The sequence below is a fragment of the Ranitomeya variabilis genome, chromosome 1, assembly GCF_051348905.1.
Source record: "Ranitomeya variabilis isolate aRanVar5 chromosome 1, aRanVar5.hap1, whole genome shotgun sequence".
Classification (NCBI taxonomy): Eukaryota; Metazoa; Chordata; class Amphibia; order Anura; family Dendrobatidae; genus Ranitomeya; species Ranitomeya variabilis.
Window position 1 is genome coordinate 445,959,326 of NC_135232.1, and position 122,540 is coordinate 446,081,865.

General features: G+C 50.5%; 1 protein-coding gene and 1 long non-coding RNA gene across 3 annotated transcripts; one reads left to right on the forward strand and one right to left on the reverse strand.

The window, feature by feature from the left end:
• Positions 1–33,845: 33,845 nt before the first annotated feature.
• RPS6 (ribosomal protein S6) lies at positions 33,846–45,176 on the forward strand. The gene is made up of 6 exons (XM_077249713.1): positions 33,846–34,185; positions 36,708–36,839; positions 36,925–37,135; positions 39,029–39,175; positions 44,784–44,941; positions 45,041–45,176. The coding sequence occupies exons 1-6, from the start codon at positions 34,180–34,182 to the stop codon at positions 45,134–45,136; spliced, it is 750 nt and encodes a 249-aa protein (XP_077105828.1). The 5' UTR covers positions 33,846–34,179; the 3' UTR covers positions 45,137–45,176.
• On the reverse strand, positions 39,530–118,025 carry LOC143764289 (uncharacterized). 2 transcript variants are annotated; one of them, XR_013213143.1, is made up of 3 exons: positions 117,947–118,025; positions 46,906–47,028; positions 39,530–40,019 (listed from the first exon to the last, which is right to left on the reverse strand). It is a non-coding gene; the product is annotated as an uncharacterized LOC143764289 (long non-coding RNA). The 2 variants fall into 2 exon arrangements; XR_013213145.1 differs by lacking the exon at positions 39,530–40,019 and adding an exon at positions 43,334–43,441.
• Between the last annotated feature and the right edge of the window lie 4,515 nt (positions 118,026–122,540).

Here is a 122,540-nt window from a genome sequence, read left to right on the forward strand (position 1 = left end):
CAAATCTCTGGTACCAAAAATACCAGGATGGCCAGCCAACACAGAACAATGAACCTCAGAAATCACTCTACTAGTCCATCTATCGGGAACAAACAGTTTCCCCACTGGACAGCGGTCAGGTTTGTCAGCCTGAAATTCCTGCAGAACCTGTCGCAAATCAGGGGAAATGGCAGACAGGACCACCCCTTCCTTCAGAATGCCGACCGGCTCAAGTACCTCAGGAGAATCAGGCAAAAAACTCCTAGAGAGGGCATCAGCCTTAGGCTAAGTTCACACATTGCAGAATTGCCGCGGAAATTTCCGCGGCAATTCTGCGCCTCCTGCCGCGGGTATATCGCATGCAGAATTAGCATGCATATACCCGCAGAAAACTAGCGTTTTGCAAGCATAATTAGCTTGCAGAATGCTAGAGTTTCCCAAGCGATCTGTAGCATCGCTTGGAAAACTGACTGACAGATTGGTCACACTTGTCAAACATAGTGTTTGACAAGTGTGACCAACTTTTTACTATAGATGCAGCCTATGCAGCATCTATAGTAAAAGATCGAATGTTTAAAAATAATAAAAAAAATAAAAAACATGGTTATACTCACCTGCAGACCTCTGCGGCGTCCGTTCCTATAGCTGGAGTGCAGTGAAGGGCCTGCGATGACGTCACTGTCTTGTGATTGGTCGCTTGAGTCACATGAGCGGTCACGCGACCAATCACGAGACAGTGACGTCATCACAGGTCCTGAACCACATCATCTATAGGAACGGAAGAGAGATCATGCACCGGAGAGGCGGGAACACTTCGGGGGCCATCAGAGGGTGAGTATAGGACTATTTTTTACCAATTATATGGTGCCCAGTCCGTGGAGGAGAGTCTCCTCTCCTCCACCCTGGGTACCAACCGCACATGATCTGCTTGCTTCCCGCATGGTGTGCACAGCCCCGTGCGGGAAGTAAGCAGATCAATGCACTCCTATGGGTGCAGAATCACCGCGATTCCGCAATTTTAATGAACATGCTGCGTTTTTTTCTGGAATGCGATTCCGCTCAGGAAAAAAATGCAGCATGTGCACAAAAAATGCGGAATGCATTCTATTACATAGGATGCTTAATGTTAGCGTTTTTTTCGCGGTTTTATAGCGTTTTTATAGCGAAAAACATGCTACGTGTGCACACAGCCTTAATATTCTTAGAACCCGGAAGATACGAAACCACGAAATCAAAACGGGAGAAAAACAGGGACCATCGAGCCTGTCTAGGATTCAACCATTTGGCAGATTCGAGGTAAATCAGATTTTTATGATCGGTCAAGACCACAATACGGTGCTTGGCTCCCTCAAGCCAATGTCGCCATTCCTCAAACGCCCACTTCATAGCCAACAACTCCCGATTTCCGACATCATAATTGCGTTCAGCAGGCGAAAACTTACGGGAAAAGAAGGCACACGGTTTCATCAAGGAACCATCAGAATTCCTCTGAGACAAAACGGCCCCTGCCCCAATCTCAGAAGCGTCAACCTCAACCTGAAATGGAAGAGAAACATCTGGCTGACGCAACACCGGGGCAGAAGTAAATCGGCGTTTAAGCTCCTGAAAGGCAGAGACAGCCGCAGAGGACCAATTCGTTACATCAGCGCCTTTCTTCGTCAAATTGGTCAGGGGTTTAACCACACTTGAGAAGTTAGCAATGAAACGGCGATAAAAATTAGCAAAGCCCAAAAATTTCTGAAGGCTCTTCACGGATGTGGGCTGAATCCAATCATGAATGGCCTGAACCTTAACCGGATCCATCTCAATAGATGAAGGAAAAAAAATGAAGCCCAAAAAAGAAACCTTCTGCACTCCAAAGAGACACTTAGACCCCTTCACAAACAAAGCATTATCACGAAGGATCTGAAATACCATCCTGACCTGTTTCACATGAGACTCCCAATCATCGGAAAAAATTAAAATGTCATCCAAATATACAATCATGAATTTATCAAGATAATTCCGGAAGATATCATGCATGAAGGACTGAAAAACAGATGGAGCATTAGAGAGCCCGAATGGCATCACAAGGTATTAAAAATGGCCTTCGGGCATATTAAACGCAGTTTTCCATTCGTCACCCTGCTTAATAAGAACAAGATTATATGCCCCTCGAAGGTCAATTTTAGTAAACCAACTAGCCCCCTTAATCCTGGCAAACAAATCAGAAAGCAAAAGTAAAGGGTATTGAAACTTGACCGTGATCTTATTCAAGAGGCGATAATCAATACAGGGTCTCAAGGAGCCATCCTTCTTAGCAACAAAAAAAAATCCCGCTCCCAACGGTGAAGAAGATGGCCGAATATGCCCTTTCTCCAAAGACTCCTTAACATTACTCCGCATGGCGGTATGTTCCGGCACAGACAGATTGAAAAGTCGGCCCTTAGGAAACTTACAGCCTGGAATCAAGTCAATAGCACAATCACAGTCCCTATGCGGTGGAAGGGAACTGGACTTGGGCTCATCGAATACATCCTGAAAATCAGACAAAAACTCTGGAATTTCAGAAGAGGAAGAGGAGATGGACATCACAGGAACATCATTATGAACCCCCTGACAACCCTAACTAGTCACAGACATAGACTTCCAATCCAACCCAGGATTATGTATCTGCAACCATGGAAAACCCAGCACAATAGCATCATGCAAATTATGCAACACCAGAAAACGACAATCTTCCTGATGGACTGGCGCCATGCACATGGTCACCTGTGTCCAAAACTGGGGTTTATTTTTAGCCAAAGGTGTAGCATCAATGCCCCTTAAAGGAATAGGATTCTGCAAAGACTGCAAGGGGAAACCACAACGCCTGGCAAATTCAAAGTCCATTAAGTTCAAAGCGGCGCCTGAATCCACAAACGCCATGACAGAAAATGACGACAATAAGCAGATCAAGGTCACAGATAACAGAAATTTAGGTAGTACAGTTCCGATGGTAACCGAACTAGCGATTCTCTTTGTACGCTTTGGGCAGACTGAAATGACATGAGAAGCATCGCCACAATAAAAACACAACCTATTCTGACGTCTGAATCCATGTTGTTCCGTTCTAGACAGAATCCTATCACACTGCATAGGCTCAGGCATCTGCTCTGAGGACAACACCACAGCGCGCACAGTTCTGCGCTCCCGCAAGCGCCGATCGATCTGAATGGCCAGAGACATAGAATCACTCAGACCAACAGACGTGGGAAACCCCACCATAACATCTTTGACAGATTCAGAAAGACCCTTTCTGAAAATTGCCGCCAAAGCATCCTCATTCCATTTAGTCAGCACAGACCATTTTCTAAATTTCTGACAATACAATTCTGCCGCTTCTTGACCCTGAGACAGGGCCAACAAGGTCTTCTCCGCTTGATCCACAGAATTTGGTTCATCATATAATAATCCTAGAGCTTGAAAAAAGGCATCTACATTAAGCAAGGTCGGATTCCCAGATTCCAGGGAAAATGCCCAATCCTGAGGGTCGCCACGCAGCAGAGAGATGACAATTTTAACCTGCTGAATGGGATCACCAGAGGAACGAGGTTTCAGAGCAAAAAACAGTTTACAGTTGTTTTTAAAACTCAAGAATTTGGACCTGTCCCCAAAAAACAAATCAGGAGTAGGAATCCTAGGCTCTAAAAGCGGAGTCTGAGCAATATAATCAGAAATCCCCTGTACCCTAGCAGCAAGCTGGTCTACACGAGAAACTAATCCCTGAACAACCATGCTAGCACAAGACTCCTCAGTCACCCAGAGAAAAAGAGGGAAGAAAAGCCAAAGCAGACTACAGAAAAAAATGGCTCTTTCTTCCCTTCTTCTGAGATGCATTTAACTCATTGTTGGCCAGTTGTACTGTTATGATCTGGTGACCATGGAGCCGCATGAAAGACTCTCAGGAGTAAGTGGTACCTATACTGACCGCAAACCCTAAACTAACACCGCAACTAGAAGTAGCCGTGGGATGTACCTAACACGTCCTAGACACCGACACAGCCGGAGAACTAAATACCCCTATAGATAGAAATGGGAATTCTATCTTGCCTCAGAGCAGAACCCCAAAGGATAGGCAGCCCCCCACAAATATTGACTGAGTATAAGAGGAAAGACACACGCAGGCAGAAAAACAAGATTTAGCAAAAGAGGCACTTCTAGCTAAATAGAAAAGGATAGGACGGAATTCTAAGCGGTCAGTATTAAAATCCTAAAAATATCCACAGCAGATAATACAAATATTCCACATCTAACTAAAGACATAGAAAGTATATCTGCATCTCCTGAGAATCCAGCATGACTGAAAAATCTAAACAAAGTCTAAGCTGGACAAAAACACAATAAATTGCACTGAATTGCAAAGCACACTGCATGTGTGCACAGAGACAAAAAACCAGACACTTATCTTAGCTGAATTGGCAGCATGGCATGAGGAGCCAGAGAGAGATGCAATCCCTCCAAGTACAATGGACAACTGGCACTGACTAATGGATCCTGCACACCTAAATACCTAATAGAGCTGCAATCAGCAGAAACACCTGCCCGGATTACAACCCCAAGACAACTGCACTACCACCAACAACCACCGGAGAGAGCCCAAGAGCAGAATTCACAACAAGCACAGCTCCGAGTCCATGCAAGCTTCCATCAGTCTGGAGAATTAAGAGTTGTGAGAAATCGTTGTAAGCCAACACTGAAGCTTCAGTCAAAGCCACCTTCAGAGCTCGAAACGCTTTCTCCTGGCATTCTCCCCACGGAATAGTTGTGTTTTTTTTGCGCCAGATGACACCCCCTTCAAAAATTCTAACAGCGGGTAAAGTTCTTCAGAATCACCGATAATACCCGGTAAGCCCCAAGAAAGCCTGTACATCTTTCACCATCTTCGGGGTAGGCCAATCCTGTACTGCAGCAATTTTCTCACGAGACAATCTCACCCCTTCAGCAGAGATGACATGTCGCAAGTACTCAACTTGTGTGCAAAACAGATGACACTTTGTAAGCGGCTCAAAACCTGTTCCAGTCTTTGGAGATGTTCTTCAAACGAGGCAGCATACACGATGATATCGTCTAAATAGATGAGAGTGGCCTCAAAGTTCAGATCGCCTAAACATCTCTCCATCAATCGTTGGAAAGTACCAGGAGTGTTAGCCAAGTCGAACGGCATCCGGTTGAATTCGTATAGACCCATAGGGAGTATAAAGGCCATCTTTGCTCGGTCCTGCTCAGACATCAGTACTTGCCACTAGCCGCTAGCTGGTTCTAACAATGAGAAGCATTTTGCTCTTCCTAAGGCAGACAAAGATTCTTCAATCCTTGGTAGCGAGTAGGAATCTTGCACAGTGCTAGCACTGAGTTTACGATAGTTCACACAAAAACACAAAAACGCAAAGTACCATCTTTCTTTCGCAACAGCACGATGGGAGCAGCCCACGGGCTCTGACTCTCTCGGATAACACCACTCTGTAGCATCTGGGTCAGCATCCCCTTCACCACTTGGTACATTTGCGGTGGAACTTGTCGGTACTGGTCTCTAAGGTTATTTTCACACTAGCATCGGGCTCTGCACGTCGCAATGCGTCGTTGTGGAGAAAAAAAGCATCCTGCAAAGTTGCCCGCAGGATGTGTTTTTTCTCCATAGACTTATTAGCGACGCATTGCGACACAGTGCCACACGTCGCAACCGTCGTGCGACGGTTGCGTCGTGTTATGGCGGACCGTCGGCACAAAAAAACGTTACATGCAACTTTTTTTGCACGTCATATCTGCGCATGCACGGCCGAAACGCCCCCCCTCCTCCCCAGACCTTACAATGGGGCAGCGGAAGCTTCGAGTTGGGGTGTGGCCTCCAGTATGCTTCGAGCTGGGGTGTGGCCTCCAATACCCTCCGAATTGGGATGTGTCCTCCGGTATCCTTCCGCTGCCCACATCGGGCATTTTTTTCACAGTATGCATCGGTACCTCGGGCCGACGCAGCACGACGGCCCCGTACCGACGCTAGTGTGAAAGCAGCCTTATGGGTGCAGCATTTCCAGTCAGAATCTCGTGTGTGATTGCTGTAGTGCAGCCGAAATAGCCCTCATGTCATGCGAACACATCCTGATATCGCCCTAATAAAGCTTCTACCTGCTGGACCTGTTGCAGTGTAAGTTCTGTCAATTCAGCCCGCATTCGTTCTAGTATACGGTGCACCCCTCCCGCAGATGCTGAGGTTCTGGAACTGAAGAAGTATCTACAGCCACGGTACAAGGATCTCCTTGTTTCACCGTCAATTGTACGGCCTGTGGTGGTATCAGTTCTTCCGGTGTGCCCAGAATTTGCGCTACTTCACTTTTAGATGTGAGTGTAACATTACTTTCTCCTAAATTAACACTTCGTATTGGGACTGTCCCGTCATGTACAGTGGCTAATGTCTGCGCAATTAGGAGCCCTGGAGGTAGTAGTTCCATAATAGCTGGCTCTATCTGTATCTCGACTCCTTCCAGAGGGGTACAAGCCCGAATGGGCAGGGTGAGCATGGCTTGTCCTGGTGGCAAGACAAGATTGGTAGAGGCCGGAACGATCACTTTTCTCAACATCTACCCATCACTAGAGGTCTCTTGGGCTTGGACCATATGGATTAGCCTGCTGAAACACTCTCCTTTGGGGAGTGTGAGGGCTCCACTGTTTCAGGAACACATCTGGGGACTCGATGAGAAGACTAAAGAATTCTTTCAGCACGTTCATCCGTAGAGTGACAGCATGTCCGTTGCCCGCGTCCCCAGCAGTCAGCACCACTCCCTTCCGACCCAGGTCTTTACCGCAGATGGTTATTTGCATCCAGACCATCCCTGCGACCGGGATGGGCAAGTGATTGGCAGCCATCAACTTTATCACTGGGCCCCATTCAGGCCGCATCGCCTCGTGGAAGAACCATTGGAAGTATGTTTCAGGCATCGTGGTCACCTGCGAGCCAGTGTCTACCAGACAACGTACAGCCTGACTATCCATTTCGGCCCAGGAGAGAGGACACATAGAGACTAGAATTGTGGGACTTCTGATAGTCCTTCTTGACTGTTCAGGCTCTGGGCAGCGTCCACCAGGCTCGGAACCTCCTAGTTTAATGGATGGCGTTGAAGGGGCCTACTCCGTCGTGCGCACTCCCGAGCCAAATGTCCAGTTTCACCACAGTTGTAACATGTGGGGTGTTCCTCTCGGCAGGGCATTCTTGTTTCATGATGAGGTTCAGGACCATTTCTGCCCCCAGGCGGATTTGATGAAACTGCTGGTTTCTTTTTTGAATCAGCCAACTCTACTCGTATATCCTGAATTTCCTTCCGCAGCTTTTCCACCCATCTCGGTTCGGAGGCCATTGTCACAGATACCGCTCTGCTCCGGACCTTCCCCTTGGGACTCTCACCCCCTGTCCCTGCTGGCGTGTGCGCGCCTCGCTCCCCACCTCGGAAAAGGTCATGCGTGGATTTACCCGCAAGCGCTGTCTCAAAGCTTGTTTCAACAGCATGTCTTGCAAGCCTGTCACCAACTGATCCCGCAGCACTGTCAGTAGACCCTATGCCTATGTTGTCTTTTCTAGTAATGGCAGAATGGATCTCTTTTAGCGCGTTCATATATTGGGTCACCATCTCCCCCTCCCTTTGAACCCAGCAAAATAAGCACCTACATAACTCCCCTATGTCTGTGGGGTCTCCATGGGTTTCCTCCAATATTTGTAACACTTTCTTAAAGGTGTCTCATTCCTGGGGTATCGTAGCATGACAGAATCTCTCACCACTCCATCTAAAGCCATCATGGCAACCTCTGCTTCTAATGCAGGGGACATGGGGTGCATCCTCATCATCCCCCTGATAGGCTCAGTCCAGCTTCATAACATGGTATTATTGCCAGTAAACTTCGGGAGGTTGCTCAACATTGCCCCAAAGGATATGCTGGACCTAGTGTCCACCCCAACTGCTTGGTCTGCCTCCTCCGTGCTGTTGGACTGCATCCTGCCGACTACACCAATTGTGAGCAGGTAGCGGGATGCAGTAATGGACAGGAGGCAGATCAAGAGTTAACAGATTTATTAACAGGGGTATACTCCACGCAGGAAGGTAATGGGTTATACAGGGGGTATGGGAGGTGATTTTAGCACGGTATGAGTGCGGACTAAGGTAGCGGATAAAGCAAGTGTTCATGAAAGGGTTAACTTATCAGGCCGCCAGTTTCCTGACTGCAGAGCCTTGAGTTCCAACGGTGGCACCCACGCAACTGGTGCGTGATGACTCCGGTGTCATCCTGAAGAAGCTGGAGGTTCGGTTCCCAGCAATGGCGGTGAGTCCTCATTGTACTAAGTGGGGTCCTGGATCCAATGTTTATCATACAGGGTGCAGCACAGTCTGTAACACTGCCAGAGCATAACTCAGCTTGGCAGTAGTAAGCAGATGAGGAATGGTACAGTTCTAGATGAGTCACCCGATCTGTCTTAGGTGGCACGCGCAGAGTAACCACTGGCCTGGAACTTCTGTAGCTTTCAGTCACGGGAGATAACGGGCACATGGCAGATATCTGTCCAGTCAGTGTACTTGGACACAGCCAATCTACAGCGCGAGCCTGCGCTATCACGATGCTCAGAGGAGAGAGCACCAACCTTCCCCTGCTGCAAGCTCTGTCTTCCCGCCAAGTCTTTCCCGTGCACAGGACCTTTTATCATCATCATGCCCCCTGCTGTCAAGTGCAAAGGTCGGTCTGGGTTGGAAAGCTTTTCCTCGGGCAACAATGGTGACAGCCCCGACAGTTCCGGAACCGGCGCAAGAGAGGTACCCTCGGTCCGGTCCATCTTCTTACACACTTTCCAGGTCATCCTCCAGTTCCATCACTCTCATTACCTTCTTTTCAGGTTCACACCTTCACGTTTTTCCATCCCCGCTCCCTCAGAGTAGTCGTCATATAGCTTCCCCTAGGCTCACCCACCTAGTTCCTTGACCCTTTTTCTGCCTGGTTGCCGCACTTCATGTCCTCAGAATTACCAACCCTTAACCTGGGAGACTTCAACATCCCCATAAACAGTCCTACCTCCCTATCTACATCCCAGCTTCTATTACTAACTACCTCTCTTGCCTCTCACAGCTCTCAACCTCTGAGACACACAAAGAAGGTATCACCCTTGATCTGGCCTTTGTCCGACTCTGTTCAATCTCCTACCTAGATAACTCTCTTCTTCCCCTCTTTGACCACAACATTCTCTCCTTCACGCTAACAAACCCTCACCCACCCCAACACACTCCTACCTACCACACATTCAGAAATCTACAAGACATTAACTCTCATACACTTACAGACTCCCTGCACTCATCACTGTCCCCAATCTCCTCTTTTTCCTGTCCTAATCTGTACAATGACACTCTCAGAACCAAAACACAGAGTAAAACAGCTCTGGCTCACATTGCAAACTCGATTTCTCCATTGATGCTCTAGGAGTGTCGAACACTTGTGGAGGAAAACTCACACAACAGATAGCATGAATTTATAATGGATAAAGTTAAGAATCTATAATTTTGCCATTCTCCTCACCAAAAAGACCTACTTCACAACTCTGATCTCCTCAATATCAGACAACCCAAAAAACTCTATGATGCCTTTCACTACCTCCTCAGTCCAAAAGCACAGGCCCCTATCACAGACATCTGCTCTAATGATTTGGCCTCCCACTTAACTGAGAAAATAGTGCCATGACTCCAATCCCTTCCCACATCTCCTCTGGCTCACTCTCTGCACTTGACCCCATCACAGAAAAAGAAGCCTCCAGGCTCCTCTCTTCTTCTTGTCCTACTACATGCACTACTGACCCCATTCCCTTACACCTACTGCAGTCTCTCTCTCTCTCCAGTCGTCACTAGGGTTGAGCGACCTTTAGTTTTTTAGGGTCGAGTCGGGTTTTGTGAAACCCGACTGTCTTAAAAGTCGAGTCGAGTGAAATCGGCCGACCACAGTGGAAACTCGGGTTTCGGCCGAAGATTTTTTTTTTTTTTAAATCTCTCTCTCTCTCTCTCTCTCTCTCTCTCTCCCCTCCGTGCATATATTGTATTTGACTCCGGAAATCACTGCAGCCCAAACGGTAATATGGCTCTATGACGCCGCAGAAACCGGGCCGGAACCTATGTCATCACGCTGCCCACAATTAATTGGCTGAAAAAATGGCGGGGAAGGCGTCATTCAAAACGCGACTTTGGCGCCAAGATCGCGTACCGCATGGCCGACCCCACGCTGGGGTCGGGTCGGGTTTCATGAGACGCCGACTTTGCCAAAAGTCGGCGACTTATGAAAATGACCGATCCGTTTCGCTCAACCCTAGTCGTCACTACTCACCTAACTAAAATCTTCAATATCTCCCTCTCTGCTGGTATCTTCCCCTCTTCCTTCAAACACTCTAGCATTGCTACATTGTTGAAAAAAAATCTCTCGACCCATCCTACACAAATAACTACAGACCTGTTTCCAATCTCCCCTTCATCTCTAAACTCTTGGAGCGCCTGGTCTACTCCCGCCATATCCGTTATCTCTCCACTCACTCTCTCCTAGATCCATCACAGTCCGACTTTAGCCCCCCACATTCAACAGAAACTGCACTCAAAGTAATCAATGAGCTTTTGACAGCAAAACGTAACTCTCTGCTCATTCTTCTTGAACTCTCTGCAGCTTTTGACACTGATGACCACCATCTTCAACTCTACATGCTCCAATCAACAGGCACAGTAGCGTAGCTACCGGGAAGGCAGAGGGGGCAGGCGCCTCGGGCCCAGCACTCTAAGGGGGCCCACCCGGAGCTACGCTACTGCAACTGCATACAGTTACATTCTCCGGCAGAGCAGGGAGAATCAATCTCCCTGCTCTGCCACTATTGGGGCCCCTGAGCAGGTGGGGGGGGGGTCCGGTGCCAGCAGTGGGCTCCCCGCCCGTCATTGCACGGTGAGCTGTATCGGCATCTAGCCGATACAGCTCACTGGATTGATGAAGGAAGGAGCGCTGCGCTCCTTCCCCCATCACCCTCCTGTCAGCGTCTGATGTCGCAGACACTGACAGCGGGAGTGATGATGTCACTGCCCGGAGCCCACTGTCAGGACAAGAGGGGGAGCAGCACAGGAGCAAGGAGGAAAAGAGGTGAGTATTTATTTATTGTGTTTTTTTATGGGGGCTGTTTTAATACACTACAGGATCTGCCTATGGGGGTGCTGCCTTATATACTACAGGATCTGCCTATGGGGGGTGCTGCCATATATACACTATAGGATCTGCCTATGGGGGTGCTACCTTATATACTATAGGATCTGCCTATAGGGAGGTGCTGCCTTATATACTATAGGATCTGCCTTAGGGGGGTGCTGCCTTATATACTATAGGATCTGCCTATGGGGGGTGTTGCCTTATATACTATAGGATCTGCCTATGGGGGGGTGCTGCCATATATACTATAGGATCTGCCTATGATTCCCCATGATTGTGGAGCCTACTGAAACAGACTAAGGGACCTTTTTAAATGCTTTGGAAGCCTTTGCAGGTGTTTTTTTTTTTTTGTTAATTATTCTAATTTACTGAAATAATGACTTTTGGGTTTTCATTGGCTGTAAGCCATTATTATCAACATTAACAAACAAATAAACAGATCACTTTGTTTGTAATGACTCTTTATAATATATGAGTTTCACTTTTTTGGAAGAAGCTGGTGGTGAAACGCGCCGGGGTGAGGGGACGCCTGGGCATCTAACTTTTGGCGCTACTATTCAGGTAATGATCACTTTCACTGCCATTTACCTTCTCTTATGTTTGACTAAACAGGATTAGTTTAGCGGCCATTGCCCCATTTACCTATTAACATGACAGTACACGGTGGATAGGACCTTTGCTGTTATTATTTTTACCTGGTCTGCCTTTGGAGTGATAATTTGGGCACTGAGATTTATTTGTAAGGAAGGGAGTGACCATACCACTGTATATTCTTGGTCTCGGATCCTATTTTATCCATCCCAAACTCTCCTTATATATACATAACACATTGTTTACTGCCTCTTTTGTTGCTCAGCATCCCCTATGGTGTTACTGCTTTATATTATATTATGTGCTTTTTTACCTTGAGTGTTTTATCATTATTAAAATTTTGTTAAAGATCATTTTAATATTACCAGTGGATCCCTTACTTTTTTCATATTTATATCCATATGGGTATTTGTTGCTATTCCTTGTGAAGTGTGTCAATGACTGCCTACTGGACATCTGACAAGTCAGCAGTCTTCCCCATGATTGTGGAGCCTACTGAAACAGACTATGTGCACACAGTGCATTTTTGATGCATTTTTTCACTCGGAAATGGGCCAAAACCACAACGGAATCTTTATGCAAGGTAATTCAATGACAATCCTGAAGTGTTGTACAAATGATTAGTAAATTTCCATGCGTATTTGCAGTGCATTTTTTGTTCTGCAGCATGTCAATTATTTTTACGTTTCTGCACCCATTGACTTCAATTGAGTCAGTGAAATCCGCAGCAAAAACGCAGGTATAAAAATGTTTCCTGCGGATTTGCTGAGGTTTTTTTGGCGTTTTACCAGCTTCCTATGGTGTTTCCCACGCTGTCATCTGTGTGACAGAGTGGGAAATACTGGCGTGGGTTATTTGCGTTACCGCCGATAAGACTGTCAGAGCGCTGTGGGGTTGTGCTGTCAGATGTCAGTGTGACCCCGCAGCTGTGACTGTCACTCACAGTAACGCTACCACCGGTACTGTCGGTTACAGCGCTGCGAGATCATGCTGGCAGTTGTCAGAGTGATCCTGCAGATGTGACTGTCACCCACGGTAACACTACGACAGATTGCCAGTCACAGTGCGGCGGGATCATGCTGGCAAATGTGACTCGCAGCTGTGACTGACCTGCAGGCATGGGCCGATGAGACTACTGCTCCCATCGGACTATGTCTGCTGTCACAGATAACAGTTCAAAATAAAAAAAAAAGTTAAATTACATACACACGTGGTCAAAATTGTTGGTACAACTCGTTTAATGACAGAAAAACCCACAATGGTTACAGAAATAACTTGAATCTGAGAAAAGTAATAATAAATAAAAGATCTATGAAAATGAACAGATGAAACGGAGACATTGCTTTTCAACCATGCTTCCACAGAATTTTAAAAAAATAAAACTCATGAAATAGGCCTGGACAGAAATGATGGTTTCCTTAACGTAATATTTTGTTGCACGACCTTTTGAGGCAATCACTGATATCAAACAATTCATGTAATTGTCAATGAGACTTCTGCACCTCTCGACAGGTACTTTGGCCCACTCCTCAAGAGCAAACTACTCCAGTTGTCTCGTGTTTGAAGACAACTGATCTAATCGACCGCCGGTGATACACTGACAGGAGCTAATTGCTCCCGCAGAACTTTCCCACGCAGCAGTGGTGTCATAAGGGAGATCACAAGAGCTGATCAGCTGATGAACTCCAGTGAACTCTCTCACGGCAGCACAGTGATAAACTGCGGGAGCGATTACCTCCTGTGAATGTATCGCAGGCTATTCTTTGATGCCCACAGGGCGTGAAGATGTATAGTGGATTTACTAGACCACTGATGGTGCAGTGGCAGCTGTATACCCAATACTCAAGAGACAAGAGAGTGAGCTTCAAAAACTAAAGATATTTATTAAAGAAAGTTTAACAAAAGGGTAACGGTGCCTGAGAGGAGAACTCTCTGGATCATGACACTGTATCATGTAGTGGAGCACCGGGCAAGGTTTACCCCTATGCAGGGACTCCTCCCGTCGCGACACCAGGAGGCCAAAATGCTGCGAATCCCAAACCAGAGGTACGACCTGTACAGACCGTATAGAAGAGACTGTGGAATATAGGTTCTGACAGTGAAAAGAATCCTGGAAGCTCGGCGTAATTCTGGAAAGGCTTGTCCAGATGGTAGGGGTATCTGGATGGTTCCATGAGGAGAGGCTTGGTTAGCCTGGAAGGGAATCTGGAGTATCCATAGGGATCCAGGATAGGGAACTGCTAGCAGAGGATTCTGAGGAGACAGTGGTAATAGTACCAATGCAAAGCAACAGTCTTCAAATTGCAGAGCACAGCTGCATGTGGCCTGAACAGGCGGCACCGATCCTACAGAATGAACACATTGCCCAGGCAACTCCTTAAAGGGGAGTATGCCTTTTATGCACAGAGAATCACAGTACATACAGCCCTAATAGAGAACAGGTGCACTGTTGCTTTAAGTATGTGCAGGAATCGGGATGCGCCTCCTAAGAGCATTTCTAGGAGACCTGCCAATGGGATGCAGGTTAGTAGCAGAGAACAGAGCCGCCGATCGTCTGGAGCCACGAACAGGGTGAGCAGTACCAGTCTCCATGCACATGTCCTCCTTCCTCTCCTCCTGCTCCCTCTTTGACCGGTTACAATTTGGCTTCCGACCGCATCACTCAACTGAAACTACCCTAACAAAAGTTACCAACTATCTACTAATGGCCAAAAGCGACACTACTCTGTCCTCCTTCTCCTCGACCTGTCTTCTGCCTTCGATACTGTCAACCATTCTCTCCTGCTACAGATTCTCTCATCTCTTGGCACCACAGACTTGGCCCTATCCTGGATCTCAACATATCTAACAGACCAAACATTCAGTGTCTCCCTCTCCCACATCACCTCCTCACCTCACACCTTGTCTGTCGGTGTTCCTCAAGGCTCAGTTCAAGAGCCCCTACTCTTCTCCACCTACACCTTTGGCCTGGGACAGCTCATAGACTCCCATGGTTTTCAGTAGCATCTCTACGCCGATGACACGCAGATCTACCTATCTGGACCCGACCTCACGTCCTTACTGACCAAAATCCCACAATGTCTGTCTGCTATTTCAGCATTGTTTTCTGTTCGCTTTCTAAAACTGAACATGAACAAAACAGAATTCATCATCTTTCCCCCATCTCACTCTGCCCCTCCATGAGACCTATCCATAAATGTCAATGGCTGCTCACTTTCCCTAGTCCCGCATGCTCGGTGCCTCGGGGTGATCCTCGACTCTGCCCTCTCTTTCAAGCCTCATATCCAAGCCCTTGCCTCCTGCTGACTCAAACTCAAAAATATCTCCCGGATCCGTGCATTCCTTGACCATGAAACCACAAAAACGCTAGTGAGGCCCTTATCTCCCGCCTCGATTACTGCAACCTCCTACTCTCTGGCCTCCCCTCTAGGACTCTGGCACTACTCCAATCCATCCTACACTCTGCTTCCTGACTAATCCATGTGTCTCTCCATTATTCCCCAGCCTCTTCTCTCTGCCAAGCCCTTCACTGGCTTCCTATTGTCCAGAGGCTCCAGTTCTGAACCGTAACTATGACATACAAAGCAGGGCTGGTTTTAGGCAAAGTGGAGCCCTAGGCAAAGTTTAAAATGGGGCCCCAAATGCTAACTTATTGCACATCACACAGAACCATTTCGGTTGTATTTACATGCACTGATCTCAGGCCACTAAACGAGTGTGATCGACAATACTGAAGTCGTTCGACGCTTGTTTCCCGGCCTCTTTCCACCATCTGAGAAAGAATGAAGGGAACAGAACGATCACTAATAGATCACTAACAGATCTCCATACAGTATCATGTCATCAGCAGCACATCTGCAGTTTACACCGGGCGATGTGCTGCTGAGAACAATGATTTTTATTCCGGCATAAACAATCCAATCACCCAATGAATATGCAGCATTTTGCTTGTTTAGTATAATACACCCCATACTCCTCCATATATTATAATGAGCACCACAGTCCTCCATATTGTAAAATGCACACCCCATAGACCTCCATATAATATAATGTGCCCCATAGTCCTCCATATAGTATAATACGCTCCTCATAGTCCTCCATAAAGTATTATACACTTCCCATAGTTCTCCATATAGTATAATACACTCCTCATAGTCCTCCATATATTAAAATATACTCCTCAGTCCTCCATATAGCATAATACACTCCTCACAGTGCTCCATATAGTATAATGCACCGCCATAGTCATCCATGTAGTACAATTCACTTCCCATAGTATAATGCACCCCATAGTTCTTCATATAGTATAATGTATTCCCCATAGTCCTCGATACAGTATACTTCAGCCCACATATAGTATAATGCAGCCACCACCCCACAGAGTATAATGCAGCCACCCCACAGAGTATAATGCAGCCACCCCACAGAGTATAATGTAACCCCCCCACAGAGTATAATGTAACCCCCCCACAGAGTATAATGTAACCTCCCCATAGAATATAATGCAGCCCCCCATATAGTATAATGTTGCTCCCTCAGAGTATGATGCAATCACCCCTCATAGAATATAAATATAATACAGCCCCCCATAGAATATAAGGTAGCCTCATCAAAGAGTATGATGCAATCATCCCTCATAAAATCTAATAAAGCCCCCCCGACAGAATATAATGCAGCCCCCATAGTATATAACACAGCCTCCTCCGTAGAATATAATGTATAATGTACCCCTCCAAATATATAACACAGCCACATAGTATATAACACATCCTCCCCCATAGAATATAATATACCTCCATAGTATATGGTACACAGCACTGCCGACACAGTAGTTTACAGCACAGCCCACACAGTAGTATACAGCACAGCCCACACAGTAGTATACAGCACAGCCCACAGTAGTATACAGCACAGTCCACACAGTAGTATACAGCACAGTCCACACAGTAGTATACAGCACAGTCCACACAGTAGTATACAGCACAGCCCACATCCCCCTTCCCTCCCTTCCCGAGAATTGCCCCACAGTCCAGTAAAACAAAACAAAAACACAAGCTCCTCACCTCTCCCCGTGCCAGTGGTGCTCCCTGCTCCTGTGTCGGCGGCTGCCGCTGCACTGCCTGGGACATAGTGAGTGCGCGATGACGCGCACCCGCAGTGTCAGAGGCAGAGCGGGGAATGATGGGAGAGGGAGCTTCAGGTGACGCTCTCTTCTCCATCATTGCTTTGAACTGTACTGGCAGACGCCGGTATAGTTCAATGCGCCGGAGGGGGGATGGGGGGGAAGTCGGCGCTGGCGGCAGGCGGGCCCCCCTGCCTCACAGGGGCTCCATAGCGGCTGGTGACTTGCCGCTAGCTGGGGGCCCCTGATACAAAGCCATCCACAACCTGTCTCCTCCATACATCTGTGACATGGTCTCCCGGTACCTACACGCAACCTTCGATCCTCTCATGATCTCCTTCTCTACTCCTCTCTCATCTCTTCCTCCCACAACCCCATACAAGATTTCTCCCGGGCTTCCCCCATACTCTGGAACACTCTACCCCAACACATCAGACTCTTGTCTACCACGGAAACCTTCAAAAAGAACCTAAAGACCCACCTCTTCCGACAAGCCTACAACCTGCAGTGATCGTTAGTCTGCTGAACCACCGCATGACCAGCTCTACCCTCTCTTAGTGTATCCTCACCCATCCCCTGTAGACTGTGAGCCCTAGCGGGCAGGTTCCTCTCTCCTCCTGTACTCGTATGTGCCTTGTTTTACTCATGTTTATTGTACTTGTCTATATCTGCCCCTTTCACATGTAAAGCGCCATGGAATAAATGGCACTATAAAAATGTATAATAATAATAATGCACATCGGAGACCAGGCCTGAAGCAGGGACAAAGCGGGTGAGGTGCATAGCGCCACGTGAGGAGCGCTGGTCTCCTTGTCCATGAGAGACCGGGCCCACGGCTAATGGCATTACAACTGCTCTCAAAGTAATCAGGATCGTCGTGAGACATTATGGGTTATCTTCTCTGTGGACAGGTGAGGAATATACTGGATTACTGACCGGTAATGCTCTTTTATAGAGCCCACGACAGCACCCACTAGAGAGAGGGGATCCGCCCCTAGGAACAGGAAACCTACAGAGAGATAAAAGGGGCGCCCCCCCCCTCGCTCCTCAGTTGTATTACAGAGAATAGGAGGAACCGCCGCCAGGTTTTAGTTAATAGGCTCAGGTATATTTATACATATTTACAACCTTATAATATATTCATTTAATATTTACACCTCACCACAAAGGCACCATGTGCTACTATAAAGAGGGAGGGATGTGAATGGGTGCTGTCGTGGGCTCTATAAAAGAGTGAGTAATCCGGTATTTTCTATTCGCCACGACAGCACCCACTAGAGAGATTTACAGAGACTATAGATTGGGTGGGTTAACTGAGTCAAGAACCGAAATCCCAAAGGTTAGATCAGAAGCAGCAGATAGGTCTAAACTATAGTGCTTATAGAAGGTACTAGGCGAAGACCAGGTTGCAGCCTTACATATAAGGTCTATTGGCACGTTCGCCTTTTTCTGCCCAGGAAGTCGACAAGGCTCTTGTAGAGTGTGCTCCCACATGCATTGGAGGATCTCTTCCTCTAGCTTTATACGCCAAGATTATGGCATCTCTGATCCAGCGAGATAACGTGTTCTTTGTGACTCTGGATCCTTTGCTTTTACCCTGGAAAGACACAAAGAGAGCCCTACTCTTCCTCCAGTCCCTAGTTCTCTCTAAATAGGCCAGAACAGTCCTTTTAACATCTAGGGCAGGGGTCAGGAACCTTTTTGGCTAAGAGAGCCGTAAACGCCACATATTTTGAAATATAATTCCGCGAGAGCCGTACAATATGTTTAAAGGGCCATTGACAGATCAATCGCTCCAATGTTCACTTAGTACAGCAAGGAATGCTCCTCCCTGCTGTATAAAGCCACAACTGGACTGAAACAATGGTAATTAGCAGTAAAAAAATTAAATAAATAACTTACATTGTGAGCTTGCGATGCATGACATCAGTCCAGCAGTCTGGCTTCTTCTTTTTCCTGCGCATGACTGGAAGCTGGCATTCTTCCCACCTGATGTTGAGAGAATGCCAGCTTTGAGGCATTCGCAGAAGAAAGAAGCTGGAATGTTGGACATGTCACACAACGCATTGTCAGTTATGTCAATTATCTATTTTATTATTTTACAGCGAATTATTGTTTAGGTCCAGTGGTGGCTTAGTGCAGCAGAGAGGAACACTCCTTTGTGCACTAAGGCTACGTTCACATTCGCGGCTAGCGCCGCAGCGTCGGGCACCGCAGCGGCGCCGCATGCATCATGCGCCCCTATATTTAACATGGGGGCGCATGGACATGCGGTGCACTTGCTTTTTGCGCCGCATGCGTCCCTGCGGCGCCCGCGTCGGGGCGCAGAGGACGCAGCAAGTTGCATTTTTGCTGCGTCCAAAATCAATGGAAAAAAGGACGCATGCGGCGCAAAAAGCAGCGTTGTGCATGTGTTCACATTTGCGCTGTGCGTTGCGGCGGCGACGCTGCGGCGCACACCGCAAATGTGAACGTAGCCTAAGTGACCGCTGGAGCAATTGTATCTGTCAGTGGCCCTTTTAAAAGTGTTGGTCTTACAGAAAATGAACAAAAAAGAGAGGCTCAGACCCATAGGGAACTAAAGCATTTACTACTTAAAGTGGTACATACAAGCAGGCACACCCAGCGTAAGTTCTGGCGTCGGCACATTGGAGCGGAGCTGTGCAGCTCCATGTGTTCCTATGCGGCCGCACACTCCGCTCTGGAGTGCCGACGCCAGAACTTGGTTCCCACATGCGAGACACGGACGTGTTTCTCGCATGTGGAAACAAGCCCTAAGTGCCATTATACACAGGAGATCTGTACTTAGTATGCAGCGTCTGTGTATAGGTAATACAGTGATCACCGGTGACATACACAGGACCTCAGTATATAGTATACAGTGTATAGGTAACACACTGACTCACCAGTGACGTCTCTAAGTGAAGTCCTTCATCTTTCATCCCGCACAGACCGCCATCACTTCATCCAGCCAGGACTCGTCTCTGCAGGAAATAACACAGTTATCACGAGTTCCACTTGCAGAACACATTACTTAATTTTCCCAACTTCTACATTACACCACATGAAGAAGGCGACATAGTGTCAATCTACACAGTAATAGGACCGCCCCGCCATTTAAAACAGTATACTCAAAAAATAAAATAAATACATCCCTGCAGTAATAATATCCCTTAATTAGCCCCTGTGGTAATAATATTCGCCATCCTGGCCCCCGTGTGTCTCATTCCTGGCTCCAGCCATATGTTCTCCCATCCTGCCCTCATGAGTATCCATCCTGCCCCATATGATCTTCCCATCCTGCCCCATCTGTCTCCATCGTATCCATCCTGCCCCATGATCCTGCCCCATCTGTCTCCAATCCTGCCTCCAGTGTCTCCAGTCATGACGCCATGTCTGTCATCCTGCCCCGTGTCTCCAATCATGCCCCGTTTCTCCATTCTGCCCCTGTGTCAAGCATTCTGCCCCTGTGTCCAGCTTTCTGCCCCTGTGTCCAGCTTTCTGCCCGTGTCCAGCTTTCTGCCCGTGTCCAGTTTTCTGCTCCTGTGTCCAGCGTTCTGCTCCAAAGTCCAGCGTTCTGCCCCAATGTCCAGCTTTCCTCATCAGTGTCCAGCGTTCTGCCCCAATGTCCAGCGTTCTGCCCCAGTGTCCAGCGTTCTGCCCCTGTGTCCAGCGTTCTGCCCCCGTGTCCAGCTTTCTGCCCGTGTCCAGCTTTCTGCCCCTGTGTCCAGCTTTCTGCCCCTGTGTCCAGCTTTCTGCTCCTGTGTCCAGTTTTCTGCTCCTGTGTCCAGCGTTCTGCCCCCGTGTCCAGCGTTCTGCCCCCGTGTCCAGCGTTCTGCCCCCGTGTCCAGCGTTCTGCCCCCGTGTCCAGCGTTCTGCCCCCGTGTCCAGCGTTCTGCCCCCGTGTCCAGCGTTCTGCCCCCGTGTCCAGCATTCTGCCCCAATGTCCAGCATTCTGCCCCAGTGTCCAGCGTTCTGCCCCAGTGTCCAGCTTTCTGCCTCAGTGTCCAGCGTTCTGCCCCAGTGTCCAGCGTTCTGCCCCAGTGTCCAGCGTTCTGCCCCAGTGTCCAGCTTTCTGCCCCAGTGTCCAGCGTTCTGCCCCCGTGTCCAGCGTTCTGCCCCCGTATCCAGCGTTCTGCCCCAGTGTCCAGCGTTCTGCCCCCGTGTCCAGCATTCTGCCCCCGTGTCCAGCGTTCTGCCCCAATGTCCCTTCTGCCCCCCTGTGTCCAGCTTTCTGCCCCCCTGTGTCCAGCTTTCTGCCCCCCCTGTGTCCAGCTTTCTGCCCCCCTGTGTCCAGCTTTCTGCCCCCCAGTGTCCAGCTTTGTGCCCCCCTGTGTCCAGCTTTGTGCCCCCCTGTGTCCAGCTTTCTGCCCCCCTGTGTCCAGCTTTCTGCCCTGGCCCCCCCCCCCGATCGCCGCTCTCAATAAAAAACAAAACAAAACAAGTTTTACCTGACCGCGATCCTGCTCTGTCTGGTTATCGGTGGGGGCGGCCATCTTCCTGAGGCCGCGCGTGCGCAGGTGGAGCGCTCTGCTGCCTGGGGCTTCAGGAAAATGGCCGCGGGATGCCGCGCATGCGCAGATGGAGATCGCGGCGGCCATTTTTCTGAAGCCGAGATGCGAACAGGTAAATTCTGCGCCGCCGGCGACCCGCCCCCCGCATTGTGCCGCCCCCCGCATTGTGCCGCCCCCCGCATTGTGCCGCCCAATGGAACTCAAGAAATTCTCTCCAGACCCTGACAAATTTTGGTAGTAGAAGGCTTTCTACTCTTCATAAGGGTATCTATTAACCCACTAGAAAATACTCTTAGATTTAGTAACTGTCTCTCAAATTCCAGACAGTCAAGTTCATGCCCTTTACCTGAGGATGGAAAAACGGTCCCTGAGACAGTAGGTCCTTGGTTTGAGGCAGAATCCAAGGGTCTGTAATTGACATTGCCTGGAGCCATGAAAACCATGGCCTCTTGGGCCAGAATGGGGCTATCAACAGAACTCTTGCCCCTTCCTCCCTTATTTTTCTTATCACTATGGGCAATAGATTCAATGGGGGGAACGCATAAGCCAGGTGAAATGCCCATGGTACCTGAAGGGCATCGAATATGTTTGGATTGTCTAGTCTGCATAGAGAGGCAAACTTTTTGACCTGATGGTTGGACCTTGTTGAAAACAAGTCTATCTGAGGTACGCCCCATCGGGCTGTTATTAATCTGAAAATCCTCCTGTTGAGCATCCATTCTCCTTGATGAAGGATGTGACGGCTGAGGAAATCGGCATGAAAGTTGTCTATGCCTCTGATGTGTACCGCTGACAAGGACAACAGATGATTTTCGGCTAACATCATGATGTCTGATGTAACGTCCATGAGAGTGTCTGAGCGTGTACCTCCTTGATGGTTTAGATAGGCCACCGCAGAGGTGTTGTCGGAGAGGACCCTTGTGTGAGAGCGTCGTAGCTGAGGAAGAAAGTGGAGTAGGGAATATAAGCTCTTAATTCTTTAACATTAGAGGAATCATTAGATTCTGATCTGGACCAAAGACCCTGAACCATCTGATCCTGAAAATGTGCCCCCAGCCCTCGGGACTAGCATCTGTGGTGAGTGACTAAATTTGAAGGAGTGATCACCCATAAGACCCCTTCCGACAGATTTTCCCAATGCAACCACCATGTAAGGGAGTGTACTACTTCTGATGTTAGAAAAACTGTCTAATCTAAACATCCTCGACTTTTAATGTCCTCTTGTAATATAAATTTCTGCAGCTGCCCAGTATGAAAATGTGCCCACTTAACTGCAGGAATACATGAAGATAGTGAACCTAGCAACGACATGGCATTTCTCAATGACATACTACGTTTCTTGATTGCCAAGCTCACTTTATTAATTATGGAGGCTTTTTTATCATCAGGAAGCCAACATGCTTGGTCAACTGAATCCAGAAGGAGCCCAAGGAATTTTTGACATGTTACAGGTTGGAGTCTGGATTTTTCCCAATTAATAATCCAGCCCAGCGTTTGTAAAAAAAAAAAAAAAAAAACGCCACCTCCTCCAACCTTTGCTCACACTGTAGGGAGTTCTTTCCCACAATTAGTAGATCATCTAGATATGGAATGACCAGTGTGTCTTTTAATCTCAGAAAGGACATTACTTCCAATAGTAATTTAGTGAAAACCCTCGGAGCCATAGATAGGCCAAAGGGCATTGCTCTGTATTGTAGATGATGAACCTGACCATCTATAAAAACTGCTACCCGAAGAAACTGCTGGTGTAACTGGTGTATAGGAAGATGGTAATAAGCATCCTTAAGATCCAGTACTACCATGTAACAATTAGGAAATAAATTCTTTATAGTTGAACGAATGGATTTCATTTTAAAAGTTCTGGGTTTTATGAAGGTGTTCAGTTTCCTCAAATTATTTATAGTTCTAAAAGGACCAGTCAGGCTTAGTAATCAGAAACAAGGGAGAGTAGAACCCTTTCCCTATTTGAGATGACGGGACCTCTATTTAAACCCGTTTGGACAAGAGGGATTTAATTTCAATTTCCAGTGCCTCTTGCTGTGGTCTGGATTTTAGGGAGGTGAAAAGGAAAGAATCTGGAGGTGTCCGGATAAAGTCTAAGGTGAGGCCTGAAGATATTAAATTTATGGCCCATGAATTAACAGTTATTCCTTTCCACTGTTTAATAAACCCTAGTAGTCTACCGCCCACCGGTGGAATAGGGTTCTCGGAATTTATCCGCTGGTCTGAAGGGACGCTTATTGAATAAATTTCCCTTTTGCCTGAACTCCCTGTTACTCCAGCGGTCCTTAAAGCCTCCTTTCTTGCCAAATGGTGGCTTCCTGAACGCCCTTCCTGACAGGGTATGGCACATAACTTAGACCTGGACTGGGCATCCCCCTTCCAGTTTTTTAACTATAATGCTCGACGAGCCGTATTAGAAAGGTTAGCTGTTCTGGCCGCCAGGCGTAGCGAGTTTATTGAGGCATCAGATATAAAGGCCGCGGCACCCTTAATCAAAGGAATAGAAGCCCGCAATTTTTCCCTGGACATGCCACTCTTGATATTTTGATCCAGCTGTTCTAGCCAAACCATCATAGACCTGCTAGTACATGTGGCTGAGATTGCCGGTATAAACTGCAGTGACACAGGCTTCCCACGATTTTTTAAGAAGTGCGTCTGATTTCCTGTCCAAAGGATCGGACAAAGAACCCGCATCCTCTACCGGTAAAGAGGAACGGCGAGAGGTAGATGCTACAACCGCATCAACTTTTGGCACTTTAGTCCAGGTGGCCAAGTCCTCATCGTCAAAGGGGTAACGCCTCTTACAAGATATTGGTACAAAACCCTTTTGTCCTTTACTCCATTCTTTTTTGACAAGGTCTTTGATGGCCTGATTTACCAGGAATACATGACCCTTTCACTGAGAGAGACCTGCGAACATAACTTCTTGAGGAGTCTGAGGTTCCTTTGATTCTGACAACCCCATTGTACTCCTTACAGTTTTAACCAGATTATTCACACCATCTGTAGGAAAACAGACATAATCCTCTTCATCTGAGGAATAAGAATTCTGAGAGATGTTTTTTTTTTGTTTTTTTTTTTCTTCTTTAAACTGAACATTTCATAGTGGTCTCTTAATTTTTGCCAGAGCTGTATATATGTTTGGCGCTGGGATTCTCCTGCTGCACAGGGTAGATCCCAAGCCTTGTCTGCCTCAGCAGTCTCCCATTTGGACTCAGCCGCTGCAGGTGCTGCTCAGCATAGATATCGGTCCCAGCATCTAGCTCACGCTCATGGCATATGGTTGGTCACGAATCATTAGACGTATCTCGTTCATTTTAACGGACCCTTCCTGCTGTAAGGTGTTATTTATACAACACTGACACAGTTTTTTAATGTAAGAATCAGGCAGGGGCACTGCTTGTGCTTAAACTTCCCCGTCCTCTTCGCCGGTTGTTGGGATCTCTGCTCGGCCTGGGGTGTGGAACGTAACGCTTTCTTTCCTGATCTGTCAGTGGAGTCACTCACTTTCGAGTGTCCACTACCCTTTTTCCTGGCACCGGGTAACATTAACTCCTCCATAGGGCGCTCAGCCTCTTGGACGACATAATAGCGCACCCCATTTTCCGCTGAGATGCATTTTATAATGCAGACCCGAATAATACACTTTTTTTTTTTTTTTTTACCTGTGTCTCCTTCAGTACAGCGCCAGGGTGGATGGAACCGCCTAGAGGAATCCAATATGGCGGTTCCCCCGGAAATGGTACTCCAACCCCGCGACCCCGGAAGTCCAAGTCTCTGTTTCTGGGACGCCGACGCTACTGCGCATGCGTCTCTGCTGCACTCCGGAAGACACCGCCGTAAGTGCTGCACCCACAACCATGTCGCCACTACCTCAGAGGGAACAGGAGGGGAAACTAAACCGGGGAGTTCACAGAGCCGCTCAGCTCCACATACCTTAGGAGGGCACCATCTACCTGCTCCAGGTCCGGCCTGACAAGGTACATGTCGCACTGTCAGCCGTTTCACACAACGGTGTCCCAGCAGGGAGACCGTTGGTAATCTTCAGGCTTCACAGCAGATGAGGGGGGAGCCAGCAGGATCATTCCCCCGACACTGTCTACCCGCTCTGGAGCCCCTGCCGCTCAGCAGAGTCAAACAGGCGGCAGTCCAGGCGGGTTTTCCTCTTAGCTCCATAGAGTCTTCTCTGTGGGTTCCCATCTAGGAACAGGAAACCAACTGAGGAGCGAGGGGGGGGGCCGCCCCTTTTATCTCTCTGTAGGTTTCCTGTTCCTAGGGGCTGATCCCCTCTCTCTAGTGGGTGCTGTCGTGGCGAATAGAAAATTGTGGTTTATTTTATTTTTGTTGCAGGAGATAGTGGCTTTGGTGGATTAGGCATTCGGTGAGTATGGTTTACTTAAGATTATTAAAAGGAGTCTGTGTCACTATTTCAAGTAAAGAACTTTATTCTGGGTGTCTGTTTTTCTAAAATATCACTATGGGGTTACTAATGGATAGGTGTCTTATGGACGCCTCTCCATTACTAACCTGTGTGCTTGATGTCACATTTGTATTGTCAGGTGACATCAACCCCACATATATGAACCCTACTTGCCACCGCTACCGGGCAAATGGGAAGAGTGAGGCTTAGGCTACTTTCACATTAGCGTCGTGCACTGCACGTCGCAATGCGACGTTGCGGCGCACCGACGCATACTGTGGAAGCGATGCACTACGGGGGCAGCGGATGCTGTTTTTCAACGCATCCGCTGCCCCATTGTGAGGTGCAGGGAGGTGGGGGCTGAGTTCCGGCCACGCATGCGCGATCGGAAAAGAAGGGCACGACGCACCAAAAAAAATGTTACAAGCAACGTTTTTTGGTGGCGACGGTCCGACGCAACCGTCGCGACGTGTGGCAATGCCTCAGATAATTAATTTATGGGGGCACCACAGAGCATGAGAAGCTGGGATCCAACCATGACCTCAGAAGAACATATAGACACAAAAGCAAGAAAAAGCAGAGGCCATAAAAACTGGGGATCACCAAACACAAAGGAGATGTGCAAGAACAACACAGCTTTATTAAGGTGAAAACATAGGACAAAAAACATTTAAAAACACTTAGAACAATACCTATGATGAGGCAAATGCCTGTACAAAAGTAGAGAGGGGAGAAAGTATAAACATGTGTCTCACACTCCTATATGGACAGCATATTCACTAAGTGCATAGAGTAAAAATACTACATGTGAAGGCATAAATTTGCCAATATAGCCGCACAAAAAGAATATGGGTACTAGCAGGGCCGGCCTTTGCCCTGTGCGACCTGTGCGGCCGCACAGGGCGCCAAGGCTCGTTAGCATACAAGGGGCGCATTTATTGAGCTCAGCAGATTAATGTCACATTACATCACAATCAGGGGTGGGATTCAGCCGGTACGACCCGGTACGGGGCAGCCGTTTTCTAAAATTTCCATCTGCCAGCGTTCCGGTTACCACGCCCCCGGTCATCGGGCCCCCCCTGGCAGTGGCGTAGGAAGGGGGCGGCACAATGCGGGGGGCGGCACAATGCGGGGGGGCGGGTCGCCGGCGGCGCAGAATTTACCTGGCTGTTCGCTTCTCGGCTTCAGAAAAATGGCCGCCGCGATCTCCATCTGCGCATGCGCGGCATCCTGCGGCCATTTTCCTGAAGCCCCGGGCAGCAGAGCACTCCACCTGCGCACGCGCGGCCTCAGGAAGATGGCCGCCCCCACCGATGAGCAGATAGAGCAGGATCGCGGTCAGGTAAGAACTTGTTTTTTTTTTTTAATTATTATTGAGAGCGGCGATCGGGAGGGGGGGGGGCAGGGCAGAAAGCTGGACACAGGGAGGCAGAACGCTGGACACTGGGGCAGAAAGCTGGACACTGGGGCAGAAAGCTGGACACTGGGGCAGAAAGCTGGACACTGGGGCAGAAAGCTGGAGACGGGGCAGAAAGCTGGACACAGGGGGGGCAGAGCGCTGGACACTGGGGCAGAACGCTGGACACTGGGGCAGAGCGCTGGACACTGGGGCAGAGCGCTGGACACTGGGGCAGAACGCTGGACACTGGGGCAGAACGCTGGACACTGGGGCAGAACGCTGGACACTGGGGCAGAACGCTGGACACTGGGGCAGAACGCTGGACACTGGGGCAGAACGCTGGACACGGGGGCAGAACGCTGGACACGGGGGCAGAACGCTGGACACTGGGGCAGAACGCTGGACATGGGGGCAGAACGCTGGACACGGGGGCAGAACGCTGGACACGGGGGCAGAACGCTGGACACGGGGGCAGAACGCTGGACACGGGGGCAGAACGCTGGACACGGGGGCAGAACGCTGGACACTGGGGCAGAACGCTGGACACGGGGGCAGAACGCTGGACACGGGGGCAGAACGCTGGACACGGGGGCAGAACGCTGGACACTGGGGCAGAAAGCTGGACACTGGGGCAGAAAGCTGGACACTGGGGCAGAAAGCTGGACACTGGGGCAGAACGCTGGACACTGGGGCAGAAAGCTGGACACTGGGGCAGAAAGCTGGACACTGGGGCAGAAAGCTGGACACTGGGGCAGAAAGCTGGACACTGGGGCAGAAAGCTGGACACGGGGGCAGAAAGCTGGACACGGGGGCAGAAAGCTGGACACGGGGGCAGAACGCTGGACACGGGGGCAGAACGCTGGACATTGGGGCAGAACGCTGGACACAGGGGCAGAATGCTGGACACTGGTGCAGAATGCTGGACACTGGTGCAGAATGCTGGACACTGGTGCAGAATGCTGGACACGGGCAGAATGCTTGACACAGGGGCAGAATGGAGACACGGGGCAGGATGACAGACATGGCGTCATGACTGGAGACACTGGAGGCAGGATTGGAGACAGATGGGGCAGGATGGATACGATGGAGACAGATGGGGCAGGATGGGAAGATCATATGGGGCAGGATAGATACTCATTAGGGCAGGATGGGAGAATATATGGCTGACGCCAGGAATGAGACACACGGGGGCCAGGATGGCGAATATTATTACCATAGGGGCTAATTAAGGGATATTATTACTGCAGTGATGTATTTATTTTATTTTTTGAGTATACTGTTTTAAATGGAGGGGCGGTCCTATTACTGTGTAGAGTGACACTATGTCGCCTTCTTCATGTGGTGTAATGTAGAAGTTGGGAAAATTAAGTAATGTGTTCTGCAAGTGGAACTCGAGATAACTGTGTTATTTCCTGCAGAGACGAGTCCTGGCTGGATGAAGTGATGGCGGTCTGTGCGGGATGAAAGATGAAGGACTTCACCTAGAGATGTCACTGGTGAGTCAGTGTGTTACCTATACACTGACACTATACACTGTATACTATATACTGAGGTCCTGTGTATGTCACCGGTGATCACTGTATTACCTATACACAGACGCTGCATACTAAGTACAGATCTCCTGTGTATAATGGCACTTATGGTGATAGTATTGTGGTTTTTTTTATTATTGATCAGTATTGTAGTATTCAGTCACTATGTGGTGGTAATATGTGGTCTGGTCATGATGTTGTGGTATTCGTTCCTTGTATTTGATATTATTCGATCACTGTGGTGGTAATATGTCATCTGGTCATGGTGTGGCGGTGTTTGGCCTTGCAGGCCGCCGCTCTGCACTCTGATTGGCTGTCAGCCCATATGGCTTTGGACCAAGCGTCATTTTTTCCTTTTGGTCCGCTTTAAAGCACTTTATAATTCCCGTTATTGCAATATTAGTGTTTCTTCAAGTGTTTTGCAGGGAAACACAAGTTTTCTAAGTAAACGTGTTGTGAATATTAAAGAGTTATTGTTTTCTTTCAAAGTTTGGAGGGGGGGGGGGGGGCGCCGTCCTGCAGTCTCGCACAGGGCGCCTTTTGGGCTAAGTCCGGCCCTGATAGATGGCATATAGTGCAACAAGCATGAAATAGCAGCAGTACCTCGGTACACACTAGAAAATACCAAACTGCGCATATAGAGTGTTTTTCATCACTAAATATATGGTTTATATAACAAGCATAAAGAACCTTATGTCCCACAATACTAAAATGTGCGCACAAATGACAAACTGAGTCAAGATGTTATGCTCTAGTGAGGCCAAATACCAAGGTGCGCATCATATAAGACAACCATATCCCCATCACAGCTCGGGTATAATAACCCTATAATATCTCAAACAGACATAGAAAAGAAGCGAATACCCTACGCGTGTCGCCACAGCAGTGGCTTCGTGACCCTACGCGTGTCCCACAGCAGTGGCTTCGTCACGAAGCCACTGCTGTGGCGACACGCGTAGGGTATTCGCTTCTTTTCTATGTCTGTTTGAGATATTATAGGGTTATTATACCCGAGCTGTGATGGGGATATGGTTGTCTTATATGATGCGCACCTTGGTATTTGGCCTCACTAGAGCATAACATCTTGACTCTGTTTGTCATTTGTGCGCACATTTTAGTATTGTGGGACATAAGGTTCTTTATGCTTGTTATATAAACCATATATTTAGTGATGAAAAACACTCTATATGCGCAGTTTGGTATTTTCTAGTGTGTACCGAGGTACTGCTGCTATTTCATGCTTGTTGCACTATATGCCATCTATCTACAGGGCCGGACTTTTGATCACAGGGTCTCATGCCCAGAAGTGTCATACCACATGCGTACTTACCTTTGTATCCTAGTACCCATATTCTTTTTGTGCGGCTATATTGGCAAATTTATGCCTTCACATGTAGTATTTTTACTCTATGCACTTAGTGAATATGCTGTCCATATAGGAGAGTGAGACGTTTATACTTTCTCCCCTCTCTACTTTTGTACAGGCATTTGCCTCATCATAGGTATTGTTCTAAGGGTTTTTAGATGTTTTTAAATGTTTTTTGTCTTATGTTTTCACCTTAATAAAGCTGTGTTGTTCTTGCACATATCCTTGCCGTTTGGTGATCCCCAGTTTTTATGGCCTCTGCTTTTTCTTGCTTTTGTGACGTGTGGCAATGTGTCACACTGCGTCGCTAATGTTAGTCTATGGACAAAAAAACGCATCCTGCAAGCACTTTTGCAGGATGCGTTTTTTCTACAAAACGACGCATAGCGACGTGCAGTGCACGACGCTAGTGTGAAAGTAGCCTAAGCGCCAGATTTGACGCATCTTATAGATGTGCCGTTGCTGGAGCAGCTGAGAGCTATTTTTAGTCTTGGAGGGGTCAATATCCAAGGCCCCTTCCTAGGCTAATAATATCAGCCCGCCGCTTTCTGCCTAGCCTTTGCTGGTTAGATTTTACAGTTTTTTTCCACAGCGTTTTTCCTGCCAAGAGATGCAGAAATTTCTGCAAGCAGATACTCAACATGCGCACATAGCCTTAAACGCTTATGAAGCCTTTGCAGTGTTTTTTTGTTATTCTAATTTCCCGAGATAATGTCTTTTGGGTTTACAGTGGCTGTAAGCCATAATCATCAACATTAACAGAAATGAACACTTGAAATAGATCACTCTGTTTGTAATGATTCTATATAATATACGAGTTTCACTTCTTGTATTGAAGAACCGAAATAAATTCACCTTTTGCCCATATTCTAATTTTGTGAGAAGTAGTATATATATATATATAGCAAAGCTGCAGTAGCTTCGTACGCAGTGAAGAAGCAGTGACCCACAAATTCAAACAAAAAAAGTATTTTATTGTGTTACTTCACACAGTCAATATAGTAAACGGCTTCTTTATACAGTCCATTAATAATGCATGGCTATATGACGCAGTCAATACACAGGCCGAACTTCCCTCTGTCCAGTTTCCCTGGGTGACCGCACGCCGGTAAAAAGTCTCTGTACTCACTCAGCGCACTGCACTCTTTATCCTCTGGAGTGCAGCCGGGTACAACAAGTCTCTGTACTCACTCAGCGCACTGCACTCTTTATCCTCTGGAGTGCAGCCGGGTACACATAAATGCATATAACTTCAGTGATCAGTTTACACCAGTTCAATGCAATACATTTCACATGGCTTTAGATTTGCGGTCCCTAAACAGGCCAGACTTCCCTTGTCCAGTTTCCCTGGGCGACCGCACGCCATCTCAGTCTCTATACGTCTCCATACACACAGCCTCATATGTTGCAGACACTACACACGCCAGCCCTCCTCTGATTAGTTCTCGTGGGTGTCCTGCATCGCTGTATCACAGTTTCTTACAGACTCTTTACTCACACAGTCGTACACAGTTCAGGATATCCTCCGGATAGCAGCCAGGCGCCATATCCACCTGTTTGCAATCATTGCACATGCTAGTCCTCTTTCAGGCACAGGACATCCACCTCTGGGCAAAGAACATCCACCTCCGGGCACAGGACTGTTCACATCCGACTCCTACGGGCACAGAACATCCACCTCCGGGCACAGGACTGTCCACCTCCGAGACCAGTACCATGGACGACTTGCATCTCTGTGTACGCTGCGGGTGCCAGGCTATTCATCTGCCCTGGGTGCTGGCTCTGCTGGCCTCCATGCACTCTGCAGACCAGCACACACCAGACTGACACTGACGTGCACATCTGGCCTCACCTGGCCAGACACGGCCTGACACACCCATACCCCTTACTGCAGGGCTTTTAAACACACACAAATCTGTGGCCTTCAGCCACCTGGAAAACCTGGACCGGAAAGCCATGACTCTCAAGCACACCTATGGACTTCATCCGTCTGCATGCACAGTCTGGGGAGAACAAACAGCGCCCCCTAGCTGTATCAGAGGCCACAGCCTCACAGTATACAGGTCCTTCTCAAAAAATTAGCATATAGTGTTAAATTTCATTATTTACCATAATGTAATGATTACAATTAAACTTTCATATATTATAGATTCATTATCCACCAACTGAAATTTGTCAGGTCTTTTATTGTTTTAATACTGATGATTTTGGCATACAACTCCTGATAACCCAAAAAACCTGTCTCAATAAATTAGCATATTTCACCCGACCAATCAAATAAAAGTGTTTTTTAATACCAAACAAAAAAACCATCAAATAATAATGTTCAGTTATGCACTCAATACTTGGTCGGGAATCCTTTGGCAGAAATGACTGCTTCAATGCGGCGTGGCATGGAGGCAATCCGCCTGTGACACTGCTGAGATGTTATGGAGGCCCAGGATGCTTCAATAGCGGCCTTAAGCTCATCCAGAGTGTTGGGTCTTGCGTCTCTCAACTTTCTCTTCACAATATCCCACAGATTCTCTATGGGGTTCAGGTCAGGAGAGTTGGCAGGCCAATTGAGCACAGTAATACCATGGTCAGTAAACCATTTACCAGTGGTTTTGGCACTGAGCAGGTGCCAGGTCATGCTGAAAAATGAAATCTTCATCTCCATAAAGCATTTCAGCCGATGGAAGCATGAAGTGCTCCAAAATCTCCTGATAGCTAGCTGCATTGACCCTGCCCTTGATGAAACACAGTGGACCAACACCAGCAGCTGACATGGCACCCCACACCATTACTGACTGTGGGTACTTGACACTGGACTTCAGGCATTTTGGCATTTCCTTCTCCCCAGTCTTCCTCCAGACTCTGGCACCTTGATTTCCGAATGACATGCAAAATTTGCTTTCATCAGAAAAAAGTACTTGGGACCACTTAGCAACAGTCCAGTGCTGCTTCTCTGTAGCCCAGGTCAGGCGCTTCTGCCGCTGTTTATGGTTCAAAAGTGGCTTTACCTGGGGAATGCGGCACCTGTAGCCCATTTCCTGCACACGCCTGTGCACGGTGGCTCTGGATGTTTCCACACCAGACTCAGTCCACTGCTTCCTCAGGTTCCCCAAGGTCTGGAATCGGTCCTTCTCCACAATCTTCCTCAGGGTCCGGTCACCTCTTCTCGTTGTACAGCGTTTTCTGCCACATTTTTGCCTTCCAACAGACTTACCATTGAGGTGCCTTGATACAGCACTCTGGGAACAGCCTATTTGTTGAGAAATTTCTTTCTGGGTCTTACCCTCTTGCTTGAGGGTGTCAATGATGGCCTTCTTGACATCTGTCAGGTCGCTAGTCTTACCCATGATGGGGGTTTTGAGTAATGAACCAGGCAGGGAGTTTTTAAAAGCCTCAGGTATCTTTTGCATGTGTTTAGAGTTAATTAGTTGATTCAGAAGATTAGGGTAATAGGTCGTTTAGAGGACCTTTTCTTGATATGCTAATTTATTGAGACAGGTTTTTTGGGTTATCAGGAGTTGTATGCCAAAATCATCAGTATTAAAACAATAAAAGACCTGACAAATTTCAGTTGGTGGATAATGAATCTATAATATATGAAAGTTTAATTGTAATCATTACATTATGGTAAATAATGAAATTTAACACTATATGCTAATTTTTTGAGAAGGACATGTATATATATATCTCCTCGGCTCTGAGATAAGAGAATGTTGAACAGCACTCGGTGCATTTGCTATCACGCCTTCCTGACAGCATACAATAACTGTTGTACAGGAACCGTCCGTGGAGGCATGTGAGGGGTGTGCAGTGTGTACGGTGACATACTGGCCGCATCACGTGGGACACATCTTCAGCGCTAATCATCACTCAATAGGACAAGGGAAGCGGCCATACTAACCTCCCGCCACCAGATGGCGCGTATGCATGTAGGTGCTTTCTCGTGACGTCAGGACGCTCTCTTTCCTCCGTTATGTGCGATCACTGCACGGAAGCTCGGCCTCTTTCCGGTGTGGGACCTCAGGCAGACTAGTCGGCAGCCATGAAGGTGAGCTGAGAAATGAGCCCTTACACTAAGCTTCTCCGGGAACATATCCCCCTTGTAGCTGAGTATGGCGTGTGAGGACCCTGGCGATGGTGGAGGAGAAAGGTTTCATTGTTGTCAGGGGCCAGATGGCAGCAGATTGGCGGCTACGAGCAGGAGGGACATGGCGGCCGCCTATACGTGTGTGGTGTTGCCTGTGTGCTGCATGTACGGTGCTGGCGCCATGTATCCCGGCCGTGCAGTGTGTGGCTGCCGCCTCCGAGACCTCGGTACAGTCTGTTCCTGAGGAGCTTCTACTGGGAGATCAGCGGCGGTTGGGTCCGTGCTGCTCCCCCGTGTCTGCTATTCCTATGGCCGCTCTCTGGTCCTTTCCTGTACTGACCCGGGCCCCTCCATGGGTAGGGGGCCAATGTCTGCTATTCCTATAGCCGCTCTCTGGTCCTTTCCTGTACTGACCCGGGCCCCTCCATGGGTAGGGGTCCAATGTCTGCTATTGCTATGCCCGCTCTCTGGTCCTTTCCTGTACTGACCCGGGCCCCTCCATGGGTAGGGGTCCAATGTCTGCTATTGCTATGCCCGCTCTCTGGTCCTTTCCTGTACTGACCCGGGCCCCTCCATGGGTAGGGGTCCAATGTCTGCTATTGCTATGCCCGCTCTCTGGTGCTTTCCTGTACTGACCCGGGCTCCTCCATGGGTAGGGGTCCAATGTCTGCTATTGCTATGCCCGCTCTCTGGTCCTTTCCTGTACTGACCCGGGCCCCTCCATGGGTAGGGGTCCAATGTCTGCTATTGCTATGCCCGCTCTCTGGTCCTTTCCTGTACTGACCCGGGCCCCTCCATGGGTAGGGGTCCAATGTCTGCTATTGCTATGCCCGCTCTCTGGTCCTTTCCTGTACTGACCCGGGCCCCTCCATGGGTAGGGCTCCAATGTCTGCTATTGCTATGCCTGCTCTCTGGTCCTTTCCTGTACTGACCCGGGCTCCTCCATGGGTAGGGGGCCAATGTCTGCTATTGCTATGGCCGCTCTCTGGTCCTTTCCTGTACTGACCCGGGCCCCTCCATGGGTAGGGGTCCAATGTCTGCTATTGCTATGCCCGCTCTCTGGTCCTTTCCTGTACTGACCCGGGCCCCTCCATGGGTAGGGGTCCAATGTCTGCTATTGCTATGCCCGCCCTCTGGTCCTTTCCTGTACTGACCCGGGCCCCTCCATGGGTAGGGGGCCAATGTCTGCTATTCCTATAGCCGCTCTCTGGTGCTTTCCTATACTGATCTGGGCCCCTCCATGGGTAGGGGGCCAATGTCTGCTATTGCTATGGCCGCTCTCTGTGCTTTCCTCTACTGACCTGGGCTCCTCCATGGGTAGGGGTCCAATGTCTGCTATTGCTATGCCCGCTCTCTGGTCCTTTCCTGTACTGACCCGGGCCCCTCCATGGGTAGGGGTCCAATGTCTGCTATTGCTATGCCCGCTCTCTGGTCCTTTCCTGTACTGACCCGGGCCCCTCCATGGGTAGGGCTCCAATGTCTGCTATTGCTATGCCTGCTCTCTGGTCCTTTCCTGTACTGACCCGGGCTCCTCCATGGGTAGGGGGCCAATGTCTGCTATTGCTATGGCCGCTCTCTGGTCCTTTCCTGTACTGACCCGGGCCCCTCCATGGGTAGGGGTCCAATGTCTGCTATTGCTATGCCCGCTCTCTGGTCCTTTCCTGTACTGACCCGGGCCCCTCCATGGGTAGGGGTCCAATGTCTGCTATTGCTATGCCCGCCCTCTGGTCCTTTCCTGTACTGACCCGGGCCCCTCCATGGGTAGGGGGCCAATGTCTGCTATTCCTATAGCCGCTCTCTGGTGCTTTCCTATACTGATCTGGGCCCCTCCATGGGTAGGGGGCCAATGTCTGCTATTGCTATGGCCGCTCTCTGTGCTTTCCTCTACTGACCTGGGCTCCTCCATGGGTAGGGGTCCAATGTCTGCTATTGCTATGCCCGCTCTCTGGTGCTTTCCTATACTGATCTGGGCCCCTCCATGGGTAGGGGGCCAATGTCTGCTATTCCTATGGGCCGCTCTCTGGTGCTTTCCTATACTGATCTGGGCCCCTCCATGGGTAGGGGGCCAATGTCTGCTATTGCTATGGCCGCTCTCTGGTGCTTTCCTATACTGACCTGGGCCCCTCCATGGGTAGGGGTCCAATGTCTGCTATTCCTATGGCCGCTCTCTGGTGCTTTCCTATACTGATCTGGGCCCCTCCATGGGTAGGAGGCCTATGTCTGGTATTCCTATGGCCGCTCTCTCTGGTGCTTTCCTGTACTGACCCGGGCCCCTCCATGTTGTAGTGTAGCATTCCGATGTCCACCATGGCTGCTCTCATTCTGTAGTATATTGATTACACGCTGTAAAGCTTTCGTCTTCATGCCATTGCTTGCTTTTCCCACCTCACCTAATATATGAATATGGCAGGCTGGTGGTTCTTGCATTGTGAAGCTCCATTAATTGCTGTACCAGTCTGTAATGATATTTCTTCTGTCTGCAGCTCAATATTTCCTTCCCAGCCACTGGCTGCCAGAAGCTCATTGAAGTGGACGATGAGCGCAAACTGCGGACTTTCTATGAAAAGCGAATGGCCACCGAGGTCGCTGCTGACCCTTTGGGTGATGAGTGGAAGGTAAGGCGACAGTTCTGTGGCATTGTTGTGCAGAGTTATTTGGCAGCCTGGTAAAGTGACCATGATTTTCCTTGTTCTTGTACAGGGGTATGTTGTGCGCATCAGTGGAGGAAATGACAAGCAAGGATTCCCCATGAAACAGGGTGTCCTCACTCATGGACGTGTCCGCCTTCTTCTCAGCAAGGGTCACTCCTGCTACCGCCCCAGGAGGACTGGCGAGCGCAAACGCAAGTCTGTTCGCGGCTGTATTGTGGACGCCAACTTAAGCGTGTTGAACTTGGTTATTGTCAGGAAAGGTGAGTTATGGCTCCCACCTTTCTCTGAGGCCACGTGCACTCATTGGGTATTTGGTGAGTTTTTTTTACCTCAGTATTTATAAGCCAAAACCAAGGGAGGGATAATCAGAGGCAAAGTATAATAGAAACACATCACCACTTCTGTACTTATCACCCACTCCTAGATTTGGCTAATAGATACTAATGAAAACCAAAATGAAAACTAATAAAAAAAAACCCTCAGCAAATACTGAACGTGTGCACGTGGCCTAAAGTCTCAGGTTTTTGTGATGAGCATCACCGGGATGTTGGCGTTTTTCTCACTGTTTTGATGCGGTGTGTGACTGCTTGTTATTCAGCACTGGTTTAATTCAGTAATATGCAGCAATGGCCAGGAAGGGGGATCGTTCATGCTCCATGTCCATTCTCCAGCCGAGAAAATACTGCAGAACCACAATAGTTTTTATTCCCACGCAAGATTTGGTCAATGGCAGAGCAGCACTTGGTTCATTAAAGGGGTATTCCCATTTCAAAGATCCTATTTCAATATGTACTGGGTGTAATCAGGGCTGTGGAGTCGGCGTCATGGAAATTTTTGGAGTTGGAGATCTGGCTTACCGACTCCACAGCCCTGGGTGTAATATTAGTAATTACTGCCAATTAGGTATTCTGTATATGGTTTTTATTTAATAGTTGTATTGCTTACCCTATGTGCAGGTTATAGCCATCGCTCAGCTATCCATGGTTATGTCCACTACGGCATTCCTGGTTACACTTGCACAGTTAGTAATGAGTTTATCATTATCAATGGACTGGTTCTTGCGAATGTGCATAATTGGAGCCTGTGCAGTAGCTCCCTGCTCAGCCACCTCACTCCTGCACTGCACATGATCAATGGCCAGGTTCTCAGGAGCGTTCATAGTTATAGCCTGCGCAGTAGCTCCCTGCCAGCTCACTCCTGCACTGCACATTATCAATGGCCAGGTTCCCAGGAGCGCGCATAGTTAGAGCCTACGCAGTAGCTCCCTGCCAGCTCACTCCTGCACTGCACATTATCAATGGCCAGGTTCCCAGGAGCCCGCATAGTTAGAGCCTGCACAGTAGCTCCCTGCCCAGCCACCTCACTCCTGCACATTATCAATGGCCAGGTTCTATGCCACCTGACTGCATAGCCGTCCTGTCTGGAAGCTCTAGATGAGTGAGCACCCTGCTTGCTTGCAAGCCTTTCTATCGGCATGAACATTAGTGTACATGATGCCTTTTAATAGCTAGCTAGGTGTGCACAATGTCGGGTTAGTTAACAAGCCAGCGTATCGGTAGTCATCAGAGTACTAGTCTGACAGCAGAGAGAATATTCTAGAAAAGTTATGACACATACACACTGTGCCTGCATCTCAGCAGGTGGATGTCCGTTGCAATTTCATGTGATTTAGTTGGCCATGGAGCCCACTTACCACTTGTATGTTTTTTTTTCCCAGTAGAGATGTGCAACGCTTTCTGACGTTACTAGTGAAAAACCTGCCTCGCATTTAGTCTTAAAGAGAATGCCAGTGTCCCACCTTTGTGATATATAATCCACTAATATTCTACTTTTGCTCAGTGACCTGCTCTCGATAAACAAGCCTTTTTTTTTTACCTGTAAAGCTAATATCTGACAAATGTACCTCTATACCACGGAATCTGCAGCACATACTGTGTGCTTTCATCAGTGGGTTTAACTGAATCCCCCAAAACTTAGAATTTCATTTTACTCTGCTTACAAACAAAAGTATGCAGCAGCGCCCTGTAAGCATGAAGATGTATGCAAACATTGTATATCTGAAATTTAGATTGCATTAGTAGCAAACTGTTTTAAATGCAATTTATTTAATAAAAAGCAATGTGTTTTTTTTTGTTTTGTTTTTTTCCCTGCAGGTGAAAAAGATATTCCTGGCCTTACTGACAACACCGTTCCTCGTCGCCTGGGTCCAAAAAGGGCTAGCAAAATCCGCAAGCTCTTCAACCTGTCTAAAGAAGATGATGTGCGCCAGTATGTGGTCAGGAAGCCTCTTACTAAAGAAGGTAAATGTGGTGTGCTTTAAGAAACTTGCCATCTGCTGATTAATAAGGCTAATTAGAAATGGAGCGAACCGCCTCCTACCTGCCAGCATCCATGGCTCTTTGATTAGCCAGCCTGTCAAGCTGTAACTGACGCTGCGCCAGGCCGGATAATCAAGAGTCAGGGATGCCATCAGGTAAATTGCGGTTCGAATGCTCCCGTCCAACAGCCACAAATTACTAATGTGGCCGCTTGACCCGGTCCTGCAAATCACTTTGCACCAACTAGTGCTTAACCCTGTCACCGCCAGGCCACTTTGTTTTTTATTCAGTTTTTTTCTTTCCTCGCCTTCCTGCAAGAGCCATATTAATAAAAATAAAGATTGATTTTTTTTTTTTTCATGAATCTAGCCGTATGAGGGCTTGTTTTTTGCAAGACGCATTGTACTTTTGAATGACACTTTTGAATGATTCATTTCACCATATAGTGTACTGGGAAAAGGGGGAAAAAATTCCAAGTGCGGTAAAACTGCAATTCCACAATTGTCTTTTTTATTTACCATGTTCACTATACAGTAAAACTGACATGGCAATACGATTCTCCAGGTCAGTACGAGTACACAGATACCAAACATGTAAAGTTTATTACAGATTATCAACTGAGAGCTAAGGTTTCAGAGCGAATGGAGAACACAGATGATGGTTGTATTAATTGCTCTAGTACCTCACCGCAGAGCTGGATTCACAACAACACGGCTTTGCTGCTGTGTACGATCCTCCATGCTGCTGCTTGTCTGTAGGGAGCAGGATCTCTTCTTCATGTAGTGTAAGGGACACATTGCCTCTTCTAGGCTTAGCTCCTAGAAAGCTGACAATTTATAGAGCAAATACAGACAATAAATGCAAGATGGGATTTAATTTTAGGCTGTTCACAATTGTTTGGTATGTACAAAGCTGCTTCATACACAGCCTTCCAGCTTGCTCACACTTGCAAATAAATCTGATGAGTGCAATCTGATAAAAATTGGATTGCACTCTGCCGAATGTTACTTTCTGGGGCAGGTCACATCTGTAATAGTTTGCCGAATCAGCATGAGAAAATGTCAATATGCAGCGAATGGCTGCCAGACTGATTGCGCTCACCCATATAAGTCTTATAAGTGCATGTGAAACATCGCACTGCACTTGGATGTTGGCAATGGAGGAGGTGGAGAAATTACTTTCTCCGTCTCTTCCGCACCTGTGCTGCATTTCTCTGATGCGAGACAATCGGAGCACAGTAGCGTGACACTCAGATCACACTGGCAGCAGAGCTGGAGCCGAGGGTCACTAGTATATTGTATCCCATGCCATACTGAGTGTTGCCATCTGAGAGAAGCCAACAAATTCATTTAATTTTTATTTTCTTCTCATGTATCATTCTAGTTGCTTCCATGTTCTTGTTCGTTTTTTTTTTTGTTTTTTTTTTTTTCCACTGGATACATTCGTGTGCTTCAAAGACAATTAAGAAAAAAAGTTTAAACAGTAACATTTTTATTTAAATTTATTACTAAGCAACAGATTTGTGAGACACCAAAGTTTTGCCATTTGCATCCATGTCTCATGTATCTTCATTAACTTGAATGGCAGAGTCTGATCTGCAGATGTGATCAGAATAGGACTTGTGCTCAGTCACACAGATCTCTCTATCGGGTCTGTGATTTTAACGGATATGTGAATAAATGTTTGGTTTACTCTGTCCCAAAAAATCGTTTATATGTATGTCATTCCTGATGTTATCGTCAGTTTTGTTGATTTAAATTTGATCTGTCACAAGACTACACAGTGCAAACTTTATACATTATTAAACATATCTCAGACATCATGAATGTCTACCTTGAAAAGCCATGTCAGAATAACTATATGATCCTGTTATTAACATGAGTATTTTAAGGGTCCAGATAGCTCACTAGTAGTGATGAGTGAGTGAACTCGTTGCTCTGGTGGTCTCCAAGTATTTGACTGCTCGGAGATTTAGTTTTCATAGCAGCTGAATGATTTACAGCTGCTAGCCTACCTGAGTACATGTGGGAATTCCCTAGCAACCAGACAACCCCCACTTGTACTCAGGCTGGCTAGCAGCTGTAAATCATGCAGCTGTGGCAACAAAAACTAAATCTCCGAGCAGTTACAAATACTCGGAGACCACCCGAGCATGCTCTGGAAAACCCGAGCAAGGAGTACTCTCGCTCATCACTACTCACTAGTTTAATCCAATCTCATGAGCTGCCAATAAGGCTAGCTGTTTGGAAATTGGCTAGGGACTTTTAACCTTTTCGCAGCCTGTGTGTGTGTGTGTGTGTGTGTGTGTGTGTATATATATACGTCATAGGTCGTGTCTCTGCATTCTGTGCACGCTCCAGTGCTGAGCCTGCATGGTTTCCGACACATGACAGCTGATTTGATCAGCTGTCATGTGTCCCCAAGGCTGGGGTCACACTGCGTTATGGCAGTCAGTTAGATGGACTGAGTTACACCGCGGCATAACGCAGTGTAACTCACTCAGTTAACACTGCCAGTAACCCCTATTATCGGGCGCACCGCTAGCAAAGATGAATTATTGCGCTAGCAGTATAGCATAACTCGATGACGTGTATGCTATAGCGTTAACACAGCCCATCAACGCTATGAGTTGAAAGGGCTGCTTTAACGCAGTATGAACCTGGCCTAACATCCACAGGTGGAACCATGATCCACCTGCATCTGTTAGCATGTTAAATGCCACTGTTGATCTTCTGACAGCGGCATTTAATATGGCTGTGCCGACATTGCATCCCTAATCCCGCCCATAAGCACCCCTGTCACATGATTGCAGGTTGCCGATGGGTTGGCTTGAAGCGCAGCTATGCGTAGAACAGGCGATCATAGTATCGCAGCTTCCAGTCTCCTAAGGAGACTGTTAATCCAAGTAAAAAGTAGAAAAAAGTTTTAATAAAATACAAAAGTTCATAGTTCCCAAAACCCCCACCCCCCCTTCCCTTTGCCCCGTTCAAAATAAAACCATGTGGTATTTCCACATTCAGATACGCCGAATTTGTCAAAATATAAAAAGAATTCATCGGTAAGAGCCATAATGAGAAAAAAAATCAAAATGCCAGAATTACGAGCTTTTTTTGTATCACCACAACATTTAAATAACAGGCAATCAAAAGATAATTTCTAACCCCAAAATAGTATCGATAGAAACGTCTGCTCAGCGCCAAAAAATAAACCCCCACCCAGCCCCAGATCTTCAAAAAAAGGAGACACTACGGTTCCCAGGAAAATGGTCCTATATTTTATGGGGCTTCACAACTCTTCCTCAACAGATGTGATGGGAGAGAAGGATCCCACTTGTTGGATTTCCTATGGCCGAGCATTTTGTGCTCCATCATAGAGAACACCAGTGTTCACCTGAGCTTTCGACTGTTGTCGAACAATCGTTCGCTATTGTGTATGGGGCTTTTACTCTAGTAAATGCAGTCTTATTATCAGGTCTAAGATCTGTTTAATGTTTGCAGTTTGTATTGGGAAATCTAGTGAAAGGTCCATTAAAGGGAACTTGTCATGAGGTTCATGCTGCCTCATGAATTGCAGCCAGGCATGCATCCCTGCCCCATGGTGTCTCCCATGTGTGTACATAGAGCGATCTGTCTGTCAACGGGATCGGTGTGTGGAGAACCCTGCTGCAGATTATATGGATAGACCTGACTAGTACAAACTGTTTTCTCTGAAACGTGGTGGCATTTCGGCAACTGGCACACCTGACTGGTATCGTGCAGCCAGGCTCTGATTCTTGCTGCCTGTGGTTCAGGCCGCATGAATCTAGTGACGCTACAAAGAAAGATTCTCACATACTATTCAAGCAATTTTGTTTTATCAGCTGTTTACTTCTGTTTACTTGATCTGCTTCATGTATAAGAACGTGATTGGGGAAAGGCTTTCAGTGTATGAAAGTGAAGTTTTATAGTTAATAACGTTAGAGGCTTCTGCTCAGGTTAGTTCATGTGAGTGGTTGTGAACAGTGCCTTGCTGTGTGGGACCTGTGCTGACACCCACTGATTTGAATTAACCTCACATTTTGTTCCTTTTCCCTGTGGTGGTACTGCAGGAAAATTGAATATTTACGACTCTACCCCATATAACTGTTGGGTAGAGACCCGAGGAAATGTGGCTTTTTGTGATTAGTGTATTGCCAAAGTGCTCTTGCAATAAGAATCGTCCACCGGGGAGAACTCCTTAAATGTGTGAAGGTTCTTGTTAGTGGTAGACCTGACAGTTGTTCAAGGGGAAAAGAGTGGGACATTGTAAATGGCATAAGATTTGAGAAAAATACTTATCCTAGTAGGAATTATCTTTGACCAATCTTGAAACTTAAGATGAGTCAGAGGACAGATGATACGGCTGTGTATTATTACTACACTAGTGTGACTGCACTAAAAGCAAAAGGCTATGTGCACACGTAGGAAAAGAGGTGCAGAATTTTCTGCACAAAATCCGCATCTCCTGGCAGAATCCGCAGCCGTGGATTTGCTGTGGTTTTTATGTGGAATTGGTGCGGATTTTCTGCGGTTTTTGCCACTGTGGAATTTTAACATGGAGGGGTGCAGAAACACTGCAGATCCGCACAAAAGTGACATGCACTTCTTTGAAATCCGCAGCAATTCCGCACTGATTTTTCCGCACCATCTGCACAGCTTTGCTTTTTTTTTTTTTCCCCATTGAATAACATTGTACTGTACATCACAGTGTGTATCTGCAGCGTTTCTGTACGGAAAAATCCGCTGCGGATCCGCAGCAAATCCGCATCGTGTGCACATAGCCAAATTGTATTTTACTGCACTCTGATGAGGAGAGATGTAGGTCAGACAAGAATTGGCTAGTATTAATAAATCTGAATAACACAAAATGAGTTCACATTAGCGTTCGGGGGCTTTGCGGAGGGCTGCGTACTACCTCCGTTAAGCTCCGCATACTTTTGCGTGCGTCCTGCGTACTTATCTTTAACATTGGGTACGCAGGACATGTAGTTGCATCGTTTTGACTCGCCTGCCATCCACACAAAACGCAACTTGTTGCCTACCTGTGCAGGCTGCGGGTGCGTCAAAACAACGCATCCGCATGTCCTGCGTACCCAATGTTAAAGATAGATATGCAGGACGCATGCAGAAGTAGACAGAGCTTAACGGAGGTAGTTCGCAGCCCTCCGCAAAGCCCCCGAATGCTAATGTGAACTTAGCCTAAGGCTATGTTCACATTTGCGTTGTGCGCCGCAGCGTCGCCGCATGCGTCATGCGCCCCTATATTTAACATGAGGACGCATGAACATGCGTTATGTTGCGTTTTGTGACGCATGCGTCTTTTTGGGCGCATGCGTCAGGGCGCAGAGGACGCAGCAAGTTGCATTTTTTTGCGTCCAAAATCTTACAAAAAAAGGACGCATGCGTCACAAAACAATGCGTTTTGCATGCGTTGTGTCGCCAACGCAACACACAACAACGCAAATGTGAGTGTAGCCTAAGCAACACATTGCAGGGTGCCTTTGCGATTGGTAAATGATTGTACTGTAAGACAAAGTTGTTGTATTGTGTAACATGATATTTTATGTTAATAGGCAAGAGGGCCAGAACCAAAGCCCCCAAGATCCAGCGTCTTGTGACTCCAAGAGTTCTTCAGCACAAGCGTAGACGTATTGCCCTGAAGAAGCAACGTACTCAGAAAAACAAGGATCAGGCAGCAGACTATGCCAAGCTGTTGGCTAAGAGAACAAAGGTATGATCATTTCAGTTGAAATCCCTTCAGAATTTGTAATTCGTATTTAGTATAATTTTTTATTTTTTTTTAACATACATTTTCATTGCTTTTATGTAGGAAGCAAAGGAGAAGCGCCAGGAGAAGATTGCCAAGAGACGTAGACTTTCATCCCTGAGAGCTTCCACATCCAAATCTGAATCCAGCCAGAAGTAAACGCTCATGACTTAAATAAAGAACTTTTTCTTGTAAATGACCAATTTGTGTATTTTTTTTTCTTTTTTTTTTTTTTTTAAATAAACCATATACCGTATTTTCTGGCGTATAAGATGACCCCCAAACTTTTCTAGTTAAAATATAAGATCATCTTAAGTTGGGGGTCGTCTTAATACGCCGTGTGTCGGCTTATAGGGCGGGTGACCAATGTGCATATGGTGGGGTGGTCCCAATGACGAAGAGAGGGGGCTCTCACAGGGAAGGAGTAAGTGGAGTATTCCCCTATTACCTCATTGTGACAGCGATGCTCTCTGTGCTGGGGGGTGGCGGCAGCTCCTCTTTGTGCAGCGTGGGGGCTCTGTGCTCTGGGACGGCGGCGTATCTTCGCGCAGCGTTAGGGCTCTGCCGGCATTTCCTCAAAGCCTGGAGGCCCTGGCAGCTCCATTGCTGCGATGCGGTGGCCTCCGGGAAAATGGCCGCTGGGGTTGGCACATGCTTAGATTCAGATCTCGTCTCCCGAGATCTCAGGACGAGATCTGAATCAGTATGCGCCGCCCAAGCAGCCATTTTTCGGGAGGCCGCCGCAATGGAGCTGCCGGGGCCTCGGGGCTTTGAGGAAATGCCGGCGGAGCCCCAACGCTGCACAAAGATGCGCCTCCTCCCCCCAGCACAGAGCCCCCACGCTGCACAAAGAGGAGCCGCCGACGCCCCCAGCACAGAGACACCATGCTGCACAAAGAGGAGCTGCCGCCGCCCCCCCAGCACAGAGAGTATCACTGCCACAATGAGGTGAGACGCCCCTCACTTCGTCATTGGGACCACTTCTCCCACCCACCATATGCACATTGGTCCGCACCCGCCCTATAAGAGGACCCCCGACTTTTAAGAATTTCAGGGGTTAAAAGGTCGTCTTATATGCCAGGAAATACGGTACTTAGATGTAGAATCTAGACTAATCTTGTGGACCAGCAAATATGTTGATAGGATATTTGTGACTTTATGGTGGTGAGGGGATGTTACTGGCTCTCAATGGAGAAACCCATCTGGCGTGCAGACAGTTCTCCATGGGTGAAAATGTACCGTATTTTTTGGATTATAAGACGCACCAGACCGTAAGACACATCCCAAATTTTCAGAAGGAAAATAGGGGAAAAATGTGTCAAATGGGGGTCCGTCTTACAGTCCGAATTCAGCTTACGGGGGAGGGGTGGTCACGAGGAGTTCGGTGGTCCAGGCTGGTGCGGTGGCCTCCGGGATAACCCATCCCAGGCTGGTGCCGTGGTGCTGCTCTCTGGTGTGGCGGGGCTCCGTCGGCATTTTGCAACAGGTGCTCTGTGGGGCTGCGGTGGCAGTTCCCTGGGCTCCACCGGCATCTCATGAATGCCTGAAGGCCCACACAGATCCATTCCTGCGATGCGGTGGCCTCATGCTCAGATTCAGATCTCTGCAATGAGACCACCGCTGCCCCGGTCCCATAGAGCACCGCCACAACAGAGAGCCGCACCAGCCTGGGAAGGGAGTCTGCAGCGTGGGACCTCCGCCACGGTATTTCTAAGTATATTCCGAATATAAAAAATTTTGGGGGAAAAAGTGCGTCTTATAGTCTGAAAAATACAGTAAATTAAATCCTATCAACCAACACCTAGTTTACCAGATAGGATACTTTTCCTGTAGCGCATTGCCTGTAAATGAGAAACTCCCACCCACCCCCAACAGCCCACTGCTGGAGCACTATTGGAATTCTTAAAAGTACAAAGGATGCTTCATACCTGTTAATGTGTCTTCACAGGTAAGTGTAGATGTGGCACCTGACGACCTCTGTAAGACTATGACATCTATACTGTACAGGGAATGCCATAAAGAGTGCAATTAACCATGGTGAACTTGCTTCCCTGAGAGATAGAGAGACATGTTTGATAAATATTACGTTAGGGTCCCATCAATGAAAGGTACGCCTTGTCACAGCTGGTGGGCTCTCCTGAATTGACCAATTTATATGCCAAGTACATTCATTTTAGAAGTATTCCACCTAAAAGTAATGCAGTTGAAAATTTCATATATTCAGTGTTTACATATATCTTAAAATGTGAGTTATCCAGTAGTTGATAACATTTCTCCTTCACCTTATTGGGGGACACAGGCGTGGGTGTATGCTGCTGCCAATAGGAGGCTGTCACTAAGTGATACAAAGAAAGTTAGATCCTCCTCTGCAGTATACACCCTCCTGCTGGCTCTCAGCTAACCAGTTCTTGCTTAGTGTCTGTAGGAGGCACTTGGGTCTGGTTCAGACCCCATCGTTTTTATTTTATTTTTTACTGTACTGTAAATTTTTATTTTTTTAAAATAACGGAGTGAAGGGGGCGACGGATCCTTTCAAGGTTCCGATCTCCCCCGAACCATCAACAGGCGAGAACGCAGAGTGTCGCCTCACCGTACCCTCTCTTGTGATGTGGGAGCCATGCCTGAGCTAAATTTAGGGGCGACTGTTCCGTCGGGTCCCGATCTCCCCACTCCAGCAACGGATGAGCACATAGAGTATCGCCTCCTGGAGCCAGGCCTATGGCCGGACAACTTGCCCAGTCCACCCAGGGGCCTTGAACTCCGTGGATGTACAGAGGCTCCTTCTCTTTGGCGTCCGAGCAGCCCCCACTGTCCCACCACTGTTAAAGCGGATGGCACAAGGCGACGGACGGTTCCTCTCCACCTCCCTAACAAAGGGATGGTGGATTGAGGGTTATCGCTTCATCCCTGCACCGTCCACCCTGCAATACCGCAAGCCACACCCCAACCCCGGAGGCCACAACGTAACTCGGAGGGTACCCGGAGGCCACTCCAACTTGGAGGGTGCCCGGAGGTCACACCGCAATTCAGAGGGTACCGGAGGCCAAACGCAAAATCAGATGGCATCGGAGGCCACATCCCAACTAGGAGGATGCATGGAGGCCACATCCCAACTCAGAGGGTAACAGACTCCACATTTCAACTCGTAGGGTACCGGATACCAAACTAATTCGGAGGGCCACACCCCAACTCGGAGGTTGCCTGCAAGGTACCAGAAACAACACCCCAACTCAGAGGGTACTGGAGGCCACACCCCAACTCGGAGAGTACTGGAGGCCACACCCCAATTGAGAGGATACCGGACGCCACATCCAAAGAGGCAATACCCCAACTCAGAGAGTACCGGAGGCCACACCCCAATTCGGAGGCTACTAAAAGGCCACACCCCAACTCAGAGGGTACAGGATGCCACACCTCAACTCGAAGGGTACTTGGAGGCAACACCCCAACTAGGAGGGTACCGGAGGCCAAACCTCAATTCGGAGGGTACCGGAGGACACATCCCCACTCCAGAGGCTACCAGACTCCACACCACAATTCATAGGGTACCAGATGCCACATCATAATTCGGAGGGTTCTGGAGGCCACACCCCAACTCGGAGGGTACTGGAGGCAACACCCCAAATTGGAGGATACCAAAGGTCACACCCCAACTCGGAGGGTTCCGGAGGCCACACCCCAACCCAGAGGCTGCCGAATGGCACACCCCAACTCGGAGGGTAGCAGAGGCCACACATCAACTTAGAGGGTACCCGGTAGCCACAACTGTCTCGGAGTATACAAGGAGGCCACACCCCAAATCGGAGGGTGCCCAGAGGCCACACCTCAACTCGGAGGGTGCCCGGAGGCCACACCCCTACTCAGAGGCTACCAAATTTCACACTAATTCGAATTATACCCTCCAAATTGTGGTGTGGCCTCAGGTACCCTCCGAGCTAGGGAGTGGCCTTCGGTACCCTTCAAATTGGGGTGTGACCTAAGTAACCTTCGATTTGGGGTGTGGCCTCCAGTTCCCTCCTAGTTGGGGTGTAGACTCTGGGGGTGTGGCCTCCGGTACCCTCCGAGCTGGAATGTGGCCTTCGATATCCTCCGAGTTGGGGTGTGGCCTCAGATACCCTCCAATTTGGTGTGTGGCCTCCGAAACCCTCAGTTAGGGTGTGGCCTTCTATACTCTCCGTGTTGGGGTGTGGCCTTTGGTACCTTCCAGCACCCTCTGATTTGGGGTGTGGTTTCCTTTACCCTCAAAGTTAAGGTGTGGACTCCAATACCCTCAGAGTTAGGCTTTGGCCTCCGGTGCCCTTCGAGCTGGAGTGTGGCCCCCAGTACCCTACGAGTTGGGGTGTGGCCTCCAAAACGCTCCGAGCTGGGGTTTGGCCTTTGAACTCGAGTTTGGGTGTGGTCTCCGGTACCTTCCAGGCACCCTCCGAGATGGTGTGGCCTCCAGGTACCCTCAGGTTTGGGGTGTGGCCTACGGTACCCTCGTGGTGTGGCCTCTGGTACCCTCCGAGTAGGGGTGTTGTTCCCCGGCACCCTGCGAACTGGGGTGTGGCCTCCGATACCCTCTGAGTTTGGGTGTGGCCTCATGTACCTTCCAGGCACCCTCCGAGATGAGGTGTTGCCTCCAGGTACCCTCTACTGTGGGGTGTGGCCTACCGTACCCTCTGAGATGTGGAGTGGCTTCCAGTACCCTCCGAATTGTGGTGTGGCCTTCGAGTAACCTCAGCGTTGGGGTGTGGCCTACGGTACCGTCTGAGTTGGGGTGTGGCCTCTGGTAACCTTCGAGTAGGGGTGTGGTCTCCAGTACCCTGCGAGTTGGGGTGTGGCCCCCGATGCCCTGCGAGCTGGGGTGTCGCCTCCGGGTACCCTCCAAGTTGAGGTTTGGCCTCCAGTACCATCCAAGCAGGGGTGTGGCCTCCAGTACCCTCCGAGTTGGAGTGTGGCATCCAGGTGCTGACCTTCCAGGCACCCTTGGAGTTGAGGTGTGGCTTCCAGTACCCTCCGAGTTGGGATGTGGCCTCCGGGCACACTCTGAATTGGGGTGTGGCCTCTGGTACCTTCCAGGCACCTTCCGAGATGGGGTATGGCCTCCAGGTACCCTATGGTATGGGGTGTGAACTCCTGGAACCCTCCGAGTTGGGGAGTGGCCTCTGGGCACCCTCTGAATTGGGGTGTGGCCTCTGGTACCTTCCAGGCACCTTCCGAGATGGGGTATGGCCTCCAGGTACCCTATGGTATGGGGTGTGGCCTCCAGTACCCTCAGTTGGGGCGTGGCCTCTGAGTAATGTCAGAGTAGGGGTGTGGCCTATGGTACCCTCCTTGTTTAGGTGTGGCCTCTGGTACCCTCCGAGTAGGGGGGTGGTCGCCAGTACCCTGCGAGCTGGGGTGTGGCCTCCGATACCATCCGAGTTGGGTGTGGACTCCGGTACCTTCCAGGCACCTTCCGAGATGGAGTGTGGACTCCAGCACCCTCCGAGTTGGGGTATGGCCTCCAATGCCCTCCGAGTTGGTGTGTGGCCTCCAACACCCTTTGAGTTGGGGTGTGGCCTCCATGCACCCTCCTAGTTGGGGTGTGGCCTCCGGTACCCTCGGAGTTGAGGTATGGCCTACAATACCCTCCGAATTGGGGTTTGGCCAGCGGTACCCTCCTTTTCTCCAGTCACCTTCCACGACAGCAGTATCGGAGGATGTCTCCCCGCCCTAATAGGGGACAGGAAACAGAGGTTAAATACCCCTCCCCTTCCTGCAACCACCAGTGTTTTTCCTGTGCCCTATGGGGCATGAAGAGGTTCTCTGATAGTGCTGCCGTGGCCGGCGATCGGGAGCACTGTTACCTTTCTAGCCGGGCAGTCGAGGTCGGGGGCTCCACTCTCCTCCTCCATCCAGACTGCTCCCATCTCCGTGACCTTTCACGCGACTTGGGACCCCTGCCCGCCCTACCCGCGCCTCTTTCGGGAGGCAAAGCAGGGTGGTGCGGTGCTCCGGGGTCCTTCTCAAGCTCCCCGGCTTCCTCCTCCCTCCACGCTGCTGCTGGAACTGGCGCGCGCACCGGAAGTGACGTTCAGCCGAACTTCCGTTTTTTTCGCCGGCTCCTTGCGCCGCAGCTCCCGCGCGCGCCGTTCAGCGTCCTGAGCCGGGACATGCAGTGGCGGCATGGACGGGACATCCCTGACCCCCCCCCCATCAAACAGACACCACGAGGGGGAGGAGCACCACCAATCTCGCTGGGAGCCTCGGTAACCTATTTATTCCTGGCTAAGGAAGCCTCCAGGTAAGACCTCCTGTCTATACTCTCTATAGTCAGATCTCTGATATGGATGGCGACAAATCCCTTCACTCTGCTTCTGCAGAGCCCAGCGCTCACCCCCCTGCCGTAAGTAGTGGGATGATGTCCCTTGCTGTCCATTTTCTAAAATCAAGCGACTTAGTCCGTCTTCTCTCTCTCCCCTTTAGGGAGACAAGGCTTCTGCCTCTAAGAAGGTGCCCAGTCGCAAGTGTGCTGCATGTGCGTCCAAGCTTCCCTCCACATATAAAAAGAAGCTCTGCCAGCCATGCACAGACGAGGTTCTGGGTGCTGAACAGCCCTCTCTTATGGACAGCATCAGGACTCTCATCAGGCAGGAAGTTCAATCTTCCATGGCGACCTTCTCCCAGCCCCCGACACCACAGCCTCCTCCTGCTAAAAAAAGGAAAATAGCCCCTGTAGTCTCTGACTCTGACTCAGGAGAAGTGCATACTTCTGACTCGGGACCGTTGGGAGAATGAGAGTTCTGCCTCTACCTCTGCTCCCAAATCAGACAACAAAAAGTATCTCTTCCTCCGAGGATTTGGAGGAATTAGTGTCTATGGTGAGGGGCACCATGGGGGTGGAGGAGGAGGTGGAGGGCCATTCTGTACAGGATGACATGTTCGGGGGGTTAAAGCCCAAATCGGTAAAGGGATTCCCCATACACGAAAATATAGAAAGTCTCATCCTCCATGAGTGGGGCCTTCCAGAGAAAGGGTTAAATGTGCCATCAGAACTCAAGAACCGGTTTCCCTTGGAGGGAGACTGTTCTCTTTTCGAAATGCCCAAGGTCGATGTCCAGGTTTCAAGGGTAACCAAAAAAACAGCCCTGCCTTTTGAAGATTCCTCCCAGCTAAAAGATCCCATGGATCGCAAAACTGAGAGTTTATTAAGAAAATCCTGGGAGACTTCAACTAACCTACTGAGGTCCAACGTGGCATCAACATGTGTAGCCAGATCCCTGTTCCTCTGGCTGCGTACATTGGAAAATCACCTGGTGCAGGGTACACCCAGAGAAGAGATTCTTAATTCTCTTCCTCTGCTCCAAAGGGCAACCGGATTCCTTGCGGACGCCTCCGCAGAATCAGTACGGGTTGCCGCTAAATCAGCGGTTCTCACTAATTCCGCTAGAAGAGCTTTGTGGCTCAAATCCTGGGGAGGTGATATTACCTCAAAGTCTAAGCTTTGCGGTATACCTTTCCAGGGTCATTATGCATTTGGGCCAGTCCTGGACGAAATCTTGGACAAAGCTTCGGATAAGAAGAAGGTCCTTCCGGAACAAAAGAACCCTAAGAAGCGGTTTTTTCGTCCCCCCCGTGACCAAACCCCCCAGCAGAATTACAGGGGTAAGGGCAAATCAGGACGATGGAGTTACCCCAAGGGAGGAAAAGCCAGAAACATCCTGGTCCTCCAACCGACTCAGGCCTCTGAAAAACAATGACTGCCCTCCGGTCGGGGGTCAACTCTCGGGATTCCTCTCCCAGTGGCAGGTGATTACCACAAACCAGCGGGTCCTACATACCATACGGGAGGGACTAAGATTGGAGTTCGAGAGTCCTCCTCCCCATCGTCTGTCTATCACTTCCCTACAATCCCCAGGACTTCGGGAAATTTTGATGCCGGATATCCTAGACCTGCTTCGAGCGAAGGTGATCTCCCAGGTACCACATCGGGAAATAGGAGAAGGTCACTATTCCCACCTCTTCATGGTGAAAAAACCCTCAGGGAAACATCGCATCATTATCAACCTGAAACCTCTAAATCAGGTAATAAAATACCGGAGATTCAAAATGGAATCGATCAGATCAGCAATCCCGCTGATCGGTCAGGACTGGGTGATGGCGACGCTGGACCTGAGGGACGCATACTATCATGTGCCAATACACCCAGACCACAGAAGATTCCTCAGGTTCGCGATCTCCCAAAACAAACGGGTCAGCCATTACCAATTCAACGTCCTCCCGTTCGGAGTCTCGTCGGCTCCACGAGTCTTGTCCAAGATCATGACAGAAGCGGTAATCTTTATTCGTCAACAGGGGATCTGTGTCATACCATACCTGGACGATTTTCTTATCATCGCTCCATCCGCTTCACGTCTCAATCAGGATGTGACAAGTCCTCGACATTCTAGAATCTCTCAGGTGGATCCCGAACCTGGAGAAATCAGACCTCCAGCCTTCGCCACAGAAGAAATTCCTAGGAATCCTTCTGGATTCGGAGAAGAGAATGTCCTTTCTACCCGAGGACCGTCAGACCGATCTTGTCCGCAGGATCTCCAGGTTCAGAGATCAAAGAGCCCCGACTCTAAGAGACTTTGTCAGTCCTGGGCTCATGGACATCCTGCATTCAAGCAGTCTCCTGGGCGCAAGCCCATACGAGAATACTTCAATCACACATCCTGGCATACTCAAGAGGACTTCAGATGGCCTTAACCAGGAAGATTCCCCTTCCCTCGCATGTGAGATCCTCTCTGTTATGGTGGCTGAACCCCCAGAATCTACACCGAGGAGTCAGCTGGGACCAGCTTCCCCTCAGAGTTCTCACAACAGACGCAAGTCAGAGAGGTTGGGGCGCCGTGATAGAAGGCTTCCACTTCCAGGGGTTGTGGGCCCCAGATGTGAGACGCAGTTCCTCAAATCTGAGGGAATTGAAAGCGGTGGAAGAGGCGCTAAAAGCCGAATCTGTCATCATCCAGGGCTACCATGTCCGGGTGATGTCCGACAATATGACCACCGTGGCATATCTCCGACACCAAGGGGGCACAGGACACTCGAACCTGAAGCTGACTGCTGGAAGGATTTTTTCCTGGGCAGAAAACCACCTGATGTCAATCTCGGCAGTTCATATAAGGGGATTGGACAATTCCCAGGCGGATTATCTCAGCCGGAGAGACTTCCATCCAGGGGAATGGTCTCTAAACCAGGAGGTATTCCTAGCCCTGGTCCAGAGGTGGGGAACTCCCGATGTGGACCTATTTGCCAGCATTCAGAACACAAAATCAAACACCTTCTTCTCCCTGACCCCCTCAAATGGGACACTAGGACTGGACGCGTTCTCCCACCCCTGGGAGTTTACCCTGGCATATGCTTTTCCACCGATACCATTGCTACCCAGGACGTTGCAGAAGATCCGGACGGATCAAGTCACAACGATTTTGGTGGCCCCATTATGGCCAGGAAGGAGCTGGTTCAGCGCACTAACTGGCATGTGTCTAGAAGGCCCGATTCCGCTACCACAGAGACACGACCTTCTTCAACAGGGTCCCCTGACCCATCCAGACCTACACAAACTAAAGTTGACAGCCTGGTTACTGAAGCCGAGATCCTGAGAGCCAGAGGACTCTCGCAGGAAGTAATCGAAACCCTACAGAAAAGTAGGAAGCCAATAACGAACGCCATTTATGGCAAGATATGGAAGAAATTTTCATCATGGTGTGCCCCGAACAGTCCGGATCCTTTCAACCCAAATATTGCGCAGATTCTTCAATTCCTACAGAAGGGCTTAGAGCTGGGTCTTTCACCAAGTACCCTAAAGGTTCAGGTGTCAGCTCTTGGTGCTTTCTTTGACCGGGATCTAGCAAGTCATCGATGGGTGAAACGATTCATATCATCGGCAACCAGAATCCGTCCGAGACTCCAGATCCATACCCCACCTTGGGACTTAAACCTGGTGCTAAAAGGTCTGACCGGGGACCCCTTTGAACCCCTTTCAGCATCTAGCTTAAAGATCTTAACCCTCAAAACGGTCTTTCTGGTAGCTATCACCACTGCCAGGCGTATAGGGGAGTTACAAGCCTTATCAATTCAGGAACCATTCCTGACTATAACTACGGATAGTATAATCCTCAAATTAGACCCGTCCTTTACACCTAAAGTAGCTTCAAGCTTTCACAGAAATCAGGACATCATATTACCTTCTTTCTGTCCCAATCCCTCTAATCCTAAAGAGGAGGTCTTTCACACCCTGGACGTCCGCAGGGTGGTCCTGTTCTACCTCCAGCAAAGGGAGGATTGGAGGTTGGATCAAAACCTGTTCATCCAGTGGTCAGGGCGTAATAAGGGCAAGAAGGCAGCCAAAAGCACAATCGCTAATTGGATAAAGCAGGCCATTAGCCTAGCATACTCTTCTCAAAAGCTATCACCCCCAGCTTCTCTGAAGGCCCACTCTACCCGCTCAGTCTCAACCTCCTGGGCGGAAAGGGGAAGCGCTTCAGCAGAGCAGATTTGCAGAGCCGCCACCTGGTCGTCAATACACACGTTCACCAGGCACTACAGGCTCAACTTCAACAGGGATCTAACGTTCGGCAGACGTGTTCTGCAGGCGGTTGTCCCTCCCTAAAGAAATTAGCGGTTGGTATCACTCCGATACTGCTGTCGTGGAAGGTGACTGGAGAAAATAGAATTAGTTCTTACCGGTAATTCGGTTTCTAGGAACCTTCCACGACAGCACTAATTTCCCTCCCTATCTGTTTTATAAATTTATGATTCCTGCACTTAAATGGTAACTATACATGCTACTGTGTCCAGAAAAAACACTGGTGGTTGCAGGAAGGGGAGGGGTATTTAACCTCTTTGTTTCCTGTCCCCTATTAGGGCGGGGAGACATCCTCCGATACTGCTGTCGTGGAAGGTTCCTAGAAACCGAATTACCGGTAAGAACTAATTCTATTTTTAGGGTGTGGTCTCCAGTACCTTTTGAGTTGGGGTGTGGCCTCCTGTACCTTCCGAGTTGGGGTGTGGCGTCTGTAACGGGGTCTACCGTGCTGGAGTACCTCTTTAGTACCACCCCGTGATTCAGGAGGTCCACTCTGTGTTAGCTGGAGTCTGAATGAAGGATGCTGGCTGGAATTCCTTGATTACATGGGCGCATATAAAATACTAGATTGTGGCCCGATTCTAACGCATCGGGTATTCTAGAATATGCATGTCCCCATAGTATATGGACAATGGCGGCACTTGACAGCAGTGGAGGACAATGATGATTCCAGAATTCGCGGCAGACTGTGCCCGTCGCTGATTGGTCGAGGCAACCTTTATGACATCATCGTCGCCATGGCAACCATTATGACATCTACGTCGATACTGTGCCCGTCGCTGATTGGTCGAGGCCCAGGCGGCCTCGACCAATCAGAGACGCAGGATTTCCATTATGACATCATCGTCGCTATGCTGTGCCTGTCGCTGATTGGTCGAGGCCGCCAGAGACGCGGCATTTCCAGGACAGACAGACAGAAAGACAGACAGACGGAAAAACCCTTAGACAATTATATATATACTAGACTGTGGCCCGATTCTAACGCATCGGGTATTCTAGAATATGCATGTCCTCGTAGTATATGGACAATGATGATTCCAGAATTCGCGGCAGACTGTGCCCGTCGCTGATTGGTCGAGGCAACCTTTATGACATCATCGTCGCCATGGCAACCATTATGACATCTACGTCGATACTGTGCCCGTCGCTGATTGGTCGAGGCCTGGCGGCCTCGACCAATCAGAGACGCGGGATTTCCATTATGACATCATCGTCGCCATGCTGTGCCCGTCTCTGATTGGTCGAGGCCCGGCGGCCTTGACCAATCAGAGAGGCGGGATTTCCAGGACAGACAGACAGACAGACAGACAGACAGACAGAAAGACAGACAGAAAGACAGACAGAAAGACAGACAGACAGACAGACAGACAGACAGACGGAAAAACCCTTAGACAATTATATATATATATATACTAGACTGTGGCCCGATTCTAATGCATCGGGTATTCTAGAATATGCATGTCCCCGTAGTATATGGACAATGATGATTCCAGAATTCGCGGCAGACTGTGCCCGTCGCTGATTGGTCGAGGCAACCTTTATGACATCATCGTTGCCATGGCAACCATTATGACATCTACGTCGATACTGTGCCCGTCGCTGATTGGTCGAGGCAACCTTTATGACATCATCGCCGCCATGCTGTGCCCGTCTCTGATTGGTCGAGGCCGAATCAGAGACACGGGATTTCCAGGACAGACAGACAGACAGACGGAAAAACCCTTAGACAATTATATATATAGATATAGATAGATCACTGCTTCTCCACGTATTTCCAGTATGACAACACTTTACTCACAGGACACAGAATATATATCACACAGGTACAGAGGGCAGCCCTATTGAAAAGCGGCAGGCCAGACATACATTACAGTAGCCGCAGGGGGCCGGAGCCTGCCGATATTTACTGTGGGAATTACAAAGGTGGGAGAGGTCAGAAGGGGGATATCTTGTCCCCTCTGCCCAGGGGCGCAGCCTGTGGGCTGATGCATTAGGGACATGCCTCTCACATGGAAACTATTATACATACATATAACTGCACAACATAATCTGGGTGCTGAGGGGTTCCGTAACACGGCTCCCCCTTTTCAGCGACGCGATCGGCATACACAGTCTGATCCTTAATGGATCGGTTTGGGGATGACTGAAGTTTATGGGGTTGGTACAAGTTCCGTTTGTCGACTTAGTCCATCGGCGTTACCATTTTGTTTGCCGGGTCTGTAGTGGATGGTGAAGTCCAGAGGTTGTAGGGCTAAACTCCACCGCAGTAATCTGGCGTCTCCGGAGACCCGATTAAGTCAAACTAGGGGATTATGGTCCGTTAGGAGGGAAAACTGTCGTCCATACAAATATGGTTGCAACTTTTTGAGTGCCCATACTACCGCCAGGCACTCCTTCTCGATGGCTGCATAGCTTATTTCACGGGGCAGTAGTTTCCGACTCAGGTGAGCTACAGGGTGTTCTTGGCCGTCTGGCCCGACTTGGCTCAGTACTGCCCCCAATCCAAATATAGAAGTGTCTGTGTGAACAAGGAAACGTTTAGTTGGATCGGGTGCGGCCAATACAGGGGTATTGGGGAGGGTGTCCTTTAGCTGGCAGAAGGCTTCCTAACACTCTGGGGTCCAGGTTACCTGGTGGGGTTGGTTCTTACGGGTCAGATCAGTGAGGGGCTTGGCTACGCTGTCCCTAGAAACGCCATGACCTGGGTTTTAGTGCATGGGTTGGGCCATTTGGCTATGGCCTCAATCTTGGCTGGTTCTGGTCACTGTTTCCCACTTCCCACCCAATGCCCTAAATACTGAACCTCTGCTTTGCCCACGTGACACTTGTTTGGGTTCAGGGTGATTCCGGCCTTGTGGATCCTGTCCAATACTGTCTCTAGGTGATTTAGATGCTCTTCCCATGTCGCGCTGTAGATGGCGATGTCATCCAGGTAGGCACAAGCATAGTCTTGGAGACATCTAGAAGCCGGTCAGCCAGCAACTGGAAGGTCGCCGGGGCAGTCTTCATCCCGAATGGCATAACTCGAAACTGGAATAAGCCGAACGGGGTGACAAATGCCGACTTGGGAATAGCGTCAGGACTAAGGGGAATCTGCCAGTAGCCTTTGCATAGATCGATGGTGGTCAAATACTTTGCCCCCGCCAGCCGGTCTAACAACTCATCCACACGCGGGATGGGATATGCATCCGTCACCATTTTCTCATTGAGCTTACGATAGTCTACACAAAACCGTGTAGTCCCATCCTTCTTGGGCATTAACACTACGGGGAATATCCAGGGACTATCTGACTCTTCAATGACCCCTAAACGCAACATCTCTTGTAGCTCTTGTCACATCCCTTCTTGTACAGACTCAGGGACGCGGAAGGGGGGTGTCACAGGGGGGTCTGATCCTGGGTCTCAACCTTGTGTTGTGCCAGGTGAGTGTACCCTGGTCTCCCCGAAAACATCCTGTCGCTGTCTCAACAACACCTCCGCCTGCTGTCTCTCCCGGGGACCTAGGTCTTCACCCCAGTGTACCTGGTCCCATGTTTTAGACTGAATCCTTTCCCCTAAGACATCCGGCAAGGGAAGTCTGGCTAAATCCTCTGCTTCAAGTGCACAGATAGCCACTACCTCTTCAGAGCGCTCCCGGTAGGGCTTCAGCATATTCACGTGGAACATGCAGATAACCCTGGGGTCGTCACAATCGGCGACGTTTTAGGTGGTGTCAGCTATTTTCCCCACTACTTGGTAGGGCCCCTGCCATGCAGCTTGGAACTTGTTCTGCCTAGTGGGCTCTAACACCAGGACCTTCTGTCCTATTTCCAAGGTGCATTCTCTGGCCCTCCGATCGTACCATACGCGCTGGCGCCGCTGGGCCACCTGTATGTTCCCACGTACAGCCTGGGTCATGTAGGCGGTCCCAGAATTCCAGGACATAGGGTGCAATAGGTACCCCTTCTATGATGCCCTCCCCTTCCCAGTGTTCTAGCACTTAGGGTACCGTCTCACAGTGGCACTTTGGTCGCTACAACGGTACGATCCGTGACGTTACAGCGATATCCATACGATATCGCTGTTTCTGACACGCAGCAGCGATCAGGGACCCCGCTGAGAATCGTACGTCGTAGCAGATCGTTTGGAACTTTATTTCGTCGCTGGATCTCCCGCTGTCATCGCTGGATCGGTGTGTGTGACACCGATCCAGCGATGCGTTCGCTTGTAACCAGGGTAAACATCGGGTTACTAAGCGCAGGGCCGTGCTTAGTAACCCGATGTTTACCCTGGTTACTATCGTAAATGTAAAAAAAAAAAACAGTACATACTCACATTCCGGTGTCCGTCAGGTCCCCTGCCGTCTGCTTCCCGCACTGACTGTGAGTGCCGGCCGTAAAGCAGGGCACAGCGGTGACGTCACTGCTGTGCTCTGCTTTTACTTTACGGCCGGCCGGCGCTCACAGTCAGTGCGGGAAGCAGACGGTGAGGGACCTGACGGACACCGGAATGTGAGTATGTACTGTTTTTTTTTTTTTTTACATTTACGATGGTAACCAGGGTAAACATCGGGTTACTAAGCGCGACCCTCCGCTTAGTAACCCAATGTTTACCCTGGTTACCCGGGGACTTCGGCATCTTTGGTCGCTGGAGAGCTGTCTGTGTGACAACTCCCCAGCGACCACACAACGACTTACCAACGATCACGGCCAGGTCGTATCGCTGGTCGTGATCGTTGGTAAATCGTTTAGTGTAACGGTACCCTAAGTCTAGGGGTCCCCTTACCCGTCTCCTGTTCGAATGGGAGAACCCCGTGGATTCTTGGGGCACCTCCCGATAGGCAAACAGGAGGTGTGGTAAGAATTTCTCCCAGTCCCTGTAGGTCCTGGTAAAAGTCCCAATGAGTTGTTTTAACGTCCCATTAAAGCGTTCACACAACCCATTGGTTTGTGGGTGGTACGGGGCGCTTCTAATGGACTTTACACCGCACAGCTTCCACAGTTGGTTGGTTACCTCTGCTGTAAACTGGGTACCCTGGTCTGAGATAATCTCCCGGGGAAATCCAACCCGTGAGAAAACCTGGAGCAGGGCAACCGCCACCGTCTGCCAGTATGTTAGGAAACGCAACCGCCTCTGGATACCGTGTGGCATAATCTACCACTGTCAATATATACCTTTTCCCTGATGGACTGGGTTTGGCTAATGGCCCTATCAGATCGACCGCTACTCGGCTAAATGGTTCCTCCACAATGGGGAGGGGGCGTAATTTGGCCTTGCATCGATCTCCCCTCTTGCCAATGCGCTGGCAACTGTCACAGGTCTGGCAGTACTGACGAACATCTATTCGTCAGTACAGACTATTTTTTTGCATGGGTGCTCCAAGCAGCCAATTCCTGATTGTAGGTTGGCTGCATCGGTATTATTTGCACCTGTGTTGTTTGCTATCTTTACTTGGGCCTGGTGCACCCTGGGTAGTGCAATTGTTGGAGGCCTTGAACAGGTAAGCATGCCTGTGTTCTGGTGTTTTTTTTTTTGAGTTTAGTGGAGGTTTTCCTCCAATGGTGTTTTTTTAGATTAGGACTGCCAAGATACAAGGACCCTTGACGTGGGTTGGCAGCTTCAATATTGTGGCCATAATATCAACCAATACCTTGCATACATTGTTATGTTTTTGGTGCACTGTACATTTTTCCAGGGTGCGCCTGGGCCCTAGATGGCTCTGTACACTGTGGCCTCTGTTCACACAGGATGCATCATGGTTAGCCCGCTATATTTATGGCGTCATTAATAGGCTTTTCACCATATACTTTGCAGTCCTGTGTGAACATGCCACATACAGACTATTTTTTTGCATGGGTGCTCCAAGCAGCCAATTCCTGATTGTAGGTTGGCTGCATCGGTATTATTTGCACCTGTGTTGTTTGCTATCTTTACTTGGGCCTGGTGCACCCTGGGTAGTGCAATTGTTGGAGGCCTTGAACAGGTAAGCATGCCTGTGTTCTGGTGTTTTTTTTTTTGAGTTTAGTGGAGGTTTTCCTCCAATGGTGTTTTTTTAGATTAGGACTGCCAAGATACAAGGACCCTTGACGTGGGTTGGCAGCTTCAATATTGTGGCCATAATATCAACCAATACCTTGCATACATTGTTATGTTTTTGGTGCACTGTACATTTTTCCAGGGTGCGCCTGGGCCCTAGATGGCTCTGTACACTGTGGCCTCTGTTCACACAGGATGCATCATGGTTAGCCCGCTATATTTATGGCGTCATTAATAGGCTTTTCACCATATACTTTGCAGTCCTGTGTGAACATGCCACATACAGACTATTTTTTTGCATGGGTGCTCCAAGCAGCCAATTCCTGATTGTAGGTTGGCTGCATCGGTATTATTTGCACCTGTGTTGTTTGCTATCTTTACTTGGGCCTGGTGCACCCTGGGTAGTGCAATTGTTGGAGGCCTTGAACAGGTAAGCATGCCTGTGTTCTGGTGTTTTTTTTTTTTTTTTGAGTTTAGTGGAGGTTTTCCTCCAATGGTGTTTTTTTTAGAGTACTGACGAACATCATAGGTTACCGCCGGCCAAAAGACGTTTTGTGTGAGACGATGCTTGGTGCGACTGACGCCGAAGTGCCCGGCCAAGGGTATGTCATGAGAGATTCGCAGTAACTCCTGCCCATACTTCTTGGGAACTACCAGCTGTCGTTTTATAGTGGGGCTCGTCCCTGTGTGGTGCTGCTCTGTGATCCGGTAGAGGAGTCCCTGCTTCCATACAAACTGTTCCCCTTCCAGTACCCCTCTCCCCTCCTGTGCCTTCCCACGATATCCCTCCAATGAAGGATCCTCAAGTAACTCCCTCTTAAATTCATCTGGGGTGGCCCAAGAAATGTGTCTGGCTATGGGAATACGTGTAGGGCTGGGATGTCTTACCTGGGCCTCCTCTGAGTGTGATTCCGCCTCCGCAGCTCGAGCTTGTCTCCGGGTGGTCACAGGATATGTCTCAGCCAGAGGGGCAACCGAGAAGGCAGACAACATGGGCCCCAAGTCATTTCCCAGCAAGACGTCTGCAGGCAAATCCTCCATCAAGCCGACCTCAACAAGGCCAACCCCGACTCCCCAGTTCAGGTGAATCCTGGCAGTGGGCAGTCGATGTATGGCTCCCCCTGCTACACGGACTGCCACTGTCCGGTCTGTCTTCTCTTGGTCCCGGACGAGATGAGGCTTCACAAGGGTCAAAGTTGCCCTGGAATCTTAGTCCCTGCATACGTTTCCCATTAACCCACACGACCTGTCGATGCTGTTGTCGATTATCTGCCTGGGCTGCCTGCACGGGGTCTACTTCATGCAGCACTTTCTCGATCACTTCCACCCCCTGGTTAGTCGTAGCCCCCAATGCCGGGTCAGCTTCGCCTTGGTAGCAGTGTACAGCGGCCCGTCTGAAGGTAGCTGTTCCTGCCTTTGGCCACTGGGTATCCCAAGCCCGGTTGGGACATTGTTTTTGCAGGTGGCCCAGCTGATGGCTGGTGTGGCATCACGCCCCAGGGGGACTCTAGTAGGCTGGGTTTTTAGCTCGTCCCCCTACAATATTCGGTGGTTTGGGGGCCTCCAGATCCATGGGCGGACCCCTAGCGACCATCTTTGATCCAGACAACTGAAGCCTCTTGGCATCATGATGTTCATCGGCCAGACGAGCGGCCTCCTCAAGAGTCTTTGGCCGTCTGTCCCGAAGCCATCCCTGTGTCTCAGGGGTTAGTCCATTAAAGAATCGTTCCAACAAGAAGAGCTGGAGGACGTCCTTAGTGGTTGCTTGGCTCCCTTGTACCCACTGTAGCAGTGACCGCCGTAATTTACAGGCCTATTCAGTGTGGGTATCGGTTACGCGTTTTATAAGTCCGTGGAACTTTTGGCGGAATGCCTCTGGTGTCAGTGCATACCGGGCCAAGATCACTTCTTTGTTCCTCTCAAGGTCCATACAGTCCTCATCAGGTACCATGCGATAGGCGTCCGCTGCCCGGCCGGTCAGCTTGCTGGCCAGAATCTGAACTCGTTCCTCCGGCTTCACTTGATGAAGGGCACACTGCCGCTCAAAGTCCTGCAGAAAGCCATCAATGTCTTCCTCTGCCTCCCCCAACTGTCAGAAGGCATTATACTGGATCTTTTTGTGGCTTACTGTTGAAGGTACCTGGGCGGAGGCCAGAGCTCCCCCTGCTCGCTGACTCTCCTCTCTCCGCTCTGCCATCTCCATCTTGGCCAGCTCCACTTTGGTCCGCTCTGCCATCTCCATCTTGGCCAGCTCCACTTTGGTCCGCTCTGCCATCTCCATCTTGACTAGCTCTATCCTGGTCCGCTCGGCCATCTTTTCCTTCAGATCAGTACGCACATCAGCCATCACCTCTCGTATGATCTCTACTTCAGGCTTTTGGGCCATAGAACGCCAGTCTGTTCTTTACCTCCCTCTGGAATTCAGTCTCCTCCACGTTCACATTGGAGGGCGCTGCACTGTCGTGTTCCATTATGGCTGCTATAAAATCCGCTTTTGTTTTGTTGCTGGCGATTAACCCTCGGGCTTCCACCAGATCTTTTAATGTAGTCCTCTTTAACTTCTGGTAGTTGTTTTCCATTCATTCCTTTCCTCCTGTAGACGGGGTATCACATCCCGCTGTCTGCCACCAGTGTAACGGGGTCTACCGTGCTGGAGTACCTCTTTAGTACCACCCCGTGTTTTAGGAGGTCCACTCTGCTTTAGCTGGAGTCTGAATGAAGGACGCTGGCTGGAATTCCTTGATTACATGGGCACATATAAAATATCACTGCTTCTCCACGTATTTCCAGTATGACAACACTTTACTCGCAGGACACAGAATATATATCACACAGGTACAGAGGGCAGGCCTATTGAAAAGCAGCAGGCCAGACATACATTACAATAGCCACAGGGGGCCGGAGCCTGCCAATATTTACTGTGGGAATTACAAAGGTGGGAGAGGGCAGAAGGGGGGGATATCTTGTCCCCTCTGCCCAGGGGCGCAGCCTGTGGGCTGATGCATTAGGGACATGCCTCCCACATGGAAACTATTATACATACATATAACTGCACAACATAATCTGGGTGCTGAGGGGTTCCGTAACAGCGTCCATACCCTCCGAGTTGGGGTGTGGCCTCCGATATCCTCTGAGTTGGAGCGTGACCTCCGGTATCCTCCGAATTGAGGTGTGGCATCCGTTACCCTCCAAGTTGGTGTGTGGCCTCCATGCACCCTCCTAGTTGGGGTGTGGCCTCCAATACCCTTCGAGTTGTGGTTTGGCCTGCGGTACCCTCCTTTTTGTGGTGTCGTCTCCTGTTCCTTTTGAGTTGGGGTGTGTACCTTCCGAGTTGGGGTGTAGCCGTCTATACTCTCCGAGTTGGGGAGTGGCCTCCCATACCCTCCGAATTGGGGTTTGGCATCCGTTACCCTCCGAGTTGGGGTGTGGCCTCCAATACCCTCCGAGTTGGGATGTGGCCTCCAATACCCTCCGAGTTGGGATGTGGCCTCCAATACCCTCCGAGCTGGGATGTGGCCTCCATGTACCCTCCGAGTTGGGGTGTGGCCTATGGTACCCTCCAAGTTGTGGTGTGGCATCCGGTACCTTTCAGGCACCCTCGGAGTTGAGGTGTAGGTTGAGTTGGGGTGTAGCCTTCTGTACCATCCAAATTGGGGTGTGGCCTCCTTTACCCTCCGAATTGGGGTGTGGCCTCCTTTACCCTCCGAATTGGGGTGTGGCCTCCGATATCCTCTGAGTTGGAGTGTGACCTCCGGTATCCTCCGAATTGGGGTGTGGCCTCTGGGTACCCTTCGATTTGAGGTGTGGATTCCGTACCCTCCAAGTTGGGGTGTTGCCTCCGTTACCCTCCAAGTTGGGGTGTGGTCCCCTGTACCATCCAAGTTGGGGTGTGGCCTCTGGCGAAAACCTCCCAGTTGGGGTGTGGCCTCCATTACCCTCTGAGTTGGGTGTGACCTCTGGGTACCCTCCAAGTTGGGGTTTGGCCTTCATTACCCTCCGAGTTGGAGTGTGACCTACACTGGTACCCTCTTGGGGTGTGCAGCCTCTTGGGGTGTGTCCTCTGATACCCTCCAATTTGGGATTTGGGCTCCGGTACCCTCTGATTTAGGGTGTGGCCTCCGGTTTCGGAAACCACACCCCAACTCAGAGGATATCGTAGGCCAAATTGGGGTGTGGCCTCCTTTTACCCTCCGAATTGGGGTGTGGCCTCCGATACCCTCCGAGTTGGGGTGTGGCCTCCAATACCCTCCGAGTTGGAGTGTGGCCTCCTATATTCTCTGAGTTGGAGTGTGACCTCCGGTATCCTCCGAATTGGGTTGTGGCATCCGTTACCCTCCGAGTTGGTGTGTGGCCTCCAATACCCTCTGAGTTGGGGTGTGGCCTCCATGCATCCTCCTAGTTGGTGTGTGGCCTCCGGTACCCTCGGTGTTGAGGTGTGGCCTCCAATACTCTTCGAGTTGGGGTTTGGCCTGCGGTACCCTCCTTTTTGGGGTGTGGTCTCCTGTTCCTTTTGAGTTGGGGTGTGTACCTTCCGAGTTGGGGTGTGGCCGTCTATACCCTCCGAGTTGGGGTGTGGCCTCCCGTACTCTCACAGTTGGGATGTGGCCTCCGATACCCTCCGAATTGGGGTGTGGCATCCGTTACCCTCCGAGTTGGGATGTGGCCTCCATGCACCCTCCGAGTTGGGGTGTGGCCTATGGTACCCTTCGAGTTGGGGTGTGTCCTCCAATACCCTCCGAGTTGGGGTGTGGCCTCCGATATCCTCTGAGTTGGAGTGTGGCCTCCAGTATCCTCCTAATTGTGGTGTGGCATCCGTTACCCTCCAAGTTGGGGTGTGGCCTCCAATACCCTCTGAGTTGGGGTGTGTTCTCTGCTACCCTCCGAATTGGGGGGGGGGCCTCCGGGTACCCTCCGATTTGAGGTGTGGATTCCGTACCCTCTGAGTTGGGGTGTTGCCTCAGTTACCCTCCAAGTTGGGGTGTGGTCCCCTGTACCCTCCAAGTTGGGGTGTGGCCTCTGGCGGAAACCTCCCAGTTGGGGTGTGGCCTCCGTTACCCTCTGAGTTGGGTGTGACCTCCGGGTACCCTCCAAGTTGGGGTATGGCCTCTGTTACCCTCTGAGTTGGAGTGTGACCTACACTGGTACCCTCTTGGGGTGTGCAACCTCTTGGGGTGTGTCCTCTGATACCCTCCGATTTGGGATTTGGGCCCCGGTACCCTCTGATTTAGGGTGTGGCCTCCGGTTTCGGAAACCACACCCCAACTCAGAGGATATCGTAGGCCATCTTGGTTGGGGTGTGCAGCCTCTTGGGGTGTGCTCCGTTACCCTCTGAGTCCTGCTGGGCCAGTATGGCCTCCGGGTACCCTCCAAGTTGGGGTGGGGCCTCTGGGATCGGAAACCATACCCCAACTCGGAGGATATCGGAGGCCACACCTCAGCTTGGAGGGTAACCGGGGCCACACCCCAAGAGTCCGCACCCCAACTCGCAGGGTACTGGAGGCCACGCCCCATTTCAGAGGGTACCGGAGGCAAAACCCCAATTCGTAGGGTACCGGAGGCCAACTCTCAGGGTATTGGCAGCCACACCTCAGATCGTAGGGTACAGGAGGCCACACCTCAAAGGGCCACACACCAAGTCGGAATTCGGAGGATAATAGAGGCCACACCCCAACTCGGACGGTGCCTGGAAGGTACCGTAGGCCACATCACAACTTGGATGGTATTGGAGGCCACAACCCAAAAGGCCGCACCCCAACTCAGAGGGTACCAGAGAGTACTGGAGGCCACACCCCAACTCGGAAGGCGTCGGAGGCCACACCCCAAATCGGAGGATACTAGAGGCCACACCCAAACACAGAGGGTACCGGAGGCAACACTCCAAATCGAAGGATAAGAGGCCACACCCCAACTTGGAGAGTACCAGAGGCCACACCCAAACTCTGAGGGTACTGGAGGCCACACCCCAACTCGGAGAGTAGTGGAGGCCACACCCAAACCCAGAGGGTACTGAAGGATACTCCCAACTCGGAGGGTACCAGAGGCCACACCCCAACTCGTGAGGTACCGGAGACCACACCCCAACTTGGAGGGAACCAGAGGCCACACTCCAACTTGGAGGGTACCGTAGGCTGCACACCTCAACTCTGAGGTTACTCGGAGGCCGCACCTCAATTTGGAGGGTACTGGAGGCCACATCACAATTCAGAGGGTACCGGAGGCCACTCCCCAATTCGGAAGGTACTGGAGGCCAGAACCCAAACCAGAGGATACCTGGAGGCCACACCCCATCTCGGAAGGTGCCTGGAAGTTACCAGAGGCCACACCCCAACTCGGAGGGTATCGGAGGCCACACCCCAGCTCGGAGCATATCGGATCCGACACCCCAACTCAGAGAGCTCCAAGAGGCCATACCCCAAATCGGAGTGTGCCCGTCCAGAGACCATATTCCATCTCGGAGGGTACTGGAGGCCACACCCCAACTCCAAGGGTCCCTGGAAGGTACTGGAGGCCGCACCCCAGCTTGAAGGGTACCGGAGGTGAAACCTCAACTCGGAGGGTATCTGAGGCAACACCCTAGCTCGCAACATACTGGAAACCACACCCCTACTCGGAGGGTACCAGAGGCCACACCCCAACTCTGACGTTACACAGAGGCCACACCCCAATTCGGATGGTACTGGAGGCCACACCCCAACTCGGAGGGTGCTGGAGTCCACACTCCATCTCGGAAGGTGCCTGGAAGGTACCGGAGTCCACACCCAACTCGGATGGTATCGGAGGCCACACCCCAGCTCGCAGGGTACTGGCGACCACCCCCCTACTCGGAGGGTACCAGAGGCCACACCCAAACAAGGAGGGTACCGTAGGCCACACCCCTACTCTGACATGTCTCAGGCCACATCCCAATTCAGAGGGTGCTGTAGGCCACACCACAATTCAGAAGGTACCGGAGACAACACCCCTTCTCGGAGGGTACTGGAGGCCATACCCCAAACCAGAGGGTACCTGGAGGCCACACCCCATCTTGTAAGGTGCCTTGAAGTTACCAGAGGCCACACCCCAACTCAGAGGGAGCCCAGAGGCCACACCCCAACATGGAGGGTACCTGGAGGCCACACACCATCTGGGAAGGTGCCTTGAAGGTACCAGAGGCCACACCCCAACTCAGAGGGTGCCTGTAGGCCACATCCCAACTCAGAGAGAACTGGAGTCCACACCCCAACTCCAAGGGTGCCTGGAAGGTCAGTATCTGGATGCCACACTTCAACTCGGAGGGTACTGGAGGCCACACCCCTGCTTGGATGGTACCGGAGGCCAAACCTCAACTCGGAGGGTACCCGGAGGCCACACCCCAGCTCGTGGGGTATCGGGGCCACACCCTAGCTCGCAGAGTACCGGAGACCACACCCCTACTCGGAGGTTACCAGAGGCCACACCCAAACAACGAGGGTACCGTAGTCCACAGCCCAATTCTGAGGTTATTCGGAGGCCATACCACAATTCGGAGGGTACTGGAAGCCACTCCACATCTCAGAGGGTACCGGAGGCCATACCCCAACTCGGAGGTTACGGTAGGCCACACCCCAAAGCAGAGGGTACCTGGAGGCAACACCCCATCTCGGAGGGTGCCTGGAAGGTACCGAAGGCCACACCCGAACTCAGAGGGTATTGGAGGCCACACACCAGTTCGCAGGGTGCCGGGAAACAACACCCCTACTCGGAGGGTACGAGAGGTCACACGCCAACAAGGAGGGTACCGTAGGCCACACCCCAAACCAGAGGGTATCGGAGGCCACACCCCAGCTCGTAGAGTACCGTAGTCCACACCCCAACTCGTAGGGTACCGGAGGCCACACCCCAGCTCGAAGGGCACCTTAGGCCAAACCCTAACTCTGAGGGTATTGGAGTCCACACCCTAACTCTGAGGGTAAAGGAAACCAAACCCCAAATCAGAGGGTGCTGGAAGGTACCAAAGGCCACACCCCAACTCGGAGAGTACAGAAGACCACACCCTAACTCTGAAGGTACCGGAGGCCACACACCAAATCGGAGGGTATATGAGGCCACACTCCAACTCAGAGTACAAGAGGCCACACCCCAACTCGGAGGGTACCGGATGCCACACCCTAAATCAGAGGGTGCCTGGAAGGTACCAAAGGCCAAACCCCAACTCGGAGAGTACAAGAGGCTACACCCCAATTCAGAGGGTGTTGGGAACCACAGCCCAACTTGGATGGTATCGGAGGCCACACCTCAACTCGGAGGGCACCGAAGGACAAACCCAGCTCGAAGGTTACTGGAGGCCGCACCCCAACTAGGAGGGTACCAGAGGCCACACCCAACTCGGAGGGTACCAGAGGCAACACCTCAATTCAAAGGGTATCGGGGGCCACACCCCAACTTAGAGGGTATTGGAGGCCACATTTCAGCTTGGAGGGTACTGGAGGCCACACCCCAGAAGGCCACACCCCAACTCAGAGGGTGCCAGAGGCCACACCCCAACTAAGGGTATCGGAGGCCAAACCCCAACTCGGAGGGTATCGGAGGACACACCTCAACTCAGAGAGTACCGAAGGGTACCAGAGGCAACACCTCAATTCAAAGGGTACCGGAGGCCACACCCCAACTTAGAGGGTATTGGAGGCCATACCTCAGCTTGGAGGGTATCGGAGGCCACACCCAAAGAGGCCACACCCCAACTAAGTATCAGAGGCCAAACCCCAACTCGGAGGTATCGGAGGCCACACCCCAACTCGGATGTATTGGAGGACACACCTCAACTTGGAGGGTACTGAAGGCCACATTCCAGCTCTGAGGGTACCGGAGGCCACACCGACAGAGTCCACACCCCAACTAGGAGGGAACTGGAGGCCGCACCCCAATTTGTAGGTTACTCTCAGGTCACACCCCAATTTGAAGGGTACAGAGGCCACACCCCAGCTCGGAGGGTACCGGAGGCCACACCCTAACTCAGAGTGTATAGGATGCCACACCACAATTCAGAGGGTACAATTCGAATTAGGGTGTGGAATTTGGTAGCCTCTGAGTTGGGGTGTGGCCTCCGGACACCCTCCGAGTTGAGGTGTGGCCTCTGGGCACCCTCCGATTTGGGGTGTGGCCTCCTTGTATACTCCAAGATGGTTGTGCCTACCGGGTACCCTCTAAGTTGATGTGTGGCCTCCGCTACCTTCCGAGTTGGTGTGCCATTTGGCAGCCTCCGGGTTGGGGTGTGGCCTTTGGTACCCTCAGAGTTGGGGTGTGGCCTTTGGTATCCTCCAATTTGGGGTGTTGCGTGCAGTACCCTCCGAGTTGGGGTGTGGCCTAAAGAACCCTTCGAATTGTGGGGTGGCATCCAGTACCCTATGAATTGTGGTGTGGAATCTGGTAGCCTCTGAGTGGGGGCGTGGCCTTAGGTACCCTTCGGGTTGGGGTACGGCCTCTTGGGGTGTGGCCTCCGTTACCCTCCAAATTTGGGTGTGGCCTCCGGTACCCTCCTAGTTGGTGTGTTGCCTCCAAGTACCCTTCGAGTTGGGGTATGGCATCCTGTACCTTGTGAGTTGGGGTGTGGCCTCCGGCACCCTCCAATTTGGGGTATGGCCTCCTAGTACCCTCTGAATTGGGGTGTGGCCTCTGATACCCTCCGAGTTGGAGTGTGGACCCTCGGGGTGTGGCCTCCGATACCCTCTGAATTGGGTTGTGGCCTCTGGTACCCTCCAATTTGAGGTGTGGCATTTGGTACCCTCCGAATTGGGGTGTGGCATTCGGTAACCTCTGAGTTTGGGTGTGACCTTCGGTACTCTTTGAGTTGGGGTATTGCCTCTTGGGATGTGGCGTCCGGTATCCTCTGAATTGGGGTGTGGCCTCCAGTACCCTCCAAGTTGGGGTGTGGCCTGCAGTACCCTCCGAGTTGGGGTGTGGCCTCTAGTACCCTCCGAGCTGGGGTGTTGTCTCTGGTACCCTTCAAGTTGGGGTGTGGCGTCCAGTACCTTCAATGATTAAAGAAGATGTGGAGGGCACCACTTCCTACTATATAATTGTCTAAGGGGTACTTCCGTCTGTCTGTCCCGGATATTCATTGGTCGCGTCCTCTGTCTGTCATGGAATCCAAGTCGCTGATTGTTCGTGGCAAAACGCCCACGACCATTGCCACGACCAGTGACGCGCACAAGAAAATGGCCGCTCCTTACTCCCCGCACTCACTGCCCGGCGCCCGCATACACCCCTCCGGTCACCGCTCACACAGGGTTAATGCCGGCGGTAACGGACCACGTTATGCCGCGGGTAACGCACTCCGTTACCGCTGCTATTAACCCTGTGTGACCAAGTTTTTTACTATTGACGCAGCCTATGCAGCGTCAATAGTAAAAACATCTAATGTTAAAAATAATAATAATAAAAAAAAAAGATTATATACTCACCTACGCCGCCTTTCCCGCTCCTCGCGATGCAAGCGGCACGTTCCGGTGGCAAGGATGGCCTGGCAGAAGGACCTGCCATGACGTCACGGTCATGTGACCACGACGTCATCACAAGGCCTGCGCGGAAAGGACCTGCCGTGATGTCACGGTCATGTGACCGCGACGTCATCACACCCTGGGACCGGAAGCTGCCGCCTGCACCCCACACAGGCGACAGAGCTACAATGCGCCTGCGGAAGGTGAGTATATGTTTATTTTTTATTTTTTTAACCTATGTCATACGTGGCTGGGCAATATACTACATGGGCTGTGCAATATACTACGTGGCTCTGTGCTGTATACTACGTCACTGGGCAATATATTATGTAACTGGGCAATATAATATGTGGCTCTGTGCTGTATACTACGTCACTGGGCAATATACTTCGTCACTGGGCAATATACAATGTAACTGGGCAATATACTACGTAACTGGGCAATATACTACGTGGCTGGGCAATATACTACGTGGCTCTGTGCTGTATACTACGTCACTGGGCAATATACTACGTCGCTGGGCAATATACTACGTCGCTGGGCAATATACTACGTCGCTGGGCAATATACTATGTGGCTCTGTGCTGTATACTATGTCACTGGGCAATATACAATGTAACTGGGCAATATACTACGTCACTGGGCAATATACAATGTAACTGGGCAATATACTACATAACTGGGCAATATACTACGTGGCTCTGTGCTGTATACTACATCACTGGGCAATATACTACGTCGCTGGGCAATATACGTCGCTGGGCAATATACTATGTGGCTCTGTGCTGTATACTACGTCACTGGGCAATATACAATGTAACTGGGCAATATACTACGTCACTGGGCAATATACAATGTAACTGGGCAATATACTACGTGGCTGGACAATATACTACGTGGCTGGGCAATATACTACGTGGCTGGGCAATATACTACGTGGCTGGGCAATATACTACGTGGCTGGGCAATATAATATGTGGCTGGGCAATATACTATGTGGCTGGGCAATATACCATGTGGCTGGGCAATATACTACGCGGACATACATATTCTAGAATACCCGATGCGTTAGAATCGGGCCACCATCTAGTATTTGATAATGAAGAAGATTTTTAAACAATGGGGTTCACCCATGGGCAGTATAAGTATATAACATGCAAAACACAAGAAAAGGAATGCCCACATACATAGGGAACACCCAAACAAATTAAACACTCAATTTATTATGGAAAAAACATGACACTACAAACACAACAATTTAAAAACATTTAAAACAGTTCTGAAAATCCACAAAGGCCATGTCCAATAATATGGATCATGGACATCCCGTAACAACCAAAAATATGCTTGATGCTGTGTACATGCACTCAACAATAAATGTTAAATACAGGAAAAAAATTATCAATAAGAGCAGCCCCCATCTATTCACAGTACCATATAAAATATGTGGTGGGAAGGGTATGCATATATGTCCTATACAAAAAAAAAAAAAAAAAAATGGACACAAATAAATATATGCAGGCTTTTTTAGAGGGTGCTGGAGGCCACACCACAATTCAGAAGGTACCGGACACACCCCAACTCGTAGGGAACTGAAGGCCTCACCTCAAACCAGAGGGTACCCGGAGGCCACACCCCATCTCAGAATGTGCCTGGAAGGTACCAGAGGCCACACCCCAACTCAGAGAGTGCCCAGAGGCCACACCCCAACTCGGAAGGTTCCAGGAGTACACACCCCAAATCGGAGTGTGCCCAGAGGCCATATCCCAATTCGGAGGGTACTGGAGGCCACACCCCTGCTTGGATGGTACCGGAGGCCAAACCTCCACTCGGAGGGTACTCAGAGGGCACACCCCAGCTCGCAGGGTACCGGAGACCAAACCCCTACTCGGAGGTTACCAGAGGCCACACCCCTACTCGGAGGGTACTGGAGGCCACTCCACATCTCACAGGGTACCGGAGGCCACACCCCAACTGAGAGGGTACGGTAGGCCACACCCCAAACCAGAGGGTACCTGTAGGCCACACCACATCTCGGAGGGTGCCTGGAAGGTACCGGAGGTCACACCCGAACTCAGAGGGTATTGGAGGTTATTCCCCAGTTTGCAGGTTGCCGGGGACCACACCCCTACTCGGAGGATACCAGAGGCCACACCCCAACAAGAAGGGTACGGTAGGCCAGTCCCTAAAGCAGATGGTACCTGGAGGCCACACCCCATCTCGGAGGATGCCTGGCAGGTACCGAAGGCCACACCCGAACTCAGAGGGTATCGGAGGCCACACCGCAGTTCGCAGGTTGCCGGGGACCACACCCCTACTCGGAGGGTACCAGAGGCCATACCCCAACAAAGAAGGGTACCGTAGGCCACACCCCAAACCAGAGGGTACCTCGAGGCCACACCCCATCTCAGAAGGTGCCTGGAAGGTACAAGAGGCCACACCCCAACTCGGAGGGTATCAGAGGCCAAACCCCAGCTCAGAGCGTTTTGGAGGCCACACCCCAACTCGGAGGGTAGCGGAGGCCACACCCCAGCTCAAAGGGCACCGGAGGTCAAACCCTAAGAGTCCACACCCCAACTCGGAGGTTACTGTAGTCCACACCCCAACTCGTAGGGTACTAGAGGCAACACCCCAATTCGGTGGGTACCGTAGGCCACACACCAAATCGGAGGTTATCTGTGGCCACACCCCAACTTGGAGGGTACAAGAGGCCACACCCCAACTCGGAGGGTACAGAAGGCCACACCCCAATTCTGAGGGTAGCGAAACTACACCCCAAATCAGAGGGTGCCTGGAAGGTACCAAAGGCCACACCCCAACTCTGGAGAGTACAGAAGGCCACAGCCTAACTCTGAGGGGTTTGGAGGCCACACCCTAACTATGAGGGTACCGGAGGGTATCTGAGGCCACACCCCAACTCAGAGTACAAAAGGCCATACCCCAACTCGGAGGTTACAGGAGGCCACACCCCAACTTGGAGGGTACCAGATGCCACACCCCAACTCGGATGGTATCAGAGACCACACCTCAACTCAGAGGGCACCAAAGGCCACATCCCAGCTCGAAGGGTACAGGAGGCCACACCCCAACTAGGAGGGTACTGGATGCCCCACCCCAATTCAGAGGGTTCCAGAGACAACACCTCAATATGAAGGGTACCAGAGGCAACATCCCAATTCTAAGGGTATCGGAGGCCACACCCCAATTCGAAGGGTATCGGAGGCCACACCCCAACTTAGAGGGTATTGGAGACCACACCTCAGCTCGGAAGGTACAGTAGGCCACACTCCAAGAGACCACACCGCAACTCCGAGGGTTCAGGCGCCCACACCCCAACTAAGTGTATCAGAAGCCAAACCCCAACTCAGAGGGTATCGGAGGCCACACCCCAACTCGGACAAATCGGAGGACACACCTCAACTCGGAGGGTACCGAAAGCCACATTTCAGCTCAGAGGGTACCAGAGGCCACACCCCAACTAGGAGGGTACTGGAGGCTGCACCCCAATTCGGAGGGTACTCTCATTCCACACCCCAATTTGGAGGGAACCTGAGTCAACAACACCCCAATTTGAAGGGCACCGAAGGCCACATCCCAACTCGGAGGGTATCGGAGGCCACATCCCAACTCAGAGTGTATAAGAGGCCACACCACAATTTGGAGGGTACAATCCGAATTAGGGTGTGGAATTTGGTAGCGTCTGAGTTGGCATGTGGCCTCCGGGCACCCTCCGATTTGGGGTGTGGTCTCCGATTCCCTCCAAAATGGAGTGTGACCTCCGGTACCCTCCGAGTTGAGGTGTGGCCTTCGGTACCCTCCGAGTTGAGGTGTGGCCTTCGGTACCCTCCGAGTTGGGATGTGGCCTCCGTTACCCTCCAAGTTGGGGTTTGGCCCCCGATTCCCTCTAAAATGGAGTGTAACCTCCGGTACCCTCCAAATTTAGGTGTGGCCTCCGATACCCTCTGAAATGGGGTGTTGCCTCCAAAACCCTCGGAGTCTGGGTGTGGTCTACGATACCCTCCGAGTTGGGGTGTGGCCTCTGGTACCCTCCAAGCTGGGGTGTGGCCACCGATACCCTCCGAGTTGTGGTGCGGCATCTGTTACCTTCCAGGCACCCTTGGAGTTGGGGTGTAGCCTTCAGGTACCCTCTGATTTTGGGTGTGGCCTCAGATTTGGTGTGTGGCCTTCGGGCACCCTCTGAGTTGGGGTGTTGCCTCCGGATACCCTCCGAGTTGGGGTTTGGCCGCTTGTACCCTCAGAGTTGGAGTGTGTGGCCTCCAGTACCCTCCGATTTGTGGTGTGCCCTCCGGTCACCATTCGAGTTGGGATTTGTCCTCCGGGTACCGAGTTGTGGTGCGGTCCTTCAAACTTGGCTGTGGACTCCGGTACCCTCCAAATTGGGGTGTGGGCTCCAGTACCCTCAGAGTTGGGGTGTGGACTCTTGGGGTGTGGCCTCTGGTACCCTCTGAGCTGGGGTGTGCCCTCCGAAACCCTCTGAGTTGGGGTGTGGCCTCCAGTACCCTCCAAGTCGGGGGGCCTATGATACCCTCTGAATTGGGGTGTGGCCTCTGAGTACCCTTAAACTTTGGGGGTGGCCTCCAGTACCCTCCAAATCTGGGTGTGGTGTATGGTGCTCTCCGAATTGGGGTGCAGCCTCTGGTACTCTCCGAATTGGGGTGTGGCCTCTTGGGGGTGTGGCCTCTTGGGGTGTTGCCTCCAGTACCCTCCGAGTTTGGGTGTGGCCTCCTATACCCTCCAAGTTGGGGTGTGGCCCCCGCTACCATCTGAGTTGGGGTGTGGTCTCCGCTACCTTCCACGCACCCTCGGAGTTGGGGTGTAGCCTTCGGGTGGTACCCTCCGATTTGGGGTGTTGCCTCTGTTACCCTCCGAGTTGGGGTGTGGCCTCCGCTACACTCCGAGTTGGCATTTGGCCTCCAATACCCTCCCAGGTGGGGTGTGTGTGGCCTCCTGTACCATCCAAGTTGGGGTGTGGCCTTTGGTACCCTCCAAGTTGGGGTGTTGGCTCAGTTATCCTCCAAAATTGGGTGTGGCCTCCGAGTACCCTCCGAATTGGGTTTTGGACAACATTACCCTCCGACTTGGGGTGTGGACTCTTGAGGTGTGGCCTCCGATACCCTACGAGCTGGAGTGTGGCCTCCGATACCCTCCTAGTTGGAGTGTGGTTTACGGTACCCTCTGAATTGGGGTGTAGCCTTCGATACCTTCCGAATTGTGGTGTGATCTCTTGTACCCTCAAGGCTGGGGTGTGGCCTCCTGTACCCTTTGAGTTGGGGTGTGGCCTTCGGTACCCTCCAAGTTGGGGTGTGGTCTCCTGGGGTATGGCCTCCGTTACCTTCCGAGTTGGGGTATGTCATCCGTTGCCCTCCAAATTTGGGTGTGGCCTCCAGGTACCCTCCGAATTGGGGTGTTGTCTTCAGTCCCGTCCAAGTTGGGGTGTGGCATTCGGTACTCTCCAAGTTGGGGTGTGGCCTCTTGTGATGTGGCCTCTGTTACCCTCCAAGTTGGGGTGTTGCCTCCATTACCCTCCAAATTTTGGTGTGGACTCTTGGAGTGTGGCCTCCAGTACCCTCCGAGCTGTGGTGTGGCCTCCGATACCCTCCAAATTTGGGTGTGACCTCTGAATATCCTCCGAATTGGGGTCTGACATCTAGTACCCTCCAAAATGGGGTGTGAACTCTTGAAATGTGGCCTTAGGTACCCTCCAAGCTGGGGTGTGGCCTCCGATTCCCTCGAGTTGGGGTGTGGTTTTCAGTACCCTCTGAATTGGGGTATGGCCTCCGGTACCCTCCGAATTGGGGTGTGGCCTCTGGTAGCCTCCAAGTTGGGGTGTGGCCTCCGCTTCCCTCCGAGTTGGAGTGTGGCCTTCAGTACCCTCAGAGTTGGGGTGTGGCCTCTTGGGATGTGGCCTCCGTTACCCTCCAAGTTGGGGTGTGGCCTCTGTTGCCCTCCAAATTTGGGTGTGGCCTCCGAGTACCCTCCGAATTAGGGTGTGGGCTCCAGTACCCTGAGTTGCAGTGTGGACTTCTGGGGTGTGGCCTGAGGTACCCTCCGAGCTGGGCTGTGGCCTCTGATGACCTCTTAGTTGGGGTGTGGTTTCCGGTACACTCCGAGTTGGGGTGTGGTTTCCGGTACCCTCCAATTTGGGGTGTGGCCTCCGGTAGCCTCCGAGTTGGTTTGTGGCCTCCAATACCCTCCGAGTTGGGGTGTGGCCTCCGGTACCCTCAGAGTTGACGTGTGGCCTTTGGTACCCTCCGAGCTGGGGTGTGGCCTCTTGGAGTGTGCCCTCCATTACCCTCCAAGTTGAGGTGTGGCCTCAGTTACCCTCCAAATTTGGGTGTAGCCTCCGAGTACCCTCCAAATTTGGGTGTAGGCTCCATTACCCTCCTAGTTGGGGTGTGGATGCTTGGCGTGTGGCCTTCGATACCCTCAAAGCTGGGGTGTGGCCTCCGATACACTCAAGTTGGGGTGTGGTTTCCGGTACTCTCCAATTTGGGGTGTGACCTCAGACACCCTCCGAGTTGGGGTGTTACCTCCGATACCCTCCAAGCTGGGATGTGGCCTCCAGTGCCCTCTGAGTTGGGGTGTGGCCTCCGGTACCCTCTGAATTGGAGTGTGGCATCCGGTACCTTCCAAGTTGGGGTCTGGCCTCCGGGCACCCTCTGCTTTAGGGTGTGGCCTACGGGTGCCCTACAGTTGGGGTGTGGCTTCTGATACCCTCCTAGTTGTGGTGAGGCCTCCGATACCCACCGAATTGAGGTGTGACCTCTGGTACCCTCAGAGTTGGGGTGTGGTCTCTGGTACCCTCCGAGCTGGGATGTGGCCTCCGATACCCTCCAATCTGGGGTGTGGCCTCTGATACCCTCCGAGCTGGGGTGTGGCCTCCGATACCCTCTGAGTTGGGGTGTGGCCTCCTGTACCCTCCGAGTTAGGTTGTGGCCTCCGAAACTCTCTGAGCTGGGATGTGGCCTCCGATACCTTCGGAGATGGGGTGTGTCCTCCATTGCCCTCCAATTTTGGGTGTGGCCTCAGAGTACCTTCCAAATTGGGATGTGGCCTCCAGTACCCATCAAGCTGGGGTGTGGCCTCTGGTACCCTCCGAGTTGGGGTGTGGCCTCCGGTACCCTCCAAGCTGGGGTGTGGCCTCCTATACCCTGCGAGTTGGGGTGTGGTTTCCGGTACCATCTGAACTGGGGTGTGGCCTCCAATAACCTCTGAATTGGGGTGCTGCTTCCAATACCCTCTGAATTGGTGTGTGGCCTCCAGTACCCTCCGAGTGTGGGTGTGGTCTATGATACCCTCCGAGTTGGGGTGTGGCCTCTGGTACCCTCCAAGTTGGGGTGTGGCATACGGTACCCTCTGAGTTGGGGTGTGGTATCCATTACCTTCCAGGCACCCTCGGAGTTGGGGTGTAGCTTTCGGATACCCTCCGATTTGGGGTGTGGCCTCTGGTACCCTCCGAGTTGTGGTGTGGCCTTCGGTACCCTCTGAATTGGGGTGTGGCCTTCGAGTACCCTCCAAATTGGGCTGTGGGCTCCATTACCCTCCGAGCTGGGGTGTGGACGCTTCGGGTGTGGCCTCCGATACCCTCCGAGTTGTGGTGTGGTTTCCAGTACACTCCGAATTGGAGTGTGGCCTCTGGTAGCCTCCAAGTTTGGGTGTGGCTTCTGCTTCCCTCCAAGTTGGGGTGTGGCCTCCGTTGCCTTCCAAATTTGGGTGTGGCCTTCGAGTACCCTCTGAATTGGGGTGTGGGCTCCAGTACCCTCTGAGTTGGGGTTTGGACTCTTGGGATTTGGTCTTCAGGGCCCTCCGAGTTGAGGTGTGGCCTCCAATACCATCCGAATTGGTGTGTGGTTTCCTGTACCCTCCTAATTGGGATGTGGCCTCTGAGTACCCTCTGAGTTGGGTTGTGGCCTCCACTACCCTCCAAACTGGGTTGTGACCTCTGCTACCCTCTAAATTGGGTAGTCACCTGCGCTACACTCCAAGCTGGGTGTGGCCTCTGATACCCTCTGAGTTGGAGTGTGGCCTTAGGTACCCTCCGAGTTGGAGTGTTCCCTTTGGTACCTTCCGAGTTGGACTGTGGCCTCCAATAACCTCAGAGTTGGGGTGTGGCCTCGGATACCCTCTGAGGTGGAGTGTGGCCTCCGGGCACACACTAAGTTGGGGTGTGGCCTCCAATACCCTCCTAGTTGGGGTGTGGCCTCTGGTACCCTCAGAGTTTTGGTGGGCGTAGCTTGCGGTACCCTCCGAGTTGCGGTGTGGCCTTAGTTACCCTCCGAGTTGGGGTATGGCCTCTTGGGTTGTGGCCTCCGTTACCCTCCAAATTTGGGTGTGGCCTCCAAGTACCCTCCAAATTGGGGTGTGGGCTTCATTACCTTCCGAGTTGGGGTGTGAACGCTTAGGGTATAGCCTCCAATGCCCTCCAAGCTGGGGTGTGGCCTCCGATTCCCTCGAGTTGGGGTGTGGTTTCCGGTACACTCTGAATTGGGGTATAGCCTCCGGTACCCTCCGAATTGGGGTGTGGCCTCTGGTAGCCTCCAAGTTGGGATGTAGTCTCCGCTTCCCTCTGAGTTGGGGTGTGGCCTTCGGTACCCTCAGAGTTGGGGTGTCGCCTCTTGGGGTGTGGCCTCCATTACCCTCCAAGTTGGGGTGTTGCCCTCCAAATTTGGGTGTGGCCTCCGAGTACCCTCCGAATTAGGGTGTGGGCTCCTGTACCCTGAGTTGCAGTGTGGAATCCTGGGGTGTGGCCTGCGCTACCCTCCGAGCTGGGCTGTGGCCTCTGATGCCCTCTTAGGGTTTGGTTTCCGGTACACTCCGAGTTGGGGTGTGGATTCCGGTACCCTCCAATTTGGGGTGTGGCCTCCAGTAGCCTCCGAGTTGGTTTGTGGCCTCCGCTACCCTACGAGTTGTGGTTTAGCCTCCACTACCCTCCGAGTTGGGGTGTGGCCTCCGATACTCTGAGTTTTGGTGTGCATAGCTTGCGGTACCCTCCGAGTTGTGGTGTGGCCTTAGGTACCCTCTGAGTTGGGGTATGGCCTCCTGGGGTGTGGCCTCCGTTACCCTTCAAATTTGGGTGTGGCCTCAGAGTACCTTCCAAATTGGGGTGTGGCCTCCAGTACCCATCAAGCTGGGGTGTGGCCTCTGGTACCCATAGAGTTGGGGTGTGGCCTCCGATACCTTCGGAGCTGGGGTGTGTCCTCCGTTACCCTTCAAATTTGGGTGTGGCCTCAGAGTACCTTCCAAATTGGGGTGTGGCCTCCAGTACCCATCATGCTGGGGTGTGGCCTCTGGTACCCTCCGAGTTGGGGTGTGGCCTCCGGTACCCTCCAAGCTGGGTGTGGCCTCCAATACCCTGCGAGTTGGGGTGTGGTTTCCGGTACCATCTGAACTGGGGTGTGGCCTCCAATAACCTCTGAATTGGGGTGCTGCTTCCGCTACCCTCTGAATTGGGGTGTGGCCTCTGAGTACTCTTAGAGTTGGGTTGTGGCCTCCAGTACCCTCCGAGTGTGGGTGTGGTCTATGATACCCTCCGAGTTGGGGTGTGGCCTCTGGTACCCTCCAATTTGGGGTGTGGCATACGGTACCCTCCGAGTTGTGGTGTGGCCTCCGGGCACCTTCTGAGTTGGGGTGTGGCCTCCGGTACCCTTAGAGTTGGGGTGTGTGTGGCCTCCGGTACCCTCCGAGTTGTGGTGTGGCCTTCGGTACAATCTGAATTGGGGTGTGGCCTCCGAGTACCCTCCAAATTGGGCTGTGGGCTCCATTACCCTCCGATCTGGGGTGTGGACGCTTGGGGTGTGGCCTCCGATACCCTCCGAGTTGGGGTGTGTTTTCCAGTACACTCCAAATTGGGGTGTGGCCTCTGGTAGCCTCCAAGTTTGGGTGCGGCTTCTGCTTCCCTCCAAGTTGGGGTGTGGCCTCCGTTGCCTTCCAAATTTGGGTGTGGCCTTCGAGTACCCTCCGAATTGGAGTGTGGGCTCCAGTACCCTCCTAATTCGGATGTGGCCTCTGAGTACCCTCTGAGTTGGGTTGTGGCCTCCGCTATCCTCCAAACTGGGTTGTGACCTCCGCTACCCTGTAAATTGGGTTGTCGCCTGCGCTAAACTCCAAGCTGGGTGTGGCCTCTGATACCCTCTGAGTTGGGGTCTGGCCTCCACTACCCTCCGAGTTGGGGTGTGGCCACCGATACCCTCAGAGTTTTGGTGTGCGTAGCCTGCAGACCCTCAGACTTGCGGTGTGGCCTTAGGTACCCTCTGAGTTGGGGTATGGCCTCTTGGGGTGTGGCCTCCGTTACCCCTCAAATTTGGGTGTGGCCTCCGAGTACCCTCCAAATTGGGGTGTGGGCTTCACTACCCTCCGAGTTGGGGTGTGGACGCTTGGGGTGTAGCCTCCGATACCCTACAAGCTGGGGTGTGGCCTCCGATTCCCTCGAGTTGGGGTGTGGTTTCCGGTACACTCTGAATTGGGGTATCGCCTCCAATACCCTCCAAATTGGGGTGTGGCCTCTGGTAGCCTCCAAGTTGGGGTGTGGCCTCCGCTTCCCTCTGAGTTGGGGTGTGGCCTTCGGTACCCTCAGAGTTGGGGTGTGGCCTCCGTTACCCTCCAAGTTGGGGTGTGGCCTCTGTTGCCCTCCAAATTTGGGTGTGGCCTCCGAGTACCCTCCGAATTAGGGTGTGGGCTCCAGTACCCTAAGTTGCAGTGTGGACTCCTGGGGTGTGGCCTGCGGTACCCTCCGAGCTGGGCTGTGGCCTCTGATGCCCTCTTAGTTGGGGTGTGGTTTCCGCTACACTCCGAGTTGGGGTGTGGTTTCCGGTACCCTCTGTTACAGAACCCCCCAGCACCCAGAATATGTTGTGCAGTTATATGTATGTATAATAGGTTCCATGTGAGATGCATGTCCCTAATGCATCAGCCCACAGGCTGCACCCCTGGGCAGAGGGCACAAGATATCCCCCTTCTGACCTACCCCACCTTTGTAATTCCCACAGTAAATATCAGCAGGCTCCAGCCACCTGCGGCTATTGTAATGTATGCCTGGCCTGCCGCTTTTCAATTGGCACGCCCTCTGTATCTGTGTGATATATTCTGTGTCCTGTGAGTAAAGTGTTGTCACACTGGAAATACGTGGAGAAGCAGTGATCTTTTATATGCGCCCATGTAACCAAGCAATTCCAGCCAGCGTCCTTCATTCAGACTCCAGCCAAAGCAGAGTGGACCTCCTGAAACACGGGGTGGTACTGAAAGAGGTACTCCAGCACAGTAGAAACACCCTCAAATTTGGGGTGTGGCCTCTGGTAGCCTCCGAGTTGGTTTGTGGCCTCCGCTACCCTACGAGTTGGGATTTGGCCTCCAACACACTCCGAGTTGGGGTGTGGCCTCCGGTACCCTCAGAGTTGGGGTGTGTGTAGCCTCTGATACCCTCCGAGTTGTTGTGTGGCCTTCGGTACCCTCCGAGTTGGGGTGTGGCCTCTTGGGGTGTGCCCTCCATTACCCTCCAAGTTGAGGTGTGGCCTCAGTTACCATCCAAATTTGGGTGTGACCTCTGAGTACCCCCCAAATTGGGGAGTGGGCTCCATTACTCTCCTAGTTGGGCTGTGGATGCTTGGCGTGTGGCCTTCGATACCCTCAAAGCTGGGGTGTGGCCTCCGATACCCTCGAGTTGGGGTGTGGTTTCCGGTACTCTCCGATTTGGGGTGAGGCCTCAGACACCCTCCGAGTTAGGGTGTTACCTCTGATACCATCCAAGCTGGGATGTGGCCTCCAGTGCCCTCTGAGTTGGGGTGTGGCACCCGGTACCTTGCAGGCACCTTCGGACTTGGTGTGTGGCCTTCTGGTACCCTCCGAGTTGTGGTGTGGCCTCTGGTATCATCTGAGTTGGGATGTGGCCTCCGGTACCCTCCGACTTGGGGTTTGTTCTCCGGTACCTTAAGCGTTGTGGTGTGGCCTCTGATACCCTCCGAGCTGGGGTGTGGCCCCCAGTACCCCCGAATTGGAGTGTGGCATCCGGTACCTTCCAAGTTGGGGGTATGGCCTCCGGGCACTTTCCGATTTAGGGTGTGGCCTACGGGTGCCCTACATGTTGGGGTGTGCCTTCTGATACCCTCCTATTTGTGGACGCCTCCATTACCCACTGAATTGAGGTGTGGCCTCTGAGTACCTTCAGAGTAGGGGTGTGGCCTCTGGTTCCCTATGAGCTGGGGTGTGGCCTCCGATACCCTAAGAGCTGGGGTGTGGCCTCCAATACCCTCCGAGCTGGGGTATGGACTCCGATACCCTCCGAGTTGGGGTGTGGCCTCCGATACTTTTCGAGTTAGGTTGTGGCCTCTGAAACTCTCTGATCTGGGATGTGGCCTCAGAGTACCTTCCAAATTGGGGTGTGGCCTCCAGTACTCTTCAAGCTGGGGCGTGGCCTCTGGTACCCTCCGAGTTGGGGTGTGGCCTCTGGTATCCTCCAAGCTGGAGAGTGGCCTCCGATACCCTGCGAGTTGGGGTGTGGTTTCAGGTACCGTCTGAATTGGGGTGTGGCCTCCAATAACCTCTGAATTGGGGTGCTGCCTCCGATACCCTCTGAATTGGGGTGTGGCCTCCAGTACCCTCAGAGTCTGGGTGTCGTCTGTGATACCCTCCGAGTTGGAGTGTGGGCTCTGGTACCCTCCAAGTTGGGGTGTGGCATCCTGGCACCTTCTGAGTTGGGGTGTGGCCTCTGGTACCCTTAGGGTTGGGGTGTGTGTGGCCTCCGGTACCCTCCGAGTTGTGGTGTGGCCTCCGGGACCCTCTGAGTTGGGGTGTGGTCTCCGAGTACCCTCCAAATTGGGGTGTGGGCTCCATTACCCTCCGAGCTGGGGTGTGGATGCTTGGGGTGTGGCCTCCGATACCCTCTAAGTTGGGATCTGGTTTCCAGTACACTCCGAATTGGGGTGTTGCCTCTGGTAGCCTCCAAGTTTGGGTGTGGCCTCTGCTTCCCTCCAAGTTGGGGTGTGGCCTCTGTTGCCCTCTAAATTTGGGTGTGGCCTTCGAGTACCCTCCGAATTGGAGTGTGAGCTCCAGTACCCTTTGAGTAGGGGTATGGACTCTTGGGATTTGGTCTTCAGGGCCCTCCGAGTTGAGGTGTGATTTCCTGTACCCTCCTAATTGGGGCGTGGCCTCTGAGTACCCTCTGAGTTGGGTTGTGGCCTCCGCTACCCTCCAAATTGGGTTGTGGCCTGCGCTACACTCTAAGCTGGGTGTGGCCCCTGATACCCTCTGAGTTAGGATGTGGCCTTAGGTACCCTCCGAGTTGGGGTGTGGCCTCCAATACCCTCCGAGTTGGGGTGTGACCTCAGATACCCTCTGAGGTGGAGTGTGGCCTCCGGGCACACACTAAGTTGGGGTGTGGCCTCCGCTTCCCTACAAGTTGGGATTTGGCCTCCAATACCCTCCTAGTTGGGGTGTGGCCTCCGGTACCTTCAGAGTTTTGGTGGGCGTAGCTTGCGGTACCCTCCGAGTTGTGGTGTGGCCTTAGGTACCCTCCGGGTTGGGGTATGGCCTCTTGGGGTGTGGCCTCCGAGTACCCTCCAAATTGGGGTGTGGGCTTCATTACATTCCGAGTTGGGGTGTGGACGTTTGGGGTGTAGCCTCCGATACCCTCCAAGCAGGGGTGTGGACTCCGATTCCCTCGAGTTGGGGTGTGGTTTCCGGTACCCTCCGAATTGGGGTGTGGCCTCTGGTAGCCTCCAAGTTGGGGTGTGGCCTCCGCTTCTGTTATGATCCGGTGACCTTGGAGCCGCATGAGACTTTCTCTGGAGTAGGTGGTACCTGTACTGACCGCAAACCCTAAACTGACACCGCAACTAGAAGTAGCCGTGGGGTGTACCTAACACGTCCTAGACACCTCGACACAGCCGGAGGACTAAATACCCCTATAGATGGAAATGGGAATTCTATCTTGCCTCAGAGCAGAACCCCAAAGGATAGGCAGCCCCCCACAAATATTGACTGTGAGTATAAGAGGAAAGACACACGCAGCCAGAAAGCAGGATTAAGCAAAAGAGGCACTTCTAGCTAAATAGAAAAGGATAGGACAGAATTCTAAGCGGTCAGTATTAAAACCCTAAAAATATCCACAGCAGATAATACAAATATTCTACATCTAACTAAAGGCATAGAATGTATATCTGCATCTCCTGAGAATCCAGCATGACTGAAAAATCCAAACAAAGTCTAAGCTGGACAAAAACACAATGAATTGCACTGAACTGTAAAGCACACTGCATGTGTGCTGCAGAGACAAAAACCAGACACTTATCTTAGCTGAATTGACAGCAGGGCATGAGGAACCAGACAGAGATGCAATCCCTCCAAGAACAATGGACAACTGGGAAGGACTAATGGATCCTGCACACATAAATACCTAGTAGAGCTGCAATCAGCAGAAACACCTGCCCCCCTGGATTACAACCCAGAGACAACTGCACTACCACCAACAACCACCGGAGGGAGCCCAAGAGCAGAATTCACAACAGTACCCCCCCTTGAAGAGGGGTCACCGAACCCTCACCAGAGCCCCCAGGCCGATCAGGACGAGCCAGATGAAAGGCACGGACCAAATCAGCAGCATGGACATCAGAAGCAAAAACCCAAGAATTATCCTCCTGGCCATAACCCTTCCATTTGACAAGGTATTGAAGCTTCCGCCTCGAAAAACGAGAATCCAAAATCTTCTCAACCACGTACTCCAACTCCCCATCAACCAACACAGGGGCAGGAGGATCAACAGAGGGAACAACGGGCACCACATATTTCCGCAATAAATATCTATGGAAAACATTATGGATGGCAAAAGAGGCCGGAAGGGCCAAACGAAAAGACACCGGATTGATAATCTCAGAAATCCTATAAGGACCAATAAACCGACGCTTAAACTTAGGGGAAGAAACCTTCATAGGAACATGACGGGAAGACAACCAGACCAAATCCCCAACCCGAAGCCGGGAACCAACACACCGACGACGGTTAGCAAAACGCTGAGCCTCCTCCTGAGACAACACCAAATTGTCTACCACATGAGCCCAAATCTGCTGCAACCTGTCAACCACAGAATCCACACCAGGACAATCAGAAGGCTCAACCTGCCCCGAAGAAAAACGAGGATGAAAACCAAAATTACAAAAGAAGGGCGAAACCAAGGTAGCCGAACTAGCCCGATTATTAAGGGCAAACTCGGCCAATGGCAAGAAAGCCACCCAATCATCCTGATCAGCAGACACAAAGCATCTCAAATAAGTTTCCAAGGTCTGATTAGTTCGCTTGGTCTGGCCATTTGTCTGAGGATGAAATGCGGAAGAAAAAGACAAATCAATGCCCAGCCTAGCACAAAAGGCCCGCCAAAACCTAGAAACAATCTGGGAACCTCTGTCGGACACAATATTCTCCGGAATACCATGCAAACGAACCACATGCTGAAAAAACAACGGAACCAAATCAGAAGAGGAAGGCAATTTAGGCAAAGGCACCACATGAACCATCTTAGAGAACCGGTCACAAACCACCCAGATAACAGACATCCTCTGGGAAACCGGAAGATCTGAAATAAAATCCATAGAAATATGCGTCCAGGGCCTCTCAGGGACCGGCAAAGGCAAAAGCAACCCACTAGCATGGGAACAACAAGGCTTGGCCCGCGCACAAGTCCCACAGGACTGCACAAAAGAACGCACATCACGCGACAAAGGCCACCAAAAGGACCTACCAACCAAATCTCTGGTACCAAAAATACCAGGATGGCCAGCCAACACAGAACAATGAACCTCAGAAATCACTCTACTAGTCCATCTATCAGGAACAAACAGTTTCCCCACTGGACAGCGGTCAGGTTTGTCAGCCTGAAATTCCTGAAGAACCCGTCGTAAATCAGGGGAAATGGCAGAAAGGACCACCCCTTCCTTCAGAATGCCGACCGGTTCAAGGACCTCAGGACAATTAGGCAAAAAACTCCTAGAGAGGGCATCAGCCTTAATATTCTTAGAATCAAGCAGAAAGAGGAAAAACGGAGTTTCATGTCCAAAGAACATTTATATAAATATTTTATTAATTTACAGCAATTTTTACCAATAATTTACAACTACAAACAAATACATAAAGATAATACTCAAGCGCTTTAGAAGGGTAGGGGTAGCACAGACAAGAAAAACGGTGCAGAAATCGGTCTGATGCCACATGTAAAAGCAGATCACTTGTATTGTGCAGAGTATAACATGGGTCTAGAAACGGGGAGCGTATAACCAATTGTATACCAATGCCCTGAGCGGTCCGCCCCCTGAGGAAGCAAGCTGACGCGAAACGTGCGTTGGGGCAACGGTGTGGTCCGGTCGTGGTGCCAGCACATGGGTAAGAGTCTGGGGGGAGGTTCTATGGTTTGACATGTGAGATATGAGTCAGTGTACAGGGCTCAGGGCATTGGTATACAATTGGTTATACGCTCCCCGTTTCTAGACCCATGTTATACTCTGCACAATACAAGTGATCTGCTTTTACATGTGGCATCAGACCGATTTCTGCACCGTTTTTCTTGTCTGTGCTACTCCTACCCTTCTAAAGCGCTTGAGTATTATCTTTATGTATTTGTTTGTAGTTGTAAATTATTGGTAAAAATTGCTGTAAATTAATAAAATATTTATATAAATGTTCTTTGGACATGAAACTCCGTTTTTCCTCTTTCTGCTTGATTGTATTGGCTTTAGGAGTGTCCTTACTATATTAAATATGTCCTCCTGGTAGTCTCCCCCACTGTGGTTGTGAGTATGCGGAGGAACTTCTTATTATTTTCTTTCATTTTGGGTTTTTTCTATTAATATTCTTAGAACCCGGAAGATACGAGACCACAAAATCAAAACGGGAGAAAAACAGGGACCATCGAGCCTGTCTAGGATTCAGCCGTTTGGCAGACTCGAGGTAAATCAGATTTTTATGATCGGTCAAGACCACAATACGGTGCTTGGCTCCCTCAAGCCAATGTCGCCATTCCTCAAACGCCCACTTCATAGCCAACAACTCCCGATTAGTGTTGAGCATTCCGATACCGCAAGTATCGGGTATCGGCCGATACTTGCGGGTATCGGAATTCCGATACCGAGATCCGATACTTTTGTGGTATCGGGTATCGGTATCGAAACAACATTAATGTAATAATGTGTAAAAGAGAGAATTAAAATAAAAAATATTGCTATACTCACCTCTCCGACGCAGCCTGGACCTCAGCGAGGGAACCGGCAGCGTTGTTTGCTTAAAATTTGCGCGTTTACTTCCTTACGTGAAGTCCCGGCTTGTGATTGGTCGCGTGCCGCCCATGTGGCCGCGACGCGACCAATCACAGCAAGCTGTGACGTAATTTCAGGTCCTTCAGGATTTTAAAATTACGTTCTGGCTTGTGATTGGTCGCGTCGCGGTCACATGGGCGGCATGCGACCAATCACAAGCCGGGACTTCACGTAAGGAAGTAAACGCGCGAATTTTAAGCAAACAACGCTGCCGGTTCCCTCGGTGAGGTCCAGGCTGCGTCGGAGAGGTGAGTATAGCAATATTTTTTATTTTAATTCTTTCTTTTACACATTAATATGGATCCCAGGGCCTGAAGGAGAGTTTCCTCTCCTTCAGACCCTGGGAACCATCAGGGATACCGTCCGATACTTGAGTCCCATTGACTTGTATTGGTATCGGGTATCGGTATCGGATTGGATCCGATACTTTGCCGGTATCGGCCGATACTTTCCGATACCGATACTTTCAAGTATCGGACAGTATCGCTCAACACTACTCCCGATTGCCGACATCATAATTGCGTTCAGCAGGCGAAAACTTATAGGAAAAGAAGGCACACGGTTTCATCAAGGAACCATCAGAATTCCTCTGAGACAAAACGGCCCCTGCCCCAATCTCAGAAGCGTCAACCTCAACCTGAAACGGAAGAGAAACATCCGGCTGACGCAACACCGGGGCAGAAGTAAATCGGCGTTTAAGCTCCTGAAAGGCAGAGACAGCCGCAGAGGACCAATTCGTCACATCAGCGCCTTTCTTCGTCAAATCGGTCAGGGGTTTAACCACACTGGAGAAGTTAGCAATGAAATGGCGATAAAAATTAGCAAAGCCCAAAAATTTCTGAAGGCTCTTCACGGATGTGGGCTGAATCCAATCATGAATGGCCTGAACCTTAACCGGATCCATCTCTATAGATGAGGGAGAAAAAGTGAAGCCCAAAAAAGAAACGTTCTGCACTCCAAAGAGACACTTAGACCCCTTCACAAACAAAGCATTATCACGAAGGATCTGAAATACCATCCTGACCTGTTTCACATGAGACTCCCAATCATCGGAAAAAATGAAAATGTCATCCAAATATACAATCATGAATTTATCAAGATAATTCCGGAAGATATCATGCATGAAGGACTGAAAAACAGATGGAGCATTAGAGAGCCCGAATGGCATCACAAGGTTTTCAAAATGGCCTTCGGGCGTATTAAACGCAGTTTTCCATTCATCACCCTGCTTAATACAAACAAGATTATATGCCCCCCGAAGGTCAATCTTAGTAAACCAACTAGCCCCCTTAATCCTAGCAAACAAATCGGAAAGCAAAGGTAAAGGGTATTGAAACTTGACCGTGATCTTATTCAAGAGGCGATAATCAATACAGGGTCTCAAGGAGCCATCCTTCTTAGCAACAAAAAAAAATCCCGCTCCCAACGGTGAAGAAGATGGCCGAATATGCCCTTTCTCCAAAGACTCCTTAACATAACTCCGCATGGCGGTATGTTCAGGCACAGACAGGTTGAAAAGTCGGCCCTTAGGAAACTTACAGCCTGGAATCAAGTCAATAGCACAATCACAGTCCCTATGCGGTGGAAGGGAACTGGACTTGGGCTCATCGAATACATCCTGAAAATCAGACAAAAACTCTGGAATTTCAGAAGAGGAGGAAGAGGAGATTGACATCAAAGGAACGTCATTATGAACCCCCTGACAACCCCAACTAGTCACAGACATAGACTTCCAATCCAACACAGGATTATGTACCTGCAACCATGGAAAACCCAGCACAATAGTATCATGCAAATTATGCAACACCAGAAAACGACAATCTTCCTGATGGACTGGCGCCATGCACATGGTCACCTGTGTCCAAAACTGGGGTTTATTTTTAGCCAAAGGTGTAGCATCAATGCCCCTTAAAGGAATAGGGTTCTGCAAAGACTGCAAGGGGAAACCACAACGCCTGGCAAATTCAATGTCCATTAAGTTCAAAGCGGCGCCTGAATCCACAAACGCCATGACAGAAAATGACGACAATGAGCAGATCAAGGTCACAGGTAACAGAAATTTAGGTTGTACAGTACTGATGGTAACTGAACTAGCGATTCTCTTTGCATGCTTAGGGCAGACTGAAATGACATGAGAAGCATCGCCACAATAAAAACACAACCTATTCTGACGTCTGAATCCTTGTTGTTCCATTCTAGACAGAATCCTATCACACTGCATAGGCTCAGACATCTGCTCTGAGGACAATGCCACAGCGCGCACAGTTCTGCGCTCTCGCAAGCGCCGATCAATCTGAATGGCCAGAGACATAGAATCACTCAGACCGATAGGCGTGGGAAACCCCACCATAACATCTTTAACGGATTCAGAAAGACCCTTTCTGAAAATTGCCGCCAAAGCATCCTCATTCCATTTAGTCAGCACAGACCATTTTCTAAATTTCTGACAATACAATTCTGCCGCTTCTTGACCCTGAGACAGGGCCAACAAGGTCTTCTCTGCTTGATCCACAGAATTTGGTTCATCATATAATAATCCTAGAGCCTGAAAAAAGGCATCTACATTAAGCAAAGCCAGATTCCCAGATTCCAGGGAAAATGCCAAATCCTGAGGATCGCCACGCAGCAGGGAGATGACAATTTTAACCTGCTGAATGGGATCACCAGAGGAACGAGGTTTCAGAGCAAAAAACAGTTTACAGTTGTTTTTAAAACTCAAAAATTTGGACCTGTACCCCAAAAAACAAATCAGGAGTAGGAATCCTAGGCTCTAAAACTGGAGTCTGAACAATATAATCAGAAATACCCTGTACCCTAGCAGCAAGCTGGTCTTCACGAGAAGCTAATCCCTGAACATCCATGCTAGCACAAGACTCCTCAGTCACCCAGAGAAAAAGAGGGAAGGAAAGACAAAACAGGCTACAGAAAAAAAATGGCTCAACACCTTTCTTCCCTTCTGAGATGCATTTAACTCAGTGTTGGCCAGTTGTAACGTTATGATCCGGTGACCTTGGAGCCGCATGAGACTTTCTCTGGAGTAGGTGGTACCTGTACTGACCGCAAACCCTAAACTGACACCACAACTAGAAGTAGCCGTGGGGTGTACCTAACACGTCCTAGACACCTCGACACAGCCGGAGGACTAAATACCCCTATAGATGGAAATGCCTCAGAGCAGAACCCCAAAGGATAGGCAGCCCCCCACAAGTATTGACTGTGAGTATAAGAGGAAAGACACACGCAGGCAGAAAGCAGGATTAAGCAAAAGAGGCACTTCTAGCTAAATAGAAAAGGATAGGACAGAATTCTAAGCGGTCAGTATTAAAACCCTAAAAATATCCACAGCAGATAACACAAATGTTCTACATCTAACTAAAGACATAGAATGTATATCTACATCTCCTGAGAATCCAGCATGACTGAAAAATCCAAACAAAGTCTAAGCTGGACAAAAACACAATGAATTGCACTGAACTGTAAAGCACACTGCATGTGTGCTGCAGAGACAAAACCCAGACACTTATCTTAGCTGAATTGACAGCAGGGCATGAGGAACCAGACAGAGATGCAATCCCTCCAAGAACAATGGACAACTGGCAAGGACTAATGGATCCTGCACACCTAAATACCTAGTAGAGCTGCAATCAGGAAGGTACTGGATGCCACACCCCAACTCGGAGGGTACCGAAGGCCTCACCACAGCTTGGAGGGTACCGGAGGCCACACCCCAGCTCGAAGGTTATCAGAGGCCACACCCCAACTCGAAGGGTGCAGTAGGCCACACCCCAACTCAGAGGTTACTCGGAGGCCACACCCTAATTCGGAGGGTACTTGAGGCCAGGGTACCGGAGGCCACACACCAACTCTGAGGTTACTCGGAAGCCACACCCCAATTCGGAGGGTACCGGAGGCCACACCACAATTCAGAGGGTACCGGGGGCCACACCCCAATTCATAGGGAATTGGAGGCCACAACCCAAACCAGAGGATACCTGGAGGCCACACCCCATCTCGGAAGGTGCCTTGAAGGTACCAGAGGCCACACCCTAACTCAGAGGGTATCGAAGGCAAAACTCAAGCTCGGAAGGTAGCAGAGGCCACACCTCAACTCAGGGTATCGGAGGCCACACCCCAGCTCGGAGCGTATCGGAGGCCACACCCCAACTCAGAGGGTTCCAAGAGGCCTTACCCCAAATCAGAGTGTGCTCGGAGGCTATATCCCAACTCAGGGAGTACCAGAGGCTACACCCCAATTCCAAGGGTCCCTGAAAGGTACTGGATGCCACACCCCAACTTGGAGGGTACCGAAGGCCACACCCCAGCTTGGAGGGTACCGGAGGTCACACCCCAACTCGAAGGGTGCAGTAGGCCACACCCAAACTCAGAGGTTACTCGGAGGCCACACCCTAATTTGGAGAGTACTTGAGGCCAGGGCACCGGAAGCCACACCCCAACTCGGAGGGTACAGGAGGCCGCACCCCAGCTTGGAGGGTACCGGAGGCCACATCCCAGCTCGAAGGTTATCAGAGGCCACACCCCAACTCGAAGGGTGCAGTAAGCCACACCCAAACTCAGAGGTTGCTCGGAGGCCACACCCTAATTTGGAGGGTACTTGAGGCCAGGGCACCAGAGGCTACACCCCAACTCAGAGGGTACTGGAGGCCATACCCCAAAGCAGAGAGTACCTGGAAGCCACACCCCATCTCGAAAGGTGACTGGAATGTACCAGAGGCCACACCCCAACTCAGAGAGTACCCGGAGGCCACACCCCAACTTGGAGGGTTCCAGGAGTACACACCCCAATTCGGAGTGTGCCCAGAGGCCACATCCCAACTCGGAGGGTACTGGAGGCCACACCCCAACTCCAAGGGTGCCTGGAAGGTCAGCAACTGGATGCTACACTCGAACTCAGAGGGTACACAGAGGCCACACCCCAGCTTGCAGGGTACCAGAGACCACACCCCTACTCGGAGGTTACCAGAGGCCACACCCCAACTCGGAGGGTACCGTAGGCCACACCGCAATTCGTAGGGTATGGTAGGCCACACCCCAAACCAGAGGGTACCTGGAGGCCACACCGCATCTCGAAGGGTGCCTGGAAGGTACCGGAGCCCACACCCGAACTCAGAGGGTATCGGAGGCCACTCCCCAGTTTGCAGGTTGCCGGGGACCACACCCCAACTCGGAGGAAACCAAAGGCCACACCCCAACAAGGGGGGCACAGTAGGCCACACCCCAAAGGAGATGGTACCTGGAGGCCACACCGCATCTCAGAGGGTGCCTGGAAGGTACCGGAGCCCACACCCGAACTCAGAGGGTATCGGAGGCCACTACCCAGTTTGCAGGTTGCCGGGGACCACACCCCTACTCCGAGGGTACCAGAGGCCATAACCAACAAAGAAGGGTACCGTAGGCCACACCACAAACCAGAGGGTACCTGGAGGCCACACCACGGCTCAGAAGGTGCCTGGAAGATAGCAGAGGCCACAACCCAACTCAGAGGGTATCGGAGGCCAAACCCCAGCTCAAAGCGTTTTGTAGGCCACCCACAACTCGGAGGGTAGCGGAGGCCACACCCCAGCTCGAAGGGCACAAGAGGCCAAACCCTAAGAGTCCACACCCCAACTCGGAGGGTACCGTAGTTCACAACACAACTAGTAGGGTACCAGAGGCAACACCCCAATTCGGAGGGTACTAGAGGCCACACCCTAACTCGGAGAGTACAAGAGGCCACACCCCATCTCGGAGTGTACAGGAGGCCACACCACAATTCTGAGGGTACCAAAAACCACACCCCAAATCAGAGGGTGCCTGGAAGGTACCAAAGGCCACACCCCAACTTGGGAGGGTACAGAAGGCCACAGCCTAACTCTGAGGGTTTCAGAGGCCACACCCTAACTCTGAGGGTACTGGAGGGTATCTGAGGCCACACCCCAACTCAGAGAGTACAAGAGGCCACACCCAAACTCGGAGGGTACCGGATGCCACACCCCAAATCAGAGGGTGCCTGGAAGGTACCAAAGACCGAACCCCAACTCGGAGAGTACAAGAGGCTACACCCCAACTTGGGAGGGTACAGAAGGCCATGCCCCAATTCAGAGGGTACCGGAAACCACTCCCCATCTCGGATAGTATCGGAGGCCACACCTCAACTCGGAGGGCATCGAAGGCCACAACCCAGCTCGAAGGGTACCAGAGGCCACACCCCAACTAGGAGGGTACTGGAGGCCACACCCCATTTCGGAGGGTTCCAGAGACAAAACCCCAATTCGGAGGGTACCAGAGGCAACACCTCAATTCTATGGGTATCGGAGGCCACACCCCAATTCGGAGTGTTCCGGAGGCAACACCCCAATTCGAAGGGTATCGGAGGCCACACCTCAACTTGGAGGGTACCGGAGGCCACACCACAAGATGCCACACCGCAACTCAGAGGGTTCCGGTGCCCACACCCCAACTAAGAGTGTATCGGAAGCCAAACCTCAACTGGGAGGGTATCGTAGGCCACACCCCAACTCAGACATATCACAGGACACACCTCAACTCGGAGGGTACCGAAAGGCACATTTCAGCTCAGAGGGTACCGGAGGCCACACCCCAATTTGGAGGGTACTCTCAGGCCACACCCCAATTTGGAGGGTCCCGGAGTCAACATCCCAATTTGAAGGGTACCGAAGGCCACACCCCAACTCAAAGTGTATCGGAGGCCATACCCCAACTTAGCGTATAGGAGGCTACACCACAATTCGGAGGGTACAATACGAATTAAGGTGTGGAATTTGGTAGCCTCTGAGATGAGGTGTGGCCTCAGGGCACCCTCCAAGCTGAGGTGTGGCCTCCGGGCACCCTCCGATTTGGGGTGTGGCCTCCTTGTACACTCCAAGTTGAGTTGTGACCACCGGATATCCTCTAAGTTGGTGTGTGGCCTCCGCTACCCTCCAAGTTAGGGTGTGGCCTCCGCTACCCTCTGAGTTGAGATGTGCCATTTGGCAGCCTCCGGGTTGGGGTGTGGCCTCCGGTACCCTCCGAGTTGGGGTGTGGTCTCCGGCATCCTCCAATTTGGGGTGTTGCCTCCAGTACCGTCTGAGTTGGGGAGTGGTCTCCAGAACCCTCCGAATTGGTGTGTGGCATCCGGTACCCTATGAATTGTGGTGTGGAATCTGGTAGCCTCTGAGTAGGGGTGTGACCTCCGCTACCCTTCCGAGCTGGGGTGTGGTTTCCGGTACCCTCTGAATTGGAGTGTGGCCTCCGTTACCCTCTGAGTTGGGGTGTAGCCTCCGGTACCCTCAGAATTGGGGTGTGGTCTCCATCCATTGGCCTCCAAATTTGGATGTGGCCTCCGAGTACCCTGAGAGTTGGGCTGTGGCCTCCAGTACCCTCCGAATTGGGGTGTGGCCTCTGGGTGCCCTCCATTTTGGGGTGTGACCTCTGATACCCTCCAACTTGGGGTGTGGCGTCCACTACCATCCGAGTTGGGGTGTGGCCTCTGCTACCTTCCGAGCTGGGGTATGGCTTCTGTTAACCTCTGAGTTGGGGTGTGTCCTCCGGGTATCCTCCAAGTTGGGGTGCAACCTTCGGTACCCTCCAAGCTGGGTTGTGGCCTCCGATACCCTCCGAGTTGGGGTGTGGCATCTGTTACCATCCAGGCACCCTTGGAGTTGGGGTGTAGCATTCGGGTACCCTCCAATTTGGGGTGTGGCCTCTGGTACCCTCCGAGTTGGGGTGTGGCCTCTGGGCACCGTCCGAGTTGGGGTGTGGCCTCCGGATACCCTCCGAGTTATGGTGTTGCCTCTGGTACCCTCTGAGTTGGGGTGTGGTCTCTGCTACCCTCCGATTTGGGGTGTGGTTTCCGCTACACTCTGAATTGGGGTGTGGCCTCTGGGTTGGGGTGTGGCCTCCAATAACCTCCGAGTTGGGTTGTGGACTCCAATACCCTCCGAGTTGGTGTGTGGCTAACGGGCACCATCCGAGTTGGGGTGTGGCCTTCATTACCCTCCGAGTTGGGGTGTGGCCTTTGGTACCCTCCGAGCTGGGGTGTTGTCTCCGGTACCCTCCAAGTTGGGGTGTAGCATCCAGTGCCTTCCAGGCACCCTCCGAGTTGGGGTGTGGCCTCCAATACCCTCTGATTTTGGGTTTGGCCTCCGGTACCCTTTGAATTGTGGTGTGGCCTCCAGGCACCCTTCAAGTTGGAGTGTGGCCTCCGGGCACCCTTCAAGTGGTGGTGTGGCCTCCGTTACCCTCCGAGTTGGGGTTTGGCCTGCGGTATCTTTCTATTTGTGGTATGGCCTCCGTTACTCTACGAGGTGAGGTGTGGCCTCCTGTACCTTCTGAGTTCTGGTGTGGCCTCCAATACCCTCAGAGTTGGTATACGGCCTCCGATACCTTTAGAGTTGGTATACGGCCTCCGATACCTTTAGAGTTGGTATACGGCCTCCGATACCTTTAGAGTTGGGATGTGGCCTCCAGCACCCTTCGAGCTGGAGTGTGGGATCCGATACCCTCCGAGTTGGGGTGTGGCCTATGGTACCTTCCGAGTTGGGGTTTGGCCTCTGCACAACCTCCGAGTTGGCGTTTGGCCTCTGGTACCCTCTCAGCTTGGCTGTGGCCTCTGATACCATCCGAGTTTGGGTGTGGCCTCCAATACCCTCTGAGTTTGGATGTGGCCACCGATACCCTCCGAGTTGGGGTGTGGCATCCTATACCCTCTGAGTTAGGGTGTGGCCTCCAGTACCCTCCAAGTTGGCATGTGGCCTCTGGTACCCTCCGAGCTGGGGTGTTGTCTCCAGTACCCTCCAAGTTGGGGTGTAGCGTCCAGTGCCTTCCAGGCACCCTCCGAGTTGGGGTGTGGCCTCCATGCACCCTCCTAGTTGGGATGTGGCCTCCAATACCCTCTGATTTTGGGTGTGGCCTCCGTTACTCTACAAGGTGAGGTGTGGCCTCCTGTACCTTCTGAGTTCTGGTGTGGCCTCTGATACCCTCAGAATTGGGTTGTGGCCTACAGTACTTTCTGAGTTGGGGTGTAGCATACGGTACTCTCCAAGTTGGGGTGTTGCCTCCATGCACCCTCAGAGTTGGGGTGTGGCCTCCGATACCCTCTGAGTTGGGGTTTGGCCTCTGGGTACCCTCCCTCCAAGTTGGGCTTTGGTCTTTGGTACCCTCCTATTTGTGGTGTGGCCTCCGGTACCCTTCGATTTGTGGTGTGGCCTCCGATATCCTCCCAAGTTGGGGTGTGGCCTCCATGCACCCTCCTAGTTGGGATGTGGCCTCCGATACCCTCTGATTTTGGGTTTGGCCTCCGGTACTCTCTGATTTTGGGTTTGGCCTCCGGTACCCTCCGAATTGCAGTGTGGCCTCTGGGCACCCTTCAAGTTGGAGTGTGTCCTCCGGGTACCCTCCGAGTGGCGGTGTGGCCTCTGTTACCCTCCGAGTTCGGGTTTGGCCTGCGGTATCCTTCTATTTGTGGTGTGGCCTCCGATATCCTCCCAAGTTGGGGTGTGGCCTCCATGCACCCTCCTAGTTGGGATGTGGCCTCCGATACCCTCTGATTTGGGGTTTGGCCTCCGGTACCCTCTGATTTTGGGTTTGGCCTCCGGTACCCTCCGAATTGCAGTGTGGCCTCTGGGCACCCTTCAAGTTGGAGTGTGTCCTCCGGGTACCCTCCGAGTGGCGGTGTGGCCTCTGTTACCCTCCGAGTTCGGGTTTGGCCTGCGGTATCCTATTTGTGGTGTGGCCTCCGTTACTCTACGAGGTGAGGTGTGGCCTGTACCTTCTGAGTTCTGGTGTGGCCTCCGATACCCTCAGAGTTGGGGTATGGCCTCCGATACCCTCAGAATTGGGTTGTGGCCTACAGTACCCTCTGAGTTGGGGTGTAGCATACGGTACTCTCCAAGTTGGGGTGTTGCCTCCATGCACCCTCAGAGTTGGGGTGTGGCCTCCGATACCCTCTGAGTTGGGGTTTGGCCTCTGGGTACCCTCCCTCCAAGTTGGGCTTTGGTCTGTGGTACCCTCCTATTTGTGGTGTGGCCTCCGGTACCCTTCGATTTGTGGTGTGGCCTCCGATATCCTCCCAAGTTGGGGTGTGGCCTCCATGCACCCTCCTAGTTGGGATGTGGCCTCCGATACCCTCTGATTTGGGGTTTGGCCTCCGGTACCCTCTGATTTTGGGTTTGGCCTCCGGTACCCTCCGAATTGCAGTGTGGCCTCTGGGCACCCTTCAAGTTGGAGTGTGTCCTCCGGGTACCCTCCGAGTTGCGGTGTGGCCTCCGTTACCCTCCGAGTTCGGGTTTGGCCTGCGGCATCCTTCTATTTGTGGTGTGGCCTCTGTTACTCTACGAGGTGAGGTGTGGCCTCCTGTACCTTCTGAGCTCTGGTGTGGCCTTCGATACCCTCAGAGTTGGGGTATGGCCTCCGATACCTCAGAATTGGGTTGTGGCCTACAGTACCCTTCGAGCTGGAGTGTGGGATCCGATACCCTCCGAGTTTGGGTGTGGCCTATGGTACCCTCCGAGTTGGGGTTTGGCCTCTGCGCAACCTCCGAGTTGGCATGTGGCCTCTGGTACCCTCTCAGATTGGCTGTGGCCTCCGATACCATCTGAGTTTGGGTGTGGCCTCCAATACCCTCTGAGTTGGGGTGTGGCTTCCGATACCCTCCGAGTTGGGGTGTGGCCTCTGATACCCTCAGAGTTGGAGTGTCTCCTCCTATACCCTCTGAGTTAGGGTGTGGCCTCCTATACCCTCTGAGTTGGGGTGTAGCCTCTGATATCCTCTGAGTGTGGGTGTGGCCTCTGATACTCTCAGATTTAGGGTGTGGCCTCCTATACCCTCCTAGCTTGGGGTGTGGCCTCCGTTACCCTCCAAATTTGGGTGTGGCCTCCGAGTAACTTCCGAATTGGGGTGTGGCCTGCAATACCCTCTGAATTGGGGTTTGGCCTCCGAGTACACTAAAGAGTTTGGGTGTGGCCTCCAGTACCCTCCGAGTCTGGGTGTGGTCTATGATACCCTTCGAATTGGGGTGTGGCGTCTGGTACCCTCCGAATTGGGGTGTGGCCCCTTGGGGTGTAGCCTCCAGTACCCTCCGAATAGGGGTGTGGCCTCCGCTGCCATGCGAGTTGGGGTGTAGTTTCCGCTACCTTCCAGGCACCCTCGGAGTTGGAGTGTAGCCTTCGGGTACCCTGCGATTTGGGGTGTGACCTTTGATACCTTCCAACTTGGGGTGTGGCATGCACTACCGTCCGAGTTGGGGTGTGAGTTCCAGTATCCTCCGAATTGAGGTGTGACCTCCGAATACCCTCCAATTTGAGATGTGGCCTCCGGGCACCCTTCGAGTTGGGATGTGTCCTCCTGGTATCCTCTGAGTTGGGGTGCGGACTTCGGTACCCTTCAAGCTTGGGTGTGGCCTCCGGTACCCTCCGAATTGGGGTGTGGACTACAGCACCCTCAGAGTTGAGATGTGGACTCTGGTACCCTCCGAGCTGGGGTGTGGTCTCCGATTCCCTCTGAGTTGGGGTGTGGTTTCCGGTACCCACCGAGTTCTGGTGTGGCCCCTGGTACCCTTCAAAATGGGGTGTGGCCTACGATACCCTCTGAATTGGGGTGTAACCTCCAAGCACCCTGAGAGTTTGGGTGTGGCCTCCAGTACCATCCGAGTCTGGGTGTTGTCTATGGTACCTTCCGAATTGGGGTGTGACCTCCGGTACCCTCCAAGTTGGGGTGTGACATCCGATACCATCCGAGTTGGGGTGTGGTCTCCGCTACCTTCCAGGCACCCTCGGAGTTGGGGTGTAGCCTTCGGGTACCCTCCGATTTGGGGTGTTGCCTCAGTTACCCTCCGAGTTGGGGTGTGGCCTCCTCTAACCTCCAAGAATGGGTTTGGCCTCTGCTACACTCCAAGCTGGGGTGTGGCCTCCGATACCCTCCGATTTGAGCTGTGGCATCCGTTACCTTCCAGGCACCCTTGAAGTTGGGGTGTAGCCTTCGGGGACCCTTCGATTTGGGGTGTGGCCTCTGGTACCCTCTGAGTTGGGGTGTGGCCTCTGTTAGCCTCTGAGTTGGGTGTGGCATCTGTTACCTTCCAGGCACCCTCAGAGTTGGGGTATAGCCTTTGAATACCCTTCGATTTGGGGTGTAGCCTCTGGTACCCTCTGAGTTGGGGTGTGGTCTTCGGGTACCCTCTGAGTTGGGGTGTGGCCTCCGGGTACCTTCTGAGTTGGGGTGTGTCCTCCGTTACCCTTTGAGTTGGTGTATGGCCTCTGATACCCTCTGAGCTGGGGTGTGGCCTCCTATACCCTCCGAGTTGGGGTGTGGCCTTCGATATCCTTTGAGTGTGGGTGTGGCCTCCGATACTCTCTGAGTTAAGTTGTTGACTCCAATACTCTTCAAGTTGGGCTGTGGCCTCCGGTACCCTCCGAGCTGGGGTGTGGCCTCCTTTACCCTTCAAATTTGGTTGTGGCCTCCGAGTACCCTCCGAATTGGGGTGTAGCCTTCAGTCTTCTGCAAGCTGGGGTGTGGCCACTGGCACTCTCCGAGTTGGGGTGAGACATCCAGTACCTTCCTGGCACCCTCGGAGTTGGTATATGGACTGCGAGTACCCTTCGAGTTGGGGTGTGGCCTCCGGTACCCTCCAAGCTGGTGTTTGACTTCTGGTACCCTCCGAGCTGGGGTGAGACATCTATTACTTTCCAGGCACCCGCGGAGTTGGGATGTGGCCTCCATTACCCTTCAAAATTGGGTGTGGCCTCCGAGTAGCCTTCGAATTGGGGTGTGGGCTCCATTACCTCCGAGTTGGGGTCTAGTCTCTTGGGGTGTTGCTTCTTGTACCCTCTGACCTGGGGTGTGGCCTCCAATACCCTCCAAGTTGGGGTGTGGTTTCCGGTACCCTCCAAAATGGAGTGTGGCCTCCAGTACCCTACAAATTGGGGTGTGGCCTCTAACACCCTCTGAATTGGGGTGTGGCCTCCAAGTACATTTAGAGTTGGGGTGTGGCCTCCAGTACCCTCCGAATCTGGGTGTGGTCTATGATACCCTCCGAGTTGGGGTGTGGCCTCTGGTACCCTCCAAGCTCGGGTGTGGCCTCTGGTACCCTACGAGTTGGGGTGTGGCATCCATTACCTTCCAGGCACCCTTGGACTTGGGATGTAGCCTTCGTGTTCCCTCCGATTTGAGGTGTGGCCTCCGGGTACTCTCCGAGTTGGGGTGTGGCCTCCTTATACACTCTGAGTTGGGGATTGGCCTCCGATACCATCCGAGTTTGGGTGTGGCCTCTGGTACCCTCAGATTTGGGGTGTGTGTGGCCTCTGGTACCCTTCGAGTTGTGATGTGGCCTTCTGTACCCTCCGAATTGGGGTGTGGCCTCTTGGGGTATGGCCTCCGTTAACCTCCAAATTTGGGTGTGGCCTCCGAGTACCATCCAAATTGGGGTGTAGACTCCATTATCCACCGAGTTGGGGTGTGGACTCTTGGGGAGTGGCCTCCGTTCCCCCACGAGCTGGGCTGTGTCCTCCGATACCCTTTGAGTTGGGATGTGGTTTACTTTGCCCTCTGAGTTGGGGTGTGGCCTCCGGTACCCTCAGAATTGGGGTGTGGCCTCCACTTTCCTCCGAGCCGGGGTGTGGCCTTTGGTACCCTCTGAGTTGAGGTGTGGATTCCGTTACCCTCCAAGTTGGGATGTGGCCTCCGTTGCCCTCCAAATTTGGATGTGGCCTCCGAGTACCCTGAAAGTTGGGCTGTGGCCTCCAATACCCTCCGAGTTTGGGTGTGGCCTCCGACACCCTTAGAATTGGAGTGTGGCCTCCAGTACCCTCCGAATTGGGGTGTGGCCTCCGGGTGCCCTTCGTGTTGGGGTGTGACCTCTGATACCCTTCAACTTGGGGTGTTACGTCCACTATCATCCAATTTGGGTTGTGGCCTCTGCTACCGTCCGAGTTGGGGTATGGTTTCCGATAACCTCTGAGTTGGGGTGTGTCCTCCGGGTACCCTACAAGTTGGGGTGCGACCTTCGGTACCCTCCAAGCTGGGTTGTGGCCTCCCATACCCTCCGAGTTGGGGTGTGGCATCTGTTACCATCCAGGCACCCTCGGAGTTGGGGTGTAGCGTTCGGTTACCTTCCAATTTGGGGTGTGGCCTCTGGTACCCTCCGAGTTGGGGTGTGGCCTCTGGGCACCGTCCGAGTTGGGGTGTGGCCTCCGGATACCCTCCGAGTTGGGGTGTTGCCTCCAGTACCCTCTGAGTTGGGGTGTGGCCTCTGCTACCCTCCGATTTGGGGTGTGGTTTCCGCTACACTCTGAATTGGGGTGTGGCCTCCGGTACCCTCTGGGTTGGGGTGTGGCCTCCAATAACCTCCGAGTTGGGTTGTGGACTCCAATACCCTCCGAGTTGGTGTGTGGCCTACGGGGACCATCCGAGTTGGGGTGTGGCCTCTGTTACCCTCCAAGTTGGGTGTGGCCTCCATTACCCTCCAAATTTGGGTGTGGCCTCCGAGTACCCTCCAAAATGGGGCGTGGGCTCCATTACCTTCCGAGTTGGGGTGTGGTTTCCTGTACCCCCTGAATTAGGGTGTGGCCTCTGGTACCCTCCAAGTTGGATTGTGGCCTCCGATTCCCTCCTACTTGGGATGTGGCCCCCGTTACCCTCCAAGTTGTGGTGTGGCCTCTGTTGGCCTCCAAATTTGGGTGTGGCCTCTGATTACCCTCCTGTTACGTAACCCCTCAGTACCCAGATTATGTTGTGCAGTTATATGTATGTATAATAGTTTCCATGTGAGAGGCATGTCCCTAATGCATCAGCCCACAGGCTGCGCCCCTGAGCAGAGGGGACAAGATATCCCCTTCTGACCTCTCCCACCTTTGTAATTACCACAGTAAATATCGGCAGGCTCCGGCCCCCTGCGGCAATTGTAATGTATGTCTGGCCTGCCGCTTTTTAGTAGGCCTGCCCTCTGTACCTGTGTGATATATATTCTGTGTCCTGTGAGAAAAGTGTTGTCATACTGGAAATACGTGGAGAAGCAGTGATATTTTATATGCGCCCATGTAATCAAGGAATTCCAGCCAACGTCCTTCATTCAGACTCCAGCTAAAGCAGAGTGGACCTCCTGAAACACGGGGTGGTACGAAAGAGGTACTCCAGCTCGGAAGACCCTGTTACATAGGGGATCTCAGGTTACTGTGACTATCAAAGGGGCACACATAGCAATATTACTTTCGAGGGAGAAAAATGTGAGCACTGTTTTCTAGGGCACTTGCACCCGGCATTACTATATTATAGAGGGGTGCTTTAGAATTTAGAAGGCACAGACAACTACACAGCAGGTGCAGTAATAGGGACACACACGGCAGCAGCAGCAGCTCAGTATTGGGATATCATTAGGATAAGGGGTTTCTGCAGGTTGGGAATAGATGGTGATGGCTGGAATATGAGAAGTGAAATGTGTCTTTGTTGTTTTCTCTGCAGATGAGTCCTGGGTGGAAGAAGTTGTCATGTTGGTTTGGGCCAGATGGAAAAGACGGGAAAAGTGAATGATTCCATCAGAGAACATCAGCAGTAAGTCATTATCTGTAACTGTGCTGTGATCTCTTACATGTTCTGTAGAGCTGGTATTTACCACTGACCATATGGCGGTGATATCCTTGTTGATCGTTATATAGAGATTATCTTCAGTAATAGCGTGGTCATCTGCTGAGGTTCTCCTCCACTATTAGGGTATTCTGACTCATGGATATGTAGAACGCAGTGGTGCCTGGATAGGCCTTTCTTTTGGGCGCTTCCGTATTGACCTGTACTCACGTTCATACCGATTTATCAGATAGCTTAACTCAGCCACGATCTCATGTAAGAAGACTCCAGGAAAAGAGGATTGCTTTAACCGAAATTCTTGTATTATGATGAAAGTAGCAGGTAAAAAGGAATATTCAACAGAGGACATGTAATAGGATGCATACAGATATGGGGATGATGACAAAATGGAGAATAAGGGCGTGAACAAACATACATCACAGGACTACAGTGAGAGAGTTGGGACAAAATACAGGGAAAAGCAAACTTCTGCCTAGAAAGAAGGATAGAACACAAGCAATGCAAACATTGAATGATTTCCCAAGTCGTGGGACATGACACTCCCCGTCTGAAATCCTTGGATTTCACGATGTCCGTAATTCTTCGAAGTCGTTCGAACCTGAAAAAACAAGAGGAAGAAAACATGCATGCAATAATAAAACATAAAAGATTTTTAAGTCCAACTTGTTGTTGTTGACCCGTAGATCACACCGAAAGATAAGTTCAAGTATATAAAACCCATCTTCAGATTGGGGAAGCCGCAAACATGCAAACTCTTCCACCAACCCAGAATCCAATGGGAATGTTAAAGGTTCAATCCAATGGAAAATGTCAACATTCAATAAACTGGGGAATGAGGAGGAATGCTCCCCGCCGTGAACAACGTCCAGGAGCATGTTCAGTTCATGTGATGTCCTCCTTTCGTAGAAGCAGCACGAGTTCAGTGACCGGGCGGAAGAAGGTTCGGGTAGAGCCCCCTTTTGTCACCTTAACTTCTACCTTACGAGTCTTTCCGTCCTCACTGGGTAGGACTTTGGTGATAAGTCCCATTGGCCAGTCATTACGATGAGCCTCTTTGTCCTTTAAGTGAACAAGGTCTCCTTCTTGGAGATTGGGACTGGGCGTCTGCCATTTGTGACGGTTTTGAAGCAAGTGTAAATATTTGGTCTTCCATCGATGCCAAAACACGTTAGCCAGGTGTTGTACTTGCCTCCACTGACGTCTGTAAATGTCCTTATTATCGAAGTTCCCAGGCGGAACTGTAGCAGCTCCAATCTTCTGTGTGAGAAGTGTGGCTGGAGAAACATCAGAACCCAAGTTGAGGTCCTTTAGGTTTGTGGCGTGGTCCTCAGATGGAAACGCGTTCATTACGTCTTGTACAACTTCAGCAATTTCTACTGCCAATACCGCAGCGCAAAGCTCGAGTCTGGGTACAGAGTGTGCAGGCTTTGGAGTTAATTTGGCTTTACCCAGGATGAAACCACAGTGTACCTTGTTAGTTCCTAAGGTCATCAGATAAGCTACTGCGGCTATGGCTTCTGTAGATGCGTCAGAGAAAATATGGACTTCTCTTCTGATTGCAGTCAAAGGTGATCTTGGAGAATAACAACGTGGGACTTGGAGTTGCTCTAAGAACTTCGGAGACTTCTTCCACGCCTCCCACCTTTGCTGTTTCTGAGTTGGGAGCGGGGTGTCCCAATCCGTGTTCTCGGCCGTAAGCTGTCTTAACAGTATCTTGCCTTGAATAGTGATGGGTGCTACAAACCCGAGAGGATCATAGATGCTATTTATGACAGATAGGACTCCTCGTTTGGTAAAGGGTTTGTCATAGGGTGACACTTGGAAAGTGAAGGTGTCCCGTTTGATATCCCACAGTAGACCAAGGCTGCGCTGTGTTGGAGGAACATCGGAACCCAAGTTGAGGTCCTTTAGGTTTGTGGCATGGTCCTCAGATGGAAACGCGTTCATTACCTCTTGACTGTTAGAGATAATCTTGTGGAGTCTGAGGTTTGATGTGGATAGCATTTCCTGTGTTCTGGAGAGTAGGTCAATTGCATCTTCGCTTGTGGGCAAGGACTTGAGCCCATCGTCCACGTAGAAGTTCTTCTCTACAAATTGCCGAGCATCGGAACCGTACTCTCTCTCACCTTCCTGGGCTGTCCGTCTCAGTCCATAGATCGCCACAGCAGGTGAGGGACTGTTGCCGAAGACATGGACCTTCATCCGGTAGTCTATGACCTGATTGTTGACATTGTTGTCCTTGTGCCATAGGAACCTAAGATAGTTTCTGTTGTCTTCTTTCACAATGAAGCAATGAAACATCTGCTGAATGTCGGCCATTATGGCAACAGGTTCTTGTCTGAAGCGGATCAATACTCCAAGGAGGCTGTTGTTCAGGTTGGGCCCAGTTAGGAGCAGGTTATTGAGAGAGAGGCCTTCAAACTGAGCACTGGAGTCAAACACCACTCTGATCTGATTAGGCTTGCGAGGGTGATAGACACCAAAGGATGGAAGATACCAACATTCTTCTCCCTCCCTCAGTGGTGGCGCAGGTTCAGCATGATTTCTGTCAAAGATGTTCTGCATAAAGTCAATGAAATGCTTCTCCATCTCTGGTTTCCTCTTTAGGGTACGCTTTAAGGATGAGAACCTTGCAGTTGCTTGCTGCAGGTTGTTCGGCAACCTCACTCTTGGGAAACGAAAGGGTAAAGGAGCTACCCAACTGTTGGAGTCGTCTTGAACAAATTCTTTATCCATAACCTTTATAAATTCTTTATCTTCCCTTGTGGGTGCCAACTTGTTGTCATTACTTGTGGAATCGAACACTGATGACCCGAGGTTTTCTTCCCAGGACTGGAGTGTGTTCATGTTGTTGAAGGATTCCTGTTGCCACTTGGTGTTGCTCACTTTCTCTTTCACCCAGTAGTGATGTGGGCATGGTTGGAAATGGGTGCTGCGACCATTTGACAAGATGTGTGTCTTGTAAGAGGAGATGTTGTTAGGTCTCTTCATCTTGTGTATGCAAACATTGCCTATGATTACCCAGCCTAGATCTAAGCGTTGGGCAAATGGTGCATCGTGTGGTCCATTAATTTGCTGACGCACCTTGTGCAGCCGGAGGATGTCTCTGCCTAGCAGAATCAGGATATCTGCACTGTTGTTGAGGGCTGGTATCTTGTTTGCTATCCCCTTGAGATGTTGGTGATGAAGAGCAGCCTCTGGCGTTGGGATCTCTTCTCGATTGGATGGAATCTGGTTGCACTCGACCAGTGTAGGTAACGGTATCTCGACGGTGTTCTCGAGAGATGTCGCTGTAAGACCACTGGCCCTTCTCCCATAAACCTCTGTAACACCACTGCAGGTACCTAAGGTGTAAGGGTAGGCATTTCCCTTTAAGTTAAACATATCAAAGAGTTCTGACCTTGCAAGTGATCGGTTGCTCTGATCATCCAGAAGGACGTACACCTTCACGGCTTTCTCTGGGTGACCGTTGGGATATACGTTCACCAGGCAAATCTTCGCACAGGACTTGTCCCAGAGGTCTTCTCCGCAGACTTCTGTGCATGAAGAAGATATTGTGGTATGGCTTGCAGTTTGAGCTGCGTCCTCCCCGCCATGGCTCGTGGTGGGGGAAGGAGTAAGTGTAGAGTCAGGACGGAATGGGTGGAGTGCTTGTACGTGGTCCTCACTGTCACACTCCATGCACTTAATTGTAGTTTTACAGTCTTTAGCAAGGTGTTCAGTAGAAGCACAACATCTGTAGCATACCCCGAACTTCTTTAGAAGCTCCTTGCGTTCCTGGAGCGGTTTCTTCCTGAAGCCGATGCACTTTTTTAAGGGATGTGGCTTCTTGTGGATGGGACATTCACGATTTGGGTTCTCTATCTTTTCACCTTTGTTACTCTTGTCTGGGGCTGGTGTTGGTAAGGGAAGAATATCCGTCTTCTTCACTGACACTGGACCTCTGCGGTTTCTGTCGTTCGAGCGTGCGCTGACGTATTTAGAAGGAGGTGAAGCTGGGCCACTGGATTCTTGGTAAGAAAAGCTTGGGTCGTTCTTGCGCTCTGCCACGTCTTTTATAAACTCACAGAAGTAGGAGAATGGAGGAAATGACACTTGATGGTCTTTCTTGTATTTTGACCCTAGTGTAGTCCACCTTTCTTGCACGTTGTACGGTAGCTTGGAGATAATGGGATTTACTCCACGAGCAGTGTCCAGGTAGCTGAGGCCAGGTAGGTGGGTGTCTGCCTTGGCCAGCTGGAGCTCTAACAGCAAGTCACTGAGCTCTAGGAACTTTGAACTGTCCTTGCTTGATATCTTTGGAAAACTCTGTAATCGCTTGAACAGTGCGTCCTCTATGGCTTCTGGACTGCCAAAGTTTTTCTCTAGTCTTTCCCATGCAGCCATGAGACCAGCCGTTGGATTACTGATATGTACAGACCTGAGTCTCTTGACACGCTCGGTGGATTGTGGTCCTAGCCATCTGATTAGCAGGTCCAGCTCTTCGGCAGCAGTGATGCCGAGGTCACTAGTTACGGTTCTAAAGGCATTTTTCCAACCTCTGTAATTTTCAGGTTGGTCGTCAAACCTTGTGAGACCGGTTTTAGTAAGTTCGCGGCGAATCATGTACCTTGCGAAGTCGGACATGTCTGTTCTTTCTGACTTAGGATGCACGAATGTGGGCTGAGCGGTGTTGTACATAGGAGTGGAGACGTCTTGGACTTGAAACGTGGGTAAGTATGGAGTGGCATATGCATTTAGTCCAGCAACCGGTTTGGTGGGTATAGTCTCTGCTACATGCGGAGCTGGCACTGTGCGGTTGTCGAGAGTATAATGACCTGCCGGTATATTGGGTTGCGTGTAGATAATAGCCTGTGGAGTTTGATGAGATGCAGGGTCTTGGCGCATACTGGAATACGAAGGAAGTTCAAGTTTGGGAGCATTGTACTGACCTTGAGTGTAGGGTTCTGTAAGTGGATCGGCATCCTGGTGTCCTGGAGAAGCATGAACGCCACCAGAAGTGTTAGTGATGATCTGCGGTTCGCCATTTTGGCTTAGCACGTAGTCTCTTGTGCGTTCAATAGGGTCCTCCGCCTCCACTTCACACAAACTGATGCTGTCTCTTTGACTCCCACTGATAGCTCGCTCCAGGATCCTTAACTCCGCCATGGCTGTTGCGTGCTCACATTCCTTCTCCAGAGCTTCCTTGCGTGCTGCATCCGCATCCATTTCTGCTCTCTTTTGTGCTGTGGCTGCTTCTATTTCTGCTCTCTTTTGTGCTGTGGCTGCATCCATTTCTGCTCTCTTTTGTGCTGTGGCTGCATCCATTTCTGCTCTCCTTTGCGCAAAGGTTGCTTGTATCTTAGACGTTTCTGCCTTAGCACGTGCCCTTATAAGCTGCTGGCTGAGAGTGGAATATTTTGATGAACTTGACCTAGATGAGCGTTTTGAGTGCTTAGACGATTTGGATGAGCGAGATGATGCATCTGGTGTCCGTGCAATTTTAGCCTCTATCTTGGTTTTAATGTCACGTACGGTGCAGTCCCTTTCAGAATTAAGCTGCTGGAAACTTTGCAATTCTTTTAAAGTCTCTGGCAGATTCAGTTTCTTCAGGAGAATAATGTATTGGTCAGTCTTCTCCATATACCTTTGGTATGCTGTGCATAATTGTTCTAGGACTCCCTCTAGTGGTAACTCATGAGAAGCAGGCCTTGATACAGTGTCTATGTGACTCAGCACTTTCTCCCATAGTGAAGACACATCACTATATACAACACATTTTTCAGTCTCTAAATTCTCCATGACTTTCCATGTAGGTTTAACTGTACGTTTTCCTCTTTCACTAGCTGGTGGATGGGGATCTAGGTCTCTTTCCTGTGTTTGTAAGTCTGGTAGGGACATTGTATACCTCGCTTCAGACATGATTTGCTTGCAGGCAGGAAGAGTGGATGATGAGGGTTATAGTTCTCACTGTTTATCTGCAGTGTGTGCTTCTATGCACGCTGGGGTCTGGCTGGGAACTGGGTTACTGTGTATCTGGGAAATGTCCTTTTCCACTGAGGTTCAGCACAGACCTTGAGTTACTGTCTCTGAAGGCAGGTTATTCCTTTTTACTGTTCTGACTCATGGATATGTAGAACGCAGTGGTGCCTGGATAGGCCTTTCTTTTGGGCGCTTCCGTATTGACCTGTACTCACGTTCATACCGATTTATCAGATAGCTTAACTCAGCCACGATCTCATGTAAGAAGACTCCAGGAAAAGAGGATTGCTTTAACCGAAATTCTTGTATTATGATGAAAGTAGCAGGTAAAAAGGAATATTCAACAGAGGACATGTAATAGGATGCATACAGATATGGGGATGATGACAAAATGGAGAATAAGGGCGTGAACAAACATACATCACAGGACTACAGTGAGAGAGTTGGGACAAAATACAGGGAAAAGCAAACTTCTGCCTAGAAAGAAGGATAGAACACAAGCAATGCAAACATTGAATGATTTCCCAAGTCGTGGGACATGACATAGGGTATGTGCACATGTAGAATGGTCCACTGCGGATTTTTCCACAGTGGATTTGATAAATCTGCAGGGCAAAACGCTGCACTGCTGTTGCAGATTTATTGCGGATTTAAGGCGGTTTTTCTGCGGATTTCACTGCGGTTTTACAACTGCGGTTTTCTATTGGAGCAGGTGTAAAACCACTGTGGAATCCGCAGAAAGAAGTGACATGCTGCGGAATGTAAACCACTGCGTTACCGCGCGTTTTTTACCGCAGCATGTGCACAGCGTTTTTTGTTTCCCATAGGTTTACATTGTAATGTAAACTCATAGGAAATTGCTGCGGACCCGCAGCTGCGGAAACGCTGCGGATCTGCAGCAAAATCTGCAGCGTGTGCACATACCCTTAGGGCGCGTCACCGAATTATAATGAAGGTTACCTAGTTAGGGGCCCACTCAGAAGCTTCGCCCCCCTGAACCAAAACCCTAGCTACACTTCTGCCATGATGTAATGCCTGTATACTTTTTTGCTTCCTCCCCTGCCCAGGAGCTGTGGCATGATGTTGTATGGTTCCTGCACGGTCAGACATAGCCATTACACAATACATTTAAGGGACACATTTATGAGATTGTCTCAGCACAGGAACTTTTTTTAACAAATCCAATTGTGGAACTTATTATTGAAAAATCTTTCAATGCTTCCTCTCAGCGCCACAGCTTGTCCTGTATGAGCGGTCACGTGGTGTCGCTCATTACAGTGATGAATATGCGGCTCCACCTCCCATAGGGTGTGCACTCAGTATAAAAAATTCCTCCATGTACTTTGTTGGTGGAAAACCCATTTAATCTTGCAGAGAAAACTTCAGATTCTGAGAAGACCTTTTTGGCGTCTGGAGCAGAATATCAGTGACATCTTTGTGTTCACACTTTGTAACCTGGATCCTGCACAGGCATCACCAGTAATGGAGGAATTTTTTATACTGAGTGCACACCCTATGGGAGGTGGAGCCGCATATTCATCACTGTAATGAGTGGCACCACGTGACCGCTCATACAGGACAAGCTGCGGCGCTGAGAGGAAGCATCGAGGGAGCTGGGTGAATATTTTATTTCCAGTGGCGCACAGGGAATGGGAGGGGGGAGGTTGCCGGGAAGTTTCTTTTAACCACAAAAAAAATAAAAAAACATTGATTTTTCATTCCTTCTCTCCAGCTAACGCTGCTGGAGAGAAGGGATGAATGGCGGCTTCAGCACCACAAGCTGGGGGGACAGAGCTTACTGTAGCGCTGTCTCCTGCACGGCACACGGACAGCATCCGTGTGCGGTACATGTTTTACACGGACCCATTGACTTTAATGGGTCCGTGTGATCCGTGTGCTCCCACGAACAGGGACATGTCTCCGTGTTTTTCAAACGGACACACGGTCCGTGAAAACACGCTGACATGTGCAGAGACACATTGATTTTAATGTGTCTACGTGAGTCAGTGAGAAAACTGTCACCACATGTACCGGAGCCACTGACGTGTGAAACCGGCCTTACCAGGACACATGCTTCCATATTACAGTCAATAAAGTCACATTTTTCTCAAGCTTAAAGGAGTTGGCCATAGTGATGGGTGCTGGTGACCCAGTGAGAGCTGCTTGCAGTCTCATGGGGACAAAAATAGCTGTTGTCCATGACTGATGAAACTGAATGCTAGACATCCATCCTGAATAATTCTGCTATTGGCGGACTGTAGGTGGACGGGGTTTCATCCACATTTGATTCTGTTGATTTTACCATAATTTGTAAACACAGGTTAGCATATAATAAATTGGTATCCGTTTGGAATCCAAATGATCCATCTCTCCAAAAATTGGCCGGACTGCCCAATACTAGTTGTCCAATATTTCACAAGTCCCTGTCATGAGAACCACCTGCCCCGGAGAAGCTCCTGTGGACTTACCTTGCTTTCTCTCATCCCTCTGTTACCTGAACTGCTGTCCTGGTAACTTGGTCTCTGTGTTCTGACTTCCTGTGATGTCACGTCTCCTTATCTCTGAGTTCCGGTCTCTGGAGTCTATTGTGACATCACAGTGACGTGACATCATACCGTGTTGTTTGTGGGGTTCCATCCACCAGCTCCTGTGCAGTATGTACACCCCTGCTATATACCTATATAATATATATACACCCTGTATGCCCATGTAATGTGCAGTGTATATATATATATATATATATATATATACTAGATTGTGGCCCGATTCTAACACATCGGGTATTCTAGAATATGCATGTCCCCGTAGTATACCTTTATGACATCATCGTCGCCTTGGCAACCATTATGACATCTACGTCGATACTGTGCCCGTCGCTGATTGGTCAAGGCCTGGCGGCCTCGACCAATCAGAGACACGGGATTTCCAGGACAGACAGACAGAAAGACAGACAGACACAGGATTTCCAGGACAGACAGACAGAAAGACAGACAGACAGACGGAAAATATATATATAGATATATAATGTACACCCCTGCTATATACCTGAGTAATATATACACACCCTGCTGTATACCCATATAATGTACAGTATATATATGTACAGTACACCCCTGCTATATAACATAGTAAAATATACACACCATTCTGTATACCCCTATAATGTGTAAATACTGTATATGTCACCCCTGCTACATGTCTGAGTAATATATACACACCCTGCTCTATACCCATATAATGTAAAGTACATATATGTACACTCCTGCCATATACCTGAGTGATAAATACACACCCAACTGTATACCACTATAATGTACAGTACATATACACCCCTGCTATATACCTGAGTAATATATACATACCCTGCTGTATACCCCAATAATGTGTGTGTGTGTATGTATATGTATATGTATATATGTATATATATATATATATATATATATATATATATATATATATATATACACTCACCGGCCACTTTATTAGGTACACCATGCTAGTAACGGGTTGGACCCCCTTTTGCCTTCAGAACTGCCTCAATTCTTCGTGGCATAGATTCAACAAGGTGCTGGAAGCATTCCTCAGAGATTTTGGTCCATATTGACATGATGGCATCACACAGTTGCCGCAGATTTGTCGGCTGCACATCCCAAAGATGCTCCATACAAGGCAGGATGGATCCATGCTTTCATGTTGTTTACGCCAAATTCTGACCCTACCATCCGAATGTCGCAGCAGAAATCGAGACTCATCAGACCAAGCAACGTTTTTCCAATCTTCTACTGTCCAATTTCGATGAGCTTGTACAAATTGTAGCCTCAGTTTCCTGTTCTTAGCTGAAAGGAGTGGTACCCGGTGTGGTCTTCTGCTGCTGTAGCCCATCTGCCTCAAAGTTCGACGCACTGTGCGTTCAGAGATGCTCTTAGGCCTACCTTGGTTGTAACGGGTGGCGATTTGAGTCACTGTTGCCTTTCTATCAGCTCGAACCAGTCTGCCCATTCTCCTCTGACCTCTGGCATCAACAAGGCATTTCCGCCCACAGAACTGCCGCTCACTGGATTTTTTTTCTTTTTCGGACCATTCTCTGTAAACCCTAGAGATGGTTGTGCGTGAAAATCCCAGTAGATCAGCAGTTTCTGAAATACTCAGACCAGCCCTTCTGGCACCAACAACCATGCCACGTTCAAAGGCACTCAAATCACCTTTCTTCCCCATACTGATGCTCGGTTTGAACTGCAGGAGATTGTCTTGACCATGTCTACATGCCTAAATGCACTGAGTTGCCGCCATGTGATAGGCTGATTAGAAATTAAGTGTTAACAAGAAGTTGGACAGGTGTACCTAATAAAGTGGCCGGTGAGTGTATATATATATATATATATATATATATATATATATATATATATATATATATCGGAGTAATATATATACACCCTGCTGTATACCCCTATAATGTGTGTATGTATATGTACGCCCCATGCTTTACTCCTGTGTAATATATACACATTCTGCTGTATATCCCTATGAATATATATATATATGAGTGATGATTGTTGGCGACCAAGTAAGAGCCGCTTGCAGTCTCATGGGAATTAAAATGGCTGAAATCCACACTGCCCATCACTAGTTGTCCAATGCTTCACAAGTCCCTGTCATGAGAACCACCTGCCCCGGAGAAGCTCCTGTTAATTGAGCTGCTGTCCTGGTCACTTGCTCTCTGTGTTCTGACTTCCTGTGATGTCACGTCACCTTATCTCTGAGTTCCGGTGTCTGGAGTCTATTGTGACATCACAGTCACGTGACATCATACTGTGTGGTGTGTGGGATTCCATCCACCAGCTCCTGTGCAGTATGTACACCCCTGCTATATACCTATATAATATATATACACCCTGCTGTATACCCATGTATACCCATGTAATGTACAGTATATATATGTACACCCCTGCTACATACCTGAGTAATATATACACACCCTGCTGTATACCCATATAATGTAAAGTACATATATGTACACCCCTACTATATACCAGAGTAATATATACATACCTCCCAACCGTCCCGGATACAGCGGGACTATCCTGATTTTGACAGTCAGCCCCGCGATCCCACATTAGTTGTCCCGCAGTGGTTGGGAGGTGTGCTGCAATATCAGGCGGTCACTGCGGTCAGCCTCTTCCCTGCACCCGCAGAGCTGCCTGAGCACAGCACACACAGCACATATTGGCTGCTTCGTGGCCATAGGACCTGTGATGAGGTCACAGGGAGAGGAGTCATGGGTCACATGATCGGGACCTCGTGGATTGCAGGACTCAGCTTGCTGGTTGCCAACTTGCCATGCTGCCTGCTGGATGAGGTAAGCTGCCGTGTGTGGGGTCAGGAGGTGTACAGTGTGGATGTAGCGGAGCCGTGTGTGTACGAGGTGTATGGAGCGGAGCGCGTGTGTGTACGAGGTGAGCGGAGCCGTGTGTGTACGAGGTGTATGGAGCGGAGCCGTGTGTGTACGAGGTGTATAGAGCGGAGCCGTGTGTGTACGAGGTGTATGGAGTGGAGCTGTGTGTGTACGAGGTGTACAGAGCGGAGCCGTGTGTGCACGAGGTGTACGGAGCGGAGCCATGTGTGTACGAGGTGTACGGAGTGCAGCCGTGTGTGTACGAGGTGTACGGAGTGCAGCCGTGTGTGTACGGAGCGGAGCGCATGTGTGTACAAGGTGTACAGAGCGAAGCGCGCGTGTGTGTAAGAGGTGTACGGAGCGCAGCCGCGTGTGTGTACGGAGCGGAGCCGTGTGTGTACGGAGCGGAGCCGTGTGTGTACGAGGTGTATGGAGCGGAGCCGTGTGTGTACGAGGTGTATGGAGCGGAGCGCGTGTGTATGGAGCGCAGCCGCGTGTGTAGGAGTAGCTATGTGTGGCCATTATACGGTGCGAAGTATCATGTGCGGTCATTATACAGTATGGAGCATCATGTGCGGTCATTATACAGTATGGAGCATCATGTGGGGCCATTATACAGTATGGAGCATCATGTGGGGCCATTATACAGTATGGAGCACTGTATGGCCATTATACAGTATGGAGCACTGTATGGCCATTATACAGTATGGAGCATCATGTGCGGCCATTATACAGTATGGAGCATCATGTGCGGCCATTATACAGTATGGAGCATCATGTGCGGCCATTATACAGTATGGAGCATTATGTGCGGCCATTATACAGTATGGAGCATCATGTGTGGCCATTATACAGTATGGAGCACTGCGTGGCCATATTTTTTGTTTATATTTATTCTTTATGAAACAGTGTGATCAGCAATGCTAAATGATTGTGGTTGGGACGTGGATATGGGTGTGGCTAGTTATGAATGGGTGTGGCCTAAAATTTGCCCCTCTTTCCCATCTTCAAAAGTTGGGAGGTATGTATATACACACCCTGCTGTATAGCAATATAATGTACAGAATATATATGTACACCCCTGCTATATACGATAGTAATATATACACACCATTCTGTATACCTCTATGTGTACATACTCTATATGTACACCCCAGTAATATATACACACCCTGCTTTATACCCTATAATGTACAGTATATATATGTACACCCCCTGCTATATACCTGAGTAATATATACAGACCCTGCTGTATACCCCTATAATGTACAATATATATGTACACCTCCTGCTATATACCTGAGTAATATATACACCCTGCTGTATACCCCTATAATATATGTATACCTCCTGCTGTATACATGTGTGATATATACACACCCTGCTGTATACCCCCTATAATGTGTGTATATATATGTACGCCCCATGCTTTACTCCTGTGTAATATATACACATTCTGCTGTATATGCCTATAAATATATATATGAGTGATGAGTGTCGGCGACCAAGAAAGAGCCACTTGCAGTCTCATGGGTATTAAAATGGCTGTTGTCGGCGGCTGATAACACTGACTGCCAGAAACCCACACAGCCCAACACTAGTTGTCCAATACTTCACAAGTCCCTGTCATGAGAACCACCTGCCCCAGAGAAGCTCCTGTGGACTTACCTTGCTTTCTCTCATTCCTCTGTTATCTGAGCTGCTGTCCTGGTCACTTTGTCTCTGTGTTCTGACTTCCAGTGATGTCACGTCACCTTATCTCTGAGTTCTGGTCTCTGGAGTCTATTGTGACATCACAGTGACATGACATCATACCGTGTTGTGTGTGAGGCTCATTCAACCAGCTCCTGTGCAGTATGTACACCCCTGCTATATACCTACTGTATATTATATATACCCTGCTGTATACCCATGTAATGCACAGTATATATATATATGTACACCCCTGCTATATACCTGAGTAATATATTCAATTCAATTCAATTCAATGAAGCTTTAATGGCAGGACCAAATAAACAATAGTTTTGCCAAAGCACATGTACAGTAGGGACTGTGGGGATAAAGGGTGGGGACTGTGGGGACGATGGATGGGGTACAGGGTGCGGGCTAAGGAAGTCCAAGGCATATCATGGTTGTCCTTCTCGCAGTCTATGGCACACACTCACATACTGCGCTGCTATCTCCACTGCGCTCTCTTCCTCCCCCAGCAGGATATACGTTTTGCCTTCCTCCTTCATGGACCTGAAACCCGGGAAGAGATCGGAGAGTCTCTTAAAGTGAGTGTCCCTCACTGCTGAGTATTTGGGGCAGTGTAGCAGGAAGTGGGTCTCATCCTCCAAGGCCTCCAGGTCACAGTGTAGATCCCGTCCTAATTTAACCTATGCTGAACGAAGAGAAATTGGGGTACTAAGGAGAAACAAGTCCATCACCATCAAGCCAGCCGACAAGGGCGGGGCCTTGGTGGTGATGGACACGGTACAATATGTTGACGAGATTAGGTCACAGCTTTCGGATGCTAATGTTTATGAGAGACTTCAGGTGAACCCCACCCAGTTGTACAAAACAGAACTGGATAGTTTGATTGATGGAGCCTTGCACAATGGCCTCATTGATACCAAACTTTCTACATTTCTCAGGGTAGACCACCCGGTGGTCCCTGTCCTGTACACCCTCCCAAAAATACATAAGGATCTGCGGAGGCCCCCTGGTCGCCCGATTGTATCGGGAAGGGGGTCTCTTTGTAATAAGGTAGCGATCTTTTTGGACCAATTGTTGAGAAAATTTGCCATTTCTGCACCCTCATATGTGAGGGATACCAGCGATTTTATGAGATCCTTAGAGGGTGTACAGGTCAGTGACTCTACGTGGTTGGTCTCCTTTGATGTCACTTCATTATATACATCCATCGAGCATACCAGGGGTTTGGCTGCTGTCGATGTGGCGCTCGCCGGGTCCGACATGGCTCCGGACTGTGCACGGTTCGCCCTGGCGCTGCTGGAGTTCGTCCTCATGAGGAATTTTTTTCTCTTTGGGGATGAGTTCTATTTGCAGCGCCGCGGGACAGCCATGGGGTCCAATGTGGCCCCCACATATGCTAATATCTATATGGCTGTCCTGGAGGGTGAACACGTATATGGTTCGCGGTTCTGGAGCTATGTTAGGGGCTGGCGGCGCTACATCGACGACATCTTCCTGATATGGGATGGGGATCGTACTGATCTTGAACAGTTCTTTCTGTACTTAAATGGTGTGCACTCTGGTTTGGGGTTCACTATGGAGTGCTCACAATCCAGGATGCAATTTCTGGACACTTGTGTGTACAAATCCGAGGGTCTCCTCTGTACTGACCTATTTGTTAAACACACAGATAGGAACAATCTGTTGCATTTCTCCAGTGAGCATCCACGACGTATGGTGGAGTCTTTGCCATGGAGCCAATTGTTACGAGTGAGGAGGATTGTCTCCAGTGACACTCAAGTGGATAGAAGATTAAATGAAATGTGTCAGAAATTTCTCGCCAGAGGATATCCCAGAAATGATTTGGAGAAATTTAAAACTAAAGCTCTATCTAAAGAGCGGGTTGAACTTTTAAAACCTAAGACAGGGGTTATGACCAATAAGAGAATTCCGTTCGTCACAGCATACAATGGCCTTAGCAACCGGATCTCTGGAGTTATACGGAGACACTGGCCACTGCTCAGTAGAGGTCATACCAATGTTCAGGAATTTCAATTGCCCCCTCTATTCTCCTATAGGAGAAATAAAAATCTTAAAGATGAGCTGGTGGTATCGGATATTGGTAGTTCTAAAAAGGATTTACAGACTACCCTGAGTCGCCCGAGTTTGGGGAACTTTCCATGTCTTAATTGTGCGTGTTGTAACAACATGGTGAAGGGGGCGCTGTTTTATCACCCCCATACGGGTAGGAAATATGAGATACGGAGACGATACACGTGTAAAAGTAGCTTTGTGATCTATGTCCTTAGCTGTCCATGTGGTCTCTACTATGTTGGAGAGACCACAATGGAAGTTAGGGCCAGGATCAGCAAGCATAAGAGTACAATTAGGACTAAACGTATTGAACTCCCGGTACCCAGACACTTCCATGAAATGAAACACTCAGTTAATCAGCTCAGATATAGAATAATAGATGATGTCCCTATGTTGAGACGGGGTGGAGACCGAGTCTCTATTTTGAAGAAAAAGGAACTCCAATGGATTTTTGAGTTGGACACGCTCTTTCCAAGGGGTATGAATATAGAATATCAACAGGGTTGTCTCCTATAGCGTCTGTGTGGGTTGGTTGTGGATCCTTGCCGGTGTATTGCTTTTAACCATGATTTTAACTTTTATGATGTGATCTGATACAGTACCCATATATGGTTGTATATTTTCATCTATCCCTAATTCCTCTGCTGTATGGGAGCCCTTGAGCCATTTATATCTCCCGTGAGAGATTCAGCAATTATGACATGTATGATGGATACTCTAAATGTTGTTATCTGTTGAGCCCTATTATCTTATATCTATCTTACAATGCAATTACATCCAGAGATATATGTTATGGTGAGATGGATAGATGTCTATATATTCCCTATCCAATCTGATATATGATAGATTTTGTTTTTATGTCGAATTTGGCGTTAACATACACACTGTACGATCAGAACTTTTTCTCCGCCTGTATGTTTTTTTTTGTTTTTTTTGTATATCTTTGCAGGGTTGGTGCGATATCCAAGGAATAAGGGGATGTTTTATAATATCAATTAAACTGAATATATGCATTGATTCATACCAGAGTGTTATCGGATCTGGGTAATAATGGATATCCCTGATGGTCTTGATTATGAATATGGCCATGTGAAGTAAAAATTGTGGTAATATGGATACAACGTTACACACATGAATGGAGAAGTGGAGCCCTGAAAGAATGTGTGCTGGCCTCCTTGTTAAGGATAATACGATAAATATATGCGCACTGGGACAATGATGTTGGTCGGAGATGTGTGGACCTTCCATTTATATTTGAATTGAAATTGAACTTGTGCTCTAAAGGAAGATTGTGGAACATCGTATTTGGACATATACTGGCCCTTATGGTTATAATGGACTACATCCGGATCGCCGCACTAAAGGAGCACTGTGGAATGTTGTAATTTATCTCCATGGTTATAATGAACCATATCCGGACCGGCGCACTAAAGGAGCACTGTGGATTGTTGTAACTTGTTTCCATGGTGATGATGTGGGAGTTCGGTGGGAGGATCTGTTACCCGGACATGCGCAGCGTGGCTAGTGCTTGTGGAGGAGTGTGACGGTGGGCGCTGCTTGTATGACACAGTGCGGTCACATGTGACCGGTGCTGGTGTCTGATTGGGCCGCGCCGGCCCTATACACGCCCACTGTACTATGGCAACGGCTGAAGCATGACCCTGATAGGGTGACACAGTGTGTTTACATCCGGATAGTTGGGACTACAGATACGGCGTTTGGGGATTGGTATGGTATTAAATGAGCGATCAAGGGGTGCGTTTACATTAGGGGGTGGATGCTATATGTATTGGGTACTGTACAATATTGTTTTTATGTGTTTCTATGTAATTTGATTTATTGGTGTTTTTTCTATTTGATCATGACACTGCCATTGGTTCTGTGTTAACTATGGGGGTGGTCTTAATGATATATAATGGTGGTTAAGAGGTGACTGTACTGTGCTTGACAAAGGTCCTCGGACCGAAACGTTGCCGCAGGAGGCAGAATAAAGTGTGTTATTGCCTGACACTCCCGGATGTGGCGCTGTCCTTTGCTTTTATATTTACTGTGGACTATGACCAGGAGGACCCCCTGGTGTGGACGTGCGCTCTGATGTCCATGAAGACAAAGTCGGTATTGGGTGCGGTCTGACTTACTATTTGGTTGGATTTACAGTGTAGGCACAGTCTGTCTTCTCTGGGCTTGTAGCTCTGTCTGTGCCGGCCGACCTCGATGGCCAGATTGTGGGCACTGAGTCTATACTAGCTCAAGATCTAGCGGTCTCTGGGATCCGAGAGTTTCTCCAGGTGTGGAGCTAGTCTGTAGTCTCTGGTACATGGTTCAGTTTCTGTGAGCTGCTGATCTCGTTCCTCCAGACACTGACGTACCTCTCCGGCCCCTCCTTTACCATCTTCCTGATTGTGGCTTTTGTCAGGTTGTTTTGGTTGATGTTCGGTCAGGTTGGGTTTGGGTGAGTTGTTTTGGGGGTCCTGGTTTGTGGGGACCACCT

Bases quoted from the DNA above. Each gene is read 5' to 3' on its own strand.
- RPS6 (XM_077249713.1), top strand. The intron at 36,840-36,924 runs GTAAGGCGACAG...GTTCTTGTACAG, and splicing joins CTTTGGGTGATGAGTGGAAG to GGGTATGTTGTGCGCATCAG. The intron at 37,136-39,028 runs GTGAGTTATGGC...TTTTCCCTGCAG, and splicing joins CTTGGTTATTGTCAGGAAAG to GTGAAAAAGATATTCCTGGC.